At 38.0% G+C, this 144,179-nt stretch overlaps 3 protein-coding genes, 1 long non-coding RNA gene and 1 other non-coding gene across 16 annotated transcripts; 1 reads left to right on the top strand and 4 right to left on the bottom strand.

Moving 5' to 3' along the window:
- Positions 1-12,593: 12,593 nt before the first annotated feature.
- On the bottom strand, positions 12,594-15,824 carry LOC139076195 (uncharacterized). Its single transcript, XR_011527560.1, has 2 exons — positions 15,694-15,824; positions 12,594-14,879 (listed from the first exon to the last, which is right to left on the bottom strand). It is a non-coding gene; the product is annotated as an uncharacterized lncRNA (long non-coding RNA).
- Positions 15,825-26,956: 11,132 nt separating this feature from the next.
- EFHB (EF-hand domain family member B) lies at positions 26,957-73,479 on the bottom strand. The gene is made up of 13 exons (XM_008532892.2): positions 72,482-73,479; positions 56,717-56,779; positions 56,113-56,256; positions 55,211-55,391; positions 53,108-53,218; positions 49,950-50,079; positions 45,394-45,477; positions 44,756-44,823; positions 40,831-40,985; positions 34,420-34,627; positions 31,629-31,841; positions 29,659-29,840; positions 26,957-27,298 (listed from the first exon to the last, which is right to left on the bottom strand). The coding sequence occupies exons 1-13, from the start codon at positions 73,319-73,321 to the stop codon at positions 27,125-27,127; spliced, it is 2,553 nt and encodes an 850-aa protein (XP_008531114.2). The 5' UTR covers positions 73,322-73,479; the 3' UTR covers positions 26,957-27,124.
- Positions 63,935-64,072, bottom strand: LOC139076288 (small nucleolar RNA SNORA57). Its single transcript, XR_011527699.1, has one exon. It is a non-coding gene; the product is annotated as a small nucleolar RNA SNORA57 (small nucleolar RNA).
- Positions 73,480-78,026: 4,547 nt separating the features above from the next.
- Positions 78,027-107,609, top strand: RAB5A (RAB5A, member RAS oncogene family). Of its 2 annotated transcripts, none has more exons than XM_008532887.2 (6): positions 78,027-78,745; positions 81,733-81,989; positions 100,773-100,924; positions 101,216-101,338; positions 102,848-102,941; positions 106,172-107,609. In XM_008532887.2, the coding sequence occupies exons 2-6, from the start codon at positions 81,827-81,829 to the stop codon at positions 106,285-106,287; spliced, it is 648 nt and encodes a 215-aa protein (XP_008531109.1). In that variant the 5' UTR covers positions 78,027-78,745; positions 81,733-81,826; the 3' UTR covers positions 106,288-107,609. The 2 variants fall into 2 exon arrangements, with proteins under 2 accessions (XP_008531109.1, XP_070433613.1); XM_070577512.1 differs by having other exon boundaries at positions 78,409-79,188.
- On the bottom strand, positions 103,487-135,703 carry PP2D1 (protein phosphatase 2C like domain containing 1). 11 transcript variants are annotated; one of them, XR_011527559.1, is made up of 5 exons: positions 135,443-135,649; positions 130,705-130,843; positions 129,783-130,501; positions 107,807-108,625; positions 104,547-104,661 (listed from the first exon to the last, which is right to left on the bottom strand). XR_011527559.1 is itself a non-coding variant. In XM_070577510.1 (4 exons), the coding sequence occupies exons 2-4, from the start codon at positions 130,710-130,712 to the stop codon at positions 103,640-103,642; spliced, it is 819 nt and encodes a 272-aa protein (XP_070433611.1). In that variant the 5' UTR covers positions 130,713-130,843; positions 135,443-135,649; the 3' UTR covers positions 103,487-103,639. The 11 variants fall into 11 exon arrangements, 6 of the variants coding, with proteins under 6 accessions (XP_070433611.1, XP_070433607.1, XP_070433608.1 ...); XR_011527555.1 differs by lacking the exon at positions 104,547-104,661 and adding an exon at positions 103,487-103,731 and having other exon boundaries at positions 129,783-130,843; positions 135,443-135,703; XR_011527557.1 differs by lacking the exon at positions 104,547-104,661 and adding an exon at positions 103,487-103,731 and having other exon boundaries at positions 107,807-108,647; positions 129,783-130,843; positions 135,443-135,660.
- Positions 135,704-144,179: the final 8,476 nt, after the last annotated feature.

Here is a 144,179-nt window from a genome sequence, read left to right as displayed (position 1 = left end):
TTGGCTTAGGCTGGAAGGCAGCCATAAACCTCAAACCAAAGTTGATCAAGCCTATAGTCTCAAAATGTCTCCCCACAAGACACTTATTAATTATAAAAGGGAAAATGGTAACTTTCAGTGTAAAAACCTGGCAGATACTACTTTAACCAAATGATCAAAGTTAACTGACTGTAATAAAACATAGCAATATCATATATCTCCCAACATGATGCACTAAGAAAGATGCAACGTCATTTCTGTGGATTTCTTGCCAAAAAGGCATAACCTCAGTCAAATCATGAGAAAATATCAGACAAACATCAACTGAGGGATATCCTATGAAACAACTCACTTTTGAGGAACCCTCAAAAGTGTCAAGGTTATAAAATTCAAAGAAACAGCAGTTGTCACAGATTGGAGACAAAGGAGGCGAAACAAAAATAAATGCAATGTGGGATCCTGGATTGGATACTGGACCAGAAAAAGGACACTAGTGAAACAAGTGGCAAATTCAAATAAAGTCTATAAGTTAGTTAACAGTACTGTGTTAAGTGTGTTAATTTCCTTGTTTAGATAATTATATTACTATTATTATGTAATATTATCATTAGGAAAACCTCAGCAAAGGGTAGAGAGAGCTCTCTGACCTATAATTGTAACTTCTTTGATGTTTCAAATTATTTGAAAATAAAAAGTTAAGAAATATTCTAAGCAAATTAGGACTTCAAACTTATACCCTGTAAATGTTTACAAATAATAAAAATAGGTCAAGTCACCTCTGAGATGACACAGGAACAGGACAGTCAGATTTTCTAACAGACTCTCCCAGGTTGGAGTGTGCCTCATCTAATAGTCCTGTGCAAAGTGACCCAAAAGTACACCAGTCTTTGTTACCTAGAGCTTTGTTACCTAAATTGCTCCAACCAGGAGCAGGGATCTAAAATATGTCCTTAACCTGCCCCACGTAGCCTTAAGATGGAGATGTCAGGTAGAAATGGGCAGGAATGGCATGGAGTGGCAAGAAGGAACCAAACGCTTCATTCAGCCATTACTCAATTTCTCATGTCTCCTCCACTGTTCGATTCTGTTTTTAAAAGTTAAAACATCATCCATTAACTCTTGACCCCCATACTGACTTTCTGACAAGAAATTGGCTAGACCTTAGCTGTTTTAGAAACTAGTAAAGCTATGCATGAATGTCAGCATAAACTAAGGGGAAAAAAATGAGCTTTGGGATAAAACAAATAGGATTTAGATTCTGATTCAGCTTAAACTATATTTTAGTTCTGTGATAGTGAGCAAATGATCTCTCTATAAAGTATTTCTTCTGCAAATTGGAGATGGTAAAAAATACCTTGCAGGGTTGTTATGCAGATCAGATATGATGTTTGTGAGAATCTAACAGAGTTGCTTAGTTCATAGAGAGCACTCAATAAATGATTGCCCAGTCACATGAAAGAGTCTTTAAAAAGAGTTGAAAGCCAGCCCTGATAGCCTAGTAGTTAAAGTTCAGCGTACTCCACTTCAGTGCTCCAGGTTTGGTTCCCAGGCGTGGAACCACACCACTCCTCTCTCAGTAGGCATGCTGTGGCAGTGGCTCACATAGAAGAACTAGAAGGACCTACAGCTAGAATGTACAACTACATACTGGCGCTTTGGGGAGGAAAAGAAAACAGAGAGAGAGAGAGGAAGATTGGCAACAGAAGTTGCCAGGCCACCAGCTCAGGATAAATCTTTCCCAGCAAAAAACAAACAAACAAACAAAAAAAACCCCACCACCTAAAAAAAATAAATAAAAAGAGCTGATGTTCTAGAGTTTATAAAAATATGTCTTAGGATTATTCTTCCATTTCTGACCATTCATTTCCATCCTCAGCTACCACTTAAGTCTACTTAAGGCCATAATATTTAGCCCCTAGAAAATCTAGACTGTACTGAGTTCCACACTGGGCATACTCTCTCTGAAGGGCCTACAATGGAGATTTGGATTATTCAAAGTCTGGCAAAAAAATCTCCAGGTAATTGCCTGTCTACTCAAAGACACTTATTGGGACAAATAGAGGAATGAGAGTAGATGGAAAAAGCCAACACATTTGAAGTTTAAGAAATACTTCGGCAGATTTTCAAATGCTGGCTTAAATTCACTGATAAAATCTTTACATACATATTTCAATTAAGTTAATAAACGTAGACCACAGAAGTAAGCATGACTAAAGACAGGTTTATATAGATGCTTGAATATGCTGAGCACATCTGTGGAAGTCTGTGTAAGAAACCAGTCCCCATGGAGGCCCAAAGAAAAAAGGCACAGAGGTCAAGAGCAGGGAGGAAATTAACTTTTCATTGGACACACCGTGTAATTTTTCAAACCACATTCACATATTACTTGTTAAAGATATAATTAAATACCTAATTTGAAAGAAGGACAAGTGTTTCCGTAAACATGAATGACTCCATTCAGCAGCGAGGCAGGTGGAGAGTGGGGCGGGAGTTGTTGTTGAATTCCCATGATCCCTAAGAGAAGAATTACATTTCCTAAATCTATAAATGCAGCTACTGTCTTATCGAGATAACAGGCTGAACAAACAGAATACCTGGACTAGTACTCAGGATGTGTTTTTGCAACATCCTTTCTGTCATGTGCGTGTGAGAAGATGTCACTTTGTAAACCAGCCATTTCAAGGTAACAGGAGAGTCTGCTGTGCAAAGAGACAGGTACATTTCATCCAAATGCCAGTTTGTAAGTGTAAATAATTGAAAAACCCCACATGATAATACCACGAGACTGAGAATAGCAGAATAAAAATAGAGGTTGAGCACTGAAACTGGCTTCCAGGGGTGGGAAAAAAGTGTTTGCCTTTGGGATGCCATTAAGCGGGCAATGACCATCTGCTGTTCTGTCTGCAGCCTCTGCAGTTGTGGCTCTTGTTAAAGGTGGCAGTTAAAGTCTAGATGAGATGTCACAAAGGGGTCATCATAAAAGACTTTGAAAATGAACAGAAATGGCAAGACTTCCAATCGAACAGTTCTGTGACACCAATGGGTCCACCTATGGCCAGGACTTATGAATCCCAGCCTCTCCCACACTTACTAAAGGACAACTGTTGCAAAGGTCCCAGGAATCCTCCTCATTCTCGGATATGTATTGAGTGCTTACTACAAATCACTTTGCATCACCCTTAGTCCTATTTTAAGCATTAACTGTACTCCTCCATTTTGACGTTATAATCCAATGATCACTATTTTCCAAGAATCAACATGTCAGATGAGATATATTCATAAAGAAGATTCAGGATACAAACTATCTAGTTGCTCTGGGGAACTTGGAGCCTGAAGCCTTGTCCAAAGAGGGTGACTATAATGTTAATTGCCAGCCACAATCTTCCCAGACAATGGAACCTTTAAAAAATTTTAAATTATAAGATATATAAAGTGTACAAATCTTAAGTATACAAACTGGTGATTTTTAACACGTGTCCACCTGTATAACCACCATCCAGATAAAGTTCTGACTTCTATGGCCAAAAAATACACACTGTGTGATTCCATTTAAACAACATGAAAGAACAGGCAAAATTAATACACTTGTATAACCACCACCCAGATCAAAATAGGAAACATTTCAACATCTACGTCAACTCCCTCTTGCTCCTTCCGAGTCAGTACTATCTCTACCAGAGGTAACTGCAATTCCGACAGCACAGATTCATTTTGTCTGTTATTGAAATTCCTATAAATGGAATCACACAGTATGGACTCTGTGTCTATGATTCATCCGTTGCACTCATCAGTAGTTCTTTTTATGCTGTGCAGAATTCCACTTTATAAATATAGCACATTTTGTTCATCCATTTTCCTGTTGACAGACATTTAGCCTGTTTCAAGATTTTAGCAATTTTGAATTAATCTCCTATGATCATTCTTGTATATGCCTTTTTGTTGACACATGTACTAATTTCTCTGTTATATAGGACTGTAATTACTGGCTTATAAGGTGGGCATTGTTTAGCCTTACTAGATGTGACCAAATGGAATAAATACTTTTATGAAATTTCACAAAACTTAGAGAATTATTTACTTATAAGGAGAAAGATCTTTTCCTGCAAATAGCCTTCTCAGGTGCCAACAGCCCACACTGGTCTCTATCTTCCTAACTCCATACCTTCTCTATTTTCCTAACTCCTTCTGTACCTGTTCAGGGTGATCCAACCTTTATTCCCAGAGTTTGGTCTGGGAAGCATGGGTAATCCATGCTTTTTAATTCTGCACATTTCCATAAGAAAAGGCACCTCTCCAGAATGACATTTCACCATTTTCTAGTTAAGAAGAAATAACTCAACATATAGGAAAAGTTCCAGGAGAATAGACGCTCAGAAGCTAAGGGAAGAGGCAATTTAAAGAAAAAAGGGATTTTTAGTTGAATTAAACTCTTTGAAGAAGTCAAAAAGGAGGCAAATTAAGAAAAAAGTCATGAGGGTATGCAGGATGGAGAAAAAAATATCCACTTAAATATTAAATAAGCATGAAAAAATTTTTAGACCGAGAGAAGAGAGGCAATGATGCTGTTTAGCTACAGAGATCAGACTGTCGGGGACAACACATAAAAGAAAAGCATGCCTAGCCCACAAACTTAAAACTCCATCCTGCTCAGCCCCGATTCTCACAAAGAATTAGTCACAAAGAAGTAAACAGCAAGAAGGGTAAGCAAGATCTCCAGCGCACTCTCTGAACTTGGTTTTTGAGAGCTACAGACCAAGAGCCCTCTCACCAGTCTCCCTTCATATTGACCTTGCCATGCTGTCACCAAAAGCACAGGCTTGACGTTAGAAAGTGTCGTGATGTGTTTCCTGGCTGGGCCGGGCCACACAGCACTGCTGTGGCTTGAGTCTAAGAGCCGTGGAGGAGTGCGGCCACAGTCACATGGGCGGCAGGGAAACAGGATCTCTTGGCACAGGTGATACCTTCTAGGAGACAGGGAGAAGTTGGCGATGTTGCAAAGAGAAGGGATGTCCAAAGGAGCACAGGCCCAGACAGGCTTCGAGGGTAGAGGCCAAAATGTTAGCACCCCAGAGATGTGAGGAAAAGACTAGAGCCACATTTTACTATTTTTACTTCTAAATGACTGGAGAAGCTCAGTCATTACAGTCTCAGACAGTGGCTTTCAATTCTTGACTGAAGTCAATAGTAAAAAGAAAGGGGGAGTGTGTGTGCAAACACGCATATATACACATATTTATACATATGTAATATATAATAAATATACACATTTATGTATGTGTATGTATACTTCTATTTTTAATTTTTCTTAATATCCCAATGCTTGATTTGAAAATCACTGCTCTAAAAAGTCCCCAGAAAAGACCTCAACTGGCAAATAGCCCATTAAAAGTCCCCACATTTCAACAAGAGTTGTGATCTTAAGTGCCTTTTGGAACCAAGTGGGAACTTTCACTGTACAAAGTACCTGGTATAAATAGAAAAAAGTAATGGAATAAAATGAACTGAAATAGAAAATATCAGCTCATTCTATATAGTAAGGTCAGTATTTTGGGAGACATCTGTGTCATTTATACCAATGTGTGTGTATTGGCTTTCAATATAAAATGTATCTTTTACCGGGCCTTGCAATCACAAAAGTTGGAAAGCCATTGCTTAAAACATAATTGTGGTGCTTCTCCAGTTGCTAAGCAAAAAGATCTATGTCTAAAACATCAAGCGAGAGATTTGAGGCCAAGTCTTCTTTACAATACAATCGAGAGATATGAAGGTCTCACTCTTCATAGCAGTGACAAAATTAAGATGCCCTATGAAGAAGACATCTTTGCTCTTTCCACCACTATCAGTGACTTTTTGTCTGACAGTAAACAAACCCATCTGCCTCATCAAGGTTGGAATCTGAGCTTCCCAGAGTGGTATTTTTAAAAGAAGTGCATGACATAAAGGCACTGACATCTTCAGATTTTTCAAAGTATCTGAAAAAATATTCACTATCTATGAGAATTCAACATGTCCCCTTATCTGTACTTAAGATTAATTCAATCAATATTTTTCAGGAATTTTTTTCTTCTTGGATTTCTTATTAGTTCAAACCACCCCTGCTACCCAGAGTCAAGTTAGCATGATGTTGAAGCCCCACCATGTCCTATTAGAGTTTGTTCCCCATGGGAATGTACATCCTCCCTGTACCTGCTTGCTCCTCCACCAACAAGGGAAACAAAAACTCATTTTCCTGAATATCAAACTACATTCTTATGAGCTTTGAACACACAGAATACAACACATTCTGTTTGTTTAGCAGAACTGGAATTCCTCCATCAAAAGGTGTTATCTTAACCTCGGCTTGGTGCACAAACTTGAGTAGACAAAAATTAGACCTTTATTTTCACAATATCTAACTGAAGTTTAGCACTTCCTTCAATGATGAATGTAGGTAACCAACTGCAATATTATTTGCGGTACCTAACCGTGTTACAAATAGAAAGATATTTTCATAACACATCAGAGGTGTTGCAAATAACTCAAAATATCATTACTTTGAAATATGCCAGTTATTTGGCTGAATGCTAGATCTTTTTATTTAATGTGTTATTAAATATCATATGGATCACAATATTTTTGATTTGATAACTTTGTTTCAAAATAATTGGTTTACTTTATAATCCTATGCATTTTATTTTATGCACTTAAAAACATTATTCTGAAAAGAAATCCACAGAGTTCACCAGTTTCCTAAAGTTTGTCAAATGTCTAGAACATGCCGAGCTCATATTAGCACCATATAAGTTTCAATTTGGTGGTCTAGTGGTTAAGATTCGGCTCTCTCACAGCCACAGCCTGAGCTTGTTTCTCGGTCAGGGAACCACACCTGTCTGTCGGTTGTCATACTGTGGGAGCTGCATGTTGCTGTGATGCTGAAAGCTCTGCCACCAGTATTTCAAACACCAGTAGGCTCACTCATGGTGGACAGAACTCAATGGAGCTTCCAGACTAAGACCGACTAGGAAGAAGGACCTAGCCACCCACTTCTGAAAACATTGGCCATAAATCCCTGTGAATAGCAGCGGGACATTGTCTGATATAGCACCAAAGGTGAGAGGATGACACAAACAGACCAGGCAGGGCTCTGCTCTGCTGTACCCAGGGTCACTAGAAGTTGGAATCAACTCCACAGCCCTGACAACAACAAAAATTTTAATTAAACAAATAAAAATAAATTTAATGATTTACTGGGGACTGGGACGCAGTCACGGACTGGGAAGGCTAGGTGATGGAGAGAAGCAAGTTAAGAAGAAAATGAGTAAAAAGTAATTTCACTAAATAAAATCCCAATATGTATGATGCATGATAAGGCATGTTTATATAGTTTTATGCTTATTGATAAAGCAAATTCTAAAAACAAAAGAGCAAATTTTAAATCTTATATAGGTGTTGGAAGTCACTCTTTTCTGACACTATGTGTTTAGAGTTTAAAGACAAAATACTCCTAATAAAAAGCCAGAGACAGGGCATCTGCAAAAAGAACCACCACAGAAAATGCAGCCACTGAGACTACACCCTGCCTTTCTCTTAGTGTGGAAGCAGTCCCAGCCATTGAAGTTGAGTAGATTTTTATTAAAAAATAAGACAGGTGAGAATTTAAGGAAAGCATTATCCTCTGCGCTGTGGAAATCTCTTCAAAAAACTACAGCTTCTTGGCAGCTCACTTGAGGACAAAAGAAAAACATGGCAAGTAATGTAGTATAAGATATAAAATGAGAAAGCCAAACCGCCACCTTTAGAGTCTCCTAGGATCCTTCCCCAGGACCCCCACAGACGTCCTGGCGTGGTGCCAGCTCTGAACTTGCCGTGTCTGAGGACTTTTCCCTTTCAGATGGTAAAGTTCAGAGTGGGCCTCAGTCTTTCTGGGTTATCCTTCCCTCAAAGAAGAGAGTCAAGGCTAAAGGTTAGACTGTAGGCACCATCCATAAGCCTCCATCCACCCTCAATCCATTTTTCTTACTGCAGTCAAAATCATTGCTTATGAACTCAAATGTGATACTCTTAACCTCTCCCTCCAAAAAACCTTTTAGGCTCCCTATTTCTGTTAAGATCTAGACCAAACTCCTTCATGTGGCCTGCAAGACCCTGCAAGGTCTCACCTGAGCCCACCTCTCCAGCCTCACCCACAAGCATGCTCCGCCCCTTCTCTGCTCCAGCCACACCAGGCTCCTCCAGTCCCCTGAACTCTCTGTGTCTCTCTCTCCACAGTCCCTTTGCACATCCTCATCCCTCTGCCTGGAATGTTCTTCCAGCCCTCTTCGCCAAGGTAAAGCCTTTGCATCTTTCAGATCTCAACCTCAATCCAAGCATCAGTGTATTGGGAAAGTCCTTCTCGCCTCCTGACTGCCATGTTTCATCAAGTCAATGATGCCTGTTTCTTTATACTTTAGCATCTCAGAGATTAGAGTGTGTCCTATAAGGAAATGGCATCTCACCATCACTGTTGGCCTAGATTAAAGTCAAATTCTTCCAGGAAGGTTTGCCTTTGCCTTTGCCAGTTATCTCAGGGATCTACCAACCTGAAATCACTTTAAATTCTCTTCTTGAGTTTTTTTGGATACATTATTGATGTGAATTCAAACAGAAAACCCTTAAGTACCGACTTGACATTGGAATTCTCAGGGGAATTTTTTTTCCTTCTTCCTCCCAGTGACAAAGTTGAGACAAGCCAAGTTTCTTTGCTGTCCCTTACTGTGATATGGTTTGTTTCTCATTTGCCCTTTTACTGAGGGGGACAGCTCTCTGGCATCCCAGCTTAACGTGGAGTTCCCTTTTAGGGTTTCCATCACGGATGATTTTTTTTCCTACTGGTAGCTGAAATAACCATGCATCATATGAAAATCTCCTGTATGTTTTGATGAAATACAGGAGTTCAAATTCCCTTGAGAGGCTTTTCCAGTATTCTGTACAGCTCCAATTTTCTCACTTGTCAGAGTTGTAGCTTTTATACTATAGAAACAAATAGAGATTTGTTTCTCTTCTTTGATTAAATTTACCTCCCTTACTAGACTATAAGCTCCATGAGGACTGGGACATGAGACCTCATTTTTTTTCATTGCAATCTTAGAACCCAGCACAGAGTTTGATCAAATATTAGGTGTTTAAAAACAACACAAACAAATACATAGAAACAGATATTGGATTGGTGGTTACCAGAGGGGAAGGGAGGAGGGAGAAGGGTGAAGGAGTGACTGGGCACATGTGTGAGGTGATGGATTGTAATTAGTCTTTGGGTGGTGAACATGGTGTAATCTACACAGAAATCAAAAAATATCAATGTACACCTGAAATTTATATAATGTTATAAATCAATGTTACTGTAATAAAAAATAAAATAAAAATTAAAAATAAATATTAGGTGCTCATTTAACACAAATTGAGTAACTGAATAAATGAATGAATGGGTTGTTGGGAGAATGGATGAATGAATGAGATAACTCCTTTGCACAATAATTCATAGACATACTGTCAAGATCATGGCCCATTTGACTTACTACCTCTCCGAATCAACCAGACCTGTGATCTTCCACATCTAGCACCACAAGAACTAGAAACCTACGCCTGAGTAGCAACACACACCTGCCAGCCCATCCTGATCTTCTAGACTTCGACTCCACTCCTCTTCACCTCGAGCACAAGTTCCTGCCTTTCCCCTTCCCCTGAATCTCCACCCCCGATCCTTTACTGGAAAGCCCCCTCTGCCCTGCCATGAACAACAGAGGTGCACGCGCGCTGATCTGACCGCACTCAGCTTCCCAGCCACATCCTCTGGTTTTCCCTCTCAAGATGCCATTTTTATCTGGAGTGAGAAGGGGTTGAGCAGCCAAGAACTCTGTGCTGAATGCCCGAGTGAACAGCAGCCTTTGACCCTTGAAAACCCAGAGTGAAAGCCAAGTTACTTAGTCCCTGGGGTCCCCAGTTCCGTCCAATCCCACTGTACTTTTCATAGTTGTGAGCATGTTTTTCTCCAGACTCTACATTCTTTGTGGGACCACACACAAGGCACGTGGTTAAGAGCCCTGGATTTGGAGTCAGACAAACTGCATTTGAACTTTTGCTCTGCCACTGGCTTGTCTTGGACAAATTCCTAACCTTCCTGTGACAGTGCCCACGTGAGTAAAATAAGGGTAACAGCTAACTCATGGTGTGTAAAGTGTTGGGCAGAGTAGGCTCCCAATAAAATCAACTTTGAGATCATCATCCTCTGACTCGGAGCCCCTATTTTTCTTTGTCTTTTTCTTTTTTTTTTTTTTTGAGGAAGATTAGCCCTGAGATAACATCTGCTGCCAACCTCCTCTTTTTGTTGAGGAAGGCTGGCCCTGAGCTAACATCCATGCCCATCTTCCTCTACTTTATATGTGGGATGCCTGCCACAGCATGGCTTGCCAAGTGGTGCCATGTCCGCACCCGGGATCTGAACCAGTGAACCCCAGGCCACTGGAGCGGAACATGCACACTTAACCGCTGTGCCACTGGGCCCGGCTCAGCCCCTGGTTTTCTTTACTATGTTTCTGACTTAGTACGTTCTGAGTTCCAGTGTCCACCTTGTACCCTGGACTCTAGGACTGTGGACCTGCCTGGAGACAATGCTACCTGCTGCCAGACACTCCTGACACCTTTGTCTGCCTTCCTGGCATCAGGCACGACCAGTTCTCAAACACTCCCATCTGCCAGCACCCTCGCAGCTCACTAAATCTTCATGCCCTAACATGATTCTCACTTGAAGCCTGCCACTGTCTTCTCTAACATCCCAACTGCCTGGCTGGTAGGCTATCTACTCATAAGCATCACTTTGTCCCCCGTTTTACTGTTTCCAGGATTCAGCCAGGAACCAATCTGTGAAGGAAGCAGGACAGGAGCTACTGTGTTCACCTTACAAATGAGGAATCAGAACGTGAGAGAGAGGTCGTATCTGGCTCCAGTAACTGCAGCTGGTACGTGGCAGAGTAGGTCTTGATCCTCATCTCCCCTTTCATCCTGGGTCAGTATTTTTTCTCCACAACAACTGCTATTCACAACACCATGGCTATTCGTTCATTTCATAGGCTAATATTTACTGTATGCCAACCCTATGCTCAATATTATGGATATAAAGTGATGAATAAAATGTTTGTTCCAAAATATTCACAGAGCATTTATTCATTCAATAAATTCTTATTCGGCTCTTACGTGCTAGGCATTGGGCTGGGTGCTGGGGATATAATAGTAAATGGGGCCCTCTAAGGGAGCACAGTCCAGTGAGGAAGACTGAAGCTTCCTATACGATGTGGAAAATGCCATCAGAGGAGAAATCACAAATGCTCTGACCACATGAAGGAGGAGCACTTTCCCCTCCCCTATCACAGTGACAACCACACTTTATTGGAATTACTTCTTTTAATATCCACCTTCCCTACTACAGCATCTTATCACTATAGCCCCAGCCTGAGCACAGTGCCAGAAACAGAGGTGCTAAGTCAATGTGTGGGAAATAAAGAAAGGAGCCAAAGAAGTGGGGAGGAAGGAATATCCCTTCCTCTGAAATCCAATCTGCCCAGTTAGCACCTCCTCTTCCCACAATCCACTTGCCAACCAGCAGTGTCCCATGTCTCCTTACCTTTGGTGCTGCATCTCCAGAGAAGTGAGGAAAGGAGGCACTGTGGGTGAGGCATACCCACGAGATCAGCAAATCTCAGCCACAAGCAAATAAAGCCAATGAATCCTCCTGAGGGCAAAACTTCATGAATTGCTATAAGGATATTCAGGGATGTTCTGGGAGAGTTCACGGAAGAATCCTGTCAGTCAATCCCCCTCGCTTTACTCTCAGCTAAGAGCTAAGTTTTTCATCAGTGCTACTGTGAGTGGAATCAAAGAGAGTTGTAAGGAAGGAATTAAGCCATCAGGGTCATAACGTGTGTGTTTGTGTGTGTGTGGGTGTGTATGTGTGTGTCTCCATCAATTATCTCTACCTTAAAGTGGAGAGACCCTGCAGAGAACCCAGCAGGAGGTCCCAAATTCAAAGCTCCTAAGGCCTCCTGCGGGTATCTGACCTGTGCAAAGTTTTCAATATTCCAGCAGATGAAGAAGAATACGATCTTAAAGAGTTTCCTAAACGTTTTTGCAGCTCATACAACCTTTGTGCTTTGTACAGTTCTGTGATTAGAATTATCATTTTGTCATTCTAAAGAGTAAGAGTATAATTTGAATACACATGGTATCACAGAGCTTTCTGAGCAATACAATGCCATATCCTCCTCAGAGGCCCAGAGACGAGGACATGAGTTGACCAGAACAAGAAGTTAAAGCAGATCAGAGTGATGGCAAAATCAAAACAAGCTGGGGCCATGATGTCCATGTTCTTGGTACACAGAAACTTTCTACTTTCTGCAGGTTAGAGCCTCGCAAGGTTTCCTAGCTCAGCTAAAATTTACTGTTCATTCCTCAAACCTGAATCCCTGGAAAACAGAGTTCTCTCCTTTGTCAGTTTCCATGTCTTTATGCATTCTTCCAAAAAGATGCTTCCCCATTCTATTATAAAACTAAGCATATCCAGATATTGCACTGACTCCTTCAGATATCATATAACAAAGTAACACTTATGGGTATAAAAATCATTTAATACATTAATACATTTTCCCACAGTTAACATTATTTGCTAAAATATTTCATTTCCCAAATCATGGAGTGAAAGGATTCATCATTAGTTAAACTTCATTAGTTAAAATTAAGAAGGGTTTATTCACTGGTTTTTCCCTCTTAGGAAGTAAAGACGACCACTATTTCCCTTCAAATAAAGAAAAGCAAAAGGATTTCCTAAGACGGAGTTGGTGATCCCGAAATCATCTAGAATAATAATAGTAATAGTTATGTGTTTGGGTCTCATTACATAAGATATGTGCTACTATTACGCCTTTTAATAAATGAGGAAATCATAGCTTGGAATGGTTAATGCCTGCACCCAAGGTCATAAATCCACAAAGTGGTGGAATAAAATTTGTAGTCAGACGCTCTAGTGAAGGAACAGATTTCAAAACAGAAAATGATGACTGGTTCCTCACTGCAATGAAAATATATTCCCGCTAAACCTTGAAATAACTCATCTACCCATAGACGTACGTGATTGTAATATACCTTAGATGGATATGGCCTTAAAACACAGCTTCTAGTTCCATTTATATGCTGGAAAATTTAGTTGTCAGTATTGATTAGTCAGAAGTCATTTCCTTCATAGTCAAGACCATTTTAAATCTTCTGAAAGAGATAAACATTGAATTCTAAAGTGAAGTCCCTTATTTACATAGTAATTGTGCACACTTTCTTGCCACTTTTTTTCCTTGGCTGTACACAATTTTTTATTGAGGAGTACATAGTATACATTCATTAAAGGCTGCATTGAATGGATTGATGAATAAATGAATGTCACTGACCCTCTGTCTTGGGCAACTGTTTAAGATCTACTCTGACTGGGTGTTTTGATCCTTGGCTATTTTGGTTATCTTCTGCTGCCTAACAAGTTACCGCAAAACTTGGTTAAAATAATAACAATTTATTATTTCTCGTGATTCTATGAGTTGACTGAGCTCAGCTGGGCAGTGTTCCTGTTCCACGTGGTGTTGGCCGGATCACTCATGTGGCTGCATTCAGCTGGGAGCTAGGCTGGGGTGCCTCAGTGTTCCTGACATGGTTTATCTCTCTATGCTATATCTCATCTTCTAGACATTCTCCACATGGCCTCTTTCTGTAGCAGGGTATCCTGGACTTCCATTCAGCATGGCAGCTGGGTTTTAGGAAGGAGCATTCTGAAAGGACCAGCCACAAAATGCAAACACGTATCAGGTAATCATACAGTCAAACCCAGACTCAGTGTAGGAGGGGGCTACAGAGAGCATGAATCCAGGAAGCATGGGTTATTTAAGCCAGTGGTCTAAGAGTCTACCTCATTAGTTGTTTTCACTTCTTATCTCTTCAAGTATGAACTGATCTGAAAGAGCAAAGTTGTAACTGTCAGGATCTTTTTAGTTAGAAGTAACAAAAACTCAACTCAGACAAACTAAAGCAAAAACAAAATATATTGACTCATGCAATTGTAAATTCAGGCATAGTTGGATCTGGGTGCACAAATCTTATAATTGGGACTCTCTCGCCATCTCTTGGCTCTATTCGATTCTGTGTTAGCTTTATTTTCTAAAAGGCAATCACCATGTGATTAAAAAAAAAAAGATCACCAACAATCTATATTTAAACGGTCTTCATAGCTCACAATTTCAGAAGGAGAGAGCCCTCTTATGGCTTTGATTTCCCAAAAGAGACTATTTGCCAGAGTCCTCAGACAGAGATTTCTTACCACATCAATGGGTCAGTGGAAAGGACCTGTTTAGTCCCTTTTTCACTAAAAAAACAGTGGTTCCAATAGTTACTGCTGCATAACAAATTGCTACAAAACGTAAGTGGCTTAAAATAACATAAGTGAACATAAAATAATTTTATTATTTCATGGTTTCTGTGGGTCAGAGATTTGAGACTGGCTCTGCTGGGCAGTTCTGGCTCAAGATCTCTCAAGTGGTTACAGTCATATAGGGACTGGAGGTGGAAGTGGGGTGGGGTGGGGTGGGGTCAGCAGAAGCAGATGGCAGCTGGCCAGACATCTCTCTCTATGTATAGTTTCAACATCTCTCTCTATGTATAGTTTCAGGGCTTCTCATGTGGTCTTTGCACGTGGAATAATTCAGGCTTCTTCAGAGCATGGTGGTCTCAGAGCGGGTGGACTGCTTACATGGAGCACAGGCCTCCAGCATGAGTGTTACAACAAGCAAGGTGGAAGATGCATCACCTTTTCTGACCTGGACCCAGAAGTCCTGCAACCTCACTTCCACATCCACATTCTGTTGGTTACAAGTGAGACATAAGAGATTCAAGATACGAAGAATTAGACTCCACCTTTTAGTGAAGGAGGGGTAAGTTTCTACAAGAACACGTGGACTGAGAAATATTCTTTTGGCCATCTTTGGAAAATCCAATACCACAACAGCCCTTATAGGACCCTGGCTTGATCCAGGAGCCCCAGTTCTAATGTGTACCTTGCTTAGGTCCAGGTTATCGTGACATCATGCTGCAAACATGTTTCTCTGACTTCACATTACCTCTTTGTTTCGAGCACCTAAGGATTTTAATCTCTTTTTTGGGGAATATGATTTGGTTTTGTTGATGTTCTTGTATTTTGTCCATCAGGACCACGTGTTAGTAGTAGGAGAAATAGCGTTAGCCCAGTCTACATGTCCAAAACTGGATTTTTGACTCTATTGCTTGTCTCTGAAACTTCAGTCCTATTTGGCAAAAATCTCCACCAAGTTTGAGTCAGCTTATTCTCAAGTTTTAACTTGAGAGAATAAAGCACATGAAACTCTTTAGCTTTTCTTTTTAGTTCCCTTTCCAAAGGTGAACCAAGATATAAGGAGTACAATGAGTCTTGAGCAAAATAAGCAAAACAGAGTCACATCTATAGCGTAGTGGAATTACAGAACATAAAAAAATATGACAATGTCTGAAAGCATGCAGAGAGAAAAGACATATTACCTACAAAGAAACAACTATTAGTCAGAAAGCAGTTATTTCAAAAGTAATGATATGAACAAAACTATGATGAATATTATCAACATGCTGAGCAACAATAATTATCAATCAAAACTCCATACTCACCTAAAACATGTGATTGAAAATTAAAATGCAATCACAACTGCAGACAGATTGAATTATCAATCACAAGCCATTGCAGAAAGAAGTACTGAAGGGTATACTTCACTAAAAAGGAAATTAAATCCAGAAGAAGGAAGTGAGTTGTAAGAAGCAATGATAAGCATAGAAACTGTAAACAGATGGGGCATAAATCAATTCATTCAGAAGTTCTTTCAAGTCATTAAGGTACAAACTAAAAAGAAGAATGGCCCAAACACATTCCTGATATATACCTCTTGATATTTTATCTGATCTACTAGGTGATGGTTCATATAAGTGCTGATTTTTACAGAGGTAACCACAAGATCCTGTAACTGTGCATCATTAGGCATCTCTATTAATTATGACAATAAAAACATACAAATAGTTAACATGCAAACTAAACTCTCAAACAAATACTGTGTGGTGCTGACACAAAAACAGACGCACAGATCAATGGAACAGAATCAAAAGCCCAGAAATAAAACCACACATCTTTGGACAGCTAAGACATAAAAGGGAGCCAAGAACATACAGTGGAGAAAGGAAAGTCTCTTCAATAAATAGCGTTGGGAAAACTGGACAGGCACATGCAAAAGAATGAAAGTAGACCATTATCTTACACCATATGCAAAAATTAAGTCAAAATAGATTAGAGACTTGGATGTAAGACCTGAAACCATAAAACTACTAGAAGAAAATATAGGCAGTTCACTCTTTGATATGGGTCTTAGCAGCATCTTTTCGAATACCATGTCTACTCAGGCAGGGGAAACAAAAGAAAAAATAAATAAATGGGACAACATCAGAGTAAAGAGCTTCTGCAAGGCAAAGGAAGCCATGAACAAAACAAAAAGGCAACCCACCAATTAGGAGAAAATATTTGCAAAGCATATATCTGACAAGGGGTTAATTTCCAAAACATACAAAGAACATATACAACACAACAACAAGAAACAAACAACCCAATCAAAAACTGGGCAGAGGATCTGAACAGACATTATTCCAAAGATATACCAATGGCCAACAAGCAAATGAAAAGATGTTCAACATCACTAATTATTAGGGAAATGCAAATCAAAACTACAATGAGATATCACCTTACATCTGTTAGAATGGCTATAATTACCAAGACAAAAAATAACAATGTTGGAGAGGATGTGGAAAAAGGGGAATGCTCATACACTGCTGGTGGGAATGCAAACTGGTGCAGCCACTATGGAAAACTCTATGGAGATTTCTCAAAAAATTAAAAATAGAAATACCATACGATCCAGCTATCCCACTACTGGGTAGTTATCCAAAGAACTTGCAATCAGGAATTCCAAGAGACTTATGCACTGCTATGTTCATTGCAGCATTACTTAAAATAGCAAAGATGTGGAAGCAACCCAAACGCCCATCAAGTGATGAATGGATAAAGAAGATGTGGTACATGCATACACAATGGAATACTACTCAGCCATAAAAAAAGACAAAATCGTCCCATTTGCAACAACATGGATGGACCTTGAGGGTATTACATTAAGTGAAATAAGCCAGACAGAGAAAGACAAACACCACATGATTTCACTCATACGTGGAAGATAAACAAACACATGGATAAAGAGAACAGATTAGTGGTTACCAGAAGGGAAGGGGATTGGTGGGCGGGTGAAAGGGGTAAAGGGGCACATATGTATAGTGACAGATAAAAATTAGACTATTGGTGGTAAGCACAATGCAGTCTATACAGAAACTGATAAATAATAATGTACATCTGAAATTACACAATGTTATAAACCATTATGACCTCAGTAAAATAATTGAAAAAAGAAAAAAAATATTTGTAAATATGTGTATATTCAGGTTAATATACACATGTATATTTGCTTGGTCTATCAGCTGAGCGGGCACAGAAGCAGTCACCCCAGTAGTAACTAGCACACAGTGCCCAGAACTTGGTTTCCAATACCGTTCTCTACTACAAGGGCTGGTTAGGGCTCCTTAGAGGAATGGCTAATTCTATGACCGAGGCAGCAAATATACAAAATGAGCCTTGAGCATCTTGTTGTGCCAGAAAGTGAAGTGCTAAAACACTAGAAAACTTTGAGCAACAAAATAATGTAGTATGGGATTATAACTGAAAGTATAAAATAGATATCTATGATATAAGTGATTAAATAATCATATAAAAGGGGGAAAAAGAGACAAATCTCCCATGCCCACTTCTCAAGTCTGGGCTGTGCATAGTGACTTTCTTCCATTGAGTACAGTATGGAAAGGGGGAAAAGTATAACTTACAGTGGAGAAACTTGACCAACACACCTCAGTCAGGCGATCAAGGTTAACATCAACAGGGATAAATGATGTTGACAGTATGTTCCTTAGATATGATGTGATGAGAATGGCCTTTATCTCCGTGGTCTTCCCCCCAAAACACATAACCACACTCTAATCATGAGAAAAAAAACCAGACAAATCTCAATTGAAGGACATTCTACAGAATACCTGACCAGCACTCCTCAAAACCATCAAGGTCATCAGAAACCAGTAATGTCTGAGAAACTAGAATAGCCAAGAGGCGCCTAAGGAGACAGGACAAGTAAATGTAATGTAGGTTGGATCTTGGGACAGAAAAAGGACGTGAGGTAAAAGCTAAGTAAATCTGAATAAAGTACGGACTTTAGTTAATAATAATGCATCAGTATTGGCTCATTCATTATAACCAATGCATCTTACTACTGTAAGAAGTTAATAACAGGGGAGACTGGGTGTGGGGGACTAGCTTTATAACTTTTGGGTAAACCTAAAACTGTTCTAAAATTATTAGTTTATTTTGAAAAATAAAGTGAATGTTACCAAAAGAGAGAGAACATGTGCATGCGTGAGCAAAGAGCAGGAGTGTAAATAGTAAAAGATCTATATAAACCAGGAAGGTGAATAATTGAGAGCTGATCCGCATAAAACAAAGAACTGCCAGAAAATACAAAGCTTTGTCATTCCAAGTGTGATTCCTAACCAGCAGCATTGCATCACCTGGAAGCTTTAGAAATGCAGAATCTCAGCCACCCGGACCTACTGAATAAGAATCTGCATTTTAGCCAGATCTAGAGGGTGATTTAAAGTTTAAAAGGTACTAGCTTAGTGACTATCAAATGTAAATTGCGTATTTATCCTCTGTCTCCCCAACGCTCACCTTGCCCCAGCAAAATTCTTCTACCTGTAAATCTCAAGAATTCAGCTTTTCTGATAGATGTATTTACTGCAAAAGTTAATGAACTTACCAAGAATTCTACTTGTGAAAATATTTCTAACTGGACAAACTGCAGGCTGGATGTCTGGACAAAGACATTCTTAGTCTTAATCCAAATTCTGTACTAGTTAACCTCTCCTCTCACAATTTAGAGAGTTGGGATGGGGAGTGCCAAAAAAGATAAGTGTGTATTGATCAGTTCAAGGTATTCATATACAGGAGCTCACTCCAAGAGAAAAAGAAAAAGGCTTTCCCGCCGCCCAGGCGAAGGTGTGTTCACCTCTATCTTCGGAGCGGAAAATCCGACAGAGTAATTACAGGTGAAATAAGGACTGTATGCTCCAGATTACTCTCAGGAAACATTTCTGAGTCTAAATGCACTTTTTAATTAGCTCTTCCAACAGCATCATGCTAATTGGCTAATTTGGAAATGATATGAGACCCCGTGTGCTTTAAAGAAAATCTGTTTGTTGATATATTTATTTGCACCTGAGACTGTCTTATTGCTGGCAGGACAGATATTATTAAAACAGAATCACCTGCTTATTTTAACCAGATTTTTTTAACGAACACTCATGAATTGGATTATCTCTAGGGTTTCAGGAGGAAGTATTAGCATTTTGAGTGATGGGAAATTGCCACTTAGCTGGGAAATAAATGAGCTTTAAATAGATCCCATTATTTTTTACAAGGTTATTACTGTAAATGTTTCATAATAGAAGAAATGCCCTTCAAGTCTATTCTCATTGTCGGTTTATGGCTGGGGTGTTAGCCTCTAACTAGCTCTTCACATCAAGCCACAGTGAGTTTTCATAAGTGGTTATTACATAAAATAAAATTTCCTTTTATTGGTCCACATATTTCCAACAAGTTTCTCGGTTTGTAAGCTATGTAGTGAAGCAAATGTATTAAGTTTATTAGCCTGGGCTAGGAAACAAGGGCTTTTTAAAGTTTTTATGGGTTTAATATATTTACTATTAACAAGACTATCCTGAATGCTATAGAAACATAATTTAGGTGAGAACATGCTGATGTATTTGGATACTTATTTATATCTCACCTGAATATTTCATACCGCTCTACTTGTTTCACTGAGAGATGACACTTCATAATCCAAACAAACCTCCCCTCTAGCTTACTATTTTAAATGTCCCCTTCCAGCCTAATTACTGCCACTAAATTATAAAAGAAGAAACTGCATGGATCGCCCTGGATTTCGGAAAGTACGGTGGTAAACAGTCTCCTGCCTCCAGTTTAACCATCTCTTTTTTTCTCAAAGTGTTACTGAGCAGGCTGTAGCTATTCTGCACTGTGCTCATGGCTAAGTTTGGAAATGCTAGGATGCCCCCTACCGTTCCAAATGGGGAAGCGCGTTTCTCGGCTGTCATTCAGAGAACAGGATTCTTCCGAAAAGGACACTTAGCGAAAGTTCAGATAAGCAACGGTTAGTTGCATGGATGGATGGAAAATGGGACAGATAAGTAAACCTAATTGATGATAAATTTAAAATTTTGGAGCAGAGTTAATGCTCACCTGGTCTAGAGATCATGGGGCAGGGGGAGGTGAGTATTATATAACCTTAAAAATATATGTATATTTGCACTTTTTAAAAATGATAGTGTGTAGCTTTCATCATGATTTCAAAGGGATGTATAACCAAGGTCACTCTCTCTCTGTTACCTTCCCTGTCATCTTTCTTGATATCAACATCCATGTAGGTGATCCTTCTACTTAACACCAGACTTCTCACTTTTTGAACTCCTCTCCTTCAATGATCTTGTTCTCCACCTCCTTCAGGCACTCAGGCCCACTGTCACATCCTAAACATTGTTATTCCCAACAACTCTACCACCTCCAGAATCTTACTTGCAAGTATTCGACTCTGATCACCAACTCCTCTTTTTCTAACAATTTTTTCATAGAATTCTTTCTCCAGGGGCCAGCCCGGTGGCACAGCAGTAAAGTTTGCAGATTCTGCTTCAGAGGCCCAGGGTTTGCTGGTTCAGATCCCAGGTGCAGACCTCCACACTGCTTGTCAAACCATGCTGTGGCAGTCATCCCACATATAAAGTAGAGAAAGATGGGCACGGATGTTAGCTCAGGGCCAGTCTTCCTCAGCAAAAAAGAGGAGAATTGGTGGCAGATGTTAGCTTAGGGCTAATCTTTCCCAAAAAGAAAAAAGAAGCTAAGGAAAAAAAAGAAGAATTCTTTCTCCACAATACTTTGACCCACTGGGATGGCGCAATCCATTGACCCTGCCATTTTGCACCAGCATTTCATTTCTCATCTTAGTTTCCAAGTATATCACTAGAATCACTTCCTTGCGTGCACTCAACTCCTTTGTCCCTTCCTCCCACCAACTTATTCACCACGTGAAATTCCAACCCTAGCTCAACCCAGATCTCCACTTAGTCCAGATCTAAAGTCCAGCAGCTACATACGAAGAAATTAACTGAAGAAAGACACAAAACCAAGTGATCAGTCTCACTTTAAATTTATAATCACCAAATTCAAGAGGGCTGGCAATTTTACTATATTATTGATAAACTGGACTTCATCAAAATTTTAAATGTCTCTTCTTTGAAACAGACTGTTAAGAAAAAAAAAGACAAGCCAAAGACAAGGAGAAAATGTCTGCAAAACACATATCTGATAAAGGACTAATATCTAAAATATATGAAGAACTCTCAAAACTCAACAATAAGAAAACAAACAAATCAATAAAAAAAATAGGCAACATATTAGAATAGACACTTCAAAAAGATATATGCATGGTCAACGAGCCCACGAAGGATGCTCAACATCATTGGTCATTACAGAAATGCACATTAAAACCACAATGAGCTATTACTGCAGACCTATTAGAATGGCTGAAACTTAAAACAAAAAAAACCTGATAACACCAAGATGCACTAAACTCTCATAAATTGCTAGTGACAATGCAAAACAATAGAGTTTTTTTGGAAAGCAGATTTTCAGTTTCTTATAAAGTTAAACATATACTTGCCGTATAGCCCAGCAATCTTACCCATAGGTATTTTCCCAAGAGAAATGAAAACTTATGTTTACACAAAACCTATACATGAATGTTCAGAGCAGCTTTATTCAGAATTGCCAAAGACTGGAAACAATGCAAATGGTTTTAACTGGTGAATGGATGAACAAATCGTGGTATAGTCATACAGTGAAATACTACTCAGCAATAAGAAGAACGTACTGCTGATCCATGCAATGACGTGGATGGATCTCAAAAGCATTGTACTAAGTGAAAGAAGCCAGTCTCAAAAGGCTAGGTACGTACTCCATGATTCCATTTATATGATATTTTGAAAAAGATAAAACTATAGGGACAGAAAACAGATCAGTGGTTGTGAGGGGCTGGAGTGGGGAGGGGGAGATGTTCACTACAAAGGGCACAAGGGAATTTTGGGAAGTGATAGAACAGTTCTATATTTTGTTTGTGATGGTGGTTACACAACCAGTACACATTTGTCAACACTCATAGAATTGCACACTAAAAAGAGTGGATGTCACTGTATGTAAATGATACTTCAATAAACCTATTTAAAAATTGGTACAATTTATCATGACATTAAAAACAACAAATGCCTAAGAATGAATCTAACAGAAGATGTACAATATCGCAACATGGAAAACAAAAGAGCATTCCTGAGATAAAGAAAAGCTAAATAAACGCATGGATGTACCAGGTTTATTGTTTGGAAGTCAAAACATTATAAAAATGTCATTTCCCCCAATTGATCTTCAGAGTCAATGCAATCACAATAAAACTGCCAGCAGATCATGTGTGTGCACGTTTCAAAAAAAAATAATAGAATGAGGAGCTCTGCTCAAAGCATAGAAAAGTGATAGACATGCCATGATAGGTACTCTGAATTACCTAGAGGAATGGCCAGAGGGAATTGTCAAATCTGCCAAAATCAACAATGGACATGTAGTTAAAGAAAATCAAGAATCTAAAGGATAAGGGCAAAACCAAGAAAAGTCAACATACTGATTATATTAACAGATGGGGAACAAAGCATGAGCTACAACCTAAACTAGGCCTTTTGGTTAATATGTACTGTGCGAGGTGCTCATATATCCATTATCTCCATAACTATCAAAACCACCTTTACAAGTTGATAAGAAGCCACTGTTATTTCCATTTTGTAAATAAGAAAGCCACAGCTTTGTAAGACTAGGTGTCTTTCCCAAGGTCACAAATCCAGTGAATGACAGATTTATTATGCACATCTATTGCTCCCAGTTTGCTCTTCAGGAGGGGTGTGACTAATGAACCAAAATTGCTAAGCTTTATAACACTTCACAGTCAGACTTAGTGAAGCATGAAGGCCTGAAGACTGTGTCATGCTACGGGCTACGATTCCTGCAAGTGAGAATCAAGAAACCAGCACTATGTAGCTGATGTCACACAATTTGGGGAAAAGGGTGTCATTGTAGAAAAAGTAGGAAAAAACTAAATGATGAATTAGAAATCAGTGAAGGCATGAAACTTGATTGAGATTACAGTTCTTCATCCTCTATTAATACAGCCAAAGGTAAGAAATATAAATCACAAGATGTTCATATGCTACATGAAAAGAAAATTTCTAATATCATGTATCTTACAGCAGCCTGAGCATGAGGAACAGCCATACAACTGCCTGATTTCTATGTGGTAAAATGTAGCTGGTTTCATGGTTGGGCCACCGCTTTTTGGAGCCCTGGTCAGAGATGACTGCAGCTTATGGCAGCTTGGTGCACAGGTTAAAGGCTGCTTCTCGAGTGACAGGTCTACATACGGAAATGACATCAAGCAAACGGCAGAGATGCTGACCTTAACTAAAGATAAACTGGAAAGTCTCCAACTGCTCAAATGTTAGGGAAAACCACCTTTATAAAGCTATGAGGGGGTCTTGGTGACACCACAGACCACGGAGGTGTTCGCAGCCAGATTTCTGGCAGGCCAACACCAGCCAGCAGGCTTATAATAGGCAGAGGTGGCTTCAGGGTGCAGCCTGATGCAACTTGACTGTACATGCCAGTTAGAACACTCGGTATAGTTGTAGGGAGCAGTGACCTTGGCTGATAGCGGATGGCCAAGACCCAGTAAGAAGTAGCTAAGGGGGAAAGGCCCAGTGGAGTAGCGGTTAAGTTCTCACGTTCCGCTTCTTGGCGGCCCAGGGTTCGTCAGTTCGGATCCCGGGTGCAGACATGGCACCGCTTGGCAAAAGCCATGCTGTGGTAGGCGTCCCAAGTATAAAGAGGAGGAAGATGGGCATGGATGTTAGCTCAGGGCCAGTCTTCCTCAGTAAAAAGAGGAGGATTGGCAGTAGTTAGCTCAGGGCTATTATTCCTCAGAAAAAAAAGAAGTAGGTAAGGCAAGAATTCAATTCTAGAAGAAAATGTCTTTCCATGTACCTGAATCTTTTAGATATTAGGATATGAAACTTTTAAACAGTAAGTCAATTCAGATGCCTTTATGCTACAGAGCTTGTTAGTGAGACTCTAGCTTTTAAACAGGGCTTACCCAAATAGGCATCACTAGATCCATCACCCCAAAGCCATCCCACTTTCAGGGCAAGGAGCAATCTATCTATCAGCTTAACCTGGATTTATGCGGCTCAAGGATCACCCCACGACATGCCGCACTTTGACTCTAGATGGTTTAAATCATAGGAGAAAGAAACTTTCATAAGAGGTAGGTTTCTGAATCCTAAGCAATTCCAAAGCAAGAAGCAGTGGACACAGTTCCTGGGCACAGGATTGAAGGGGCCTACTCACAAAAGAATATTGACAGTAGGCTGTGATGCAGCACCTACACTCAGTTCGGTCCTTAGAGCCTTGGATAACATCAAGGGCCATGAAGCTCAAAGATAGAATAATTGTTTCAGATTAATGGAAACTAAAGAGACATGACAACTAAATGTAGCATGTCATTGTAGACTGGATCCAACCTAAACCAAGAAAAAATTTATACTTTTTCTATGTGCTATAAAGGATATTATTACTATAAAGGATTATTGGAGAAATTTGAATAAAGTCTGTAGGTTAGATAATAATGCCATAACAACACTAATTTCCTGATTTTGAATATTGCACTATGGTTGGGTAATAGAATGTCCTTGTTTTCAGAAAATACATACCAAAGTATTTAGAAGTGAAGTGTGCATGTGCATATGTATGGATGGGTGGATGTATAGATGGACGGATGAATGGATGGATGGATGGATGGATGGATGGAGGATGGATAGATAGAGTTAAAGAAAACAGAGCTGGACAGTAGTTATAGCAGTAAAAGACAGACATTATTGAGGAACTATTGCAATAGGGGAAAAGAGACCTCAGTATAGAACTGGACTCAATTCCAAATACAACAAGGAAACGTGGGGATTTATAGCCACAGAGCAGGTTGTGGGAGGTTGGTGGATGGAAAATTATTAAGAAGAGACATCAAGGGTAGGGGGAATTCTTGCTAAACTGACTTAATAGGAGTTCTTGTTAAAGGCAGGCCAAGGTTTTATGCATCAAATATGGCGGATGAAGAATTTGATCAGATATGAAGGGTAATCAGATATCAAGGGTGAGAGGATTTGCCCTAAACTGACTTAGTAGAATTCTTGCTAAAACTGGGCAATGCAGCTCCAGTAGGGACAAACACAGAAACCCAAAGTCAAGGCCTAGTTGAGAAAAGGGCTCAGAGGAGCCTGACCAAAGTTTGGTCAAGAGTCTGTCTTTGTCAATAAATGGATGGATAGCTATTACACAGATAGGTAGGTAGGTAGATAGATAGAAAGATAGATAGATAGATAGATAGATAGATGGATAGGTATAGATGTTCTTGTAAATGTTTAACAATTGGCTCTTTGGGAGGAAAAATCCCTGATCTGTAGCATTTGTTGGTTTCCTTAGTGTAAATATTCCCACCATAGCTGGTTTCAAGATACCAGTGTGGGGTCACTGGACACAGCGCTGGGAAGAAATACTCACAATTGACTTGAAAGAACCATTAAAACCAGGTTCCAACACACCACTGCATAATTCTTTGTACTACTTTTGCAAATCTTCTGTAAGTGTGAAATTATTTGAAAATAAAAAGTTAAAATCTTTAACATAAATTATCTATATAAGAAATGTATCATAAAATTATTTTTTCTAGAGACTGGGTAAAGCAATTTTTTAAATCTTAGTCTCTCTCTTTTTTTTTTAAGTAATGGTAGACTACATGGTATACTACAGTATAACCACAATATGTAAATTAAACAGAAATTTTTATACTAACAGACAACAAACAAACAACAAAAGGTCAAGGTCTATCACCAAGAAATACTGATAGAATGCACATTATTGATCTTTCCATTAATCAAGTTATATTACTGATAAAGCTTCAGTCGTGGATTCAACCGACACCGGTACTCTTTTGATACAGAAAGAGCACACTGTATTGGAAACACTCACCCGCACCGTCCCTATCAGATCCAGGCCAGGCCATCACATTTGTTTATCCAAGAGCCAAGGGCTGAGGGAGGGAATGACTCAGCACAATTTGCTACTAATAACTCTCTAAAGTTACATCTAACGGTGGGTCAGCTTTGTCCTCTTCAGATACTTCAAGGACAATATGCTTTTCTGGTCAGAGAAAGATATTAAAAACTAATGGCCATTATGTCATTGTTGGAACTCAAGTGTTTGCTCTCTAAATTCTGCTCCTTGTGATTAAATTTGTCTTCTTTAGACGCTATTAGAAACTAAAAGTCCACTAAGGCTGACTCGTGTCATAGTGACACCTAAAGAGAAAAAAAACAAAATGTCAAAAGCAAAATTTTCTGAACCTGGCATCACAAACCAGACTTTGAATTTCAGACAACCAACTAAAATGGGTAGAATTCTTAGGCATACTACTAAACATCACAAACTTCTAATGTCATTCTGAACTATGTCTTTGATGAGGTTAAAGGTTAACTCCAAGTGTTTGTCAAGTTCTTTGATGCTTTCTAGAAAACAATAAAATTTTAAAATCCAAAATCTAATTTATTAGCAACACATACAGGTATATGAGTCCCACCACAGTGACTGCTGAATTGTAACAGAATATTTAAAACCAGAATGGACTGAACATTTTTCAGATGAACATAGTTTTAACAATTCTTTTGTTTAAATGAATGAACTCTCAAAATATCACATGGTTGTTTTACACTTGATCCGGTCTGCGTGCTGTAGCTCATCTAGAACATTTCTGATGTTCTCGACACAGACTTCTCCTCTGTGATGTTTTTTTGATGCAAGATTCCAAACATGCTCAAATTCTTCATCGGAAAGTTTGACACCAATGTTACATAAAATCTCTGCAATCTAGAAAACAACATTGGCACTCAGACCAAGATTGATATGCTTGTAAATTTGTATTTTAAAAATATCTTTATAACATCTAAGACTACAGATATTTATCCTAAAAACAGTCTGTGTAGAGGGAGGGAGGATGTTTGCATGTGCGTATGTGCTCATTGCATATAACGGAGCAAATACCACAATTCCAGTGTTTTCAGTCCAGGAATAATTTTGCTAATATGAATATGAAGGTGTTCACCTATATTAGCCAATACATAATATTCCTTCCAACTCTAAGTGTTTCTGGTTCTTTTAAAGAGAGGTAGCAAAATTCAAGTAGAAAGAGTAAAAGAGCTAAAGATAGAAGACCTGCTGGACTTGTGTTCCTTCTCAGTTACTTCGTGGTCACTATGACCTTATGGATGTCATGTAAACCCCCTGAATATTAGTTTCTCCTCTCTAAAATATGAACATTTATAAAATGTCTCTACTTGGCCTCGTAAACTTTAACTAGAGTTGTGGGCGTGCAAATGCCAGAGAGATGGCGCAAGCACAAGCAACTAAGCAGACTAAAATCTGAGTACACTGAAACCCAGAAAACGGTGTTATTAACAATCTCTCTGAAATGATAATTATTAAAAGAGATGAAGAGGGAAAATACGCTTCTTATGTCCCAGGGAAAATATAAGAAAGGAAAGACAAGAACTAGTAATGGGAAGAAATGTTAGAATGAGTAGAGGGAAGAAAAAATGTGGGGGGGGAAATGAAACTAAATTTAAAAGAGGAAAAACATTTACTATGAAGCATACAGAGAGAAAGCCAAGAGGGAAATGGAAAGAAAGGGTAGACAGTGAATAGAAAAGCCAAAGAAATAGAATAGTTGCAGAATACAATTAATAGATACCCTAGAAATGGCGGGCTCTTGCGGGAAATTAACAGTATAATCAAGTAAACTTGAAATTCAGAAGAGCTGTGCTGCCAGCAGCCGCAGCTGTACAGAAAAACACCTCAATGCCCCCAGGCATAGCTGCTATTTTTCCCCCACCCAGTGGCAGGTCAAGAATGTCCCCAAAGAGTGAACTCATGAAGGGATCCAAGTCAGTCTTGGGCGTCCCAGGCCTCCTCTTCTGCTTCCTTCCCACTCCTCAGGAGGCATTCCTCCCCTAGTTCAGCATGCCATGGTAGTGTATTGATTAGCTAACACTTTTACAGAAACCCATCTATTCTCAACTTAACACTATCACTCCAACCAGGCCTTTGGGTACTTACTTTTAATCTAGAATTGTGAGATAAAGGATGACTTCCTAGTTAAAAGAATTTTAGGCATCATGAAACAAGGAGAGTTTTGTTTCTTTTGGCAACACTGAGCTTGTATTTCATAGGCCCTTTGGAGCAACTGAGGGAAGTGAAAACACAGTCTGGAAACGTCTCTTCTCTGATGTCCTGGGGAGGATCCTGGGTTCCTTCTTGGGGACAAGCCAGCAGGCATTATCCTCTGAGTTTCTCCCTTCCTTTCTCCTCTACCTCAGCAGGAATGAATCATTAGAATGAATCTGTTATTAATTAAGTTGGTATTCAGTAAGTTTTCAAGCCATCGACCCTTCATCTGAAGTCCCAGAAGGCATCATATATCGATTCACATCATTTCTAGTTCTGGATATGAAAGTTCGGAAGCACTTGCTCCCTAGATCACACCCTGCTTTCCACGAGTAGAGAGGGAGACAGGCTGGTCTGACCAAGCACTGCTATTAATCCTTGGCCCTCAGAACCCCAGTGGCTATTCTAACCTAGCAGGTTGCTTCTGCTTTATAACCCACCTAGGAAGAAAATCACCTGGGATGTGAGGACCATATTTTCTGAGTCAAAAATAAAACAAGAACATAGCTGACATATGGTTTGGCAACAGGACAGAACAGTTTAAATCAGTGCTTGTTGCAGATACCCTGAGACATGTGACAGCAGTACATAAGGAAGGTGGCAGAGTGGCCCTCCTCATACTTACTCTTTGGTTTTGGAGACCCAAGACCATAAGGATACTTACACAAGGATCTTTTCTGCTTTTTCTCAACTAATAATAGTGTTGAATGTCTTAGGAAAACATTTTTCTTTCTATACATAGGTCATAGTGACTACATGACATGAATGTAATGCTTCCTATCATAAAGTAAATTCTACTTCAAGACTTGTACCAAAATGTTACAACCAAATTGAACAATAGAGGACTCTCAAGAATCCTCTATTTGGGGACCCTGATGACTTCTGTAATATAAAAGCTCAAGTTTTAAAAAGTCTGAAATAGTAGCTGTTGATAAATAAGCATTTTCATCTTTGCGTGTTTATAAAGTTGACATTTCTTTCAACCCTTTTGAAATAATATGCTGTACCTCTTTTTTTGATCTGGTCTTGAAGAAGTCTCTTTCAAACACTCCTTTCTGGGCAAAGATGCTAGGATGTAGTAGAGAATAGGCATTGCCCTCTTCGCCATAATTAGTTCTATCACTGACGCGACGAATTCGGGGGGCAGGAAGATCAGATCGAATGGTTGGAACACCATAGATGGGATAACCTGTGAGGCCATCAATGAGGAAAGAAAACAGACATTCTAAAACTGAGCTGTACAGTACAGTAGCCACCAGCCGCATGTGCCTATTGAGCACTTGAAATGTGCCTACTCTGAACTGAGATGTACTGTAAGTATAAAATACATACTGAATTTCAAAGATTGAGTGCCATAAAAAGAAGGTGAATATTTAATTAATCATTGGTTATTTGTTGAAATGATAATATTTTGGAGATATATATTATATCTAAAATATAAATATTATTAAAATTAATTTCACCTCTTTCTTTTTCATAATGTGGCTACTAAAAATTTAAAAATACATATAACTCCAATTATATTTCTATTGGACACACTATTCTAAGGGAGTAGCAAGATCTCATTATACCAGAATGTCTATAAAATCCAGTTAAGAAAAACATGGAAATCCTTAATCATGTCCTTAGTCCAAGAAAATTATCTTGACCAACATAAAATAGACTTTCTAAATAACCAATATTCGTCATGCTCGATATTGAGAAATGGGTTGTTATGGACTGAACTGTATCCTCCCAAATAAGGTGAACTTATTTGGAATTAAGATCATTGCAGATGTAATTAGTTAAGATGAGATCATACTGGAGTAGAGTGGGCCCCCAGTATGACTGGAGTCCTTATAAAAAGGGAACATTTGAATATAGACACTCACACAGGAGAACACCATGTGAAGATAAAGGCAGAGATCGGGGTGATGCAGCAGAAGTCAAACAGCCCCAAAGATTGCCAGGAAACCACTAGAAGCTAGGAGAGGGGCTTGGAATAGATTCTCCCTCACGGCTCTCAGAAGGAACCAACCCAGCCAACACCTTGATCTCAGACGTTCAGCCTCCAGAACTGTGAGACGATAATTTTCTGTTGTTTAAGCCCCCCAGTTTGTGGTACTTGTTGTGGCAGCCTTAGCAAAGTAATAGATGGTGGACAAAGATATAAAGAATTGTTTGTAAGAGCTCTTCAAACATTCGAAGGCAAGTCTGTTTGTAGCTAAGAATCCTCTGGTTTAAAAGTCCCCTAACACTTGGAGAAGTCTGAATTACTACAATGTATAATATTCAGTGTGCTTAACTATGATGGTTTCAATTTCATTAATACAGAGAGAATCATTTTACTTGGGTCATTACAAACAATAGTTCAGTTCAGCCTACATATCCTGCGACCTGTTGGGTGTTTATAACACAGAATTGAATAGAAGGTCGTAGGTTTTCAGAAACTTAGTCTAATGGAGATAAAGGCTGGGGACAATGCAAGGACAGACAAAGGACACTTCGCTTCTACATTTGCTGATCCTTTTAAAACTCAACAGTTCTCCTGGCCTTAGCCCCATCTTCCTAGAAACCTCCGTGCCATGAGATCCAAGTGGAGGAAGAAATGAATACGCAGGCTGAAGCGCAAAAGAAGAAAGATGAGACAGAGATCCAAGTAAACCGGTAGCTTGTGCACCCATGGAAGCCACAGGAGCAGAAATAAGGAAAGCCAGTGTCCAGAGACACTGGCACAAATTGTTGGACTGCGTGCCCTCTGTCTAGAACTTGTCTCAATGGATCTAGAACATTCATCATCACATGATCACCGTCACCACCTTTAAGAGATCCACCTTGCTCATACCAAAACAGGCCCTTTTGGTCCTTTGCCATGGACCTATGACATTCTGGACTGGCTCTGTTTTCAGTTGTGGCTGAATATATCATGTGTACAATAAATCATCTCTTCTGTTGACTTAACTGAAAACAACAACAACAAATAACATGACATACTCACAAGTAGAAGGAACGGCTCCTACAACTGCACAGATCTCAGAAGAAGTTGTCTTATAGTGATTAGAAACTTTATCACTTGGCCTCAGAAGTGTCCGGAGAGTGTTTTCTGAGCTCCCTGGTTCTTTTAAGACAGTATCTTCAGGCTTTATCAGGAGAGTTGGTTCAGATTCATCAACATTAGCTTCAGCAGGGTTTGCACAATCAGGTTTTCTATCTTTAAGGAAAGAGGGAAATGGGGGGGGGGGGGAAGTACAGGAAGAAATTACTACTTGGTGCTTGCTGCTCTGCAACAAACTTGGTTTTCCATTTAGTCTCTTCTTGCTAGTGGGAAGTGAGACTGGCTGGTGTAAACGCTCCACTGATGCCAGCACCCCACTGTGGAAAAGCAAGTTCAGGCCAGTGTCAAATACCAGGAAATTTGAACGTGGTCTAATGTTTCTTTTTACGACTCCACTCACTTTAGAATAAAGCTTTTAAATCTGAAAGACCAACTGCAAACTTAGAACCTATTATTTTTCTTCCCTCTTTTTTTAAACTAGAGCTTTTTTTCATATTTAACTGGAACTACAGGTTTACCAGAGTCGTTCCTAGCACTGTGCCCTAGCCAGAGACAGGAGAAGACATATTTGGAGTTGTAAATTCCGCACAGACCTGATCACAGGAGGAGCCTCGCGTATTGCAACATTTGAAGAGGCAATGAAAACTCACTGTGAGATCAGGAACCCATTATACAAATGTCTCCCTTCAAATCACTATATAAAAGAAAACGCCGAGGTAGAACTGAAATTGGAAGACTTTATCCTCTTTTGCAGATTTGCTTTGCTGAGGCAATTCTGAAATTGAGCCATTTTTTTCACAGAGCTGGTAATTCCACAGCTAGAGGGCGCTGTGGTCTTTTAACCTCCAGAAGAACGCAAGGTCTGGAAAGCCCAAGCAAGGGTGGCAAAGGCAAATGGTGCCCCAGCATCGGAAAGGGGTGGGAACTGCGGAAACCGGAAAGACCCGCCTCTCTAAAGTCTGCACCCTCTATTCGGCTCTTGCGAATCGTTGCCATGAAAGTGTTCAGGCCCAGTATTTCAGATTCTCTAATCCCCTCCGCACCCACCAAAAAAGCGGAAATCTGTCGAAAGAATGAAAACCAGTTCCTCAGAAAACTGAAAGACACCGTCTTAGAGTACTTACCCCACTTTCCTCCAAAAGTCAACAGTAAGATAGAATCTGATGTAAGAAAATTCCTGGTAAAACAATCCTCAACCCCTTCTGATCTGCTGGCCACTATCTTAGAGGAAGAAAAACCTCGAGAACACTGAAAAGGGCTGATGAAGTCAGGAGCCCAAAACCAGGAACCATATGAGGAATTATCTGGTTTGAAACCAGGCTTCTGCTTCCCCTACTTCATGAGTTGTGCCAAGAAGAAAAAACATTCCCTCTCCATTTCTGAAAGGATTGAGGTAGAGTTGTCTTCTATAAAAAGCTTCTTTAGGTATAGAAGATTCTCCTGCTTTCCTAGTAGATAGATAGAAAGGCCATCCCACAAACTTCTAAGGGCTCGTATCATCAATAAAGTCCAAAATTTGGTTATGGCCTTGCAGAACGGCATGACCCAGGAATAAAAGAGAAAACAGTAGTATCTTCACTTTTTAGAAGAGAGATATTCGAAGAGGAAATAAAAATGTAAATAACCTTTCTAAAAAGTTAATCCTTTCCAATAATCAAGATCTGAAAATTAAAGCAAACGATGTATCATTATGTGCCAACTAAATTACAAGAATGTTTGAAATAACACTCAATGGTAGCAAGGTTGGAATAAAATCTTCTCACAGCCTTGGCTGATAAAGTTGCAAATTGGTACAATCATTTAGAAAAGGAAAATGAAAATATATAGAGTTACTTCTGGGATGATAATAACATTCATAAGAAATGAGATATAATTAGAAACAGGAAGCTTTTTGAGAGATGATAATCATTATAATGTTACCCATATTACTTTAAAAATATCTGGAAATAACCTAAATTTCAAAAAGTGAGGAAATGGTTTAGTAATTCATAATACATCACCATAAGGGAACTGAAAATGAAATTTACAGAAACCATAAAAGTATCTCTTCATTCCATAGAAAGTGGAAAGCTACATTTTAAAACGCCAAATAAAAATGGGACACTCGTGATTTGAGCTACATTTAAAATATGTGCCAATGCACACACATAGGTATGGATGTGCATCTGTCTATATGTGGTTAGTGAGGCAGGAGGAGAATATGTGAACACGAAAGTATTTGAATAAAGGTAAAGATTATGGTTTTCCTTTTCTTACAAAATTTAAAAGATCAAATTTTCCTATGTCAAATTCTATCTGAATATTGACTTTCCTGGGGGAGGGGAGCTAACTACTCTAAGACAATGGTTTTCAAGAACTTTCTGAGGAACTGTCTTTCATATTTTGGGCTTCTCTGTGAATTGTTTTTTTATTTTTTTCCTTTTGAATGAGTAATACGTGGTTCCAAATTCAAAAGATACAAAAAGATAGATTAAAAAGTGAGTGTTGCTGCCACCCTGTCCCTCAGCTGCCCAGTTCCCCAGCCCCCCCCCCGCCCCCGCGGAAATAATAAATGTTATCAAATTCTTTCTTATCCTTCCACAGATATTCTATGCAAAAACAAACAAATAAATAAATATGTATATATGCATATTTTTAAATATATAATATTAAAGTTGACAAGAGTTGAGCTCCTAGAAAAATGAAAATATAAAAGTCCATTTAAGACTTAAGCAAACCTTCGAAATGTAAATACCTTTAATAATAACCCTCTTTTCATATTCTTTAAGAGGCACTTTATCTTTCCAGTTAAGAAAATTTGCAAATTCTAGGTAGTTAATCAGTCCATCATTATCCACATCACAGTAGTCAAATAGCTGGTCCAGGAGCTTCTCATCTAAGTGCAAGTTGACCTCTTCACAAGCTTCCCGAAGCTCGGCTTTATCTATCACCCCATCTCCCTTCTGTTAGACACAAAGCAAAACAAGATGAAGTGAGCATTGCCTTTAAGAGCAAAGTATGCAACATCTATTATTTTATTTAAGAAAAAAGAGCTCTATCACATAAACTCAAATAATTTGTCTCAATTTTCACATAAGAGAAATCATATATTAAGCGAGATTGGTCCTCATTGCATTGACGTGATACATGCACAGTAATTTGAACCCTGGTTGGAGTGGGTATGGCTTAGAATCTTTGTTCATTCTATTTTAATATGTTTTCTTTAAATCATGCTGCTTACACTGTGGTAGAGCAGGTATAACCATGGTTTGTGCTGTGCTTCACATCTCATTTGATCAATGTGGTGTACTCTTGACGGCTCTCTACAATTTTTCATACTTTCAAAGTTTCTAACCCCTGTGGTGTTCCACTTGGACAGTAAATAGTCCTCCACTCCATTGCCTGGTAATGAGAAGAAACCGGGGAGGTAGTTGCTGGCCAAGTGCAGGGAGGTGGATTCAAAGACTGTTGCCTGCTTCCTGCTGACACCCCTAGGGGCAAGAGGGACATGCCACCACCCAGCATTCAGCCCCCACTGTAACAATCAGCACTAAGATTCATCCTGATAGGGGGAGGAGGGCAAGTTTCCACCCCCTTTCAGACAATAGTTAAAGACAGGACTGCCTACGCTGAGTGTGCAAGGAGGGAAATTTATGAAGGCTCTGAGCGGAACTGGCTGGTTCACTTGGGAGATGAGGGAGTGGAGCACACAATTCTCGTTAATGAAGAATGGCAAGAGCTGGGACATCTTACTGCTCAGCCCCTCCTGCAGTCTATCAAGCCAATCTGAAATCCATTCAGGGATGACAGTGAAAGAGGATTTTTGCAGTGTGTCCTAGCTGCTACAAGGGAGCTTTGGCCATCTCAGATTTCTCTGAGACAGACAAACTCCCAAGGGAAACTACAAATGACTAATTGACTAGTATTTAGCTCTTATGACCAGGATTGGATTTACAATGCCGATGAAGGTAATCCTCTGGAGAACGAGAAACTGACCCAATGAATTCTAGACAAATTCCTGCAGTCAGACCCTGAAAAATATCCCTACCCTTATGTAAAACAGAATGAGAATTTAAAACAGATTATCTTGACAAGAGAGCTACAAACGCCCTGGATTAAAGTAGACTCCTTTATAAAAGTCTCTGCCGCAAGCCCAAATCAACCAAAAATGCAAACCCCTCAGCCCTAGATGAAAAGCTATGTGGGATGTGGCTGTTGAATCAAGAGGTCTCTGAAACTGAAATAGATAGTGTCAATAACGACGACTTTGCTGCCCCAAATAGGGCTTTGTGTGGACTGCAAACACAAATTGGTGATTTGTTTCATCAAGCTGCATGCCAGCACCATACCCCTCAAAACTCAAAGGAAATGTTTCTTACTGCCCAGGTACCAAGCTACTCTCTCCTTCTGTACCCTTGATCTCTCCCTTCCTCAGACCCCTGCCTCAGCTGCTCTAAGGAGAAAGATGACTAGATGCAGGACCAAGGTCTCCCAGTCCCCAAGGAGGATCAAAAGGCACATGCATCTGCTCAAGTATGCTGTGGAGCTTCAGGGGTGCAGAGATTCCAACTTTCATGGCTTCTTTGGATATGGGTGCCAAAGTCATCATCCTACTCAATCTGTAGGGGGAGAAAAGATCCGGACTCAGCTAGCGGGATTTGGGCAGGGTTTGTCTGAAGTGGAGAAGGAAGGCTAACAACATAGTATTTCTGTGGCTTCCACTGCTGAATATAGAATTGGTATTGATACTTTACATGCCCGTATTGTGAATGTTCGTTAAGTGCCAGAGGCCACTTACTCTCAAGAAGAGCCACATGTAGAGAATTGCTGGTACCTTTGGGGCCCCTCAATCCTAATGACCCCTTTGAGCTACAAATCTCCATGACCAATGATTTTGACACTTAAAGCCTCTGGAAAAGAGAGGCAACCTCCACTTGGAGATGCCCCTTGGGGTTTAGGATTCATTGCCTCCTAACCCGGTACCAAGTGGATACCTTTTGAAAAGTAGCTAGTAGCCACTTCCTGAGCTCTTTATGAAACTGAATGTTTGACCCTTGGAGGCCTTGTGACTCTCCAGTCTGATAGTCATTTTGAGGTGAGCCAACTTGGATTCAATGACTAACAAGGTGGAAAGGGCCCAGCAAGCTTCAATGTGAAATAGGTATATTCAAGAAGGCAGCCAGCCTGGCCCCAGTAACATCTCAGCTTTACATAAAAAACTTTTGGGAAAAACTTTATTTACCTCTTTGCCACCTAAAGCAAAGCCACTGGTTCAACTGGACCCTCAATTCACAGAGGCTTCCCTAAGTGCCTGGGCCTGGTTCACTAACCTGAAACCCAGTGGTCTTCACTGGGCTGCAGTGACTTTCAACCTCAATGAGAGCTATGAAGGACCAAAAATGGACTTCGTCACTCTACTCAGTGAGCGGAACTCAAGGCTATTCTCATGGCTCCAACCAATACTCCCCTTGATGAACCTGTTATATTTTTACTGACTTTTGTACTGTTGCCAATGAACTCCCCATTTGGTTTGCCACTTGGAATGCTACAGACTGGAGGATTAAAGCCACCACTTTTTGAGTCTGGAAACTATGGAAACAAATCACGGCTGCTGATTGAACCACCTGGGTAAATCATATAGATGCCCATGATGAGGGTCCATTCTCTGATAAGAATGACTGGAATCAAGCTTCTGACTAAGGCTGAACCATCCAGATTGCCACCATTGCTGCCTGGATCCATCTTTGTGCCAGACATGGCAACACACCCACCATTCCAGACAGGGCACAAAATAAAGCACTCTACATTTCTGATGCAGAGGCTACCACCTCATGCCAAACTTGTGACTCCTGCCAAAAGTTGACTCATTTATCTCATGGTGAGAGAAGACATATCACAAACAAGGAATTGCCCCCGTGCTCCTGGCAGATTGACTGCATCTAACCTTTGTCCCCTTGCAGAGTTATTGGTGGGGCCTCACCACTATTGACACATTTTCAAGTTATGGAATTGCTATTCCAGACCAATCAACCAGCTCCAGTCACAACAGTATAGCCCAAGAAATTAATCTGGGTCGTGTGTTTTGCTTTTTTGGACCATTTTCAGTCTAACCATGGAGTGCCTTCTAGCTCAAAAACTACTCAACAATGAACTGGCAGTCAAGGTTGTCAAGGAAGCTTTCCTACTCCCAACCATCCACAGCCATCTGGTATTCCTGAGCTCTGTCTCCCTTCCTACCGGCTCCTGTTCACACATCTGAGTAGAGCAGTTTTGTCGCTGAATGTGGCTGTCCCCAAAAAAGGAGTCATCCCATCTCAGCAGCTTTCTGGATAATAATTAGAATAAAAGGAGTGGGAATTATATAGACCTATTTTGAAAATTTGGGACTCTGCTATGACCAATCCTGGACATGACATGTCTTTTTTTTTCCCCTTCGAGATTTTAAGTTCCCTTAATAGAAAGTCTACACATTATCCAGAATAATGTTTGATGTATTGTGAGTGTTCAATAAATAGCAGAATTAATCCTTTAAGCCGAGAAGATTCATTTAGGAAATCACACTTTATTTGTTCTGTTTTGTTTTGTTTTTCCATTAAATTAAATCTGGGCATTCAACAGTGTAAGATTTGAACAATCAAAAATTATCCTACAGCTGTACTTAGGAAGACCCACATCTTATTACCCTCTCAGAAAAAAGCTCCTCAAGGACACTGAGCGCTACATCGTGCACATTAAAAGTTAACTATTTAAAAGGTATATCAGCATTAAATAATTGTCAGTAATGTTCTCCCTGGTTAATTTAATTTTGTCATAAAGAATGTGCCTGGTGGTTCACTAAGATAATCAACAGCTATTAAGATGATCATCTTGCCTATAATTACATTTAAGATGAAAAATTTTTAAAAAGCAGAGCACTACGCATTGCGATAAGTTCTCTTATTCATGTCACTACGACATAAATTTCCCCCAATATCATCTTTGTAAGATACTTGGATGTGAGCAAAGTTTAAAATGTACTTGTTTTAGCTTACATATTTTAATTCTGAAGAATCATTTTTAAATTACCTGTAAATAGTAATCAGTCTCTATTAAAAACCAGAGAAAAAGTTGAATACTTACATTTTCTTTAAACACAACTTTGTGAGAAATGTAGTTGATGACTGATTGGTGCTTGTCCCCACATAATTAGTACAAACTTAAATGAGATATTTAACCCACTTTTTATTCATCAGTATGACACAGGCACACAAGCCCCTAACCTATAAACAAATAAAATGAATGGGCTCAAAATGAATTAGGCAATGAGTGATCAAGATTTTTTTAAGATAACAAGTGTGAAATGTAACTTTTCCAAAACTGTACTCAACACTGGAAGGGAGATAGAAATATTATCTTTTCCTTTGGAGATAAACCAAAATTATTCTGCTCCTTTTATTCTTCTCATGTCAAGATTACGATACACTGCATCATCACAGATTCATGAGCTTTTATTTGTTTATATTAGACTCATTCTAAAATGGTATTGAGGCTGCCTAGAAAAATAAGGACAATTAAACAGAGCCCAAAAAGTGAAGAAACCAGAGCAAAGAGAAAACAAAGATGGAATAAAACAAGATGAAACTTGGAATAACAAGAGCACACAAAATGTATTCTGTAAGATCATGTTCACAAACTAGATGTGTTTCATGGAATTAGCTCTGAGCTTCCTGGCAGCCAAGTCAAAAAGGTATGCATAATCAGTACAAAGTTCATTCTGTTCATGAGGTAAAAACAAACCAGATACTTAGATGAAGCACAGTTATTTCCTTTACGGATACTGGGTTTCCTTATAAAGAGGATGCATATGACAAAAATAAATAACAGCCTCATGGGCATACTAACAAAAATATGCCATTTCACAAGCAATTGGTATAACAGTGCTCCTTAGTGTAAGCTAAAGGCAGTGCACCTTGGTAAAAGCAACCTTGTGATGGCCTAAAATGATGAGGGGTAATTATGCAGCCACAAATTGATCTGTAGGAAGAAGGACCTGGCCACCCACTTCCAAAAAAACTGGCCATGAAAACCCTATGAATAGCAGTAGAGCATTGTCTGATGAAGCGCTAGAAGTGAGAGGATGGGGGCCAGCCTGGTGGCGCAGCGGCTAAGTTTGCATATTCCACTTCGGCAGCCCAGGGTTCACTGGTTCAGATCCCAGGTACAGACCTATCACTGTTTGTCAGGCCATGCTGCAGCAGGCCTCCCACATATAAAGTAGAGGAAGATGGCCATGGGTGTTAGCTCAGGGCCGGTCTTCCTCAGCAAAAAGAAGAGGATTGGTGGCAGAAGTTAGCTTAGGGCTAATCTTCCTCAAAAAAAAAAAAAGTGAGAGGATGGTGCAAAAAGACTGGGCAGGGTTCCGACTGCTGTACGCTGGGTCACTGGAGTTGGAATTGACTCGACGTCACTAACAACAAAGACTGATCTGACTATATCAAAGGATAAAATTTAGAGTAGCTTGAAAACTGAATGATCTTCCTCTCTCAAAACTGAAACTGTACCCTGCTCCCCCAGGGGAGAGATGTTCTAAGCTTGACTTGGACCTAGACTGACAGTACCATGTGTCCATATTCAGGTTCAAGTATAGATCGTCTATACTCCAGGAGTCTTTCCAGGAATCCACAGCGCTGTCCCTCCCCTTGCTCCCAGCACACCACAGTTTAAGCATCTACAACAGTGGGTCTCGGACTTGAATCTGCATCAGAATCACCTGAAGGGCTTATTAAAACACAATTGCTAAGCCGCAACCCCAAGTTGCTAATTCAGTAGGTCTGGGGCGGGCCTTAGAATGTGCATTTCTACACGTTGCCAAGTGATGCTGATGATGGCAAAAGAACCACACTGTGACAACCACTGATCTGCCCCAGGGGTCGGCAAACTTTTTCTATTAAGGGCCAAGAAGTAAATATTTCAGGTTTGCAGGCCATTCAATCTCTGATGCACCACTCTGCAATTGTAGTGCAAAACACAGCCACAGACAATACTTAAAACAAATGGGCATGTAAAACTATTTACAAAAACCAGTGGTGGACCAGATTTGACCCACAGGCCATCGTCTGCTGACCCCTGGTCTACCTCAACCTGCCGGGATCCGTAAGCCCACAGAAAGCTCTGCTCTAGTACTGGCCTTGTCATAATGCCTGAAGGCTGCCAGCAAAGTGTCAAAGTTTTGGTAGTTAACTTTCTTCAAGTGATGCCGAACTGCTGCAACCATGCTTCGCTGTCTATCCTTGCCTCGAAGGTATTCACCCGGAAGTCTGTTATAGATGAGATCATCCGCTCCTATTGAAGAGGGGGGAAGAAAGTCTTTTATCTGAATTTAAAGTCTGTCAATATTATTCCCCTCCTAAAAAAGAGAGACAGAGAGAGATCGAGCAACTTCTGTGAATGGAAAAAACCTCACACCTAACTCCAACGCTATTATACAGCATGACAGAAAATCCTTGTGCATAAAAAAGTACATAAAGTAATTGTTAAAATTAATATTTCTGGGGCCAGCCCAGTGCCATTGTGGTTAGGTTCGCATGCTCCACTTTGGCGCCTGGGGTTCGCAGGTTTGGATCCCAGATGCAGACCTACACACGGCTCTCAGACCATGCTGTAGTGGCATCCCACATATAAAATGGAGGCTGATTGGCACAGATCAGGGCTTTAGCTTGGGGTGAGTCTTCCTCAAACAAAAAGAGGAAGATTGGCAACAGACTTAGCTCAAGGCTAATCTTCCTCACCAAAAGAAAAAAAAATTAGTATTTCTGTTTTATGTGACTTTCTTTGCTTAATGAAAAAAATCTGAACAAAGGAATTTTGTAGGGAAATCCAGCCCCACTCAACTGTCAAATCCTTTCCTAAGACAGTGGAGCCCTTGCTAAGAGGCAGACATTTGTCTACAATGCTGAGGATCTTAAAGCTGGGGTTGATTCCACGTGGGGGACCCTCTGTGTGCCTCAGAGCTAACTAAACCTCTGGGAGCCCTTGTAAAAATTGGACTGAAACTCCCTACTCCCTCCTAATATGAGTTTCCAGTCTTCCTTGGTCTGCATGTCAAGTTCTCATTTCTCAGCCCTGTTTGCCCCTACACCACCACGAGCACAGGTGACCTGACCCCATCCACAGCTCCATCAACTGAGTCCTGACCCACAACCCCCTCCATTATCTGGAAGTAATGAACTCTCCAGTCCACCTGCTACATCCGCCTAGACCTGGCCCTCTCTTTCATTTATCCTTCATGACTTAAAGGAACTTCCCTGAATTATGACACAAAGAAAGTGCACACACATACGTTGCCTGTAAACCCCACTCTTTGCCATTCCCTTTTGGGAACCATTGTTTGGATGTTAATGGTGACAGGAATCAGGCTAGAGTTGACCACGTTGCTTCAGATGTGATGGCTTGGTGGATGTCACCAGAAAAAACCTTCTGCCTCTGTTCATTTTCACCTGGCCTATACCCCTTCCCCTCCTGCTTTCTTGGGGCAGGGTCATGCTGGCAGTTGGCTGTGATATCCTGGATGGATTAATTTAAATTACAACATAGGTTGCAGTTCAAGGCAACTGATATTTACACCTAGCCTGTATAAGGTCCTCCACTAGACTCTGTCAAGGGTCTCTTTTAATACATACTCATATCACCTGTAAGTTTCTTACTTATTATAAAATCAGGAGCTAATCTCACACACTCTGATAAAAACTTTGTTTCTAATGGTAAACCCTGCACATGAGTGAGAAGCCCACAACTATTGCTGGTTCCAGGAACTGGGCAAGTACTTAGACCAAGGTCCCCTGAAATGGGGTCAGCTGCTGTCAAACCAGCCTAAAATGAGCAAAACACAAGGCTCTGTGAGAGGAAATCAAGACGGTTAGGGGCGATTTTTCACAAGTAAGCATGGCCTCCTTTCCTCCTCCACATTCCTTCCCTGAGGGAAACCCTTTGGGTGGCTGTTCTGTATAACGGAGGTCCTCCCTCTTCCACAAAATGGCTCTCGTTGAGTTTTTTATCTTCAGAGGTCTTCCCTCTCCATTAACATCCAAAAATAACCATTTGAATGTTGTTTTTCCGATTCCACCTGGCTTCCCCACCGCAGGTGTAACTGCCTAGTGAGTGTGACGTATGCTGATACCTTCTTCTGCCTGGCCCTGAAAGAATATTTACAAACCTCGTGTCAAATCACTCGTAATTACTCGAGAGCTCTAAAGAGCTGTAATCAGGAAGACAAGCTCTGGCCCTCTGAAAGAGACCCATGACCTAGCTACCACACCATGACCGTGAGAAAAGCTAAGTGAGCTCCTAAGTTGTACTCTGCCTGCAACCAATTCCCACAATGCACCACTGTCCACTTGCCCTGGATTTGCCTTCAGACTGCCTCCACCCTTGTGCATTCTGGAGCTGAGCACAGCCCTTGCACCCTTCCTGGAGGCATATTAAGATAAGCAGTAACTCTGGGCCCCAGAGAGGAGGCATTTTTTTGTGCAGCTGCCTTCATTTCCCTAAGTAAGGGTAAGGGAGAAATCCAGGCCCAGTAAAGAAACTGATGTCCCTGGAAGCAGGCATAACCTGAAGCTTTCCACAGAATAGATGCTACTAGTAACTCCAATAATAGTCCCAAAGGTGAGAACTTAGAGTTAATCTGTGTCCATCCATGAACTCCAGAAAAAGTCCAGAGAGGACTTACACTCTCCTTTCACAGTTACACTATGCACCACCCAGGCTGGTACCGATACTTACATATTTTTTAAATTATTGATGTCAGTGTTCTTCCTTTTCATTTTATAACACTATCTTATCATTCAATTTATAAGAATAATGTCGATCAACTATTAGGAAATTTGTCAACGTTGTCAAATTGTCAAAATGATAAACTATGTGTTGGATCCATCAATTCATGCAATAAATTTTGGTGAAAAATGTCCTGTGTGCTAGACCCCAAGGATCCAACAGACAGTAAGGCAGAGCACCCACCAGCACGAAGCCAGCCCTCAAGTAGGCAGAGTTTACCATGCTGACCTACTTGTTTTTCAGGCTAATTGATGGGTTTCCTAAATCATCCCTTTCCCCCTTCTACAGGTATGAAGGGCCTTTAAGATGAACAGGCATCCATTAAGATAACAGTTCACATAAAAACAGAGCCAACATATAATCTTCTAATGTGGCGATTTCTGATGCTCCAAAACACTGTTGCATAAGCTCAATAAATATTTATTTTATTTGTCAGTGAGTAGACTTCAGCTAAAACATTTTCAGTAGTTAAGTTTCACACTTAAACTTTAGTGTGTATAAGATCCTAAGGAATCACAATATCTGGGCATGGGTCCCAGGAACCTGTGTCTTTAACAAACTCCCTGGGTGATTGTAATGCCGGTAGACTAGAGACTATATTTTGAAAACCACTGATATACAACCCAATCCCAATAAACTTTAGCATAGCTTTCCCTTTGGATGGCTGCTGTTTAGATCGCTTAGAAATAAAGATGAAATCCTGGTAAGATTTTTCTGCCACTTCATGGACTGATGGATTGATTGATTGGGTGGTGGGAAGAGAGTGGTTCTTAATGACACGATTGTAGAGTACAGCTTTCTCAGACTTGAACGTGCCTCCAGTTCATCTGGGAATATTGTTAAAATGTGGTTTCTGATTCAGCAGGTCTAGGGTGAAGCCCAAGATTCAGTACTTCCAGGAAGCCAGCAGGGCATGTCAACACTGCCAGTCTGCACACCACAGTTTGAGTAACAAGGGCCTAGGACAATATTCAAATTCATTAAAAAGCTGCCTCACTTCACTTTTGCTTGTTTAATACAGGCCATATTTATTTTCTAAACAAAATTCCGAGCTTTAATTACACTTAAGGTATTCATTACAAAGGCTTTAAACTGTACCTATTTCAAACATAATATGAGAAATTTTTTCTCTCTTGTGCTACAAATTGTTCTCATTAATGTTAATATAATATTAAGCCTTTAAAATTAGAAGCCTGGAGAGGAGATAGTGAACTTAACTGCATAACTTTGTGGGGATTTTGTTTCTGTTTGTTTTTTAAGAAGAAAGTTTGTATATTTACCATACTCCTCAGGACGGAGACAAGCTCCAAATGTGTGGTCTGGGGGAACATTCATAGTTTCTGCAATGCTATCAAAGAAAACAAATCCTTTAGTTAAAATACCCACCACACAGCATCCCTGGAATTTCAAATATGTTTGCCATATGTTTTTAATAGCCTATATTTTCTCCTAAAACCAAACTATGAAGATCAAACAGAAGTTCTCCAACAGATCTTTTGTCTAATCTTCCACTTGCATTAACAGTGGTTGAATGTTTTCACTGGCTTTCAGTAGCCCAGATTTAAAAAGAAAAAACAGAACATATTCAAAGCAGAATTATGGAAGTATATATAGAGAAAGACAGAGAAGAGAGAGAAAAATCTAACAGAATAAGTTAAATTTTGGATATCCCAGAAATAAAGCTTTACACAAAATTCTCCCTCCCTCTTCTCCAAATGCCCTCTCCTTCTTGGAGAACTTAGCACTTTCCTGGAATCCTAAGATCTATAGAAGCTAATAGAATTTCCTGATTAACACAAAAGGACGTTTCTTATTTAAGAGAGAGAATTTAACAGAATACAAACCAACATTGACCAGAAGAGTACTCTTTTAGTTAGACCCAAAGACACTATCAATTTGAAGTTAATCATTAACTTACGGATCTAAAACTCTTCCAAGTTTATGTTGAAACTTTTCTTTGAAATCATCAACTCTCTTGGATACAATCTTAGCTCCTCTTTTCCTAAAAAATTAGAAAATTGTCAGGTATCTATATTACCTAAAGTGTTCTTGGCTGCCAAATATACTTATGGTGAGGAAAACTATAGGGTCATTCGGGCCATCAAAAAATAAATCCCAGGGGCCAGCTCCGTGGTCGAGTGGTTAAGTTCGCGGGCTCTGCTGCGGGGGCCCAGGCTTTCGCTGTTTCAGATCCTGGGCGCGGACATGGCACCACTCATCAGGCCACGTTGAGGTGGCGTCCCACATGCCACAACCAGAAGGACCTGCAACTAAGATATACAACTATGTACTGGGGGAATTTGGGGAGATATAGCAGGAAAAAAAAAAAGATTGGCCACAGTTCTTAGCTCAGGTGCCAATCTTTAAAAAATAAATAAACAAATAAGTCCAGTTTCAAAGAAATTCTACACTAAAAAGAAAGCTTTATGTGTTCATTCTTCTATCATTTATATTCTACTATAAAGGTAAGTTTATAATAGAATACAAAATTTTGATTAAAGTTTAAGAGAAACAGGTGCAAAATTTTTTTCAGTAAACAAAATCAAAGTGTTAATATCACTATTATGTGTAACTCCTAAAATTGATAAAAGAAAATTAAGCATCTAATAAATAAATAACCAAAGGATATAAACAGATAATTCACATCTAGTAAGCAAATATATGGAGAAATTACAACACTCTCTAGTAATAAAAGAAATGTAAAATAAAAGAGAACAACAAAGTGCCACTTTTAACATAGCACATAAGCAAATATACACAGAGAGAGAGACACAATATCCAACACTGGCAAAAAGTATAGCAAAACACTTGTGGATTGCTAGTGCAAATTGTTATAATCGTTTTGGAAATAATTTGGTAATACTACTTAAAAAGCATAAAAACGTTCATTCCCTTTTATCTACATCTGGGAACCAATCATAAGGAGATAATCCACATAATTAAAAATGTGGAAAAGTTATATTTATAAAAATGTTTGTTGCCTCATTGACTATAATGGAAAAAAGAATCTAAATGCTCAATCATGGAGGGTGATTTAATTATGTCACATTAACAAGAATACACTCTGCCTGCATTTTAAATGTTGGCTATTAAGAAAACACAGCAATATAAAGTTATTTTATGTTAAGTGAAAAATCAGGATATAAAATGGGATTGCACTCTGCTTAAAGCTATGTAAAAATCTAAACAGGAAGCCACACTAGAAAGAAATGCATTAAAAAGATAAGAATGGTTGATTTAAGGTGACAGGATTATGAGCGATTTTATTTTGCCAATTTTCTGTAATATAATTTCATTACTTCTATCATTATGATTAAATGAATAAGATTCCTTTTGAGAACTGTAAAATTACAATACTACTGTTTAATAACATTAAAATTAATAAATTTTCTATTGTTTTGCTAAGACTAAAAACAATGAACATTAAATTCTTAAACTCCATTTGCTTTTAAAACTATTTCCTGTACTATAGAAATATTGAGCTGAGTAAATTTCTGGAGAAGAGTGACACTCTGTGGAGAAACAATAGATGAAATAGAAAGTAATTCATCTCTTACTTCTTCATTACTTCCATTAGTTCAAAAAGGAAAAAAATAGAATAATATGAGTAAAGTCAGAATAAATCAGTGGCAGTTTAAGGGCCATAATTTGAACAAAGAAAATTGACAATCTGAAAAACAGCTCCAAGGAACATAATTAGGAATATGCAGGGATGATAAGGGTAAGGATTATAAATTATGGAGCCTACTCTTTTCAGTCTAAAAGTGCCTGGATTATGTTTCTGAGAGAATCAGGAAATACCTGTAAGTAGCCATGTATATCAGAATGTAGATTACTGCAATGTCATTACGCGACCTAAGGCATTCACTAACCAACTCAGAATAAAGTTTTTTGTGTACCAGTGAATTTTTTTATTCAGACACAGACACACACACATGCATATATGCACACGTGCGCGTGCAAAGCAACCAAGAATCAGTTGGTTTGAACTGATTCTTCAAACAAAACGTTATAAACAGAATATAGATAGAGGTAGTTTTACACAGGAAATATACCCCTTAAAAGTTAAGAGTAAACCAAACTTATGCTAAAATAGTGCATATAACTTTGAGATGCCTTAAAATGTGAAAAACTTGCTTAACTCCAAGTTTATAACAGAAACCACCCTAAAGAATGAAGGGGTGAGTTCTTTTTAAAATCCGACAAACCAAAGGAAGAAAGAATCCTCTATTGTTTCAGCAAAAATTTTCCAATTAAGTTTCGAAATAGGAAAAGTACCATGATTGGTTCATAAAAGATGTCCTTGAGGATGGAGACAAGTGGAGGGACATGTACCCCTGCATATTGCCTGCTTTTATAAATTCAGTAGGGTTTTTTCAATTGAGATATAATTGACATATAACACTGTATTAGTTTTAGGTGTACTCAGTGTATGTTTCTATAACTATCTCAAATCATTGGTAAATATATCCTTGTTAACGACCCAAAGGCTCTGCTCTTAGGACGTTCTTAAATACCACATTGTTGTTAATGTTTTTATTTCATGGCTTTTATAAATTAACAGCATGTTTATACTTTTAAGCTTTCAAAAATGGATAAACCATATTTGTCATCTCCTTTTATCAATTTCCATATTTAATTATAAATATCTATAGTTCTTAAATATTTGAATCATTTCTTCATGTTGTCTTTTATGTAATACTTTAAAAATGACAAATGCATGAATATTTGTTGTATGAGCTCTTCTTCTATACCCTAAAGAAAACTGTCTCATGTGGGTTTACTATAATATTGTAAGAATTTCTTTTGTGTTTGTGTTTTACCATTACTGTTTTGAATAATTCAAGTATCAGAAACTCACATAAAAAGGAGTGGAAGTGGAATGGAAATCAGTATTTCAGGCCTGTAATCACAATCACAGAGTCAAGCACCTATAAATCTGGTATGGGGCTTAAGGGCGGCCTCCAGAGCCACACTGCCTGGGTTTCATCCCTATTCCTACTACTTCTTAGCTGCACGATTTTAGGCAAATGACTTAACTTCTCTGTACCTCAGTCTCTTCACCTGTAAAATGTAAAGAATAAAAATTACAGTATACCTACCTCATGGAATTGTTGGTAGAATTAAATTAATAATATATAAAGCACTTGGCACTTTGCCTCTACAGTTGGGAGCTGTTAACAGGGACCAAACAGGCAAATGAGTGAGGCGGGTTGGGTGTCTGTGGAGTGCAACTGTGTGCACGCTCGGGCCTATGGAAACTTGGAGGACCAGTGTCTCCATTAAAGAGGGCAGAGGGTAAAGCAAATCCACTCCCACCACTGATGTGTAGAAATGCAGGCCCGTTATATTAGTTTCCTGTGGTTACCACAAATTACCACAAACCGGCAGCTTAAAACAACAGAAATGTATTATCCCACAGTTCTGGAGGCTAGAGTCTGAAATCAAGGTATCAGCAAAGCCACATTCCTTCCAAAGGCTCTAGGGGAGAAACTATTCACTGCTTCTTCCAACATCTAGAGGCTGTTGGCATTCTTTGGCCTTCCTTGGCTTGAGACCGCATCACTCCAATCTCCTCCATCTTCATATCACCTTCTCCTCTGTGTCTTCTCCTCTTCTGTCTCAAATCTCCCTCTGCCTTTCCCTTATAAGGACACGTGTCTTTGAATTTAGGGCCCACTCTGTAATCCAGAATGATTTCTTCATCTCAAGATTCTTAATTACATTTACAAAGACCACTTTCCCACATAAGGTCACATTCATAAATTCTTGGAATTAGAACATGGACATATCTTTTGGGGGGGCCATCATTCAATCCACAACACCAGTATTTCCAATCTTCTGGTTTTATAAGCATAGTAGGAAATACGGATTTTTATGAGTAATTTCCCAGCATTTAAGTGTTGGTTTACATATGTAATATATAACAATATTGTTATAACATTATTGAAATGAAAAACTAAAGAATCTTATTTTAATTTTCTAGGTTAGTTGTCATATATAGAATGAAGATGTAAAAAGGTCACAGTTTGCAAGAGTTAAGCCAAGATGCTCAGGTGCCCAAACAACTATTAAACAAAGCTGAAAGATAAATGACAGGTCAATTATATGTGACATGATTGTCTTTGTAAAGATTTGAAAGCCCGTTATCTTGAAGAAACATACATAGGGTTGATCTCATAGATTTAAAACATGCATATATATCTTCAGATCTGCTTGTACATGAAGTAACTTTAGAATGATACACACACACACACACACACACACACACACACACACAGTATCATGGTTATCTCTGGGGGAACTAGACAGTTTGGAATACATATCACTGTATATCTTTTTCTATTAATTTTAAGTTTGAACCATGCCGATGCATTATCTCTTCAAAAAATAAATTTAATAAATAAACTTTTCTTTTAAGTCCATAGGCCATATATCTAACACTGGTTGCAGAACAGAATTAATCAAACTTACATTTGTAGTTCATGGAGCCAATATAAAGTTTTTGCCATGGCTCGTCCATCATTAGAATGTGATGTTGGAACCCCAAACAAGTTAAACCTATGGAAACTTGAAGGGTTATACTTTCGGTTCTTTGCTTCTCCTGTGGGAACAAAGGAAGACTTCTGACTTAAGCAACACAAATAACCTTATCTTGCAAGAAGCACATTATGTTCTCATTGACAATGAAAATGAGAGTGGGAAAAAGAATGAAATTGTAACAGTACGGGCATTGCACAGATTTGGCTACAGATGACAGAAGCATTCTCCCACCTGAGCTGGGAGCCTGGTGGGACAAGAGTGCCTCGCGTTAATACTTGGAAAGTACTTAGGGAAATGATGTAGGAGAAAAGACAGATATAAATGATGAAAAGTGTAGGCCCCATTAATTTTACAGAAATCCTGAAGCTCAAGGGAGGCACTGCAATGCTTTGGGAGCCCAGCAGTCATTTCCACTGTGCTCAGATTTGAGAGGTTGGTGTTTTGTACTTGCTCTCACTGAGATTTGGCGATATCAGCAGAACATTGCAACCCTTGCATTTCCTTATCATCACTTATCTCATATTAGAAACATTCAAAAGGTGATTGAGGACTGAGAACCCAACAGAGTGTCTTTATAAATAAGATCTAATACTGTACTTTTTTCAAGTCATGATGTGGTGCTAGTTTTCTATTTCTAGACAAGAAAGCAAGGCTAAAACTAGAGATCAGCTAAAAGGTTAAGAAATGATGGAGAAAAGATTTTCAGCCTCACTAGCAACCCAAATAATGTAAATAAAAACAATAATGTGAAATTGTAATTTGTCTCTCAGTTAAGTCAAAATAAAGAAGACTGGCAAAGTTCACTACTGGGGAGAATGAAGGAAAATGGAAATTCTCATACACTGCAGGTGTGAGGGCAAATTGGGGCAGCTATTCAAGTGACAGTTTGGCTCTAAGAGTGAATATTTCAAATGCTCATAAATCTAGGAATACATCCTAAGGAAATAGATCACATTGACAAAGATATATAAACAATATATTTCTGTAATACTGAAAAGTACAATACAGATGCTGATGTGAAAACACAACCAAGATATTTCATAAAATGGGAGAGAAAAGCAAATAAAAAAAGTTTATAGAGTAGGGAACAAAGCAGACACATGTACTTATACATGAGTGTGCAAAGAAAAACATCTACGAAAGTATCATCTGTGGAAGATTGGGAATTGTGGGAGATTTTCATTGTACTTTATATATTTCTTTGTGACTTGCATTTTATAAAAGAAATACCTATTACTTTAGCAATGATTAAATTAAGTATATTTAAAAGATGTAGATATATATTTATTGTTACTGAATAGCGTCCTTGATGTATTATTTTAAATAAAAAATTCTACATGTATATGGCAGATTCCCCAAAAGCATGGAGAGTATTCTGCCATTTAACTAAAGAGAGAGGGCTCAGTGGATGGAGGTGAGAAAGATGCTCAATATATCAACTGTAGTTATCTCTGGCTAATGCGATTTCAAGATTACATTTACTTTTTCTTCATTTTTTCATAATATTTAAATTCTTTACAATTATTATATATTTTTATAACAAAAAATAAAGCTACTTTAATTGAGAAAAAAATAAGGACAATATTAAAAAGATCAGATTCTATGACTTTCCAAGAAGCCAACGAAACTTCTGTACAAATCAGCAAATGAAGGTAATTTCAGTAATTCTATAGCCCATTAGAACTCTTGTAAACATAAAAAAAAACTACACTCATTTTCCTCCAATTAATAAATGCATGTAAGATATTTCATTATAGGTTGTATATATATATACATATATATATATTCATTGCTATAGTTCCTTTTTAAAACAATTAAAAGACATTGGATTAGATTGTGTGATAGGTGCTAAACTTTTCCAAAAAACGAATAAAATATTTTCCCAAGAAAGGGAAGGAAGACTAAAGGAAGGGAGGACCAGAGAGAGAAAAGGAAGAAAGGAAAGGAGAGAGCCAGAGAAGAAGAGAAGGTGGAAATAAGGAAAGAAGTCAAGGTTGTGAGAAAGAAGATGGTGACCGGTGACCAAGTGGGTGGAAGTAGTGGCAGTCAAATGAGAGGGTAGAGACAATCTCAGGACTGGGATCATGTTAGAAAGTGTATGGAACCAGCAGAGACTGGTCATGAAAGAAGAGAATGGCAGATTCCAGACAGTGGAGCAATGGGCATAGGAGACAAGCCCCAGCTGTGAGAAGAAGTCTAGGAGGAAGAGCATAGAGAGGGAGCATGGTGCGAGAGGGTGGTTGAGAAGAGAGAGTAAAGAAATAAAGAGGGAGTGGGGGAGAGAGGGGCCTTGCACTGCAGTGAAGGACAAGTCTTGCTTCTAGCTAATGAAGACTGAGTTCATGAGTCTGCACAATCCATTGGCTTTCTCAGGACACTTATGACAGGCTAATTTTCAATCCTTGATTGTATCAAGACACTACTGAGCATCGACTTGTCAACAATTAAGTTGTATTTTACAGCACCATAAACATCTAATGCCTTTTAGTTGTGCTATAGAATAATTCTAGTAATAGGCTACCATTAGACAAAATCACTTACTACTACTACTACTAACAATAGCTAATAGTTATTGAGCCTTTACTATGTACCAGGCACTATGCTAAGTATTTTGCAGGCACTCAGTTAATCCTCAGAATGTTATTATCCCCAGTGAAGAGATTAGATTAGATGACTATAGGATAAGTAAAATATCCAATGTACAAAAATTAGTAAATGGACGAGCTAGGATTTGAACCTGATCTATCTGACTCAAAAATTTGTGCATTTGACCATTACCCGACTAAATGAGCAGCCTTTTTTAAGCTTAAAACCACTAAAATGAGATAAGACTGTCTAACACAATCTTTCTTAGCTATTTCTTAATTTTTTCACTTTACTGATACATATATTTCTACACTTTACAAAATGTGTAATGGTATGTTTTCCCAGCTCTCAGGGTTTATGACCTTACGAATAGTAAGTTATTATCTATTGATCACCTATTATAGGCCAGGCATTTAACTTAATGCACATTATCTCCTCTATTCCTCTTCACAAATCTGAAAATCCTATATCCTCAGGCCAATTTTATACGGGAGGACACTTACCCACATAATAATCATTGTGAGAAACAATATACAGATCATGTCCTTCCTTTCCTTCTTTAAACACTTCTTCAAAGGGTTTTGGAGGATTCACCACGTCTCTAGCAGACAACTCTGAAGGAAGAATTAGTTAAATCAGTTTTAAGGTATTTTTCACCTATTTATAACATACTTAAATCACCTAAAACAAATGACAAATGCTGATTGCATAAGTTACGTGGGCACCCCAGAAGAACACAAAGCTGACATAAATGAAGATTTATCAAGAGAGAGGCTAGAGCCTAGGGACCACTGATCTAGGGACCCCTACTTGACTGGGCTCACTCCCAGAATTCTGAAGAATACCAGAACTCTGTATTGGTTAACGGTTCAGGTTGTCCTGAGCCGTATTCCAAGCCTGGTTAAAATCCTGATTCTGAGAATCTCAGGACAATTTTGATTTTAGCTTGCTCCAAACTTCCCAAAATGATCTAAGCAAATTTGAATCACAATCCGTTTCAGAAACCTGATGCCCTGTGGTGCCTTGGTGCAAATTTTCACAGCTGTAGACTGGAGCGCACATCCTGAGTCTGTTTTGATCTGAATATCCATCTTCAAAGCAGCCAAAGTGCAGGGAAATCACTGGAATCAGGAAGAAATTCTTCCAACTGGTCCCAAATCTAGAGCTTTAGGATGTTCGCTTAACAGCTACTTTCCCATGACTGGTGGTCCCCAGTTTTGTATACAGTGAATTAGTTTGTTTTTATTGTCTTATGTAATAATTTTTAAATATAATTCCATTTACAATTTCACGCTTCCCTTTCAACCTAACAACATAGATGAAGATGTTTCCTTCCTTTTGGACTTTCTGCCAAGAATTGGGAACTGTAAACAAGCAGTTAAGCTACCAGAAGGTGGTCCTATTCAAAACAACCCTGTAAAGCAGCACATCTTTTGATACATGAAGCATTACACCTATTAATACAAATATACATGTTTTGGAGCATTCTGTCTATTACATATTTAACTGAGGCACACTTAGACAGTACTTTCCACAATAAATGGACTAATCCCAGAGATCAGTTATGATATAATTACTGTAATGCTATAATGCCATGTCTACATAAATACAATTTTTTAATCCTATGAAAAAGAGAAAAAGATATTTTATCTGTTCTGAAACATTTTTTCATGTTTCAAATTTTAACAAATTTTAACTTTAGATCTGATACAAAATAGTACAACTGCAGATTTTGCATTCCAAGAGAGGCATAATTTATCTCCAGAGTGGATGTTACTATGTTAAGGAAAATAATCTAATGGGCCTTCTGGTGAAAAAAAGATAAAGTTCCTGGAGCAGAGACTTAACGGGTGCAGAAAGACAAAGAGAGAACAGAATTTCTCTGCAGGGTAAAGAAAGATAGATTTTGAGGTTTCCTATGTTAAGACCCCCGGAGAAAGGAGGTAAGAGACTGAAAAGGGCAGTAGGAGATAAATGTGAGAACACTATAAAGAAAGTCACCCAACAACATGCCGGAGGCTACGGTTTCATAAGAAACAATGGCTTGTGACCAATTCTGTTATAAGTTGTTGTTTGTTGAAAGATGTGTTCCACTCCCACTCAAAACGAGAATGAAAGTCTGCTCTACATACCGCCTGTGTTTGGTTAATACGCAAGTAGACATGGTGGATCCGCATGAATGGAGCAGTACACAGCATTTACCAAACTCATTTGCTCCATGGTCTACTTTATGAAACAGAGTTTCGTAAAGACTTAAGAGTTATGAACACATTAGAGGCACTGATGGAAATAGAACACACACATGGACATCCAGGGAAAAGCACTGCAGCCTTAACAGCTGGCCCTCACGTCAACTTTCCTGAATCTCTTCCCTGTCTTTATACTATCTCTTCTACGCTCACTGAGTCTCCACTCCAAAACCTGAAGTTTTACTGCCTTGGCACACATAAACTCTAAGGATTCTGAGTCTGAGAGTAACTTTCTTGCTATGATCCCATCTTTCATCTTGAATCATCATTTATACCACCACTAAAGACCACACCAACGGGATATTCAGTCCTATTTTCTAAGAAAACTTATCTTACCACCCATTATTTTTTTACTACCTCTGACGACTGCTGTCCCAAATGTCGTATTGAGTATATCCAGGCCTTTGGGTAATCCTGGTGTCTGATCATGAGATTTTCCTAATGGTGCCCGTTGATGGCTAAAATATACTGATTCCTTTTTGTCTTTAATTTTCTGTTGAAATGCTGTAATAGGCTGTGGGTTTAGCAACACCTTTGCCTAAAGAAATCAAACAAAGCACAGATATAACAACAGAAAAAGTAAAAATCTGAAAACTGAAATTCTAATCAATACCTGGGGAGAAGAGAATATGATTTTGGAAAAACATTTCATTAGCATTGCCTTTGCTCATCTTCAGATGAACTGTCAGAATTGGGGCTATGAAGCTTAAACATTAATTTTCAATGGAGTCAAAATGTTTCCATGTGGCTAAAAAGTTTTATGAGGGGAGCTCCCCAGTTACTCAACTCAAATATTCCAGAAAAGTGAGAATGTCAAGCATAAGAACCATGTGATTTCCACAAGCTCTCTCTAGGTATATAGATCAGGTCTTCTGAATCTAGACTGGCCATTCGATCAATAGCAGGTAAGAGTCAGGCCCCGCCTCCACTCAATGTACATAAAAGCACTCTGCAGTGCCTCTAGACAATATCGCCCAGTCTTTGTCCTCTCTGTTCCTAACAAAGCCAGACAGTATTTCTCTTTACTGCAAGAAAATGGAGCACAATTCAGCTTTTATTATCTAAGAGGAGAATATATAGTTTGTGGCTCAAACCATTAATTTTCACAATACTCTCTCGGCTGCTGCTTAGGGATTTTTTTCACTGCTCAAGATGAAGAGTGGGAAGGAGATTGGAACTGATGATTTCACTAATGCCTCATTTGTGCATTTCACCTCAGTAAATTAATAATGTACAGGTAAAAAAAGAAAAGAAGTTACCGGTATTGAAATTTCAGATCTTATTCCATGTGTCAAATAAGGTGCAATTTGAGGGTCATTCGCTCTGCCGTAAAACACCCTTTCGGCTCCAGCAGGTGGATATCTGAAGTTGAAAAATTTTTTTGCCTCAGGTGGAGTAAGTAGCTACAAACAGTGAGACAAGAAAATAGAATTATTAAGTATAGTTTTTTAAATATTAGCAGGACTGATCTATACCAATCAATGAACACCCTTCATTGCATGCATGCAGTAAGTACATGGTGAGCTACAGCCCCAAATCATGAAACTTCCCAAAATTTATGTTTTTTTAATGGAAATAAACAACATATTTTAAAAGTTATGTTTAGAAAACAATCAGGAAGTATCCAAATTAGAAAGCATACCATAAATGACAATTTCCTATTGAAATAAATGGAATCTCCAGTAGTTTTGGAGAGTTGCAAATTCTAAGCCTGGAATTTTCACTTCCTTGGACAAACTCAATAGAAGACGTCAAAACACAGTAAAGAATCCGATTGACCACGTTCAATTTATACAAGTTTCAGGAGGAATGTTGAGAGTCGTCTATTGCATGTTCACACAAATGCATATGGAAAATGCTCACCCTGGGAAGTTTTTCAGTCAAGCAGGCTGCAACTCTGTATCCAACAGGAAAAACTTTCCCTGCCTAAGAAAAAAACGCAGTAGTTAGCATTGTCAGAGTAGAGGGGGAGCATTATGAAGAATGGAATTTATTTCAAATTTGACGTACAGTCTTAATGCTACAAGGTTACTTTCTACTACTTAACACAATTAAGAACAAAAGTAAGGACAAATAGCAAATCTAAAGCAATTGTGATAAAACATAAACACTAAATGCTAAATATATATACGTATACCTTTTTACTCTGCTAGCATTGTCAGTGATCTACCCAATTCCAGGACCTCTGTCACATGCTGAGCGATTCAACTTTCAGAAATAATCTTGTCATAGTTCACAGGCTAATTATAGGAGTATGGCTGCACTCAAGCTAAACTCAAGATAAAGTGTTAGGTGTTTCTGTGTAAGTATGAGTGTGTTTGTGTGTGGGTGTATTTCCATCAACACCCTAACTTTTGACATGTGCAAACATGTCACGTCTTGCCAAGTGCCTTCAGTGAATGGCCCAAATCTCACTTGCCTTTGTTCACTTAATTCTAACTTGGGTCTGATCTGTCCTTTCTTTGCCCAAAGCAAAGATTATAACTGTTCATTCCCAGCAATGTGCCTCTTATCTATTTCCCCTTTATCATTTCAAGACAGCTGAGAGTTATTTCTGCAAAGTATAAGTTTTTCTTTAAAAAAACTGAGAGAGGGGCCGGCCCAGTCACGTAGTGGTTAAGTTCCCACACTCCACTTCAGCAGCCCGGGATTCATGGGTTAGGATCCTAGGCATGGACCTACACACCATTCATCAAGCCGTGCTGTGGCAGTATCCCACATACAAAATAGAGGAAGCTTGGCACAGATGTTAGCTCAGGGACAATCCTCCTCAAGCAAAAAAAGGAATATTGGCACCAGATATTAGCTTAGGGCCAATCTTCCTCACCAAAATAAAGAAAGAAAGAAAAACTTTAAAAAAAAAAAAAAAACCTGAGAGAAAGAAACTGCCCATAAAGAGTGTTCTGGGCCTCTGGAGGGCCATGGCGGGAATCAGTTAGGACACAGAAAAGCAGAGAGATTGAGAGTTGGGTGGATGGATGAATGGTAGATGCTGGAGGAGGGATGGCTACATTAGATAAATATAGGGACGGCTGGATGAAAATATAGACAGACAGATATAGACGGATAGGTGAAGGGTTTTTATTATGTCAAATATCGAGTGCAGAATTCCTCTTTGGAGGAGAACCAACAAGGTTTAAGAGAGTATCTTGATGACATCTCTGTGTATAAAAAAAGAAGCCCAGAGCGGGCCCAGTGGCACAGTGGTTAAGTTCACACATTCCACTTCAGCAGCCCGGGGTTTACCAGTTTGGATCCCAGGTGCAGAACTACGCACCGCTTGTCAAGCCATGCTGTGGCATGCGTCCCATGTATAAAACGTAGAGGAAGATAGGCATGGATGTTGGCTCAGGGCCAGTCTTCCTAAGCAAAAAGAGGAGAATTGGCAGCAGATGTTAGCTCAGGGCTAATCTTCCTCAAAAAAATTTTAAAAATTGAGAAGCCCACAGACATGGCCAGACAGAAAAGTTAATTGCTTTGCTAAAAAATGGGAGAAAATGTGAACTATTGACAGGATAGACTAAGGAAGGAAGAATTAAAGGAGATGATAGATAGATTGAGAAGAAAGTGAAAGGAAGGCAAGATCTAGCAAGAAGATGAGCAGGGCCAAGATGAGAAACTGGCCATGAAGCAGCAGCCCAGCCTTAATGCCAAATCTTAAGTAACTTCTACTCACACAGCTACGTTATGTGAGGAGAACCTTGTGGAAAAAAGAAAAGGCTGTGTTCCAGCTTGGGGTGAAGGCAGGGTGGAGGAAAGGGAGGAGAGATACAAGTGATTTGTAATTCAGCTGGAAATTATAAGAATCTTATAGATATCAGGGAACATAATCTTTTTTGCTATACATGTTATAGGAGCTCCAGTCATTCTTTTAAATAGTCAGAGGAAAGATGACCTCATGAGGCTGAAGAACACAGAGATACCAAGGCAGCTACTCTCTGTGTCATAGGTGGTTAGAGAGATAGAAGGAAGAATGGATTGATAGTTGGATCAATCAGTCCATGGCTGGACAGATAATTCTACTTGTCTCTCATCTGCTTCCTTTCCAAGTGCCTGACAGCAGATATTCTAGTTTTCCAGCATTGTAAATAGTCTATTGGACAGAAATACCCTTGGTATTCCTCATAGAGTTGCCCAGAGTAAAAGCAATTTGATTGCAAATCAGTAGCTGTGATTAGGTTTTGATGTCCTCATGCCATTTGATTGGAGACACAAAAATGAAAGCCATTATGTTGGATTTCTATCTATAGTCTCATAATATATTTGAAAGTCTCCCCTACCCCACGCCAGTCATGGAGCTCTCTTTTTATTTCAGTTGTTCTCAAGGATGCCCGTTCATCAATCTGAGGTGTGAAGGGTAGCAGAATATGCCACCCCAAAATATGCCTCTTTGGCATAAGGATTATCTAGGGCTGATATTTTAAGAAACAGCAGATGTGAGAGAAGTTCTGAAAACAGAGTATAAGCTATCCTTTTGTAAGGGACATTTATATTTTACAAAGGAAATCACTTGTAAAGATGTCTCCCTCTCTGTACCAGGAAAAGAAGGATGACTCCAAAACTCCAGAAACTCTTATCAATGGAGAAGGCACTGAATTAAATCTGCATAACAAATCTTACCCTTGTTTATCATGCTTTCCCTGGTAACCTCCCATAACTGGCCTTGTCCTTGCCCCAACATCTTTCTTTTGTCTTTGGCTAATGATAGTATTTAAGGTGATGGCTTGGGCCATACAGGGGAGTTACTCAGTTTTCCTGCATATCTCCCACTTATAAATGAGGCGTACATGCTAATAAATTTCTGTTTGTTTTCCTCTTGCTAATCTGTCTTTTATGATAGGGAGTCTTAGCCAAGAACTCAGAAGGGTAGAGGGAAAATTATTTTTCCTCCCCTACAGTTTTTCCACCAATTCCCACAACATTAAATACACTCTTTTCTTCATAGCCTACACTTTGAATCTGGCTATCCCAAACATACTCTCCAAGTTTGGTGAAAATCTATTGTGTCACTTTTCATGCGGCTCAGTAAGAGACAAACCAAATGAAATTGTGTTTTATTATATAGATATAAATTAAACACACTAAATATGCAGCAATGGGCAAATGGCTAAATGAACTATGGTGCTGTCCAATGATATGCTACTGTGGAATCATTTTAAATGATGTATACAAATAATTTTTAATGGTATAGGGAAATTTTCATGAGATAATGTGAATTAAAACAAAGACGTACATTTGCATCAGACAAATACACAGAATCACATCTCTATACGCAGTACACACAGAACACAGACAAAAAGTTGTTAGTTGTGAATCTATTTCTGAGTGGCAAGATTACAAGTGACTTTTATTTTCTTCTTTGTCCTATCCATCTTAATATTTTCTACTATGCATTGCTTTATTAAGCAAAAGAAAGCAACAGGTATCAAAAAGTCTGTAAACAACATCAAACAGAAGGAAAAGCAAGAGCACTAGAAACTAGGAATAATAATCAAGCATCTGCAGACCCATGACAGAATTTAAAAGCAGCTTTAACGGTCCTGAACTCTAAAAGGTGGCCTAGGGTGATCCAATGACCTCCCTAACCTGAGAAAGAGAAAAGTGACGTTCCCTGAGACTTCCTTTTGCCTCAGGGGCTTTGGTGTTAGAATCCGGCCAAGAAACATAGACAAACATTAGGTGTAACCCATCCTCCAACAGGCCCTAAAACACTCTGGCAGTACTCTGAACTCCTAGCAGGGACCCCTTCCTCCACCACCAGGCCTGGGTGGAGCTCCTTAGCGCTGTTCCCCAAACTTTAGTCCCACGATCACTTACAGTTAATAGATATAGTAAAAAAAAAAAAAAAAAAAAAAAAATTCTGCTGGCAAAAACTTGGGAAATGCTGGATCTTTAACACACCAATGTACATTTTGAATCTCAAAAGGGAGGATCGTTTAGTGATTTCCCATTAATTCAGCCTTGAAGGCTTTGTTTGTTTTTTGTGACACTAGACTAGCCTTGCATGTAAAGCCCTATAGGAAAACCTAGCCAGAAGTTTCATTTCTCTGTTTCTACTACTGACTTCATTTATAAAATAAAAGTCCTATTTTCCAAGGTCGGCAATCAAAGGAAAATTTCCATATAGGTAAGACAGTGAGTTTTTAATAACATAAATCTTTTCTCCTTTCTCTTAAAGACTTCTTTCCAGTTACCATTCTCAACCACAGATTGGTTTTAGAGAAAGAAGTGCTGCCCCCTTAATTCTCAGGCTCAAACTTACATTAATTCCCCACAACACAACTAAGCCCAGCCTGGAAAAAACACTTTAATAATGGCCAGCAGATTATTTCAAAGGAGAGAGGGAGAAGAAGATAAAGTCTCAAATCCAAGGAGGAAAAATGAAACCAAATAATCTATTTTACAAGGTATATGCATCTACATCTTTGCGGCTCCCGCAGCAAGGACTCCCTACCCAATTCGTCACTCACCTCCACGCAGTATTGTTTTAGCACCCATCCCCCAGAAGGACAAGCCTATGCTCCTCCAAGTTCAAGTCATTTATACAGGACAGATAAGGCAAGGAGGCCATATGGCCGCCGCATTCAAGTGTTAAAAGAACGAATGCCTGTCGTTATTTTCTTTCTTTCTTTGTTTTCTCTATCTTTCAAAATTAATTTTTGTCTAAGCAACATGTGTACTCCATTTAAAAATCAGAGTTGTAATAAAAAACAGCATTTCTCTGCCCCATTCATACGTAGTCCCGCTTTCTAGAGATAACTGCCTTCTTCACTTGCAGCTATTTTTTCTGGTATTTATCTTGACATTTCTATACAATCTCCTTACAGTGCTATGCATTGATTAATTAGTTTCAGACATCATCCACTGACTCCCTTTTATGGTCTAGAAGGCTAGAGCTCTCTCATACCATCACTACTTCTGCTCTCCCATCCTCTCAATAAGGCTACATCACAATTTTGTATAAAGCCAATAGTGTTGCCATTATCATAATTAGATTACTGTTCCCTGCTGAACCAAGAATGTGTATGTTATTTTTTCATAATCATCACCTTTGGTTTGCTTTTTTTTAAAAGATTTTATTTTTCCTTTTTCTCCCCAAAGCACCCTCGGTACATAGTTGTATATTTTTAGTTGTGGGTCCTTCTAGTTGTGGCATGTGGTATGCTGCCTCAGCATCACCTGATGAGCGATGCCATGTCCGCGCCCAGGATCTGAACTGGCGAAACCCCCGGCTGCTAAAGCAGAGCGCTCGAACTTAACCATTCAGCCATGGGGCTGGCCCCCGCTTTTTTTTTGATGTGCCTATCTCTATATTTTTCCAAGTGATCCATCTGATCTGTTTAACTTTAAGGGTGTATTCTTTTTATTATAAACTCCCTCCTACAACGCTTCCTCTTCCTGCTTCAACCCCAGCTGGTTGCTCTTTAGGTCTGGTGCAGAGTCCTTGTCCTCAGAATGGTTCCTTTGCCATACTTTACTACTGGATTGCCCATTCCCTGGATTCCATCTATTCCTCCTTTTGGGTCTATGCTCCCATTTCACTGAAATAAATTCTTTAGTCATTTCCTAAGACTTTATGGCTTTATGCATAAAAAGCCAACTTCTGTTTCCTTACATCCTTGAAAATGTCTTTATTCCACTCTTACCTTGGGTTAATAGTTTGGCTAGGTATAGAATACAAGGTAGCAAATAATTTTGTTTCTGAATTGAAGGCATTATGCCACTGTCCTTTAAAAGACGGACTTGCTATGGACAAGTCTGATGCAGTTCTGAATTTTGCTCCACTGTATGTGACTTTTTTCCCCCCTATGGAAGTATTTAGAATCATCTCTGTATTCCTAGTTTTCAGAATTTCACAGTAATGTTCCGTGTAATGGGTCTACTTTCTTTCACTTGACTCGATCCTCAGTTAACTCCTTGGATTCTTGATTTGTATCCTTCAAGGAAATTTTGCCATATTTCTTGGATAACATTTTTCTGCTTTATCTATTCTCTCTTTCTGGAACTACCATTAATCAAATGTTTTCTAATCTTTTTCTTTTTGTTTCAATGCCTGAAAAATGTCTTTGACTTCATCCTCCAGTCTTCTATTGAATTTTTATTTAAATTATCATATTTAAGTTCTAAAAGATTCTTCCTTCTTCTCTGGTTTTTCTCTTAAAACTTTTAACCTTGGGCTGGCCTGGCGGCACAGTGGTTAAGTTCACAGGCTCCACTTCAGCAGCCTCGGGTTCTCCAGTTCTGATCCTGGGTGCAGACCTATACATCACTCATCAAGCCATGCTGTGGTGGCATCCCACATAGAAGAACTGGAAGAACTTACAACTAGGATATGCAACTACGTACTGGGGCTTTGGGGAGAAAAAAAAGTGGTAGACTGGCAACAGACGTTAGCTCAAAGTTTCAACCTTGTTTTATGGATGCAACATCTTTTCTCTCTCAGATAATCTTTTTGGTTTGTTCACATTTCTCTCTGTTCCTTCTATGTTTGTATCTATATTTTCTCTTAGCTTGTTTTGACCTTTCCCTTTCAAGCTGGAGTCTGATCATCTTATTAAAAAGGTAGGCCCTACAAAGATGATTAGTAGTTCTGTGTATATTGCAGGGTTTGTTGGCCCTTGGGCTTCCCTATAAGCTGATGAGATGATGAGGCAGTCTTTATTTTGGTAGAGTCCCAAGTAAGAATATTTTTCCTCTAGACTACTCAGACTTTCCAGAGAATAATAATAATAGTTGACAATTACAAAGCACACAGCATGTACTGAACACAGTTCTAAGCGTTTGATGTGTATTAATTCATTTAATACTCATAATTATTTCTATGAGGTAGGTACTATTACCATCACCATCTTCACTGAGTAACAAGGTTACCCTGCTTATATATTGGCAGATATCTGAACCCAAGCAGGCTGGCTTTCAAATCTCTACTCTTACTCATCATGCACTACTGCCTCTCTATGCACTGCCTACTGGAGAGGGCTGGCTTTACTCCTGGCTGCTGGCTCTCAGGGGCCCCTTGGGAGAGGAAGCTAGGGAAACTGCTTTACAGAAAGTACGTTTTTACTTATTTTTCACTTTTTCTCATATCCCGGCGCTTGATGATAGAACCAGCGGACTGGAAGCTGGTGGCACTGAAGACATGACGCCCAGGTGGCTGGAGCCCTTTCCCTTTGCCTCTGTACATTACAGGGACGCCCAATCTCTGCCCAAAAAAGGAGGGTACTCTTTACTTGTTAATGCCCCATGGAGCTTCCTCGCCCCCCTACCTCGCACCTCTTCCCACTCCTCCCCCACCGCCTTATCTTCAACTTGGTGTCTTTGACTCCAAAAACCACTTAAGGAAAATAAATCTACAGTTTTGGTGGAAGGGAGGGGGAATTGGTACAGAGAAGTAGGGAGTCAGGCTAGCATAGGATGGAGAAGGTACTGGAAACCCAACTATGCTGAATATGGGCTTTCAACCAATCCTTTGATTTTCAGATCCAAGCTTTAACACATCTTCCAAGGGCTGAGCTTCTCAAGGATTATTTCAGACAAATTGAAGCATTTCTGGTGGCAATCACTGTCTGATTTCCCTCAAATATCATTTTTCCTTGCTCTGCAAAATCGGTTGCCATATCTCTGTCTTCCTATTTTCTAAAGTCCATTGAAATTTCTTAACTGCATGTCCTCTTCTATTTTCTTTTTCCTCGTGGTTTATTATCTTAAAAAAAAACTATTACAGGTCTCAAAAATCAGGAAATTAACATTAATCTAATACTAGTATCTAATATAAGGACCCCATTAAAATATCAGCAGTTGCCCCAATACTATCTTTTATAGGAAAAGGAGCAAATCCAAGATCACGGTGTGATTGTTTGGTTCCTCAGCAGACACTATGATTAGACATGTAAGAGATTTACTCCGGAAAACACCCATGAAAGATAAAGGGGGAAAAGTAAGCAGGGAGAGCTCTCAGACCATAACACCTGTGAAAGGTGAGAGAGAAGGAAGTATTAAGAAGGAAGAACTTCAGACTACAGCACAGTTTTGAGAAAATTTTGGCCAGGCCAATGTGTGGTCTCTGAGACTAAGTTTCCTATTAAAGGAATCCCATGTTGTTGGGCAAAAAGGGTCCAGTTGTGGTAGCCCTGCCATGCTCAGGCATTGGGAGCATGGCCTGGTGAACACTGTAGTATATCTATGGGGCAGCAGGTAGACGCTGTCAATCACCTACACTCCTCATAGCAGGTCCTCCTGAAGGGACATATGAGCAAGGCACCACCACAGCCACCGCACATGCACAGAATTTAGTTGTCATGTCTCTTTGTCTCCTTCTGTCAGGAACAGTTCCTAATGTTTCCTTGTCTTTCACGACCTTAACATTTTTTGAGCAGAGGCCAGTTATTTTGTAAAATGTCTCTCAATTTAGGTTTGACTAGTGTTTTCTTATGATTAAAGTTATACATTTTTGTCAGAGATATCACAGACACAATGCTGTGTTCTGTCAGGGAACATACACTGTCAACTTGTCCTGTTACTAGCAGTGTTAACTTTGATCACTAATGAAGGTAATCAAAGTAATGTCTGCTAGGTTTCTCCACCATAAAGTTATTTTTCCTTTGTAATTAATAATTATTCTACATAAATATCCACTTCCTCATTAAACTTTCAACTACTGTTTTAATAGCCATTGATGACTCTTGCCTAAATCATTAGTACTGTGATGGTTGCCAAATGATGACCTAATTCCATCATTCCACCTACATTTATTAATTGGCGTTATACTGCAAGGAAGCTTTCTTTTCTTGCTATTTATTCAATCATTCATGTAGTTATTCAGTATGTGCTCATGGATTTCTATTTTATTCAATGATAATTTTATTCAATGCTCAAAATATAACAGTTGGGCTATTAGGAGCCCCTTCGAGTTTGTTTCTGTGCCTCTTAGACATATCTGCACCATTCTTTGAAAATTTTCTTACTTTTTGGCTCTCAAAGGTGTTCCAAGTTCATATCGTACTGCATCAGCCCTACAGTCAGCCATTCCTCCAAAGAGTCCTGATTCCTTTTAATAGAGAATGGTATTTGGAAATCAAGATCTTGGTTTTGGTGTACTCATTGCTACTAGATAAACATCACTTCTAGGTCCTCTTAGAGGATAGAGTTAGGAAGTGTGTGTATGTATACACACCTGATACACTAGCATCTACATCAATTTTACAACTTTCTATTTAGTTAAATGTGTATAAATACACAGATATGAATTTTGACACGGACATAGACCAGATATAGATATAAATATAGATATGCCACTGATACCTCCAATTATAGTCCAACACAACAGAATTCGTTCTATCCTTCTCCTTTCCATATTTGTAACTCTTTTCTCCATTAGTGAGAATTCTGGCTTCTATTGTCCTCAATAAACTTACTTATCTGCTCAGGCCCTCTTTATGTAACCAAAATCCCAGCTGCACTGATTACCTCCTCACTCAGCCACCTCCTTACTTGGTTCCTAACCATACCAGTGCCACCTCACTTGGCCAGCTCCTCAATCAGTCCCCAATATTACAGCTTTCTGTGACCAAGTACCGTTTTCATTTCTCACACAATTGGTTTCCAAGATTCAGATCAACTCAGGAAAGTTGATACAAGATCATTTTTAGCTCAGAGACCCATAATCATCATGCTGCCTTCCACTCTCCAAACTCAGTGTGGGCTAGCATAACGGTCCTGTATCTCCCACTGGGCCTTGGTCAAGATCACTCTGTTTTACCCATTTATATCCTTAAATCTGAATATCTCAGAAGACAAGTTAAATGTGATAGCATCAATTCCTTTCTGCCCAGAAGGCTCTGAACCCATTATGCAAATGAAACCACCCACTTCTCAGAATTCTGCAAAGATTGGCTTTTTGCAAATTAAGACAAAATGAGTCTTTGTACTTTTTTTTTCAGTACTAGAGCTTGCATAAGTAGCAAGTTCTCACAAGATTTACAAATGGGTGACCCCTTTGCCTCTCCCCATTCCCCCAATAGCTATCAGGTTCTCTTAGCATAGAATAGGGGAAAAAATAAGGCATCCCTCTGCATGACATTTACCATATTATAAAATTATTTGTCTATTGGTCTCAAGCCTCTAGACTCTAAGTTTCTTGAAAGTAGGTAGTGTATCATTTTTCATCTTCGTAGCCCCAGTGCCTAACATACTGTCTAGTCATTGTAGATACTATCATTTTTTTCTTATCCTTTTTTTGAACCTTTCCTTCCTTCATTCTCTTTGTACTTCACGGCTCAATACTGTTTACCAATGCCCTTTATATGGTTCAGTTGTTTTGCTGTAATAACACCAGGGTTTCTGCCATAGTCAGTGCACTAATGGCCGTCAGGGGCCAGGCTCAGGATGTCTTGGAGAAATGACCATTATAGCAATTTTCATCTCAACCAAAATGCTTTCCAGGAACCAAGAACCTTTCAAGGGCCACTAGGCCTTCACATGGAAAGGACCTATTTTTCCCTGAATCATTTTGGATTTTGACGGATACTCTAAAAATCTCTCCTCAAGCCACTTTTTCTTGGAAATTTTTCCTGAATACAGGTCCTTGCTGTCATACCAAAAACTGTTTTGCCAGAAGGACTAGAAGGCCTGAGGGGGTCTCACAAATCCCTTAGAGTACACCTTCACTTGCAGCTCAACCCCAACTCCGGGCAGCAACTTCAAACCACAGGACGAGTGTCCACACAGTGAGATGTATCTGCCCCTCTTCCTCCAACACTAGAAAGGCCTCTCACTGAGATGAGCTCCCCCAGTTCCCTGAATGCACCCTGAACAAAGCAACTGTCCTCAGGGACTGATCTTCGCAGGCTTTTCACAATAGGAATTTCCCTCTAAACTCTCCTCACAGCCAAGTTCGAATCTGGGTTTTGATGTCACTCAAATGCATTTCTTTCCCCCTCTAAAAGTGGATGAACTCGGAGCATCAAATACTTTACCATCCCATCCCTTGGTCAGGATATGGCGTATCTCTTGTCCTTCCGCTTTCAGCTTATCTACCAAATTATATATCATGTGTAGAAAATATACATAATATATATACTGTGACAAGCATAAAGAAAAATGAAAGGCTTCCCAATTCTTTTTATATACTAGCATTATCCTAATACCAAACTCAGAGAAAGATAGCACGAAAAGCAAAACTACTGTCTAATCTTACATAGGATCATAGATGCAAAAATCCCAGTAAAATACTGGCAATTCAAGTCCAGGAATATATTATAATAATAATAATATATCACAACCAAGTAGGGCTTAGCTCAAAAATATGAAGATGATCCACTATTAGAAAATTAACCACTTTAATTTGGAAAAGATATGTTTCAACAAATGTGAAGAAAGCTTTTCATAGTTCAAGGCCTATTCTTAATTTTTAAACATTCTTAGAAAACTGGGAATGGATACAGCTGTCCTTAACTTGATATATCAGAAATCTTCAGCAAAAATACTGCTTAACAGTGAAGCACTAGAATTATTCCCATTAAAGTCAGAAAAAAGACCTTACTTTCAAAAGAAATAATGATAAATAATTAAGACTAATAAGAGTTCATCAAGGTGACCAGATATAAAAATAAGAAAAACAATGAAAACAAACATATGATGCAATTTCTCAATTTCACTGTAAATCAAATAAACGTGAATTAAAACAATGCCTAACAAATCATTATCAATGTTTTAAATTTAGTGATACAATGTGTTAGGAAAGAACTTGGCAACAGGAACTAGAAAAAGATCAATCCTTTGACTTCTGCTGAAACTCTATCCTAAGGAAATATTCCAAGACATATAAAAAGACATATGCATAAAGATGTTCACAGATGACTTTTATAGAAAAATCTGGAAAAAAATTTAATTCCCAAAAAGAGGGGGAATGAGTTAACTAAAGAATCATATAACTTACAGAAATATTGTTTTTTATCATTAAAAGATCTCTTAAAGTCTCTGTAGTAAGTGCTTAGTAAATAATATGTGAAAAACAAGACACATTTTTATACTTGATGTTACAACTACATAAAAATGCATTTGGAGAAAAGTGTCACAGGAAGTGTAGTACACAGTCGGCCCTCTGTATCAGTGGGTTTTGCATCCGTGGGTCAGTCAACCTTGGATGGAAAGGCCTACGATAGTTACATCTGTACTGAACATGTACAGACTTTTTTTTCCATGTCATTATTCCCTAAACAACACAGTATAACAACTATTTATGTAGCATTTACATTGTATTACGTATTATAAGTAATCTAGAGACGATTTAAAGTATATGGGAGGATACGCATAGGTTATATGCAAATAGTATGCCACTTTATATGAAGGACTTGAGCATCTTCAGATTTCGGTATCCATGGGGGGTCCTGGAACCAATCCTCCTGTGGATACTGAGGGATAACTGTAATCAAGAACTCAGACTCTTGAGCCAGAAGTTGTGACACCAAACTCTGGGCTATCACTGCCTAGCTGTATGACCTTGGCCAATTTATCTGATTTGCCTCAGTATTCTCACCTGTAAAATGGAATTTGCTAGTAGAAGCTGCCTCATAGGTTTGTTATGAGAGCCAATGAGCTAATATCTGCGAAGCTCCATGAACAGTGGTGTTGATACAGTTAGCCTCCAATAAATGTTAATGTGAATGCAGCATATTGCTTGTAGGCATTGTATTAGGGTGGTAAGATTGTGAGTATTTTCATTTCTATTTTCTAAATTTTCTATAATGTTATTATTTTTGTTTTATAGTAACAATAGATATTTTAATATACAAAAAAAAACCCCACTTTTTTAAAAGGAGTCTTGTTTCTAGGCAAGGCTAACCTCTCTTCTCACCTATGGTCCTAATTCCACTCCCTCTTGCTTATCTAGGAGCTGGTTCCACCCATTATCTCCTTTGTGTTATCTCAAACTCCTCTACAGACTGACTAAATAAAAAGATTCCTAAACAGAATCTTTACTCCCTTCTATTCAGTGTCACACTTCTTAAGGAAAAACAGATTCACAGTAACTTTCTCCAATTCTAATTTCCCATTTGCTCTTCAGCATATTGCAATTGGAATTCTCCATCCATTATGCCACTCTAACAATGCAGCTAATTTACTTCATTGCCAAAGCTAATTAATCTTTCTTCTACTTACCCTATCAGAGAAGTTTTAACACTGCTATTCACTTTCTCCTTGAAACTCCCTCCCCTGTTCTGTCACATTTAGAAAGGAGGATGTGAGAGGTAGGAGGAAGCAGAGGGTTTAGAATTGCCTGTGTTAGAAACCGGAAGCTGCTATCTGCTTGTGTGTGAGATCAGGTCTGAATCCATAGACTGCAGAACCAATCCAGAAAGAAGAAGCAGGAGTGGTCAAGTGAGAAGAAAGTGGCTGGGGAAATTCAATAAGGGAACCAGAAAGCAAAGTGGGTCAAAGACAAAAGTACACCCTGAGTCCCAAGGGGAACAAAAGTCTAAAGACCCAGATAAAATTCTGCAGAATTCCTGTGAGCACTTCAGCTGAATTCTGTTCTCAAATCTCAGTGTGTGGAATCTTTATTTCCAGAACGCCTTAAGGATGCCTCCTTTATGTTCCTCAATACTACCCTCTCAGACTCACCTCTTTCTTCTCTGACTGTTCTTTCTCCCATTTAATCATCCAGCCTTCTTTCCATTTTCAGATATATTTACTGAATGACCACTGTATGCCAGGTATTGTGATCTGCCATGAAACTACACAATAAATAAGATAAAGTCTTTGTCTTCAAGAATTCACCTAATTGACATTTCTTTCTGTGACCATCTTATAAATGTGTTTCCCCAGGTTCTTGCTTAGACCTTCTACCATCCCCACCCGAGGCTCTAATGGTCTCACATTACCAACTATCTCCCTGGCTTCTTTTGATATCTTGTAGATATCTCAAACTCAAGATGGCCAACACCAGGTATTCATTTGCTACCAAACCAGAAGAGATCATTATGAACTTAGAAACTCCTAAGTCATCCACCAATCTCCCTCTCTTACACCACATAGATCCACAACTGGATGGCAATTCTTAACAATATCATCTCCTAAAAAGCTCTCATAATGGCACTTTGCTGTCTATTCCTTCTAACTCTACATTCATTTCAGGCTGTCATTACTTTGGAATAGCCTTCTAACTTTTTCCTGTGATCCAATATCTCCCCCTTCCAGTCCATCATTACTTCTGATATCAGAATTATTTCTAAAAGTCAAATGTATGTATTCCTTCTTTCGTTAAGATCCACCATTTTTCCTGTATCTATATGTTTTACCCCTGAATTCTGGACCTTTAGATTTCTTCCACATATTTCTTCTTCAGCTTTATCTTTTAACACCATGATGAGTAAACAGAATTGCTTATATATGTGATGAAAATAATAAGAATAATAAGAAGTTTTCACATATTGAGGTATATGGGGAAGCCACTCTTTTAAATCTGATTTGGCCTAAAACTTGTTTTTCCCAGAGCAGCCTGACTTACGGCCCACCAAATACACATTGTACATCTGCTTCAAACATTTTCTCAAAACAAAGAATGCACCCTTTAAAGATAGGAATGTAAGGTCTCCCTTTCTCTGATGCCAATACCAGTACGTCCGCGAAGACAAGCTTTTCTTCCCAGAGAATTAAGGTCAAGTTGACCTGCTGTAAAACTGCAGCAAAACATCTCCTTGTGATTTGGTGAGGGGTTGGGGGGGAGCTGTGTTCCTGTCAGGTATGTTCTTTGTTCTGAAGCGGTATACAACCACGCTGTAAACCATGCCACCCCGGAGTGCTTTCTTCCCTGTGGAAGGGACTGCTTCCAGACTAGTACTCACATTAAGCTCATTAAATGTCTCTCTGTCTTCCTTATCTATAGATTGGTTATTGATTATTTGTTCCAACACATATCTCCCAAACACAAGAAGTTTTAGTCATGCTCTATGTCTTTCTTTGCCCAAGATGCTCTCTTTTTTCCATCTGCCAAACACTGACACCTTTCTAAATTAGCTCCAATATTACTTGCTCTGAAAAGCCTTTCCCATCTCCAAACAGAGTTGTCCAATCTTTCCACTGAGTTCAGTGCTTAGAATGTACTTCTATGACAGAAGAATCACGTCTGTTTTCTATTTAGACACCTATTTAATATTTGTTTAGTTATCTCTCTCCAACATTGGGGTGAGCGCCTAAACCCAGAGGGTAGGGATCATGTACTTTTCATTTTATATCATCCTGTACCCAGCATAATGGCCACCACAAGTCTTTGCTGAAGGAATGAGTAACTCATAGCATAAATAATATTAGGATACAACACATATCTCAGTGAGAGGGCAGAGAAAATGCAGGTTGAGGAATGAAATAAGGTCAAAGGAGAAAGGAGGGAGAAATCAGGAAGAACCCACTGGTGCACACAGAAAACAAAGCTGACATCTAGAAAGGCAGCAGAGAATCAAAGGAGATGAGACAAAAAAGCAGCTGGAAAGAGTCCAATGGGACAAGGGATATCAGAATCCCAAAGAAGTCTTTGCAATTTGACTCCACAAATCCAAACAAGTCTCATTAGTTTATCATCTCAATACGGCTATACATAATTCCTAGGGAAAATACTACAAAAAAACTTACACTTGGCCAGCAAGGCATCCGATCAAAAAATTTCCCAGAGTATATGGGTCTGATGCGATCTGGAGGTTCTACTCCTGGTTCAGTGTTTTCAGCCTCCGTTTTCTCTTCAGGTTGTTGGGCAAACTGGCAGTCAGAAGGTTCTATCACCAAGCCCATTTGGGGCTCTGTATTCTTAGTTTCATCTGGCTCCTCTGCTTGGGGTAGCCCAATGTCCACCTCCACAGGAGGCTTCATCTCTGCACTGGGCTTCATCACCACACAGGTCGACTCTTTTTCCAGCTCCTCTCCAGGTTCCATACCCAAAGCAGGCTGCTTCCATATTGAAGCCTCTAACCCTTCAGAGGCACCAGCCACAGGACCTCTCCTGCCCCCCAGAGCCTGTGAACCTTCACACACCATGCCCAAAGAAGACCGTGTTATCCTTCCAGAACAATCCGCCAGAAGACGCTCATTTTCTAAACCCACTCTTCCCGGCAACGTACCCAGAGAAGGTTTTCTTTCCTGTGAGGCTGAGACCCTGTTGACTTCTAAATTATTATTCTCCGTGAGGGTTCTAGAAATATTCTGTCTTTTGAATCTCATTTCAAGCCCTTTGCTCAATGGAGATTTTGTTTCTCGGGATGCCATCCTCTCTTCATATTTATTACTACCCAAGGGGCTCTCATTCCATGCGGAATCTTCTTTTCTTAATCCCACTCTGAGCCCCAACTCCGTGGGAGATTTTGTTCCCATGAAGCCCCTCCTCTCTCCTAAATCATCCTTTCCTTCGTAGGTGAGTCCGCCCTTCATGCTCAGGGGAGATTTCCTTTCAGACACCCTCATTCCTCCAACGGCATTCATCTCTAAGGGCAAAGCTGTACCTGGCTCGAGGGAAGTTCCCAATTCCTTGGGGGGGCCCAACCGTTTGGGAGACTCCACTCTGATATCCTGCCCACCACCTAACACCTAGCGGAGTTCACAGGGGAAAAGGAGATGGAGGTCTGTTTACCCGGTTACCTAGGAAACATGGGCGTGGTTTGGCGCGCAATTCTTTCCCGAGCTGATCTCCGCCCGTCTCTCCCTCTTTCTCCTGGGTCCGTTTCTCTTCCTCTCCCTTTCCCTACTTTCTTCATCTCCCTCTCTCTCATTCTCTCACTTTTTTCCCACTTCTTTACTAGATTTGGAGGACAAGAAAACTTGAAGGATGTGCTTTTGGGCACTAGAGCAAAGGCTCCCCAACTTCTCTCCAGTTTCCCAAGCAATGACGTCTTAGGATGGGTTCATCCATGGACCTCCTCCTGGCTAGCGGCCTATTAATTTTACTGGTGATTAGGGAGTAAATAACCCTCCTTCTGGTGGTGACCACAAACTTTAGGTCTTTCTTTGGGCAAGCACGTGCACACTGCATGTAGTTCTTTTAGCGCTAAAGAACTACTTTAAATTCTGTAAAGTTATATTTGGCAGCTGCGGTATAGAAACATTTTCAAGTCTTTCAGAACACTACTTTAATAACCAGGCTGTAAATAGCATTTAAAGTAAATACATTAAAGTTTGAGGGGCCAGGCCGGTGGCGTAGCATTAATCGTGCCCGTTCTGCTTCAGTGACTGGGGTTCAGGCAGTTCGGATCCAGGGTCCGGACATGGCACTGCTCTGCAAGCCATGCAGTGGCAGGCATCCCACATAGAAAGTGGATGAAGATGGGCACAGATGTTAGCTCAGGGCCAGTCTTCCTCAAAAAAAAAAAAAAAAATGAGATGTGTTACATAATAATAATGCATACTGAATTTTTAAAATATTGTGGCAAATTAAAACTGTTTCTAAGTGTGAGATTTATTTTTTTTAAAGATTCCATTTTTCCTTCCTCTCTCCAAAGCTCCCCAGTACATAGTTGTATATATTTTTAGTTGTGGGTCCGTCTAGTTGTGTCATATGGGATGCCGCCTCAGCATGGCTTGATGAGCAGTACTAGGTCTGTGCCCAGGATCCGAACCTGTGAAACCCTGGGCTGCTGAAGCACAGCGTGTGAACTTAACCACTCAGCCACGGGGCCAGCCCCTGACATTTTCTTTAACCTCTGTCAGGTTTATTTTCTTTTGTTTTGTTGTGTTTTTGCTGAGGAAGATTGCCCTGAGCTAACGTCTGTTCCTAATCTTCCTCTTTTTTGTATGTGAGTCGCTGCAACAGCATGGCCACTGACAGATGTGTGGTGTAGGTCTGCACTGGGGAACCGAACCCTAGCCGTAGAAGTGGAGCGCATGGAACTTAACCACTAGGCCACTGGGGCTGGCCCTCTGGCCGGTTTCAATGAAAGTGTATTTGGTGAATATTTGTCATGTTCTATACATATAAAGGATATAGAACATGTAACTTAGAAGTTGAATGGAATTTATAGGATTTCAATCTTTAAGAACTCTGTGAAAAACTTGTAAAATCCAAATATTTTTTTAAAAGTGATAGGGGATACTATTTCATATTTGTAAAGACTGTGTACTGTAGTTTTCTAGATAGTTAATATATTGTTCTCATCTTAAGCACTTTAAATGACTTGATAGTGTATAAATCAAGGTATGTTTGTATAAGGGTTCATTCAATTCTTTCATTTTACGAATATGTATTGAATCCCTACTTTGTGTCAGTGCTGGGAATACAATGGAATATAAGCCAATCCCTATCTCATGGAATTTATATTCTAGTGGGTATAAATAACCATCAAGTAAACCAATAAATAAGATCATTTCACATGGTGATAAGTGTTATGAAGAAAAGAATGCTTTGATGTGGAGGGAAGCCACTTTAGAATTAGTGGGCTTAGAAGTTCCTTAGGTGGGTGACATTTGAGCTGAGGCTTGCATGATGCCCTGCAGAGACACGAGCTTTTTAAACATGACTAGCTTAAGTTTCCATAGCCTTTTTCTCACTGCCTTGTCATCATGCCTACAATTCTTTATGTTAGAATTACCTTTTGGGTGGTCTCCAGACAGTGCCAGTTAAAATGTTACCATCATTACCACCTATGCAAAGATTCATTCTTCAACTACACAACGGAGGAAAGAGTTCCTGGAAGGGAAAGTAGGAGATATGGTGTGCTAATGGGTGATGGAGAGACGCAAAGTGCTGGGAATTCCTGGGTGGGTGTTTAGAGATTTGAAGGCAAAGGAAGCACTAAGAACAGTGTTCAAGTCTTTATGACTTTATTTAGGGCCCACCCATTTTATAGCTATTCTATCAACTAGTAGGATCCTACATTTGACACTAAAATGTATAGAATTATCAGTCCTCCTCAGTTATCTGGAGTTAGGAACAAACACAGGCATATTGTGACTGACAATATGAGAGCAAAGCTTACTGTGGCATTTCAATCTCTCCAAAATTACCACTGGATTTTAGAAGTGCTGGCCACCGGAGCAGCACTCTCCCAGGCAAACATTATGACTAAATTATAAAATATTGTGGAATGTATTCACGGAGGAGGTGAATTAAAAGACACAATTCGTAGAAATAAATAAACGGGGAAGCAAAATCCTAGAATGACGAAATGGGGAGTTCCCAGCAATTTATAAATTTCAGCATCCATGTGTTATCTGTGAGATCTTCTTAAGTCATACGTTCACCTTCTACATGTAATTAAGTTCACAAATATTTTTGGGGTCCTATTTATCAATCAACGGTCCTCTGTGAGGAAATGATGATTAAATTATGGTCCAAGCCCTTAAGAACTTCAAAATCCTGATGGGAATAAAAGTCTGAGTAGAAAGTCTAGGCACTCTCTAACCTTAAAATAAGGCAGCTATTAGAACTATTATAGACGGTAAAGCAAAGTATCATGAAACTAAAGGAAAAAGTTAACTAAAGCCAGTAGAAGTACCCTCAAATGCAGTCCAGACAGGCAGTAATGGTGTTACAGGTGGAGAAAAAAAGGGAACAAAGACGTCAAAATGAGAACAGGCAGGTAACATTCTGGGAACACAGAGTACATTGGTATGATTAGGGCACAAAGCAAGAGTTTGGGATACACGGAGGCTATAGAAATAGAATGAAAGAAATGTGGGCTGGGACTAGAGCTGAAGAACTTTGGACTCTATTTAGCAAGTAAGGAGATACCACTGAACATTTTCGAGTAGCAGAGTGACTGGCTAAAGTGTAAAGAAAGGATTGAAAAGGCAGGAAGTGTGTATTAACTCCAGTTTATATGAGTACTACCAGGGCCCAGGCTTTGGGATTACATCTCAGATTTAGGGATTAGAGAATTTGGGGCCATAGAATGGACAATTGTTTATGAGAGAAAGGAGTTGAAGATTTTGCTCTTTCAAGTCCAGGTGACTGGGAGGCTATTAATACCAGTCACCAAGCAGGAGCAGGTTTGGGGTGGAATAGGTTTGGTTTTGGGCATACTGTTGACATGCCAAAACTGATGCAACATATCCTATTTCCTGATTCTTCCTGGGATTGTCCAAGAGGTATCACCATGACTAACATATCATATTGGAACCATCCCTTGGGGATAAAGTGCCACAGATACCATTTACGTATGACACATCATGCTCTTCTGCTTAGTAAATGGGGAGTTGATTGGAAAGACTGCCTACTCAAGGGTTCAAATCATCTTCGTTACACAATACTGACTGAGCACCCACAGGATACCTTACCCCAAGTACACATAGTAGGCAATCATTATTGACGTTCTCACAACGGGGCTATAAATGGTACACTGCAAACTGAAAAGTAGCTCTTATCCTGTGGGAAAATCAATTTAACATTCTACCAAATTACAGAAGGAATTTTTGTTTTGTTTTGTTTCAGATGCCTGGCCAGAGACTGTCTATTGTGTGAGATTTAACCAAAGAAGACTGTCTTATGTAGGTCTGCAGTGGAAGATAATTAAAGTCTTGGCTTGTCTTTCACTGCGCTCCTGCTTAAGCACTCATTCTGGAGCCAGCCTGCAGGTTAGAATATAATTTCATGACCAACTCCACGGTGATTTTGCACAAGTTACTCAATCTCTGTGCCTCATATTCTTTACCTGTAAAACAGGCAGGCCAAACTCATTAATTGCACAACCATGACTTAAGACTCCTGGCTGCCAGGCACTCTGCTAAACCGACGGCGATGAGGGCCACTTTGGGGAGTTAATATTCTAATACAGGGAGGCAGACGATGAAGTTAGTTTCAGAGCGAAAGCTTTAGTGTAAGAATAAAATGGAATAATTCCTGTAAAATTAAAAGGGACACTGAATAAACCTAGCTATTATTTTAGGATTTGCCCCTCCCCACCAGAAAGAGGTAAACGCTCAATAAAAGCAAGTTGTTATTTGAAAATTTCCCCGCCTAAAGACAACTTTAGGGATGCGGAGGGTCTCATCCTCTTCCCTGCAGTAAATTGCACCAGGTCGCCTTTACCGACCCAACCATCCCCAGGGACATGTTGGGGGGCTCTCTTACGGTAGAAAAGTTCCCTCAAAAAAGCCCCTTAGCGAGTAGCCACGGTTGGGGCGCTAGCAGGTGGGGTAAGGGGAACTGTGAGCTCATACGCACAGAGGGAACTTCGCCGCCCCACACAGGGGGCTAGGAACAAACCCAAGATGTGCGGGGCTTCCCCGAGAGCTGGGCGGCAATAGAGTTTCCCACCACCCCTCCCTCCAGAAGCCCGTGACCGCCGCCCAGATAACAATGGCGCCGATGGGGGCGGGACCGCCCGCGCCTCGGGGAGGGAAGAAGGGAGGGGGAAGGCGGCGGGACCCGAGCCCACCGCTCGGGAGTCACGTGACACTCCCTGCCCCGCCCCGCGAACTCGCCCAGGGTGGGAAGGCTTCGGGAAGGGGCGGGGGAGCGGATGGAGCGGTCGGACCGGCGACGAACGGAAGTGACGAAGAGGCGTAGCTGGCTACGTGCAGCGACGTGGCGGCGAGGCCGGCGCCGGGCGGCGGAAGTGGCTCCGGCGCTGGGACTTGAGTGTTTGTGTTTTGGTTCGCGAGGGAGCCGGCGGCCGGCCTGAGGGGAGGAGGCGGAGGAGGGAGGAGGAGGAAGAATCAGTCGGAACTCGAGCGCCGGCGGCGGCGGAGGAGGAGAAAAGAAAGAGGAAGGCGGAGCGGCGAGAGGCGGAGACGGAGCCCGACGGGGGCGGCACCACGGCAGGAGCCCCGCACCGTCCAGACTGAGGGGAGCAGCGCGAGGAGGAGACGCGCCGCCGCCGCCGTCAAAGCCCCAGCCTCAGACTCCTCTCGGACACGCCTGGGACCTACTGCTGGGAATCTCCAGGCCCGCGGCTCCGTGCGTTGCGGCCCCAGGTTAGCAAAGCGTCCCTCCCCAGCCCAGAGCGGGCCGGGACCCCAGGGGTCTCTGTGTGCGGCCTGGAGCCCCCCGCCCTTCTCTGTCGCGCGCGCCAGTGCCCGGGAGTGGAGAGCTGTGGAACCCGGCGTCTCGTCCCGCCGGCCTGGTGACTCATCCTCCCAGGGGCTCTGGAGACCAGGATTTGGGGACTGGCTGAGGGAACGACGGGTGTCACCCTCTTCCCTTCTCAAGATGGCGCCGTGAGAGAGCACTGGAGGCCGCGGTCCCGCCTGGCCCCTATCCTGGCAGTCCTGGGGGGTCCCAGCCAAGACCAGGCCAGGTTGAGGGCGGAGGACGGGAAGGATGGGCGGGGGCCTGGCGGGTGCTGCTTGTTCAGGCGGTCGGCGTCGGCTGTCAGGTGCTCAGGTGCTCTCCGAGGAGGAAGCGGGGCCTACGGCAGGTGTGCATTTGGGGAGCTCCGCCTACCTTCGACTTCCAGAGACTGGTAATGGGGGGAGGAGGCGGCCGGTCGAAATAGCTGTCTAGAGACTCTTGTCTCATCTCTGGAAGGTGGTGAACCGCAGCTTTAAAGAACTCGGGACAGCTAGGCCGCTGAACGCCCTCCGTGGGCAGAGACCATTAACCTGCACTGCCGTTCTGTTTCCTGGAAGCTGCTTGCCCCTCTGAGACTTGCAGGTTTTTTAAGCTCTGAACGTCATAATTCACATATTTGGTTTTTGTCTTTTGCTTAAGTGGAGTCACAGTGTTGAATCAGTTGCCTTTCACATAACTATTAGGAAACAAACGTGTGCGCCACTGTGATAATTTATTACAGCTCAGAAACTATTCCTCACGTAAAATGGGGATAATCATAGAAGCTCATAGGGTTGCTGTAGGCAAAATTCGTAGAATGGTGCTTGGCACAAAAGTGCCCAAGAAATGTTAGCTTCTGCTGTTATTAATACAATTGTGATCAAAGAGCACCCAAAAGGACTTTAACTGTGGAATACCAGTTATTTTCAAAAGATTAAAACTGCATATTTATGAGAAATCTTTTTCTTCAAGTTTTAGTAGTGAATACAAAATAAATGTTTTTTAATCTCAATGGTATGCTAACTGTATATTTGTAATTAAATATAAAAGGCAAAGCTACATTGTAATTTTTTAATGGGAATCTCATCTTTTCCCTGGAATTTTGGAAGTACCATGGAAATTCGGAGTATATTGTCCTTGATGAGTAATTCAGTTTACAACGGTTTTGTTGGTAACCAGACAATTGGGAAGTATTTCAATTGCTGTTTGTGTTCTAAAGGTGTGTTGGTGCATTTTCAGTCTACATGATATTCTATTGGTATTTGCTCATTATCTCATCAAAGGTCCATTTAATTGCCAATTTTCAAGACCTACTATGTGTTGGCCACTGTATTAGAGATCTTTTACATATGTTCTCTCATTTAATTCTTACAGCAGCTATGTAAGTTAGGTATTCCAGAAATAGAGACTTGGAAATTAAAGAATTTGCTCCAACAGAAATTGGTATAGCCAGCCAGGATTATATCCCTAAATCTGGTATGTTTTTAAGGAGGTGGCAGGATAGATATGAGGATTGTAGCATTTTTTCATTACAGAGAATTTTTTAAATATTCAGAGGTAGGGAGGATAGTATAATTAACCTATCACCTGACTTTAATTATCTTATGGCCAGTCTTGTTTTATTTATATCCCCATTGTTTGGAAGCAACTCAGACTTACTGCATCCGTAAATATTTCACTGTGTATTACTAAAAGATAAGGACTCTTCAAAGCTGCTATGTAGATAAGGCAGAAGTGATTTTATTGTCTGGGAGAATGTAAGATCTCATGGATATGTTTATCAATGAATTCATTGTCAAGAGGGATTCTTGTATAAACTCATTTCATGGGGAAGGCAAATTTCTTGTATGAGGTACCTAAATGAAACATGACAGTGATATTAGGGAGGGAATCATCAGATTTAATATTAGGAAGCCTATGATCAGGTTTTGATTAAAGATGGGCAAAAACTATTGTGATTGATTTGTAAATAGATTTGAAAAGAGTTCTTTAAATGTTAACTAATTTCTTTGAGATTGAAAATTAGCGTTGTTAGGTAATGATAAGAGAAGACATAGAAGTTGCCATTCAGGCTAGTTTTTCCTGAATGTGTTAAATAGAAAATAATGACATAGTTGTTAGCCCCCAAACTGCAGAAAAGTGTGACACTAATAAGCTCACCACATAGAGAACCATGTTAACACTTACGTGTAAAATGTACTTGAGCACATAAGGAAACAGTTTGAATTTTTTTAACCCCTAGACACACAAACTTGGAGGCCTAAAATATTTGTTGCTCCAAAATTACCATTAATTAAACAAAAACATGTAGCATTTAACAGAGGCCTTCAAATAATAATAGGCAACATTTATTGAGTTTTTACTATATTCTAGGATCTGTTCTAAGAGCTTTCCATTTATTAACTTAATTTTCCTCAAAACTATTTTAACCCAAGTCATCTGGCTCCAAAACCTGAACTCCTGAGTCACCTCTCAGGTTGCCTGGGTTTAAAACTCAGCTCTGTTGTAGTTCTGTCACAGTAACTATATGACCTCAATCAAGTTGTTTAACCTCTCTGTGCCTGTTTCCTTATTTTTAGGATTGTAATAATCTAACTTCATAGACTTTTGTTCAGTGGCTGTGTTAAGTATTTAAAACTACCTGGCACAAAGTTGAATCCTTAGTAAATGTTAGCTTTAAAAAATAAAAAAAAAGCCCCAAAAATTACAGCATGATTTTAGGCTTAAATCTCATCCCTTTACATTATTTCGTTACAAAGGTAGTGAATTAAACTAAATGGCATTCAATGTCCAGTAAAGGTTATAATTGTCATACAGTAATGTTATAGGCAAAATTTACTAAGGCGATTAATATTAGATTTTTGTTTTACTGATTTGCATATTTAATTAGTTCATATTTGTTTCTTTACAGGTTTTTTTCCCTCTAGAGAGAAAAACATTTGACACCTTGCATCCTGGAAGTTCATTTAAGAGACTGAAATTAGGGACTTCTTTCAAATTTGGACATGGCTAATCGAGGAGCAACAAGACCCAACGGGCCAAATACTGGAAATAAAATATGCCAGTTCAAACTAGTACTTCTGGGAGAGTCTGCTGTTGGCAAATCAAGCCTAGTGCTTCGTTTTGTGAAGGGCCAGTTTCATGAATTTCAAGAGAGTACCATCGGGGGTGAGATATTTTTTTTTCCCCTTTTTCATTTAATTCGATCATACATTGGTAAAAAAGATTTTACAGTTCCCATTGTGTGATGATGAATATTTAAATAGGTCACAAAGTGAAGAAAAGAGCTGTTCAGCCGACCTCAAGCTTTAAAATTTTTCTTGATTTTTGTTAAGATAACATCTTTTTGCATTTTGATTTCCTAGTTATCCCCAGGATGGTTGTATGAAAGGAAAATACAGATGCAAACATGAGTAGAATCAATGTCCCAAGTGATAGGATTTGATCTGGTGTCTATTTCTTGATAATGATTAGAAGCTTCTTCAAATTAATACATATTTGTCCTGAATTGCATTGACTTTAGAATGAATAGTAAAAATAGTAAAAGAGTTAACCTTAAAATTCTAATTCTAAATAACTGGACTATTAGTAAATTATACTGATTTGCAGAATTAACTAAATTGTATTAAACTTGTTTAAGAATGCTCCTAGGATAAGGAAAGAGAAAAGGTTAGTGATTAGTGGAGAAGGACATGAAAGGAAAATGGGACCTAGAGAGAAAGGTGAAATAAGAGGGGGAAGAAGTAAAGTAAGCACTGCACACAGTGCTTGTGGTAGGACTGAGGTGAGGGGAAGGCAAGACGTAAGAGAGGACACAGCCAACGGTGCAGTGTTGGGGATAGGAGATGGGAAATTAGGTGATTGAATTTAGACAAGGAAATCCACAACTATATCGCTATATAATTATATAGTGGGGCACACCAGCCCTTCTCTGGGCCTCAGTTTCATGTGTCAGATGAAGCTTTTGAATTAGATAATATCAGGAGAAACACACAGCTTTAAGATTCACAGTATTTTGCAAGGGGTGTGTAGTTAAAGCAGTACTATATTTTTTTACGTATATATGAATATATTTTAATCTCATACATTTAAAAAGTCAAACTTTTGAAATTCGTAAGACAGATACCCACTGGCATGTAGTAGCTGATTAGAATCCATCTTTCAGAAGCATAACTTCATGCAGTGCATTTAGTGTATGTTAAGTGGTGTCTCCACTTCAGTATAATGCTGATTGTCAACTGCTAACATTTGTGTATTGTGTTACAGCGTTACTGTTTCAGTGCTTTATGTTTTTTATAATGGATGAGCATCAAAAATGTGGTCCATATCATGGAGCTTTTATTTTGAGTCAGAAATCTTGATGTTTTAAAAAATTTTAATGAACAATATATTACACATTCTTTGTGGTTTTTCTCTTGATACATTTACATATATATCTGGTTTAGTAATGAAATACTACCTCTCAGGGTTTAGCCTCCAGAAAGCAAATTAGGTCAGAGCTAACTGGCCCACGTGGTAGGAAGAGTTTTAAAGACTGGTAGGTCATTTCTACCCACATTAAACTGGAGCAAAAAGTTAGTTGTTGTAACTACTTCTTGACAAATGATTGTCAGTGGCAGCATTTCCCAAAGTACATGTACATTCTAGGCTAAATACCTGGGCCAAATGGGTTTAGGGCTTGCTGTATGCTATCCTCACCCTGCTCCCCATTCACAGTACATATTAAAGTAGTGAAAACACTGAAGTATTGTAGTAAAGAACTTAATTCTTGGGAAACTTTGTCAGAGCCTCAGGAGCCTAAGACTAGAATTTTTGTTTTTGTTTTGGATATGTTGATCGTCTTCTAAGCTTCTTAATATTTTCTTAATAATACTCAATTAGAAGGATACTTGAAAGAAAAATTTAACCCCATATTAGTGCATCATAAATATACATATCCTCTGATATCTGTGTATGGATACGTATAATCTCCATTTCCATTTAATATCAGTTAGATTGTCTACGTTTCATTAATGAATTTTTCAAAAGGTTTTCTTTCCTACGTGTAAAGCTTCCTTAATATTTTTTACTTGTACAGATCAAGTCTAGCTTTTAAAACCAACTTTAAAAAGAATTTACATCCACATTTCTGAGTTAATGCTTATTCGGCACTTTTACCATGTTGACCACATATTACTATCTTTAGGAGGTATGACAGTGCCATTATAATTACAGCTATAAGCACTTTTTTGGGGGTTTTCTTAGAGATATAATTGACATAACGTTGTGTAAGTTTAAGGAGTAGACATGTTGATTTGATATGTTTATATAGTGAGCACTATTCTTTTATGCTCTTTGCTAACAGCTCTTCACCCTTAGGGACTATAATAGAGTCTAATCATTCAAGGATTTCAAGGTTTGAGCTATTTAATGATCAGCACCAAAGGTCTATAACTTGTAAGTAATATGTATTTTTGTTTCGGCTGATGTGTGGTAAGAGTTACCTAACAAATGAACCTGGCCAAATGTTTTGTATTTCATCTATTCTTTATTTTTTATTTGACTATTTATATCTAGTAATATTGGTTATGGTCTGAAGATCTCACTTAAAATTTTCATTTCTGTTTGATTGTGTTTTAAGATGGATATCGTATGCTGCACTCTTGAGTTTGTGTTTTCTAGAACCTTATATTCATCATGAATATCACAGTTTCTTCTTTAGTTTGTGTGGTTCTTCCTATACTACTTGATAGTTTCATTTAAGAATCTGTGTTGTCTCATTGTACAGGGCACCTTGCTCCTTGATCCTATAGCACTCATAATGAGATTAGGTAGGTAGGTGGTGGGTTGAGCACTTTGGGGACTTCTAGTTTATTTGTAGGGGTTTAAAGTCTGCATGACATTTTTGTTCCTGTTCTTTAAGACTAGCCCAGAAGGTTAGCAAGGAGCATTAGGCTCAGAGCATAGTCTTCTTTATTTGCTATTACATGTGGAGGTTCAGTAGGTCTTCAGTAAATGTTGGGTAATAGGGCTGGCCATCTTTCACTTAGCACCTTGAATACCTAAAGATTTCCAGTGAGTTCCTGTTGTCAAGAAAAACAATGTTTGTTTTTTAAGACATTTACATGATATTTATAAACAAATAGATCCTCAGTGTAAGTCAGAGCAAAATTAGAATGTACAATGAAAATAGCATGCAATCATTCAACCCTTTTTTTTCTTTTGAGAGATAAATGTTTGACACCACAGTTTAATTTTGTATGTACTGGTCATCAAAGAAATGTACTACATACTCTCAAATTTAGGTTATGGAGCTATATAGGAGAATATTAACAACATTCCCCTTGCTGGTACTGTAACTTTTGAGCTTTAGTTTAGAGGAATGGTTTTCAAAGGGTTCCCTCTTCCAGAAGCATCTGCATTACCTGGGAACTTGTTAAAAATGCAAATTCCTGAACCAGCCTTCGTGGCCTGGTTGTTAAAGTTCAATGCGCTCCCCTTCCGTGGCCTGGGTTCAATTCCCAGGAGTGGAACCACACCACTCATCTGTCAGTAACCATGCCGTGGCAGTGTCTCACATAGAAGAACTTAGAATTATATACAACTGTGTGATGGGGCTTTGGTAGGGGGGAAAAAAGGAGGAAGATTGGCAGCAGATGTTAGCTTAGGGTGAATCTTCTCCTGCAAAAAAAAAATGCAGATTTCTATATTGAAACAAAAACACTGGGTAGGGCCAGTAATCTTAAGTTTTAACAAGTCTTCAAGGTGATTCTGAGGCATGCTCAAATTTGAGAACCACTGCTTTGTGTGTTCTAAGTAGTCAATATTACATTTACACTAAAGTTGTTCTCCCATAAATAGTATGATTACTTTTTAGGATTTTGAAAAATATATTCATCCAACTGCTCCAGTTTGAGAATTACAGATATTATGTACTGCTTACATTGTATATTACCTTCCTACGAATCTGTTAACCTTCTAGGCCTCTGAGAGAAGATGGCCCCTTCTTTGTCCCATCTCTCCTCTGCCTTATCTTTACTAAGGGATTATCTGTTGTTTTCATTAGTCTGTACCAGTGCTGCTCCCCTTTATCACCCCAAGTAATGAAGCGCTGACTATATACTAAATTAATTAAAGAAATAAGTGCCTTGTTTTTTAAGCTACTTTCAGCAATTATTAACCCTAAGTAGAGTGCCTAAAGTAATTATTTCAGGGATGTTTTTACCAAAACAGCAAAGTTCATTCTACTACGTTTAACGTCCATCCAGTTTCCTTTCAGGGGGCTAGCAGGACTTGTTTTTCTATTCAGACTCAAAAACACCTGATGGGGGAAAAATTATTGTTAAAGTTAAGGAAAGGAAGACTGGTTTCAAAGTTATATTAACACTGTCTTTTACCTTACCAATTTGTGGCCAGGCCTTTCTCAAGAGTTAAGCATTGTGTTAAGAAAGGGGGCTGTATGTCTACATTGTTTGATTTTAAATTCTAGGTCCAGCACATACCAGCTACATGATTTGGGCAAGTCATACCCAGCTTTATTTTCCTCTTATATGAAATGGAAATAATAGTACCTAACTTGAAAGGTGTTTTGGTAAGGATTAAGTAAAAGTGTATATAAATTTCTTAACACAATGCCAACACAGGGTAAAATGCTTATTAAATGTTAGCTATTGCCACTACCATCACCATCATCATTTTTTTGCTGAGTCATTTTTATCACTGTTGATATTTTTATTGTATTGTCATGACATTGCGTTATTTTGGAATCATGACTATTCTACCTAGGGTATAGTATTTGATTTAGGATTTGACAATGTTAAAGAATTTTATGTCCAATTTTCTTCTCTTAGAAGGTAAAATTTCTCATTAAAAATTATAGAAAGAAATAGTATTCAAAAAAATTTATAAGCAAATACTTCCTAAAATTGAGTCTTTCTAAAAAGTTTTTGTGATTCATTCAAGTAGATAGCATGTGCATTTACAACTTTCTTAAAATTCTTTATGACAAATTCTTACTAATTTCCCCCCATTTATTGGTTTTCACAAAAGTGGTTAGTCATGTATATTACATTAAATGCATGCCACCAACATCAACTAAGTTATTTGTGGAAGTTTTCTCAGAGGGAGAAATTAAACAGTTAAATAGAATACTACCTGTATGTAGATATTAAAGTTGCTTCCTAAATTTCAAAGCATAAAGGCAGCCAGAAAATTTACATCTGAAGTTAAAAGTTAACTTGAAGTTAAAATTTAAGTCGAAAGTTCTTCCTCTAGTAGTAAACTTTCTACTGTTGCCCCTTGTTAGCCTTTATAAAGACTTATTTGTATAATTGTAATCTGTGCATTTGTTTACATGCCTTTATCTTTTTGCATCTGCACATTGTTTTCAGTTAAAAATACTTTTGAGAAAGGACAGAAGACCTAGAGGCAAAGCGAAAGAATATTATCTTTATGCATAATAATATTTCCATGTAAAAAGTAGTTGAGATAGATAGTAGTTCCTTCTCAGTGTTGAGATAGGTTATATTACTCAGAGAAGTTGGTAGAGATTTGATATTTTATGTCAGTTTATACCAGTTATGACCTAAAAAATTCTCTAATAATCTTCACATCAATTATTCTCCAATGTGCTAGTTTAAAATGTTATTTGTGGCTACTTAAGCATTGCTGTGAATTAGGAGTCACTAAGTTAAGTCCTAATCCTGGCACCCTTTTATAAACACTTATGAGAGCCCTGTTTACACATTTGTAAAATGAGAGGATTGAGCTAAGTAAGGATTCTTCTAGAGCAGACTTTCTTTTAAAGTGTGTGCTCGCCTCCACGTTAAACAGTGCAGTCAATACAATTTAACTTTTTGCCTCTTAAAATTTTTTCACAATTTGGGATCATGAGCATCAGTTTTTGCTCTATCTAACTTAATTCATTGATGCCCTCTGGTGCTGCCAAAATGTTCAGAGCTGTTGAGTAGAATGATTTTGCCGGTTAGCTCTAAGTATAACAAACTGCCTCTATCAATTCACTAATGTGCTTTTATTCTTTTATATGCTGGGAAATAAGATTATCAAGCTTCTCTAAAATTCATTTAATCAACAAATTTACCAAGCTCCTAACACTGTACTGAGTACTAGAAACCAAAGATGATCTCATGGTTTAGGATCGGAGACAGACTGAGTACACATAAAGTATGAAAGGTGATAATATACCACTTTTTAAATTAATCCTAAATTTTCCAACTGATCTTACTGTTTTTGTTTATTATATATATCCCAAAAGAGGATATACAGAAAAAAGAAGTGTATTCTCAATTACATACTGAAGAAATCTGTAAGTTCACATAAGTTTTGGTACATGGACCTTATGACATCTGTTTTGGCTGCCTTCCTGTTCTTCGCTCTGTTCTGAATATTTAAGGTTTCCGGATAATTGACCTTTTCATAGACACAGTGAGAGGCACATAAAAGACACTTGGTTTTGAAGGATATTTGGGGAGTATAGTGGGGTGGGAAGCTTTTTTAAAATTTGCTTTTAATAGAGTAAGAATTCTGACGATAAAAATATAAGGAGCTATGTTTTTGAAAAATGTTTCTTCTCCCCTTTTGGGTCTTATGCCATAGTAGTTTGATGTTTCTTATACGTGATCTTGCTTATGATGCATGCTGAATTAATTTATCATAGGATAACATCTTTTGGATTCATCATTGAGAGAACCTTTTGTTAGCAAGCCTCTTGGCAGAAGAGAATGGGAATACATAAGAGTGAGAAAAGCAATAGGAGTAATTCCAGAGGTTTTTGAGTTTTCATCATTGGCTATCTTGATGTAAACGTGAACTCTAGCTACCAAATTGCTAAATTCCTCAAGATGAGACTGAATGTTACTGAAGTTGCATATTGAGTTTTGAAAATAAGAAATAATCTTTAGTGTTTTACAAGTGTTGCGAAACAGTATTTGAAGTAAGTGTTGATGAAGAGCATTCACTCTCTTTTCAACGTAATATAGGTGAGGAATGGTACAAGTAAGAAGAGGAACCAGTCATTCATGTATTTTTAGCCTCTTGTTTCCACAATTGAAGATAGCAAGTGCTCTTTGGACTCAAAAAGAAGAGAGTAGGGGCTGGCCCAATGGTGTAGTGGTTAAGTTTGCACTCTTCGCTTTGGCGGCCCGGGGTTCACAGGTTTGGATCCCAGGAGCTGACCTACACATTGCTTATCAAGCCATGCTGTGGTGGTGTCCCACATATGGAGGAAGATTGGCACAGATGTTAGCTCAGGCACAATCTTCCTCAAGCAAAAAGAGGAAGATTGGCAACAGATGTTAGCTCATGGCCAGTCTTCCTCACCAAAAAAAATAATAATAATAATCTGATGATATGGGACTCTAGTCACTATGTAATTATTGGACACCTTCAGCGTTTCTCAGTAAAAAAAATAGTTCGTCTTTGCATAAAACTGGAGCCAGAAGGTGTTCCACTTAGTTGTTATCAGTTCTATTTGAGGTGCAATGTAAATGTATCTTGGACATGTAAGTGACTTTAATATTAGAGGGCTTGAATTTAACAAATCCTAACTTTCTCATCTATTGCATTCATAAATAATTTGTAATTTTAGAAAAATATGACTTCTAGGACATACAGGGTAATTTTAAGGCAGTTTGTAAGATAATTTTTAAATGGTTGCATGTTATGTGGTGCAGTCTTAGAACTTATATGGCATTTTTACAAGTTTCATCTGGACCTTACCATGGCTATATGAGGAAATACTGATTTTACAGATGAGGAAACTAAGGCAAGAAAAGTGATTTGCCTGAGGTTTTGCAACTAAATGGCAGCTGGGATTAAAGAGATCTTTCTTCGATGCCTCTTGTATTCTGGAATTGATTTTGTGTGTGTGAATGTGTATATATATAGATTTTTTTCCCAAATTGCTAGAGAGACTATCAGACTAGAAAATCTGGTTCAAAGTTAGAGTTAATGTATGCATGACAGAAGCATTCTGTTATAAAATGTGTAGTACTTGATAGATATGGACCCCCATAGAGATTACAAGGAAAAGAATATGAAAGTATTTTGAAATAAACATTCAGATCACCCGTATGCCAAAATTACCACCACTGTGTTCATTGTTATGCCATATACAGGTGTACTTTTAAAATTTTTATTATTTCATTAATTTGTTCTTGTGTGTCAAAATTCAAATTGAAAAGATTTACATTGAAAAGTCTCCCTCCCATCTTCTCCTACCCCACTCAGTTCTTTTCCCCAGAGACAATGTTATTTTGTTGTATATCCTTGCAAAGTTACTATTACATTCAAATCTATATGGTTCTCTCCCCCTTTTTATGCAAGTTGAAGCATATCAGACCTACTGTAATATGTCTTATATTTTTTACTTTAATACTGTTCCAGTTATCTGTTGCTCAGAAACAAGTGACCCTAATACGTAATGATTTAAAACAAAATCATTTTATGATCTGTCATGGTTCTGGGAGTTGAGTAGGCTTAGTAGGTGGTTTTCTGATCTCTCATGAGTTGCAGTCAGCATGGGGCTAGAATCATCTCAGTATATCTGGCAGCTGATGCTGGCTCTTGGTTGGGACTTCACCTAGGGCTGTCAGCCACGACACCTACATGTGGCCTTGCTACCTGGCTTGGGTTTCCTCACAGCATGATGACTGGGTTCAAGGATGAGTGTCCCAAAAGTACCTGGTGGAAGCTGGGTGGCCTTTGATGACCTCGCCTCAGAAGTCATATAAGTAGCATCGATTACAATCTAGTCACAGGCTCGCACAGATTTGAGGGAGAAGTGTCAATGTCATATTGTAAGAAGAATGTGGTGTGGGAGATCTTATTGCAGCCATCTTGGAAAATACAATCTGCTGAAGTTTTGTCTATATCATGTTATGAAGAGCATCGTCATTTTTCTTGGTTTTATCAGTATTCCATACATGGAACACATTGATATATATTTTAATCAGTTCTCTAGTTTTGGATTTGCACATTGTATTTTTGACTGTTAACAGTGCTGCAGTGAATAATTTAATTCATAGTCATTTCTCACATATTTTAAGTATTTGTGTAGTATAAATTCCTTAACTTGATTGCTAGTTCAAAGGGTATATAGTTTTGTAAATCTGATAAATTTTTCCAGACTTCCTCCAACCAGCAATGCATAGAAAACCTGTTACCCTGCACTCAAGGTGTTAGCATACTTGTAGATCTTTGCCATTCTTATATGAATGGTTCCTTGCGTTTTTTGTTTTTTCTCATATTATGAGCAAAGTCAAGCATCTTTTCTTATTGTTTACTTTCTCTGCAAACTATAACTTCATAATATTTTTATATAGATGCATTTATAATGGTCAAACTATTGTGTTCCGTTTCATTTATTAATGATAATCATTCTCAATACCTCTGTATTATATTCATGTTTATTTTAGTAATTGGTAATCTCGTCTTATTTTTCAATCATACCCTTATTGTTGGACATTTAATGTTTGCAGTTTTGTATGCTGTTTTAGGTTAACGTGTAATGGTGGATATTTTCTTGGAACTTTTTTCCCTCTGGACTTATTTCTGTAAGTTCAGTTTCTAGATGTGGTTATTAAACTGAAAGTAATTTTATCTAATGATTATGGGATTAAAAGGATTCCAGTCTTTTCATCACTTTTTTCCTCCTTTAGAGTTGCTGCTAATATCTTTGGGCATTGCTTGGCATAGATAAATATATTCTGGGATTACGGGTTTCCCGTAACTGATACTCTGCGGGTTAGAGTCTTCCCTGTCACTTCTTTTTGTTTTGACTTGCCCTTTTCTATTCCTGCATCGTAAAATTCTCAGATATTAGAACTTTTAAGTTCACTTAGTGGATAGGCTTATTGCTAAGCATTAAAGAGTCACTTTCAAGGCCTGTAATGTTTTAAAGGTCTGGGAGATTCCCTTGAGGCCTGGGAAGCATTAAGTTCTGGGTTCTTGAACCAGAAGGAGAAAGGGGTATCACTAATGAGAAGAGGGAAGCAACTTCTTTGCAAAATAGCCTAGGCACTATCCTTGCACATTATCTTTGCTTTCCTGTAGTTTGAAAATGATATGCTTAGGTGTAGATTTTTCAGCATTTATCTTACTGGTGTTCTCTGAGCTTCCTGGATCTGTAGTTTGATGTCTGGCATTAATTTGGGGATATTCTCAGTCACTATTGTTTCAGATATTTCTTTTGTCTCCTTTCCTCTCCTTCTGGTATTCCCATTATGAATATATTACAGCTTTTGTTGTTGGCCCACAGTCTTGATATTCTGTTCTGTTTTTTTTTTCTTTTTTTATCTTTGTTCTCTTCATATTTCAGTTTTGGAGGTTTCTATTGATACATCCTCAAGGTTTGAGATTCTTTCCTCAGCCATGTCCAGTCTTCTGATAAGCCCATCAAAGGCATTCTTCATTTATCTTACAGTGTTTTTGATCTCTGGCATTTCTTTTTGGTTCTTCCTTAGGATTTTCATCTCTGCTGACGTTGCCCATCTATTTTTGCACATTGTTTTCTTTATCCATTAAGGCCCTTAGCACATTAATCCCAGTTGTTTTAAAATCCCAGTCTGATAATTCCAACATCCCTGCCGTGTCTGGTTCTCTTGCTTGCTCTTTGTTTTCACACTGCTTTTTTCTTTTTAGTATGCCTTGTAATTTTTCTTGCTAGTGCGGCTGCAATAAATAGGCCTTTAGTAATGTGGTGGAGAGTTGTAGGATGAGAGGAAGCATTCTATAGTTCTATGCTTAGGTCTGACTTTGAGTGAGCCTGTGTGGACAGTGAGCTTCAAAAGTGCTTGTCAGATTTTTTCAACCCCCTTAGATGAGAGAGGGAGGCTAGAGTGACTGGAGTTCGATATTTCCCTTCTCCCATATGGAAGGCTACAGCTGGTTGGAGTTGGATAGTCCTTCCCCCAGGTCATTTAGACTCTGATAATCCCAGTAGGTTATGCTCAGATTAACTAGTTGCTTCTGAGGGCAGGCCTTATTAAGAAGAGAGTGGTCTGGGTTATTTCAAAATGGTTTCTTTTTGCCTCACCCTGCTGGAAGCACAAGGGCATTTTTCTGTGGTATTTACTGTGAGAACCTGATCAAGTTCCTGGAGGTAAGACTCAACAAAAGCATGATGACCTACCTATCACTGGGTTCCCTTGGAGTTTTTAACTCAGACTTGTCCACACCTAATCTCCAGCAATTTGTCTCTTACAGTTTGGATTTTCCTACTCTGGCACTAGTTTCTTCAGGTTTCTGCTCTGAGATGTGATTTTTCTGTATCTGTCTGTCTCTCCAATTTTGGGGCAGCAGATTGTCTTGTGACCTCACTTCTCTTACAGATCTAAGAATGGTTGTTAATTTTTCAGTTTGTTCAGCTTTTTACTTGTCAGGATGGAGTGGTGACTTCTAAGCTCCTTACATGCAGAACTAGAAACTGGAAGTCATCTTTTCTTGGCACAGTATAGAAATTTAATAAAGTGCTATTTAAACTATTTAATAAAGTATCTCTTGTCCATAGATAAAATGTCTTTCATAGACATATATCACTTAAAGCCAAATTAATTTCATTAACCTTTTCTCTGATATTTGTTTGGGAGATTTGTCTGGTACTAGTTAATAACTTGTAACAAACTCTCCCCTCTCTCCCATTTCTTTACCTTTCCTGTACTGTGTGCCTTCATTCTGCTTCCCAATTCAGTATTTGATACATCTATGTTGTATAAATCTAGTGTAGTGAGTAAAGACTTTATAAGGATTGTGCCCTTGATGGAGTAACCACAGACTGTTAGCCTTGAAGGTTCAAATACTGGTTTTATTAGTTCATTCTAGGGTGATCAGGTTTGGGGTACCAACTTAATACTAACCAAATTCCTAAGACTAATTTTAAAACAATGCATTAGTGTATTATCAGAAATAGTAGTATGATCAGCTGGTGACATGTGACTAGCTTATGTCCTAGCAGTGGATTCCCTTAAGGAGAGTTGATGTCCTTTATGAGTAACGGTCAAGCTATGATAGTAAAAAAAGCATATTGACTTACCTTAGCCTTGGATTATTTCTGAACAAATTACATGAATTAGTCTTTTTAAAATAATACCTTTCCCCTAGACAATGTTGGAGAAATACTGATTTTTATTCTTTGCTTCATTTTGCTTGACTTCATGCAGACTATTCCCTTTGTATCATTAGTATTTTGCAAGATTGTAGTTCGTTTGACAATAATTACCTTTAGATGTTGCTGAATGTTTTTTGTTGTGGTAAAATATGCATAATATAAAATTTACGGTTTTAACCATTTTTAAGTGTACAGTTCTGTGGCATTAAATACACTCACATTGTTGTGCAACTATTACCACTGTCTGTCTTCAGAACTTTTTCATCTTTTCCGGCTGAAACTCTGCTCATTAAACAATCACTCCCTATTTCCCCCCACCACCACCACCTATGGTAAATACTATTGTACTTTTTGTCTCTATGAATTTGACTACTCTAGGAACCTCATAAAAGAGAAATTATACAATATTTGTCCTTTTGTGACTGGCTTATTTCACTTATTATGTCACCAAGGTTCATCCATATTGTAACATGTCATTCATTCTTTTTTAAGGCAGAATAATATTCCATCATCTATATGTACCACATTTTGCTTATCTATTTTTCCTTCATTAGACTCCTGGGTTTCTTCCGTCTTTTGGCTATTGTGATTCTGCTGTGAACAGTGATTTACAAATAATCTGTTCAAGTTTCTGCTTTCAAATCTTTTAGGTATATATCAGAAATGGAATTGCTGGATCATATAGTAATTCTGTGTTTAATAACTTTGAAGTCTCTATACCGTTTTCCACAGCAACTGCACCATTTTACATTCCCACCATCAATGCACAAGGGTTCCAATTCCTCCACATCTTTGCCAACTCTTGTTATTTTCTGTTGTTTTAATAATAGCTATCTTAATGGGTGTGAAGTGGTATCTCATTGTGTAATTGATTTACATTTTCCTAATGATTAGTTATGTTGAACATCTTTTCATGTGCTTCTTGGCCATTTGTATATTTTCTCTGGAGAAATATCTATTAAAATCCTTTGCCCATTTTTTAATTGGGTTGTTTGGTTTTTTGGTGTAGCTAATTTGGAGTTCTTTGTAGATTCTGGATATCAATCCTTTATGAGATGCACATAGCTTTTTAAGAATAAATACTATATGATTAATGTTTATAGATCATGTCATGATGGATTTACTTTTGGGAATATTGCCATCTTTTTAGATGTTAGCTATATAGTAAATTTTTTTACCTTGTTGCCAGGCTTTTGGAATATTTTCTGTTTGGGTTTAGACACTGTGTATGCTTTCCTCTCTGCCCTAATCTATTTTTATCCCCTTTTTTCTCTTCTTCCTTGTATTAATTGAAATATAACTCTTCCCTGTATGTCTGGTGTTTTTTGCTGCCATAGTCTACTGGGTACTCCCCCCGTACACATACACAATTTTAATGAGAAATGAAAATGGCCTCAGTTTTTATTTTGCCTGTTGTCAGCTCTAGACCATCCATATATTCTTCTCTGTCTACAGTTTTATCATTTGAAGTCAGTGCTCATCTGTCTGAGAAAATCTGTTATGTTAGATTACTGCTGTTGATACTCATTTTTCCAGCAAACAAATGTCTAGCTTCACTGATAGCTTTGGTACCTGGTTCTTGATGCTACTTGGTTGATTCCTGCTGTCCTTTTCCCTGATTGGATATTCATCTTGAAGTTTAATCAAGATTCACTGAACTCATTCATTGAATTCTGGCTCTAAAAACTTGCTTACCGTACACATCACTTCCAAACAATCTCTGATTTGGATTTTATGATCATAAGTGACCCTGATCTACTTCTGAGATCTTGAACAAGGCCCTTTCCTTCTCTAGCAACTATATCCTTTACTTTTCAGTTTTAATAGGGCCTCAAATCCACTACTTCTGGGAGTTTTATGTAAGGGAGAATACTCAGTCATGATCCTACTGTGGGGACACTACTGTTGTTTTAGTTTCTTCTGTCTTTTCTATTCACGTTTTTACATAGATGTACCTTTTCCCCACCCTGAATTTATATACTTTTTTTACTTTTTGGCAGTTAAATAGGTCATTTTATAACCATTTTTAATTTAATTGTTAATTAATAACTTGCCAAGCCACCAGTACCTTTTCATTTATACATGTAGGTTGTTTCTAATTGTTAAATACAAAAATTCTTTGAGCATGAAGATTTGTTCTCCCCATTTTCCTGCCCCCACCCCCCCTTCCATCTTTTGGAGATTCTCTGAGGTATTACGTTAACAGGTATCAGCATTTTCATGGCTTTGCCACGTTGGCAAAATTATTTCCAAAACAGTTATAAAATATCACCAGCAGTGAGTGAGTGTTTGCCACACTCTCTTTTTTATTTTTTCATTTTGCTAAGTTAGAAGATAAAACGACTATTTTTGCTCTGAGGATGATTTTGTTGATTCCTTGTGATGTTGACTTTTTTTTAATGTTATATTCCTTTTGTGAATTTTCTTTATACATTTATCCTTGATGCTTTTGTAGTTTTCTTAAGATTTATATGAACTTTCTACATGCTAAAAATTAATCTCTTAACATCCACTGTAGAAATTTTCTTAAATGTGTTCACCCCTGTGTTTTGAGTATATGGTACACGTTTTGCAGACTTAAAGTCTCAAATTTTTGTGTAATCAAACCTAGTTGTCTTATGTAGGGTTTTTGGTCAGTTCTAATAAAGTAATTCTTTCCTATCAAATTTGATAAATAAGTTGAGGGTTGGGGTGGTATTGCTTCCTTGGTTTTTCTCTTTTTCACCCTTCTGTTTAATTCATGTAGAATCATTTTAGTTGATAGTTTAACCTTTTTTTTTTCTCAGTTGTTAACCTTTGGTTAATGCTGTTGACTTGGATATTCTTGCCCTTGCCTAGTGTATTGCAGTGTCTTCTCCTTGCTTATTATTATTAAGGTCTTAAACATTGTAGGCCTTCGGATGTGCAGATTTAACATTTACAGTTTCAGCTCTTCTCAGCTGACCCCAAGGTCTGTGATTCAGTAATTTGCAGTCTTGCTGAGACTGAAATGTTACTTGCTTGCTGCCAGGCTTGCAAATAGGAATTGATCATGTAGCTCAAAGAGGGAGCCTATTAGACAGGCCAGCACCCGCATCTCAACGCAGCTTTGTTTTTCTCTACTTGTCGTCGCGTACACAGTAACTCTCGAAGTGATAAAAGCTGTTTCTTTGTGAAATATGGGCCCGAAAAGAAAACCAACTGCTAGTGCTGGTGATGGAAGTGAAGAGAAAATGAAGAGGTCTAAGAAAGTGATGGTTCTTAGCCAGAAAATAGACGTTTTGGATAAATTAAAGTGGTTTTGCAGATTCAGGTAAGTTTGTGGTTGGTTAATGTTGTATTGATGTGGTAGTTTATATTTTGAGTGCCACAATTTATTTTTATAACTTTATTAATAACTAATAATGTATTTTTAGAAGCACTAAGGATTTGAAGGTGTCAGCTATACTTCACTGAATTTTATGGGGGAAGTTAAAAGCTGTAGTAGTATTTGAGAACTTGAGAACTTTGGGGAATCACGAAGGTCTTTTGGTATATAATGTTTATAACAATAGTTATCCTATTCCCATAATGTTTCTGTCCTTGTGGCATTACAACACTTTTAATTGTTTTAGTGTGTTATTGATGTAGCCTTAAATTCGTTCCCCTGGTCTCTAATATTGGTCTTTTTCTCCTCTTCCAAAATTATGCTCTGTTTATCATACCAGATGAACAACAGTACAATGTTATCAAGTTAAAAAAATCTTGATGGTATTTTGTTTGAGATTTTGTTAGTTATATAATAACTTGAGTAGAGGCCTTTTGAGATACCTATTTTTTTCCATTTGGGAACTGTCTGTCTTTTCAAATATTGTCTAAAGTAGTCCAATACACTTATCTTTTATGAATTTCTTTTAGCAAACATTTTGAACATTTTTATGAACTTGGGTTTATATTAGATGTTGGGTGTGGAGAAGAATAGATAATAGTAATTTTTCGAGGAACTCCCACTCTAGGAGAATAAAAAGATAATATAAGCCAGTGATTGTACAGTGTGAAACATGTTATTGCACAGGAAACTCCGGGAGCAGAGAGGTAGGAGCTACTAAATAGAGTATGATGGAGGATGGTTTCTAAGAGAGGTTGAGGAGTGAATTGATTGTTCTTGTTTTTTGTTGATATGATTGGAATCCATTCTCCCCCATCATAAGGCTGAAAACCTGGTTATTGCCAGTGTATTGTAAGGCTGTTGACTTTGATCTGTTCCAGCCAATTTAAAGAACTCATTATTATCTGCTTTATTTTAGCTGATGCCTTTGGATTTTCATGTCAGTCTTTGTTTCCAAATATGGCTTTTTCCAATATTTTATTACTTTTATTTTAAGGATATCTGAAATGATACTAAATTATGGTGATAGTGGATGTTCTTATTTGGTTTCTAGATTTAGAGAGACTGCCTAAGAGCTTTGCTATTAATAAGCAAAATGCTGATTTTAGACTTAAGGATGGAACGGACACTTGATAAATTTTAAGGAGGAATCCTATGTGTATATTAGGAATGGATATTGACTCAAATGCCCTTTTGTAATTTATTTAAATAATACTTGATTTTTCTTTTTTAGCCTACTGGTGTAATAGCTTTGTATTTCTGAGAGAATCTCTACTTGACATGGGCTGTTGTTTTTTTAATATATTTGTTGGGATTTCTTTACCTGTATTTATCATTTTTGTACATGCATTTATTAAAAAGATTGATGGCCTTTTGCAGTATCTTGAACTGGTTTGAGAATTAGATTGTATTTATTTTAAGGCAGCATAACTAATAGTTACTTCCCTGAGCCTAGATGATCTGTGGAAGTGTAAATGATTGGTTTTACTAGCGGTGTACTTTGTGACCGTAGAAGAGATAAAGCAAACACTAAATGCAAATTATAATACACATTTTTTCAAGTTGCATCAAAATATACTTGAGAAGACAGGCTTATGTTTTGTGATCCATTCCTTTACTGTTTTCCCTTTTATTGAAAAAGGAGTACTGTCTTAGAGGCTTAATTTTATTTGTTTAAAAATATTTTTTGATTCTACAGGAGAACTTTTCATGAAAAGAGGGAAAAAGTGACATAATGCTTTCTTGGTATTCTTTACCATAAATATAGGATTTTAGAAAATGGGTATTTCTGCTAATGATGTATAGTAAAAGAAGTGACTAGCCCCTTGTGAGAATTCAGAGAATTCACAGAACTATTAATTAGAATTTAGCTCAAAAGAAAAACATTTCCACTTGTGATTTTTGCAAAATTGAGATTATAGTTGCTAATATTAAAGCCAGCAACCAGTTGGCCTAATAACAATGGCATGAAAAATATTATATCTAATATAGAAGAGATATAATATTTAATTAGACTTGGCTTATTCTGCACATGTCATGTTAACTAGTGAATCTCTTATGAAATATTGACGTCACTAGATAAACTGCTACTATTTACAGAAATAGATCCTAATTCTTTTGCATCATAGGACAGAGTTCTGGAAAATTTTATAACTTAATTCTGTGCCAATTTGGGAGAAGGAGTTGCATACCACAGCCTGAGCTGAAAGGAAAAGGGAAGAGCATACCAATTAATGATGAGTGATAGAGCCGTAGGGGTTTAACTACCAAAGCCAATGAACAAAAGAAACTGTGAGGTCTCGTTACTGTTGGCCAGCATTCTGCTAGAAATGGCTGTGTTGTAGGTCTTGTTCATAAGTATTTTTAGTGCAGCTAGCTACGATTAGAAACTTACTCTATTAGTTGATTTTTTTGCCCCCTGGTACATAGTTGTATATTCTTCGTTGTGGGTCCTTCTAGTTGTGGCAGGTGGGATGCTGCCTCAGCGTGGTTTGATGAGCAGTGCGACGTCCACGCCCAGGATTCAAACCAACGAAACACTGGGCTGCCTGCAGTGGAGTGGGCGAACTTAACCACTCAGCCATGGGGCCAGCCCCATCTATTAGTTGGTATTTTGAAGTTCAGTTCACTTGATTATAACCTACTTTTTATGAACCAATTTCTTGTTTTTCATTTTTCTTAAGTATACATTGTGGTGTCTTTCCCGATGTTTATTCCTGGAGAAGAATTAGATTTATAATAGAGATTTTACTTTTTACCGCGCTCATGAAGCAATTCAGAAAATGTGATAGAGTAATTCTTTGCAAGATTTGACAACCTCTTAATTTTAAAAGCAAAAATATTGTAAAATGATATTTTCTTATTGTTAAAGTTAAAATCTGAGAAAAGAATAGATGAAAAAGTACAAATCCAGAAAATTTTTATGGCAGGGAATGAAAGAGCTAGGAGTTAATGTTGAACCTATGTTTGACAAATTAAGTCTAGGTTGAGAGAATGATTACAGAAATTAAAGTGTCATAATGTTTTGAAGGAATAATATCATAACAGAAATATTAATTTAGTGGTAATGGACTAAATCCGCAGAGTACGCCAATAAAAACCAGGAAAATGGAGCAGAAATCATGGTGTTGGCAGTGTAGATGGCAGTTATAGATATGCTGATTCTCCCGCTATTTTTCCAGAATATCTGTATAATTCTTAAATTGGTTTACAATTTTAAATTTTTAAATTACACTTTGTAAAACAATTTAAGAAATAGTAAATATTTAATATTGCATCAAGCTTTAAGAAAGTAGAAGAAACTTGCAATCTGTGATTTAAATATGAAGATCTTATAGGTAAGCCGTATATATATTATCTAGCTTTGAAGCACAGATCTTTTAGTATTTAAAGCCACTGTTAACTACGGGTGTGCAATATATCAGGTTTCCAGGTGTTTTCTATATTATGAAAATTTTAGGGGGGAAACGATAAACTTATTGCAGACATCTTCTTCTTGCAGCTGCTTTTCTAACCCAAACTGTGTGTCTTGATGACACAACAGTAAAGTTTGAAATATGGGATACAGCTGGTCAAGAACGATACCATAGCCTAGCACCAATGTACTACAGAGGAGCACAAGCTGCCATAGTTGTTTATGATATCACAAATGAGGTAAGTAGAAATGCATTCTACAGTGAAACTAGTTTGAATATCCATTTTTGGTATTCAGAATTTCAATTAGAGAAAAGATTTTTTAAAATCTTTTTGATAGTCAAGCATGACATTTCTGCCAAAGCTTTTATGAGTTACAAAAGCTGATTTGAAAGTGTCTCAAATAATACAATAGTCCTAAGAATTTCTTTCCAAGAGTCACATTGGATAGTCTTTAAAGGCTTGTCTCACAAAGATGCTCCCTAACCATTTTTTCAGCCTGTGCCAAATAGTCATTTCTTTGTTTCCCAGGAGTCCTTTGCCAGAGCCAAAAACTGGGTTAAAGAACTTCAGAGGCAAGCCAGTCCTAACATTGTAATAGCTTTATCAGGAAACAAGGCTGACCTTGCAAATAAAAGAGCTGTCGATTTCCAGGTATGTTGAATTTAACTTTCACTTGAAGGCACATATTTATTGTAAATTGTTTTTCTGTATCCACACTTGAATTACAGTTATAATTTTAAAACCATGCAAAAATAGAAAATACAAATTTTTTTAACAAATGTTATGTACTGTATGCAGTGAAATGCTTCTCATTATAAACCTGAATTTTTAAACATCTTTACATAATTGTAATGTATAAATTGATTCAAAGATTTTGTTGACCTGAAACAGTTACAAAAGAAGTTATTGTTCACAAACAGCGCAGAAATAATAGAAAGCAAAAGTGATTGCCTCCTACCCTAATCCCCCCGACACACATAGATTAGCATTCTTCCTAACCGTTTCCTGTTTATCTACCAATATATATATCAACATATACACATACCCATATGTACATATACATTTAGACTCATGTGTTTGTTCTTAAAGGGCCTTCAAAAATAAAAGACTCAGAAAAGCTAGCTAACAAAGAATGTTCCCTGCTGCAAAACAGAGCAAGTGCAATCATTTAAAACAAAGGAAATGTCTCTAGTTAGACATTTTTAAACTTCTCCTGTTCTCTTGCTCTTCAGCTTCTCTACCAGAGAAGTTTGTTTGTGGCTGTTATATAAATAATTTCAGTGATAGGATAATTTTCTTTCTGGATAATGGCTCTAGATGTAGAGTACATGTACTGAGAGAAAGGGAACTGATATTTCTTGCACCATTAGGTAGTACGCTGAGCATGTTGCACATGCGGTTTTATTTAATTCTAGTGACAGCCATGTGAGGTATAGTATCTATTACTCTTTCTAAAGTAGTTACCTCCCCAGCATAGAATGGTAGATAGAGCACTTAAATTATAGTCAAAAGTAGCCCTGTCACATACAGTTCAAAGGAATCTCATTTTCTTCTTTTGTCAAATGGGAAAGATAATTGGTTGCTCTTCACAACAGCTGTGAGGATTAAAGGCATAATACGTGTAAACTGTAAAGCATGACAAAAATGTAGAGTAGTAATATAATTTTCAAAGGAATGATTCATGATATATTCAAAATCAAAATGTTGCTCGTAGAAGTCATTCAGAATTGAATATAAAGGTACCATTTAGTGGTTGAAGCCAGTGTTGGATATTTGATTTCCATTTGTCTTCATTGCAGATAATGAACATAAGTAAAATTTGCCATAGAGATCAAAGAGGGTTTTATGTTTAGAATAGGATAATTCACCACCCCCCTAACCCCCGACCTCCTCATTTGAAAGCAGATTTAATGTGAGACCAGATTAATCAGGATGGGACAGTTCAAGAAGGTAAAGGAAAAAGAAAATTATAAAGATATCCTACATGGTGCACTTCCCTTTGTTTTACTTTTGACTAGAAATAATTGCTTATTACACATTTATTGGGTATAAGTAATCAAATTGGAGTAGTAATAAAGGAGCCTCTTTTTTTTCTAACAAACATAAGGCAGGTATAGGATGTGCAAAAGATATGTATTATTTTTTTTCTTCTATAAACAGGAAGCACAGTCCTATGCAGATGACAACAGTTTATTATTCATGGAGACATCAGCTAAAACATCAATGAATGTGAATGAAATATTCATGGCAATAGGTAAGATTAACGTTTTTTTCCCAAACAATAAATGTAGGCAAAACAAGTTATACTGGGACATACTTGGTTTTCTTTTACATACTGTCTTCCTTTAAAAAACTCTTGGGTTTTCTCCCTTTTTTAATGATTATATTACTATTCTAGATCCCTTCTACCAAACATTACTTTGTTAGGAATATTATTAAATTTGAAAGATTATTACCTATTAGTTTGTAACACTTTCAGTTTAGTTAAGTTTGTTCTAGGTGAGTTGAAAGCCTGAACTTTGAGGTGATAGTTTAGGCAGATAGATTTTCTAAAGATTTCACTTAGAAATTTGGATAAATATGTTTTCCTATTAGATTGTACTTTTTATATAAAAGGATGATAAACTCAGAGCAGTATTTTTGAATGCAGCATGTAGGCATAATGAGATTTTTTTCTCTTCACTGATGAGTAGCTGTCTTCATCTCTTCTTTGGCATGAACAGAACACTGTTTTTGTTTCTCAAGTTTTAAATCATTGATTATTGACAAATATAACATAAAGTACATGATACATAAGTATACAGATTCACAAATTATTTTACTGCAAATATTGTAATGGGAAAAGTTTCAAAGCATTGAGGCACAGAGAGAAGGAGGGAAAGCAGAGCGACCTCCATGCTTTAGATGACTTCAGTGGTCATTTGACACTGCACAGTGCTCTTGACCTTTCCTTTAAGGTGCTTTTAACTGATGATCATTGCTCTTCCACAGTTGTTGATTGTAGATAATATAGATGTAGTAGTAATAAGGAAGCTTCCTTTTTTCTATGACAAAAATAAAAGTATTTCTATTGACTAACCTCTTTCCAATAGTTTTAAGATGCAGATTCTATGGGAAGGTCGTCTTTGGTGGCTCTCACAGTTTACTGCCTCCACACTGTTGTTCATGTGCCAAGCACTCTTCTCGTCCTATAACATCTTTTATTATACAGCAGTGATTATTAACTAGGGTCTCCACCTTTCTATCCCCAAATAAGAAATACTCTTTTATATTGAAGTCATACAAAGTAACCAATTAACAACTGATTCAGAGGCTAAAGAAAACCCAGTTAAACCTGCAGATACTGTTAGAATGTCTTTCACTAGGTGAGAGAGATAATGGTGGCTCATTTAGGAAAAAACTTGCCTGTTTGTGTGAAATATTTTCCTGAGTACCTCAAGCTTGCAATTTATTAGGGAAATACTAGCACAGTTGTGAAGGATTATGCAACAATATGTTCTTTTTATAAATGGGACAGATTAAACCCAGAACCACATGTGAAAAATTAATAACAGGAAACAGGAGATAATAAGTCCCTCAAATCAGAATGAACTTTAAACCTTTCCAATGGTATGAAGAGTCCCCATATGAGCTTCATTTCATTTGTACGTTTTATTCAGATGTGCTAATAAAGTCATTTTTCCAGTCAGACAGTAGCCTACGTATTAGAGCTTTTGTCTGAAATTAGAATGTCTTTCCTTGAAAGAAATCGCAAGTGTAAATTGAATTGTGGCCTTTCTATTTATTTTACCAGATTAGTAACTTAAGTAAATCACCCAGTGCACTCTTATTTTCACTATTGATGACTTTCCAAAGGGAGTAGTGAGAGCATAATAAATTTATTTATCTGCTTTTAATTTGATAAGATCTTGAGTGGCTTCTGTTATTGCACATCTTCATTAACTTGATCCAGGATTTTTGGCTTCTCAGCAATTCTAATTAATTCAAGGACAAATTGATAAGCTGCAATTACCATATACCATATACAAAACATGGGTACCAGCTTCACTTGGATAACATTCAATAAGATATAAAACAGGAGACCTCTTCTTTTGACCCCTAACATATGTTTTAGTTTATCCCCACACAGTAAAAATTAACCAATAGAAGCTAAAAGTTCCTAATTTCAGGTTATTTCCTTCAGCCTCCTAATTTCACTCAGATCTAATTAACAGAAAACCAACCCTTTGAGAAGTGTGCTAAAGGGAGAAATGATCACTCAGTCCAAAACCTTATTGTAAATTATAATAAAGTTTATAATGCTAGCCTACTCTTTGTCCCTACAGGGCTTTGTTTGTAAATACATTTGACTGGAAATTTACCATTGTATTACCATTTATACTACCATTCCTAGAGCCATTCCTAGAGCAATGACCCAAGGTGAAGGCTTTTCTTCCCAAACTTCAGTGCTCCTGGCTCTCAGATCCATTGTCAGCCCAGCTTCTAGGATTCTAAAGATGATTAACGCTGATGTGGAATAATAGAATAGATAAAAGATAAAAGATCAAAACTCAGCTAGCCCTTTAGATTTTGAAGTAGAGCATGTTCAGCTTTTATGTAGCCAAAGCACTAAGGTAAAGCTAGAGTCTTACCATAGACTGGATGGATGATAGAAACCAGTGTGTCTAGCCATCCTTAAAATCAGCACTTTTAGAGATGTTTAATGAATCCACCACATCAAGGATTTTAGGGATCCAAGCAGACTACATCTAGCAGGTAAATTTTTTACTTGGGGGAGTCACGCTCCAGAGAACAGCTATTAGCTGTATAGAGCTTAGTGCTTAGCAAAGTTAAAGTCATAGCTGATGGTTGAGGAGCTTTGTCTGCATGTGGCAAGTCATGCTCATCTGACTCAAAATTGGGAAATAGATTTTTGAGAGAGAACATTCAGGATTAAGTCTCCTTATATTAGGCAGAGCTACTGGTGAATCAGATTAGAGATCTTAATTAGCCATTTGAGAGAAAAATGGTAGATGTTGGAAGGGTGAAGTCTGTGTAAACTAGGAATTAAATAGAAGCTGCGGTCCATCATAATTTAGGGTAATAATTAGGTTGCACCCTGCAGGACAAGTTGCTGGGGTGATGGTGGTGGTATTTGTTTATATCCTGACTTGTTCCAAAAAGTGTTGTGACTGTCCAAAGAACATTGATATGAGCCGAACTTCTTAACCAGAGTGTCTGGCCATCATCTTTATTAACTTCGATTTTCTTTGAATAATAGAAGTATTAATAATTATGAAATAAAGTACTACTATGGTTATTAAGTTAATCTGTCTAAAGAATTAAATCTAACTCGAGTGAAGTTAAGTTTTAATTGTGTCTGCACTTGGTCCCTATTTTACCATTCCTTCAATTCAACTGGAAAGAAAGATTATAAGTAAGCAGATGAAAGTTATTCTAATATGAATATTCTAATTGTGTTTATTTTGATAATGTATCTCTCAGCTAAAAAGTTGCCAAAGAATGAACCACAGAATCCCGGAGCAAATTCTGCCAGAGGAAGAGGAGTAGACCTTACTGAACCCACACAGCCAACCAGGAGTCAGTGTTGTAGTAACTAAACCTCCAGTTTGAACTAGCTGGAATATTCTTCTGCTTCCTAAATGTTAATAACAGTGGAATTGGAGCATTTAACCAGCCCAGTATGACTTCCAAAAAGAAGAGACTTATGATAGAGTCAAGTTTCTAATACAGAATTATTTTAAGTGTTTTGAACTTAATTTTTAATAACATGCATGTGACCCTCTGAATAATGTTTCAGCAGTAGAAGGGGAAAATGAGAGCTGTGTGTACGCTTGTTTTTCCTTGGAAGGTTAGGGGGAATCATTTCTCATCACCAGGGATGTCGACAAATGACTATTTGAACCCACAGTTAACCAGCCAATAATATGAGAAAGATTTGGAACTTACTCGTTTGGGCTTTTCAAAGATTCTTTTTTTAGAAGGGAATTCTAAAGATACTTGTGCTTAGCTATAGTATTCAGGCAACTGGTAATTTCTCTTAGTATCCATATTTAAAGTGTACATTCCATATTTTAACAAATGAGCCACAGGAAAACAGTCCCACATATTCAGGGGGAAGAAATGAATAATAGTGGCATCTAAATTATAGCCAGTCCTGTTATTTTTTAAATGGGGTAAAAAAAATCAGATGTAAACCCACCTTGTTTTAAGAATATGAAAACTGATAAATGCATCTTAATGGATAGTGTTCCCTTCAAACATGTGAGGTCTTCAACAAAACTGAAACGAACCAGGTGTCTGTGATTCCGTTTAATCACTGCTGGCCATTACATAGGTTTTGTTGTTTGGGGGCAGGGAGGGGGCTTTTGTTCCCTTTGGACGTAATATAGTCAATGCACTAACAATTATGTACATTCAAACTTGATTATTTTAAATTCGATCTTCGGCTGTACTGTAAATAGGGTACTGCATTGTAGTCTCCATATATGTTTATTACTTTTCTGTAATATTTAAGAGTTGCTTAAAGTATACAAAATGTACAGTTACTAAAAACAGCTAATTTTTTCCTTCTCTCCTCCTTTGAAAGGAAGGGGCTTCAGTTGTTCCTACCTGGCTAGAACCATAATAAACAATGTACCAGTAATTTGTAACTTAAGTATTGCAATATGTTAGTAACAATCTTGCAGCCTTGTTTTCCAAAGTTCATTTTATTCTGATCAGTATATTGCACTAATTGTTTTAGGTATTTTCATTATATGAAATCTACCATGTGTCAGAGATGATTTAATCTATTTAAGTGTTGAACTGCTAGCAGAACTTGTACATTTACAGTAATTCAGAATTAGTAAGGAAAACAGTTCACCAGTGTTTAGTTTTATATTGAGGTGCTCAGGTTGGAATAAAGTGGTATAAAAAGCAAGTACTGGTTTTTCTCTCTTTTTTGGCGTGGAAGAGTGAACATATATGAATGGTATTATGTAACCTAAAATCTGCTTTTATATTTTCTTTACTCCATTCTTAAAATATGATTTGCATGGTATTGATATATTATCCTAATACCTGGTTCATTGAAGAATTATCTTTATATTTTTGTACTCTGGATAATGGGAACTTTACCTTTTATGTCAGAAACATATTCACTTCCACTGAGGAGAATTACCATAACTGTAATGTTGTCTCTGGAGCCAGCAGCTAAAGCAGCATTTACAAGTTCATGGCTAATATACTCAGCTGCACTTTCATAGAAACTCTTGGCACATGTCTCTTTTTCTTTTTCACTTGACTCTTTTGGCACACCATCTACACTGGTTGGTCCATCACTTTCTTTCTCACTGCAAGGATCATGGTTAGTCATTTCTGGTGGAAATGTTTGTTCATTTTTAGGGTTAAAAGTGCAATATTTAGAATATTTTGAATCAGTCAGATTTTCTTTTGAATTTATATTTGACATACATTCTTCAGATTCAGGTTTGTACTGAAACAGTATGTGAATATTACTTTCTGACTTAGAAACACTTGGTTCATTGATTGGGCAAAACGAAGGCCCTGGGGATGGTGAAGGTGTGTTTTGTGAGCTAGAACAGTATGTTTCTTGATACGCTTGAAACATTGTAATTGCCAGTGCAGTGACTTCCTTTTTATCCAGAACTTCCCAGAGTCCATTAGTAGCCAAGATAAGGAATTGACATAAGTCATCTATAGGGACAGATAGAGTTTGAGGTGCTGGAATAATGAATTTTTTCAGTTTGAGACTCCCATGAAATCCAAGTCCTCGTGTGACTCTTGTTTGCCCTTCCAGGAGCCCGTATGGTTCACTTGAACTAATCATTGCTCCCCTCTGAAGTACTCTTCTTCTTTCACTTATGTTTCACGTAGTGTGTTCTTTGGTTAGGCAAAAGCTTTTCCCATTTCTGCATAAGACCGCTTGCACACTGCCTAAAAGATTATTTTAAAAAACCTAGAGATTTAATGAAAACCATTTGTATCAAAGTATACTGTTAACTTCATTACTTCTGTTTCAGTGCATAAACAGGCCATTTAAAAAATATTTTTAAAATATGTGTAATATTGATAGCATTACTGGAAGATTTATAGTAATTCAGATTTTGAACTGAGAGGCCAGTTTTTTCCTCATTTTTAAGCAAGTTAGTCTTTAAAATACTTCATTTAATATTAAACTAACTAAAACTGCAGATAATGAAAAATAATTAAATATTTTATGAAACACCTTCCAAGAATTATTTTGTAGAGCCAAGAATTGCACTTTATAACTAAGCTATATTCCATAGACCATTTTAAAAATGTTTAAATAAATGCCTTTTCAATTAAAAGCACAAACTGATTTTTTTTTTAAGTGGAGTTTGATAATTATGTAACTTACGTAGTTAAAACCTGAACATATAAGTCTGGGTAATGAAAAAATTAGATCGCCCCTGTTAATGTCGGTCTTAGGTGGTTTATGGTATATGTGGTTAAAAAGAAATTAAGTCAACTAGCCCTGTGAAGAAAAAGTATGTATTATTAATGTGTTAAGTGGGTAATAGCTAGCCAACATTAAGTTAAACCCTTTGTTTGAAAATGGAAATCCTAAAAGTTGATTGTGTTTTGCTCTTGGTTCAGATGAACTTGTGATGTGTGCTTTATTGAAATCTCAGGGAAATCCAAATATAATCCTCTGAACAGATTGAAGGATGGTTGTATTTCCAAGGCTTTCTTTGGTTTATAAAGAAGAGACTCAAAATTTTTTTAGTTTGTTAGGAAAAAAAGGATTTTCCCAAAGTTTCTAGGGACATAATTGTATATTAAAGCATAGGCTATAGTTTTTCTTGATGTAGAATCACTTATTTACAAAAGGATATCTAAATTATTCTGAGATGGAGTTAATGATGTTTGAGTATTATTATACCTATGAGAATTAAAATTTCTGGAATCATGCACAATAACATTAGAATATTCTGTTTTCAAACAACGTGCTGTACCTGGAATCAAAATTTTGTTGGTGCCGGGGTTCAATTCCAATCCTCCAATTTTTTAGGTAAAGGAATTTAGGTTTCAAAATTCTGAGGTCCACACAACTAGTATTGTTGGACAGAAGGAGCATAAATTGGTGAAGCGTTAGTGTCAGGCGTAGACTGAGCCTATTGGCTGATTTACTTAGTGGGAATTGTTAATATCTGAGCTAATGGATGGAATCAAAAGATGATGATGTATGTGGAAAATGCTTTGGAAACTTGACTATAAATGATGATCTTCAAACTACATGACTTCTTTTATTTGTGGTTTGGTTATTAGTATTTTTTTATTGTCTTTGCTGTTGGTGACTCTACTTACACTCTGCAGAAGATAAATCAGTAAAATAATTCTTGACTTTTGCTGAGTTGTAAATTATTACTGTAGGAGCAAAGCAGCATGGGTTGGTATTGAATGAACGTGCCAAGCGGGTAAAACTGAATTGTTCTATTAGGGGGACGTATGATTCAATACCTCTTTTAAATTAGAAAATTTGTATGTGTGTACGTTCACATGTAAATAGTGCAATCCTAGCTCTGAAAACACAGGGGACAATTTTGCTCAGAATAGTCAAATCCACTGACTTCCTAAATGTTTATTTGCATGTAACAAGCAAAAGCCCACTCAGCAAAAAGAAACAGCTTTGTTTCTCTGCTGGGTGATTTGAAAAGAATTTAATACAATTATGTCGTTACAATGGAAGGGTGGAAAACTGGTATTTTGATTTTAGTTGTCTCTGCAGAGAGCTTGGTAAACATAGCCTTATGCACTATTTGCCTTTTTTTTAATTGCCTGGCTAAAGAGTAGAAAAGGCCATTTTGGCTGATTTTACTATTGTGAACATCCCTTGGGCTCGGCACAATAAAATATTCTGGAAAAAGGAACCTTAAATGATGGTTGCAGTTTTTGCTCTACCATTGACTTACTGTCTGACTTTAAGTGAATTAATTTATTTGACAGTTTATTCATCCTAATAAAAAGAGAGATAGTGCCTTCTGAATAACTCACATCCGTACCTGTGTGAATGGTGCATGAAGGAAAGAGAAAGTGAAGGGAGGTGCTCAGCATTTCTCAACTATTCATGCATAGCCCAGGAAGTAGAGGATAAGAAAGATTCAGACCATGGAAGATCATTAATGAAACAGACATGAAGAAACATTGGATGTACAGTTAATAGTTTTGTTTCCTGAACTTAGGGTTACACATGCTGTTAACTGTAAATGGGGTTGTTTATTGAAAGCAGTTGACTACATTCACCTGAAAGCTAGAATAATGAACAAAAAGCCCAAGGAAAATGGGAATTTGGAGGAAGATATAAAAATTACACCGTACGACCATTTATTTGGAGAACTGAAGGAAGAGAGAGGAGCAAGTCATCACAGTTTAAGAGGGAGGATGGATTTGCTTTAAAGAAAGGCTCCAGTAACATCTGTTTGGAGGAAATGAGAATAAGCAGTGAACTGTTGATGAAGACCCTTACGCAAAAATGTGAATGAATCTGAGCATAAAGACATAAAGTTACGAGCTTTCAGTAGCTGAAGAGATTGTGCTCTTCAGAAAATGTTAGAACAAAAATGGAACAGGGTTACTCCAAGAGCAACATGTTTAGGGACATTAATCATATGGGGATTAAAGAAAACTGAGATGATACTCAAGCTTTTTTAAGGTGACGTGTATGGTCAAGCAAAGTGTCCTTATGCACAGGGCAGTGATGTAACTGCCCCCTTCAATGGCTGGGTTATCTCCAGCTTGTGAAAAGAAAGAGTATCCCTGTAAAACTGAAAGGGCAAGCTCAAGATTTCTTTTCAGATAAAGCCAGAAAAGTCACTTACTGTTGAAGTTAACAGGAAAGCTTTAAAAGGACTGGAGGAAAGAAGAAGAGAAACTTTATGTGGTGTTAAGAAAAGAAAATATACGGGGCCGGCCCAGTGGCGCAGCGGTTAAGTTCGCACGTTCCGCTTCTCGGCGGCCCGGGGTTCGCTGGTTCGGATCCCGGGTGTGGACATGGCACTGCTTGGCAGCCATGCTGTGGTAGGAGTCCCATGTATAAACTAGAGGAAGATGGGCACGGATGTTAGCTCAGAGGCAGGCTTCCTCAGCAAAAAGAGGAGGACTGGCAGTAGTTAGCTGAGGGCTAATCTTCCTCCAAAAAAAAGAAAGAAAAGAAAATATACTTAGGATGCATGAGTGCCCTGGGATAAAAAGATGACATGATTTAGAAGAAAGAGCATGAGGAAGTAGAACGACTGGGAGCCTGACACACTAGGACTTCAATGCCAGTTTTGTGTCTGTGTGACCTTCATTAAGTCACTTTATTTCCCTGAGTAACAATTTTCTACCTGCAATGTTATTTTTTGTCAAGGTTCTTGTGAAGATTTAAGAAGGTAATTTAATAAGTAGACACTTGATAAAGGATATTTTCCTTTGTGTTCCATGAAGAGGAAAGCAGGCGAAGAGAGTCTATCCAAAACAGATTGAGACAAAGCTATAACTGTTGCATTTCAGACCTCTTTATAAAAAGAAGTGTAAGAAAATCTTTATGAAGTAGAATTACAGGCTTAAGGGAGTAGGGAGTAGTAACTTAGAACTTAGGAAATGAGGAAACTGTGAGGGCAAGAAAAAGGAGCAATTACAAAGGAGCCGAAATAAATTAAGGAAATGTAAACAGTGAAGTATTGGAAGCATAATGGAAATGCATGTAAATGAGATGAGGGAAACAACTCATAACCAGTTTTCTTCAGGACTCTAGTTTTGGCAAAAGAGACTGAATTTGCTTCTGTGCATGGACACCAGGTTTATGACTCTTCCTACTGATGATTAGCATGAGAATCTTACTAATGGGGAGCTTGTTTTCATTGGACGTTCAAAAGATCCCTTTGTTTTGTAAGATGTGTGAGCATGAAATTCATGCTCACCATTGTACATCTGGAGCCTAACAATACTTTACACATTGGTCTCAACTAGTTGTCAAATATTTGTTGAATGTATCCTCAGAATCAGGTTTGTATGAATGTGAGTCCACCACCAACATCCCCCCAAAAAAGGGAGAGGAAGAAGGTAAAGCATATAAATGTCAATGTTAAGATGGTCTCTTTCCTGTACAAAGTAAGGCGCTTTTGGAGTTGAATTAAGTTTTGGGGGAAAAGGATAGGGCTGGAAATAATTTTAAAAGCAACTTATTAAGACCACTATGAGTGAGCAGAAATATTCACATCTATAAGGACAATTGCATTGAGACAGGAAAATCACAAAAAGTTAAATGAGATCTGCAAATACAGCATCAATCATGAATGAAGAAAGTGAAGACTACATAAGAATGAAGATAACACCATAAAAACAGAAGAAAGCTATAGGTGTTCGTTTGAACTAGCGGAACTTCGAGTCTAAAGGATATGAGTCCTGGCTCACTCACTAGGTACGCAACCTTATATAATACTCTGGTGAGCCTCAATCTTCTCATGTATTAGAATGTGATTATCCATACCTCAGAGGTTGGGAGGTTTTGATAAAAGAATCACTTCATAAACTTGAGTAGAAGAGAAGGAAGAGAGTTTGAAGTGGCCAACAATTATGAAATTGTGAATAATAGAGAAACAGTAAAGTCATGCTTGGTCTCTGGATCTAGAGTGAGCTCATGGGATAGAAAACTAGGACACTAGGAAATAGGAAACAGAAGTTTCTGGGTCCTCATTAAAAAGAATTATTAAGAATATGTACAATCTAGGTGTAAAAAATATTACAAAGGAGCAGTAATGTGGCAATCTGGGTCTTGGATTGACTGTCTCACAGGGAACAAAACATCCAGATTAATATATATACTTTGGCATACGCATTTATGAGCTAGCAAGAAAGTAAAGAATTCTCAGGTCAAAAAAGTAATGGCTGAATCCCAGAGTTTGCCAAGAGCAAAAGCCAGCTTTTACCTGAGAGCATTTATTGAGCTGAATAAATAAGCTTTGAATTTTCACAGGGTTGTGGAAAAGGAAACAAATCTAGGGCTTGTCCAAAGTGGAGAAGACTAATGGTTCTCCCCAACAAAGCTAGGACCCCAAAGGACCGTGCCCTCACTGAAACAGTGAACCCAAAATAAACATATGCCCCTTACACCCAGACTGCCAGAAAAAATGGAGTACTTCAAACTGATGCTGAACAGCAGAGGAAAGAAAGGGAACCACAAGGAGTTTGGAACCACCAACCTTCATGTATTTTTAGTCTGGAAAACCTCAACTTAGTCATTTAATTCAGATTGATACTGTTAACAGGAGAACATCAGGCAGTAGTAAACGCATACTCTCAATGACACAGCCCTCAAATAATTCCCCAAAATATAAATTCTAGGGAATTTCTTCTGCTTCTAGCCAAGATGCAATAACATTGACTGGATTTACCCTTTCATCTGTGTTGATGAGACAGACTGAGAGTCCAAGGAGACCAAGGCAGCTAGAGTTCCCCTAGGACAGAGTACCAGAAGGAAGAGAGCTGCATAGAGAACCCCAGAGATCTGCAGAGAAGCTTCCTCAAGTATTCAATAGGGTACTGATCAATGAGTTTTTATGAGGAAAGCCCCCAACATTGTGGGTGAACTATTTGAAAAGGATTAGAGAGAACATTGCCCAGTGCTTACACGAGGAAAAATCAATGCTTGTTCCAACCAGTCAGACTGAAAAAATATATTTCATGGGTCATTGGGTAGCATACGGAGGAAGGCCTTGCCTCAGTAATGGGAGATATCGCAATCCAATTGGGCACTGTTCTTGACATACCTGACAAATCAGAAAAGCAAGATCTGAAAGGATCAAACTGTTTCTAAGTAACTTCATTCAAGAATAAAGCTCAAGAAGATAAATTCAAAATAAAAAATGTTTGCATGCTAACCTCTGTAACCTGTGAATATGATCTTATTTGTAAAAAAGGTCTTTGCAAATGTAATTGAGGGTCTTGAGAGATGAGATCATCCTGGATTATCAAAGTTGGTCCTAAATCCAAGGAGCAGTCTAAGGCAGAGAAGAGACACACAGAGAAAGGAGTAGAAAGCCATGTGAAGATGGAAGCAGAGATTGGAGTTTTGCAGCCACAGGCCAAGGAGTGCATGGAGCCAGTAGAAGCTGAAAGAAGCAAGAAAAGATTCTCCCCTAGAGACTTCAGAGGACCTTGCCAACACCTTGATTTGGGGCTCTGGCTTTCAGAACTGTGAGAAAATGGATTTTTGTTATTTAAGCTGCCAAGTTTGTGATAATTTGTTATGGCAGCCCTAGGAAACTAGAATGCCAGGCATGCAAATAAGCAGGAAAATACTACCCACAATAAAATGAAAAATCAATCAACTGAAACCAACCCCAAACTGACACAGATGTTGGAATTAGTAGGCAAGAACATCAAAAGTTATAACTACGTTCCATATATTCAAAAAGTTAAGTATACACATGGAAGATAACCTTAAAAATAAAACTTTTGAAGATGAAAAATACGTTAGAAATAAAAAATATGATGGGTGTGAATTTGGCAGATGACACATTGCAGAAGAAAAGATTAGTCATCTTGAAGACACAACAATAGAAACTGTCTAAAACAAAGCATAGAGAGAAAAAGAAGTTTTAAAACATGAAAAGAGCATTAAGGAGCCACGAGACAATTTAAGTTGGTCTAAAGTACATAACTGAAATGCCTTAGGAAGAGGAAAAAGGTGAGGAGAAAAAAAGTTGAGGTAAATCACATCAAATTGCTTAAAACTAATGATAACATCTTTAAACCAGCCAAAGGGGAAAACCCATAACATGGACAAAGGAACACAGATAATGGTGACAACAGATTTCTAATCATAAATGATGCAAGCCAGAAGACAATGGAGCAATATTTTTAACAACCTGAAAGGAAAAGAATCTATCAACCTAGAATTTTGTACCAAATGAACATATCTTTCAAAACAAAGGTGTAAATAAAGTCTTAAGAATTTATCACCAGAAGACACATTACAAAAACTATTAAAGGAAGTTTTCAAGCAGAAGGAAAATGATACTAGACAAATATAGATCTACACAAAGGAATAAAAAGCACCAAGAATGGTAACTACATGGGTAAATGTATCACTTTTTCTTACTGAAATCTATTTAAAAGATAATCAAATGTTTAAAAAATATGTATTATACATATGTGTTATATATTGTATACATAGAGAGAAGTTTTATATATATAAACACAAACTTCTTTATTGTGTACATATAAATTATGTGATCAAAATAGTATAAACTCTAGGAGGGAAGAAATAAAAGTATACTGTTGTAGGAATTTTATTCTCTATGTAAAGTGGTATAATATCACCTGAAGGTAGACTGTGAGTAGTTAAAGATGTATACTATAAACTCCTAAAATAATATAACAAAGAGTAATAACTAATAATCCAACAGAGGAGATAGAATGGAACCATAAAAAAAATCTAAAGAACATAGTAAAAGGTGGGTGGGGGGGGAGAATAGAACAAATAGATGGAACAAATAGGAAAAGAAGAAAACCAAGATGATAGATGTACACCTAATCATACCAATAATCATATTAAATATAAATGGAATAAATACCCAATTAAAAGGCAGAGACCATCAGAGTGGATAAAAATGCAAAGTCCAAATTTATGCTACTTACAATAAGGGCATTATAAATATGAAGACAAAAATAGGTTAAAAGTAAATGAATGGAAAAAAGACATACCATGATAACAGTGATCAACAGCTGGAGTGTCTATAGTATATCAGACAAAGTAGACATCAGAACAAGAAAAATTTCCAGGGGTAAAGAAGAATATTTCATGATGATAAAGCTGCAAAATACTGGAAGCAAAAACCAATAGAGCTTCAAGAGGAAATAGAAAAATCCACAAGTATAATCAAAGACTTCAGTAGCCCTCTCAATAATTGATAGAGTAAGAAGTCAGTAAGGACATAGTAGGAAGTCAGTAAGGACATTGAAGACTCAAACACTAATGCCAACATTTGGCCTAATTGAGATTAATACAACCCTCCTCCCCAAAATAGCAGAGTACATATTCTTTTCTAAGTGCACACAGAACATTTAGCAAGATACACCATAAAACAAGTCTCATTAAATTTAGAAGAGTTGAAGTCATACAACATATGTTCTCTGACTATAATATAATTAAGTCAACTTTTAGGGGAAATGAATTAACAAAATGAAACAAACACCATAAGCAAGAACCAATAGAAATCAGAGAGCAGAAACAAACCTACAAAGATATTAGATTCTAGAATCATCAGACATACAATATATTAAGTAAAGGTGTAATATATTTTTTAAATAAAGCAAACTCTAAATATATATATTGAGCAAGGGAAAAATGACTAAAAGATGTAGGAAAAAAGTATTCAATTAACAACCAGCAAAAAAAAAATTAGGAAAATGGAAGGGCTTGCACATATGAAGAGAGAATTAGTGAACTGGAAAAACAATGTGAAGAAATTTTCCAAAATTTAGCACAAAAGTGGGAAAATAAGGGATGTTAAATGATATTAATGCTAGAGAAGGTCAAATATAAGCTTAATCAGGACTCCAGAATGTGAAGAAAGAATGAGACACAGGTAACATTTGAAGAGGTGGTTGCTGATACCAACAGACAAAGTCAAGAAGCCAAAAAAAAAAAAAAAATCACAAATAGGATTCAAAAAAATCCACCTGCAGACACATCATAGTGAAATTGTGCAGTTAAAGACAAAGAGATATTAAATGCATCCAGAAACAAAAAGGAGTACTTTCAAAAAGATTTATCTTTTTATCAGCAACAATAGACTACAGAAAAGATTAGAAAGAGAGAAAATACCTGTCAAATTAGAGTTCTTTGCTCAAGAAGAATGTTTTTCAAGAAAAAGAGTGAAATAAAAACGTTTCACATGGTCTGAATTTGCCACCAACAGACACTCACTAACAGAAATAATGAAGGTTGTATTTCAGTCAGGAGGGAAAATATTCCAGATGACAGAAGGAAGGACACAGACAGTAGTGAATGTATGCTTAAAGATAAACAAATATTAAATGTATAAACCAATAATAATGTCTTGTAAAGTTTTTTTAAATAGAATTAAAATAAACCACAATATAATACAAGTTAGGAGACAAAGTAAAGTCTTTTAGAGTCCTTGTATTGCTTGGAATTAGGGTAAAGATAATGGTTAACCTTAGAATGTGATAAGTCAAGAATGCAATTGGGGAGTAAGTGGGGGTGCACAGATTTTTTTAAAACATATCGTGGAACAACAGAGTAAGGATCTCTGACAATCTATTCCTCAATAAAAGCAGTGAGAGCACTGGCAAAAATTGTTATAGTCAACATTTTCAGAATCCTGGAAATTAACCAAAGGCTTGCAAAAATCTGAGCATTATTGAAGGAAAACAACTTAAACTAGGTAAAATAAGAAGAGTTTGTGGTCTTGTATCTTGACCTACTCCCAACCACTTCTCTTCAGCTCTGCAGTAGTCTTGAAAACCAAAAGCTTCATAACAATGCTAGCCATGAAAACCAACAGTCTGGTAGCTACTACAGGAGACAGGGTGGTTTTGGACCTCTCTAAAAGAATCCACCCCCAGAGAATTGTCATTATTCAAACTATCTTGAAACTCCCTGAAATGACCTTCATTCTCAAACCTTGTCATTATTTGACTTAATTCAGAGTTTTCTCAGTGCAAACAAACTATCCTCAGGGTGTTCGTCAAAAACAATGATCAACAATTGTTCAAAATCACAGCTGCCTGAGGCAGTGAAAGTGTTTGGGGCTGACAAGAGGCTGACCAAAAAAATGTATAGGAAAAAGCTGAGGAATGAGAATCTGTAGGGTGTTTTGAAAAGCTCAGACATATTCCTAGAAAAAAAGATGAACATGCACATGTGCAGGCTCAACATGAACCCAGGACCTGAAAAGGCCTTAAATTCTCACCTGTGACTGATCTTGAGGCTCTACCCAAGCAGAAAGTAAAAGCTAAGGCAGTTTGTAATTGCCTGCCATTTCTTACAAGTTACGCCTCAACAAAGACACAGAGCACCTCAACAAAGATCAGAAAACTGATTAGTTCAAGGCATTTAAGGAAATATCCACCTAGTCATTAGCTGACCACTAAGATACCCAAACAATCAGAGACTTTGTGTCTGCACATGACATAGGATAGACTTTACGGAATTAGTCCATGAAAGTCACAAAACAAACAGGGGCAACAACAAACCCTGGAAAGGGAGGGCATGTATATTATTTTAAATGTCCAATTTTCAACAGAAGAAATTATGAGACAGGCAAAGAAACATGAAGGTTAGTCCCATGCACAGGAAAAAATAAGTCAATAGAAAGCATCCCTGAGGAAGTTCAGGCATTGGACTTACTGAACAAAAATTTTTTAAAACTTATACATTTATTTAAAGGGAAATGTGCCTAAAAATTAAAGGAAAGCATGAGAACAATAATTCACCAAATAGAGAACATCAATAAAGAGATACAAATTATAACAAAGAAGCAAATAGAAATTCTGGAGTTGGAAAGTACAATAATTTAAATGAAAAATTCACTATAACAAGCTCAGCATCAAATTTGAACTGGCAGAAGAATCAGAAAATTGAAGATTGATAAATTGAAATTATCCAGTCTGAAAAATAGAAAAGAAAAATGAGCAAAGTCTCAGAGACCTGTGGGACACCATCAAGCATACCAACATACACATAATGGGAGTCTAAGAAGGAGAGGAGAGAGAGAAGTGAGCAAAAAGGATACTTTAAGAAATAGCCAAAAACTATCCAAATTTGAGGAAAAACATTATACATCAAAGAAGCTCAACAAACTCTAAGTAGGATAAACTAAAAGAGATCAGTACTTAAACACATCATAGTCAAAATATCAAAAGACAAAGACAAAGAGAATCTTGGAAGTAGCATGACAAAATGACTCACCATATAAGGGCTACTCAATAAGATTAACAGTTTTTATGTCTCATCAGAAACAATGGAGCCTGGATGGCAATAGGATGACATATTCAAAGTGCAGAACTATCCTTTTAAAAATAAAGAAGACATTTAGACATTCCCAGGAAAACAAAGACTCAGAGAATTCATCAGTAGCAGGCTTGCCATACAAGAAATACTAAAGAGAGTCCTTGAGGCTAACATGAAAACACTAGATTGTAACTCAAATCCATACAAAGAAAGAAAGGTAATTTATATAGGTAAATATAAAACAGTAAAAATGTATTTTCATTTTTAATGCTTTTCTTCTCCTGTCTGATTTAGAAAAAAGCTGCATGACCCATTCACAATCACAACAAAAAGAATAAAATACCTTTGGGTAAATTTAACTAATGCAGTGAAAGACCTATAGAACGAAAACTACAAGACTTTCCTGAAAGAAATTGATGATGACAAAGAGATGGAAAGACATTCCATGCACATGGACTGGAAGAATAGACATAGTTAAAATGTCCATACTACCCAAAGCAATCTACAGATTCAACGCTATCCCAATAAGAATCCCAAAGACGTTCTTTACAGAATTAGAGCAAAGAATCCTAAAATTCATATGGGGCAACAAAAGACCCCAAATCGCTAAAGCAATCCTGAGAAAAATGAACAAAGCTGGAGGCATCACAATCTCTGACTTCAAAACATACTACAAAGCTACAGTAACCAAAACAGCATGGTACTGGTACAAAAACAGGCACACAGATCAATGGAACAGAATTGAAAGCCCAGAAATAAAACCACACACCTATGGACAGCTAATCTTGGACAAAGGAGCTGAGGGCACACAATGGAGAAAAGAAAGTCTCTTCAGCAAATGGTGCTGGGAAAACTGGACAGTCACATGTAAAAGAATGAAAATTGACCATTCTTTTTCACCATTCACAAAAATAAACTCAAAATGGATCAAAGACCTAAGGTAAGACTTGAAACCATAAGGCTTCTAGAAGAAAATATAGGCAGTACACTCTTTGACATCAGTATCAAAAGGATGTTTTTGGACACCATGTCTTCTCAGACAAGGGGAACAGTAGAAAGAATAAACAAATGGGACTTCATCAGACTAAAGAGCTTCTTCAAGGCAAGGGAAAACAGGATTGAAACAAAGAATCAACCCACCAATTGGGAAAAAATATTTGCAAGTCATATATCTGATAAAGGGTTAATCTCTATACTATATAAAGAACTCCCACAACTCAACAACAAAAAAAATCGAACAACCCAATCGAAAAATGGGCAGGGGACATGAACAGACATTTCTCCAAAGAAGATATATGGATGGCCAATAGACACATGAAAAGATGCTCATCATCACTAATCATCAGGAAAATGCAAATCAAAACTACACTAAGATTATCACCTTACACCTGTTAGAATGGAAAAAATAACCAAAACAAAAAGTAACATGTTGGAGAGGTTGTATAGAAAAAGGAACCCTCATACACTTCTGGTGGGAATGCAAACTGGTTCAGCCACTATGGAAAACAGTATGGAGATTTCTCAAAAAATTAAAAATAGAAACACCTTATGACCCAGCCATCCCACTACTGGGTATCTATCCAAAGAACTTGAAATCAGCACTTCCAAAAGTCCCATGCACCCCTATGCTCCTTGCAGCATTATTTACAATAGCCAAGATGTGGAAGCAACCTTAGTGCCATCATCTGATGATTGGATAAAGAAGATATGGTATATATATACAATGGAATACTACTCGGCCATAAAAAAGGATAAAATCATCCCATTCACAACAACATGGATAGACCTTGAGGATATTATGTTAAGTGAAATAAGCCAGATAGAGAAAGACAATCTCTGTATGACTCCACTCATAGGTGGAAGTTAAACATGTAGACAAAGAGGACAGATTAGTAGTTACCAGGGGAAAGAGGGGGTGGGGGGTGGGCACAAAGGGCGAAGTGGTGCACCTACAACATGACTGACAAAGAATAATGTACAACTGAAATTTCACAGGGTTGTAAACTATTATAATCTTAATAAAAAGTAAAAAAAAAAAAGCTGCATGAAACAATAATTATGAAACAACTTATGAAACTTTATAAGCTTGTAATGTGTAATGGTATGATTATATGGATATAGAAGAGAGTGGAGGAAATTTGGAGCAAAGATTTTGAATATATTTTTTGAAATTAAGTTGACATTAATCCAAACCAAATTATTTTTAAGTTAAGATGTTATTATAATCCTCAGGACAACCAGTAAGAAAATAAATTCTAAAAATATACAGTGAGAGAAACACAGGAATTAAAATGGTATACCAGAAAATATCTATTTAACATGAAAGGAAGCAGTAATGGAGGAATAGAGAAACAAAAGAAAATATAAGACATGTGGAATGCAAACAGCAAAATGTCTGACATAAATCCTACCCTATAAGTAACCACATTAAACGTAAATGAAATAAATACTTGAATCAAAAGGCAAAGATTGGCAGAATGGAAAAACAAATAAACAAACAAACATGGTAGCATGCTGAATAAAGGCCCCAAAGATAACAGGACCTAATGCCTAGAGCCTGTAAATGTTACCTTATATGGCAAAGTCTTTGCAAATGTGATTAATGAATCTGATGCAATCATAAGAGGAAGCTTTGGCTATACACACAGAAGGAGAAAAGGAAATGTGCCTACAGAAGCACTTTTGAGATTGGAGTGATGTGGAGATCGGCGAGATTAGAGTGAATGGCTACAACCTAAGGAATGCTGGCAGCCAACAGAAGCTGGAAGAAGCAAGTAACAGATTACCTCCTAGATCCTCTGGAGGGAGTGCTGCCTTGGTGACACCTTGCTTCCAGCCCGGTTATGCTGATTTAGAACTTCCTGAACTGTGAGAGAATCAATTTCTGTTATTTAAGCCACTAAATTTATGGTAAATTTGTAAGACCAGTCAAGGTCTTACAACAAGATCCAACTATATAACAAGATCCAACTATATGCTGTTTAAGAAGATACGTTCTTGATTCAAAGACAAATAAGTTGAAAGTAAAAGGAAAGAGGAAAAAGCCTATACCATGCAAATAGTAAGCAAAAGAGAGCTGGAACAGCTATACTAATATTAGACTTTAATACAGAAAATGATACTACAGATCAAGAGCATTTTATAACAATAAGAGTCAACCCAGCAGGAAAAGATAATAATTATAAACACCCAAGAACAAAGTCTCAAAATGCACAAAGCAAAAACTGACAGACTTGAAGATAGAAAGAGACAATTCAACAATCATAGTTGTAGATATAAAACCTCATTTTCAGTAATGGATAGAACAGTGTTGGCCCTGTGGCTGAGGTTAAGTTCACTCACTCTGCTTCAACTGCCCAGGGTTTCACCGGTTCAGATCCTGGGCACAGAGCTAGCACCACTCATCAAGCCATGCTGAGGTGGCGTCCCACATGCCACAGCTAGAAGGACCCACAACTAAAATATACAACTATGTACTGGGGGGCTTTGGGGAGAAGAAGTAAAAAAAATAAAAATAAAAATAATGGATAGAACAGCCAGGCAGAAGATCAATAAGGAAATAGAAAACTTGAACACTATAAAACAAGTAGACCTAACAGATATCTAAAGAATCTTCTACCTAAACAACAGTATAATATACTTTCTTCTTAAGTGTACATGAAACCTTCTCCAAGGTAGACCACATATTAGGCCATTAAACAAGTCTCAATATATTTTAAAGGTCTGGAATTATACAAAGCATGTTCCTTGACCAAAAAGAAATGAAATTAGAAATCAATAACAGAAGACTATTTGGGAAATTCACAGATATTTTAAAATTAAGCATACTCATAAACAACCAATGGGTCAAAGAGGAAATCAAAATGCTTTGAAATAAATGAAAATTAAGGCAACATAAAAAAAACTTATGGGATACGGCTAAAGCAGTGGTCACAGGGAAATGTACAGCTATAAATGTTTTTATTAAAAAAGAGAAAAGATCGCAAATTGATAATCTGAGTTTTCACCTTAAGATACTAGAAAATGAATAAGCAGAAAACCTAAAGCAAGTAGAAGGAAAGGAATAATAAAAATTAGAGTGGAAATAGATGAAGCAGACAAAAGGAAAACAATAGAGAAAATCAGCAAAAACACAAGCTGGTTCTTTGAAAAGATCAACAACAACAAAAAAGAATCCTGGAATTACTAAAATCAAGAATGAAATAAGGGATATTAATACCAACCTTACAGAAAAGTATAAGGTAATACTCTGAATGAGTGCATGCCAACAAATTAGATAACCTAGATGAAATGGAAAAAGTCCAAAAAAGACAAAAACTATTGACACTGACTCATAGAAACAGAAGATCTGAATAGACTTCTTACAGATAAAAAGGTTGATTTAGTAATCAAAAACATACCCCAAAAAATCCCTCAGGCCCAGATGGCTTTGTTGGTGAATCTTGCCTAACATTTAAGGAAGAATTAATACCAATTATTCACAAATTTTTCCAAAAAATAGAAGACGAGGGAACACTTTTTAACTCATTCTGTGAGTCCAGTATCTCCTCGATATCAAAACCAAATATTTCACCAGAAAAGCACAGACTAATATCACTTATGAATAGATGCAAAAATTCTCAACAAAATGCTAGCAAACCAAATCTAGCAATATATAAAAGGACTGTACACTGTGATCAAGTGGGATTTATCCCAGAAGGGCAAGGTTGATTTAATATATGAATATCAGTCAATGTAATACACTAGGTTAATATAAAAACGGAAAAAAATCTACGTGATCATCTTAACAGATGCAGACAGCATATTTGACAAAATCCAACACCCCTTCATGAAAACATTAAACAAACTAAAAATAAAAAGGAACTTCCTCAATCTACAAAAAAATCAAAACCAGCATCATAGGTAATGATGAAAGACGAGATGGTTTTCCCTTAAGATCAGGAACAAAACAAGGATGTCTGCTCACAACACTTCCATTTAAGATTATACTGAAAATTTTACCCTAGGAAATTAGGCAATAAAAAGAAATTAAAGCCGTCCAACTTAGAAAGGAAGAATTAGAACTATGTCTATTTGTAGATGATGTGATCTTGTACATAGAAAATCCTACAGAACCCTCCCCCAACAACAACAACAAAAAATCTGTTAGAACTACTAAACAAGATCAGCAAGGTTTCAGGATACAAGATCAATACACAAAAATCAATTGTATTTCTGTACACTAGCAATAAACAATCCAAAAATGAAGTTAAGAAAACAATTCCATTTAAAATAACATCATATGAATAAAATGCTTAAGGATAAATTTAGCAAAATAAATTCAAGACTTGTACACTGAAAACTACAAATCACTGAAAGAATTAATGAAAACATTAATGGAAATAGGTCCCTTTAATCACACAACTTAATATTGTTAGGATGACTATATTCCCCCAAATTGGTCTACAGAGTCCACACAATCTCTATCAAAATATCAGCTGGAACTTTTTGAGAAATTGACATGCTGATCTTAAAATTCATATGGAAAAGCAAGGGACCCAAAACAGGCAAAACACAATTGAAAAAGAAAGCAAAGTTAGAGGCTCACACTTCACAATTTCAAAACCTACTACAAAGCTCCAGCAATCAAGACAGTATGGTACTGGCATGAGGATAGACATAAAGATCAATGGAATAGAATCACGATCTCAGCTGTAAACGTTTACACTGCTCATTGATTTTCAATGAGAATGACAGGATAATTCAATGGGAAAAGAAGAACTGTATATCCACATACAAAAGAATGAAGTTGGACCTCTACCCCATGACACATACAAAATTAACTCAAAACAGATCATGGATCTGAATGTAAGAGATAAAACCAAAAATCTCATAGAAGAAAACACTGGTGTCAATTTGTGTGACCTTAGATTTGACAATGGTCTCTTGGATTTGACACCAAAAGTACAAGCAACAACAAGTTGATACATTAGACTTCATCAAAATTAAAATCCTTTTGTTTCAAAAGACATCAAGAAAGAGAAAAAACAACCCATGGAATTAAAGAAAATATAACATCTCCTTATCATATATCTGATAAGGGATTCGTATCCAGAATATAAAAAGAACCTTTACAACTCAACAATAGACAAGTAGCCCAATTAAAAACTGGACGAAAGATTTGAATAGACATTGCTCAAAGGAAAATATTCAAATGACTAAAAAGCATGCGAAGAGGTATTTGACGTCATTCATCATCAGAAAAATGCAAATCAAAATCACAGTGAGATACTGCTTTATACCCACTAAGATTGCTAGAATTAAAAAAGACAGTGTTGGGAAAATGTGGAAAAAATAGAACCATTATACATTATGCGCAAGACAGTGAAATGGTGCAGCTACTCTGGAAAAGAGTTTGGCAGTTCTTCAAGTGGTTAAACAGAGTTACCTTATGATCCAGCAATTCCACTCCTAGATATATACTCAAGAGAGGTGAAAACATAGGTCCACAGAAAAACTTGTGCAAAATGTTCACGCCAGCATTCCTCATAATAGCCAAAAAGTAAAAACAACTCAAATGTCTGTCAACTGGAAAATGGATAAACAATATGTGGTATATCCGTACAAGGGAATATTATTTAGCACTAAAAAGGGAAGTCCTAATGCATATTACAACATAGATGAATCTTCAAAACATTATACTAAGTGAAAGAAGCTGGTCACAAAAGAATGTGATGATTCTATTTATATGAAATGTCCAGCATAGGGAAGTGTATAGTTACAAGATGTAGATTAGCATTTACTTAAACCTGGAGAAAAAGGAGGATAGGAAGCTGATGGCTAAAAGGTTCTGGGTTTCTTTTTGAGATGACAAAATGTTCTGAAATGGACTGTGATGATGGTTACATCTATCAGTGAATATACTAAAAACCGCTGTACACTTTACGTCAGTGAGTTATGTGCTTTGTGAATTATATCTCAATAAAACTATTAAAAATAAAAGTACTGGGGAATATGTTTAACGGAATCAAATAAGAATCCCTTACATTTATAAGGAGCTAGTGTGGTTAATTAGAAATGGAAAATTTGTGGTTTATTTGATGCTAGAGAAAAAGTGTAATTACGTATTCTACAGAAATACATTTGTTAATGTTTTATCCTGTGAGGATTAATTGAAGTACGAGAGCACCAAAAGAAATTATAAAATGTAGGGGCTGGCCCCGTGGCCAAGTGGTTAAGTTCCCGCGCTCCGCGGCAGGCGGCCCAGTGTTTCGTCAGTTCGAATCCTGGGCGCGGACATGGTGCTGCTCATCAAACCACGCTGAGGCAGCGTCCCACATGCCACAACTAGAAGGACCCACAACGAAGAATATACAACTATGTACCGGGGGGGCTTTGGGGAGAAAAAGAAAAAGATAAAATCTTTAAAAAAAAAAAAAAGAAAAGAAGTTATAAAATGCAATATAAATGAGAAGTTCTAAGAATAAAAAGTCAAGAACGTCAGCTTGGAAGTATTTTTTTCCATATGCACAAATTCAACATTCAAGGACTTCATCATTGCACTCATGTTTCATTATAAAACGCGGGTTTTGTTTTTTGTTTTAAATTCCAGAGTTGTGATGACTCTGGTATTTTATAAATTTCAGACAAGAAAAATGAATTCTCTTGCTATCATTGGTCTAGTTTTACAAAATACAAAATATGCTCTTGATAAATCTGTGTGAAAATTTATTTTTTGTAACCCATTTAAATTGCTTTCTTTCAAGAGCAATTTCGTACCATAAATCATGACCTCCCTTTCACAAGTTGGATTTTTTTTCCCTACATATTTGTTTCTATTAAAATGAAGGATGCTTAAATGAAAACAGTTTGACACAATTATGTAAGCCTAGAAATTAGATCCAACAAATGTTTGATCTGGAGATTAGAACCAACCAAACAGCAGTGAGCTATGAAGTAGAGAATCAGGTAAATTAGACATTTAATGATAATGTCTACTTATTGAATATCTCGTAATTTCTCCTTTAAGTTTACAAGAATCGTGATACCTAATGATATTTTCTAATAAAGGTTCCAAGTCCAAGAATATGGGGCAGTTCCCAGATTGGTCTGAAATCTGAACACTGTCCGTCCATGAAGTAGGCCTGTTCTGAAGCACTCCGTAACCTCCCCATAGAGCCTGAACGACGTCAAAGACTCCGAGGAAATTGGCATTGCGCTTGGCTTCTTGGTATCGCTTCATCTGAAGTTCTCATCATTTGGGGCTCAAAATCAGAGCTAGATCAGAAACAGGCTGACTTCCTGGGCCCTTGACATTGGAACGGTCTTTGTGATTATCTGGCCCTGGTTTGGAGCCATCTCTGCTACAGTCCTACCCCCCGAGGCCCAGCCTCCTTGGGCTCTAGAAGCAATCTCCCTCCTAGGCAGCACGACCCAGTCAGCTGGGTTTCCAGCTCCAATTCCTATGATCGCTGAGACCTTGAACAAATTATCTCCCCCCTCTGAGCCTCCATTTTCTCATCTGGAAAACTGGCTTAACAACGCAGATAGAAGGAGGTGGAGGGATAGAAGAGATGATTTTTAAGCGTCCAAACTTGCAACAATCAGTAAATAAGTCCTAGAGTTCTAACGCACAGCATAGGGAACATAGAGAACAATACTGTATTATAATTGTCAAAATTGCTGAGAGACTAGACCTTAATTATTCCAACCACTATAAAGAAATGAGGGGCCGGCCCAGTGGTGTATCGGTTAAGCACGCATGTTACACTTCGGCGGCCTGGGTTTCACTGGTTAGGATCTCGGGTGGGGGCATGGCACCACTTGGTACGCCATGCTGTGGTAGGCATCCCACATATAGAGAAACATGGGCATGGATGTGAGCTCAGGGACAATCTTCCCCAGCGAAAAGAAGAGGATTGGCAGCACTTAGCTCAGGGCTAATCCTCCTCAAAAATAAAATGATAATTATGTAACCTGACAGAGCTGCTAATTATTGCTACAGTGGCAATCATATTACAAGATAGAAATGTATCAAATTAACATGTACACCTTAAGCTTATGCATTGTTATATGCCAAGTATACTTTAAAAATGATGCTTAGATATCATTAGATATCAGGGTTCTTCTAGGACTAAATGAGAAATTACTTTGTATTCAATAGTCAATAAGTGACCACTATCATTAATAATAATTCTATCCACGAAAGAGGTACTGGGACCCTAGTTAACCATCTTATGGAACTTAGCATGGAACTCATATTAACTTTGCTAAAACTGTTTTACCTCTGTGCTTTCCATATTGGCAAGGTCCTAAGCTAGAACTTTAGCACTGAAGGTCAAAAGAATTGCTTCCTGAAATAAAATGAAAAGAACACAGCCAAATTTGTGGAGAAGAGAATATATGCCCATAAAACTGAGGCATGAACTATTGTTTTCTCTAAGGTGAAACTGATGCTACTTGGCAAGTGAGCACAAGCATAATCTATTGCAAATGGATTAGTTATCAGAATAACTGACCAGTTTGAACACCTATACTAACAATGCTCAAAGAACTTTCCATTCTCCTGAAAAAGGGAAGTGTGGGAAATGTTTTTTGTTTCATTGAGATCTGAACAAATGTAATGTATTTGTTTGGCCTTTATCAACAGCTGTATTGCTATTCCATTTAGAAAATTTAATGGTTTGGGGGCCAGCCCAGTGGCATAGAGGTTAAGTTCATGTGCTCCGCTTTGGCGGCCATGGGTTCAGTGGTTCAGATCCTGGGCACAGACCTACGCATCGCTTATCACGCCATCCTGTAGCAGGTGTCCCGCATATAAAATAGAGGAAGATGGCACAGATGTTAGCTCAGGGCTAATCTTCCTCAAAAAAAAAGAAAAGAAATTTAATGTTTTGGTCACATTATTTCATATATGTGCTTCCTTGAAAAATAATTACAATTATTTTTGTACCTACAATCTGCATTTAAACTGTAATTATTGATCATTTCTTAAATTGGTCAATGAAATTCTAGGCATTAAGTCGTCGCTAAATAATAGGTCACTAAATAATTCTGGAAGCATGAGAGGCTTTGCTGCCAGGAATAAAACATGTTAAGGTATAACCTGGCACTACTCAATGTACATACCAGTGTTTGCAATATGTAGTACTCCAGAAATTATTTGTGGCATTATTGGGGAAGAGAACTTCTCTGCCAAACCACCGTAGTCATTGGTTCTTCTCCAGTTCTTGGCAAGGGGATTTTCAGTGTTGCCTTCCAATATACAAGTAACTGCAGAACAGCCACTCCATCGAACCCTGGATACTTCTTTCCTTCCGAGACGTAAAAGCCTATCCATTCTCCAAAATGCTTTTGCAAAGGCTCTGTGTATGTTCTCATGCTCACACGTCAACACTTTTGCTCTTTTCTTTATGGCAGAGAAAAAGTCTTCTATAGCTGTGTATTCTTCCCTAAACACTGTGTGAAAGGAATCGATTACTTTTTGCTCTTTAGGGGTCATTTGGTAGGAAGGATCAAGTCTGGAAAGTTGATGGAGAAGTAAAACTGGGAGTTCCACTGAAGACAAGTCTGCCGCTGAAGCACCATGATGCCCATCAAACAAACCAAAAAAACACACATTGGGTTTATTGCCAAAACGATTCACTACAGTGAATTTATCGTTCATGTTAGCTTTCCATGTAGAATTCCTGTCTTCACAAATGGCTACTCCTTTAATTAACAGATGGCAGACTTTTTGAGAATATGTGGAACTCATATGAATGTTATCAACAATCTTATAGTATTGTGGTATTTCTTTGTTCCAAAGTAGCTCAAAAGCATTATTAATGCTCTGTAGGACTCTTTCACTGAATAAGGAAAATGACAATACTTTAGTAATTACAAACTGTCTCTGAATAGCAATTACTGAAGGCCCTGGTTTCTTTCTACCCATCCAGTGAAAACCCAAAGTGGCCAGAGCTATGTGTTGCTTTTTATGGAAGAAAGTTCCAGATGGCTCAATTTCATGCTTGCATATGGAACAGGGAAATGTGATTGCTTCAAAACAGACCTGCTCATCCTGGTCTTCAGAATCTCCAGATAGTCTCGTCTTCTTTCTAAAAGACTTTCTTTTCCATGAAAGTGGAACGTCTATGTCTGAATGAATGGCTGTTTTTCTCATATTCCATTCCCTTGATTTCCAAAACACTCTGCAAATGGGATGAAAGATATTTACACGCCAGGCATGATACAATGAAAATCACTTCAAGCAGGCCCTGAACTTTGCAATTTGCTTTGGCTCCTCACAATTTTATATAGCCCAGAATTGAATATTCTGATGCATCTTTCTGTGATTCCTCAGAAAACACATAGTAAATACTCAATGAATTGGTGATTGATCTGTGCATGCCTGAATGAAATTAGGCAAAAATCTCCTTAAAGTCAGCTAGACATCTAAGAACAAATACTCAGAGAAATAAGCACAATATTTTATCTCAGGCAAGTGAAAGTATATACTTGAGACCTAGGAATTTTATTTCAAATATGAGCATAATTATTTTTGTAATCCATTTTATCCTGTTTAAAACACTTTGATACAAACCCTATCATTTTCCCTACAATAAACCCGGCATATATGGGGTTAAAACCAAAACACTCATTCCCTGCTTACTCCCTGGCTTCCTGGCTCCAGAATCCACTATCATCCGTGCAGACAGACACTGCCAATGACAAGCACCTGGATTCACTATCTCCTCCCTGCAGAGAGATATAGGCTTGTGGGAAAGCTGCTGACCAGCAAGGTCATGGGCTCCCTTCTCTCTGCAAGTAGTCTCAAGGCCAAAGACAGGCTGGTGGGAAAGCTCCGACCAGCAGGGCCATATGCTGCCCCTCTCCTATCTAAACCCGCCAATAAAAACCCTTCCTTTTAGCTTTTCAGGGAGTTTGGGATTTCAGCATTAGCTGCCCTCTCTCCTTGCTGAGCGCTGTGCAATAATAAAATTCCTACTTTTTTCCACTGCCCCCTGTGAGATTGGCTTACTGCGCAATGGGTGAGCAAACTCACTTCAGGTTCGATATCAACTTTTGTCCTAATTAAAGAGTTAACAAGAAAATGAATGGGAGATGCCAAAACCAAGCAGAATAATGAAAAGAATTGATAGTAAGGTCACAATTTTTTAGGACTACAATGGGAAAGAGGTGTGGGCTGAGGAAAGAAAGATGTGGAGCTGGATGATAAATATCTGGAGAGCAGGGAGCCTTTCTTATACTCCTTCCTATCACAAGGATCTAGACTAGTACTCAGCACATGGGTCCATTTTTATTCATTTTATGCACAATTCCTAGGGCATGAGGTTTTTGCAAGGGCCTTTGGAAATGTTAGAGACCTGAAAAAAAATGGTTTGCTTATAAAATATTTTAAAACTGGAAAAATCAAAGTTAATAGCTTTAAATGCTTATGAAATGTAACATTTTGAAAACCAGTTAACTTCAACTCAACTCATATATAAATTGTATTTAATATGGGTACATTTAATGTGTTAGATGTGATAAGCCGTGGGGCCTACAACTATAAGAATTCCTGGAGCCTACAGGCACTGAAAACATCCAGGCATAATAATAGATGTTCACGAATGTTGATGATTTTTGAAACAAGAAATGAGCCCATTTAGTAACAATGACAAAATGGTAATAATACCTTTTAGCATAAAAGTCATATGTAATCATTTCCTTTGCAGTTCCATACAGAAGGATACACAGTAGAAATGAAAGAATGTTCTCCTTGTCTCCCCATCCTACTCCCAACTGCCAAATCCCAGTAGTAATTAATAGCTTGTTACTTATTTTTCCATACATATAAATTATATTAATCAATATAATATAGCAATATTATTAGTTTAAAATAAAAATATATTATTAATATATATCAATATATTAATTTCATAAATATATTTGTATATGTAATCTTTTCTGAAATGTAAGTGGAGTCATATTTTGCATATATCTCAGAATCTGCCATTTTCACTCAATACTATGTCACCGCTTAGTATTGAAAGTCCAAGTATCAAAAGTTTGAATTCTGAGAGATGAAACAATATGCTGTGAACAATGTAGACTTTGGATTAAAAAAAACGCTGCCTTCACTTACTAACTGTATGACCTTAGTCAAGTATTTCTCTGAGCATTTGCTTTCTCATCTGTAAAGCAAATAGGGTTGTTCTTAGCATCAAATGAGATAAACGGTGAAGCAACTGGCAATCAGGGAAGCTCAAAAAATGCCTGCTCCTTCTACCCTAAGTGAAAAGGCCACTGAAAACTGTATCAAATGAAAACATGTTACATTAGGGCATGAAATTGTAACACTTACCGAGAAATGTGTTCCATATAAAACTAAATTAGGAAAACATCAGTAAACCAATGGCAGAGGGTTTTTTTTAACAGCAGAACCTGAATCTGAGTATTTCAGAATTATGTAACGTGCATTTATTAATATAATGTGGTGATTGTATATATTATCACTTGGTTACGGTTATCTTACTCAGTTAACAAATAATAATAAACTGGACAAATAAAATAGAACAAACTTTGAGAAATGTATGTAAATTAAAAATGAATGGGGGACCGGCCCAGTGGTGCAGCGATCAAGTGCACACATTTCCCTTCGGCTGCCCAGGGTTCACCGGTTCAGATCCCGGGGGCGGACATGGCACTGCTTGGCAAGTCATGCTGTGGTAAGCATCCCACATATAAAGTAGAGAAAGATGGTCACGGATGTTAGCTCAGGGCCAGTCTTCCTAGGCAAAAAGAGGAGGAGTGGCAGTGGATGTTAGCTCAGGGCTAATCTTCCTCAAAAAAAAAAAAAAAAAGAATGAATGAATGGTTAGAAAACAGTAACAAAAAATTAATGTATAAGTAAAATAATATAACAGCTTTAGAAAATAGGTAAATATCTTTAAGATTCTTGTCAGTAAAATTTTCATCCTATAAACTATGCAAAAATCTTATTTCTAGAAAGGAAAGACTGATAAATGATAAATGAAATGATGTATTATGTGACAGGCAAAAGGGCTTTAGCAATCTGCACATATGGTTTACACATGGCGATGTAATTAAAAATTAAAAAAGTAAAGCTCTGAGAAGTTTGAAGTGTTCTGTCATTCTCCTTATTTGTATTCAGTTCCTTGAAGCACACATTGTATTGGATATAGCTCCTTGTCCATACAGTAAAGTTTTATTTACAAATTTCCACCTCTTAAATGCTTCTAGAACTACTAGCACATTAGCAAGCTTTCCTGGTTTTGCCTCACCAACAAATTTTTGTCTCTCTTTTTTTAATGGAAAATTTAAAAATTACACAAAAATAGAGAGAAGAGTATAATGAGCCTCCATATAGCCATCATCAACTTCAACTATTATCAACATTTTTTTTAATTAATTTATTTTTTGCTGAGGAAGATTTGCCCTAAGCTAACATCTGTGCCAATCTTCCTTTATTTTTTGTACATGGGTCACCACCGCAGCATGGCTGTTTGGTGCGGGTCTGCACCCAGGATCCAAACCCACAAACCAGGCAGCCAAAGCAGAGCATGCTGAACTTAACCACTACACCACAGCCATTATCAACATTTTTCACTTTCATTTCATCTGTGTGCTTAGCCACTTTATTTTATTTATTTTTTGCTGGAGTATTTTAAGGCAAATCCCCAAATTATATCAATTACACTCATAAATGCTTCAGTCTCATCAACAGATTTGATCAGTATCTATTCACTTCTTCGGTACCTACAATAAGCCAGCTACTGTACATGGTGCTGAAGATGCAGAGACAGATAAAGTTTGTTTCCTGCCTTTGAAACTATGAGGGGAGGAGTTTGCAGTGCCACCTATATGCTCATACAAAGCGTTAAACGGGTCAGAAGGGAGCCCAGGACAGAGCCCCATCACACTATCCAGCTGGGGACCTGACCCTTCACCTAGCTAGGAATGGTATCCTGAGACCTTAGAAGCTGACCCAGAAAAACTCACAGTTGAGAGATATCAGCAAGAGGTCCAAGGAAAATCCAGGGGAATGACCAGTTAGCAGGCGGAAGGAGGAAGTGGACCCAGCAAAGGAAATGGATGGGCAAGCAGAGAAGTTGGGAAAGAAAAGGGGTACTGGCAAAGCTTTTAAGCTCTTCTGACCAAAATGTATATCAAATATTTTTAATTGTTATTATTTGGTAATATTCACATAAAAGATATAGTTTTTCTGAGGCTTGATGAACTGTTGGAACAATATAAAAGGCACCCTAATACTATGATTTGACCTAGAGTAGAACCCCTTATGTCAGAACTTTATTTTTCTGTATATAAGGGAAAGCCAAAATACAGCTCTCTCTCATATGGAACCATCCTTAGAATGTAATGCATCATTCATATGTCCATTCATTCATTCATTCATTCAACACATACTTGAGCATCTGCAATATGCCAGGTACTGTTTATTTGCTGGGCATAAGCAGTGAACAAAACAGGCATGGTCTGATATTCATATTGTGATATGAAAAATAGACCATAAATAAAGGAAAGATGTCAACATATAATATCTGATAGAGAGAAGTACTATCACAAAAATTATAGCAGAGTACAGAGAGGGACTGAGGTGCTCTCGGGTATACAGTGTTCAGAGGAATGCATCACTCCTCAGTGGACATAGTCCAACAGGAAGCCGTGATTTCATTTGGTTACCAAGAAAGTGGGGGGAAAGAATACTGCAATTACAATTGTTCATTGACTACATTTGTAATCCAATAAAAATGAAGAAAATTTACCTTAAAGCACTATTAATTTCCATGTTTCCTTGGGATTGTTACCTTCTTTTGCCTTCTCTTTACCACTTTTCCCCAGCCTCTGTTCCTGCAACTTGGGTAGAGATGGAGATGGCAGTAGTGGAGGTGGTGGTGATGGTGGCGATGGTGGTGATGGCAGTGGTGGGGGTCCCACTGAGCTGATGGAAGACCTCTTTGTGTGGAATGTTCACTGCATCACCTGGAACTTCAGTCAGAACTCACTTTATGATTCTGAAGCACTGTGAAGTAATAATGTCACAAATTGTATTAAGTAGCAAACTGGTCTTTGAAATTTCTGAAAGAAGGATCGCTCATTAAATATACTGTCTTATGCCTGTATAATAGGGTAAAAAAATAAATAAAGAGGAGTGACTATCAAGTAAGTTTTTTTTCTTGTAAGTTCTGGCACTTTCAAAATAGTGATTCCAGGAGGCCATCCTTAATGTACAGATGAGTTACCTTCCCACTCAGTGGTAATGTGTCTCAGGCCATCTTTCCAGGACACCCCCTCCAGCCAGCCCTGTGGAGCCTGCCCACTCCATCTTGCTGCTCCAAGTCACTGCTTGAAAGTTATAGACCTTGTTTGGACTGTCTTTTTGATTCTTGAGCCTGCCTTCACTTCTGGCCAATATCTTAGGTTCTTAATTCACAGCTGCATTCCACTCTCTCACCCCGGGCTGGATTAGAATTGAAGTCCTAAAGCAGCTTGTTTGCACGTTGAAGGACAAAACCAACTGCTTACTGGACATCTCAATGGGCATGTATCATAGTCAACTCAAAGTCAACATGTCCAAAATGGAACTCATCACCTTTCCTCCAGAATCTTCTTCTACCATTAACCTGGTTAGGCTGAAAACTATGTTTCCCAGAATCCCTTTCCCTGTGTGGTTCCAGGTTAGAGTTGGTCAAGAAAGGAATTTGGGAGCACTACATCTGAATGCCTTTATGGTTCAGAGAGATGACCTACAGGTGCAGAGGTACCTGGAAGCTTCCAGCTTGTCCTTGCTTCCTCTACTCTGCTCCCACTGTTTCCTCCAGACTGCAGGCCCCACTGACCAACAGCAGCCCCAGATCCTTCAGCAGGCTTCTGCCTATAGACCCACAAAGGCAAATGCTTCCTCTAGACTTCTCCATCGGCCCTTCCTTTGTGGTCCTACTTTGGTGGCTGGACATCCTTGCCTTCTCAGCCTGACTGGCTGGGGACTTCTCTGGTCCTCCAACTCCCCATCCCAGATGTTCAATTGCCCAGCTCCTCCTACAAACTGTGTAAGGTCTAATTTCAACAAAGAATTCTTCTTTTCATAACTCCTTGGGTTTGGCTTTCCTGATCGAACCCTGGGTGACACCGGCACCACCACCACCACCACCACCACCCTATCCTCTTTTCCAGGATATATGCAATCGATTCCCAAGACCTGTCAGATCTCTCTCTTTAATATCCCTGTACTCCTTCATTTGTTGCCTTCCCCACTGCTACCACACTGTTCTAGGGTACCAAAATATTATGCCTGGATTACTGCACTGGCCTCCTAGCTGCTCTACCCACTTCCAGCCTAGTTGTCTCTCAGTGTATTCCCCGTGGAGCAGCCAGAGGTGGTCCAGCTGCCTAAAGCTTGTCACTGGCTTGCCCTTGTTCTTGGGACAAACTTCTTAATGTGTCTGCCTCCCATGGCTTCCCATAACTGTCTGGCCTCACCTCTCATCAATGCCGACTATGTAGAGTCATTAAATAAATCTTTGCCAGTTTGGTAGGAAATGGCATTTGATTGGTTCAATCTGAATTTCTTACTATTCAATTGCTCTTTAATTCACACCAGGCATGCAGGTATTGCGTATTCTTTTCCAGCAGCTGCATCATCCCCATGCCACTGGAAGTAGGGGAAGGTTAATGAGACGACTCCTTCAAGTGAGTACTGAGTTTCCTGTAGGCCCTCGCTCCCTGCCGCGGGCTCAGGCGTCTTGCAGAGCAGCCATCGTCTCATATCTCACCTCCACATGCAGCCCTCAGGCCGGCTGGTGATTAGGGTACTAAGAAAATCCCCTTACAGAAGTTAATTGGTGACTTAATGTTAGCTTCTTTCCAGAGAGGCAAAAATAGAGAAAATATATTCCTGAAATGCTTCCCAAGGGAGAAGATGGGTGTATCTCTACATGGGTTCTCAGTAGCTCGTTTTCTTCCAAAGTGTATTTGTTGTCTGCTAATTTCATCTATTAATTGATTCATTATTTTATATGTGTTATTTTATTGACTTAAATAAAAACATATTGCACTTTTATTTATTAGATATCCAATTAATGCATTCTCCTTTTTAAAATATTTAAACAACACAGAAGTATGTAGACGGAAAGCAGACGTCTCCCTTTCCCCAAGGTAACCACTGACATAAATCGGGTATGTACTGTTCCAGACTGGATTCTATGTACGTTTATATATACACGAAAACATAGACACAGTCTATTTTTAAATGTAGGTTTAGTTTGCATACAGTTAATTGCACAAATTCTAAATGTACAGCTGGATAAATTTTTACATAGGAATTCACTTGTAGACTCCATTAAATCTTGTTTTCTGTATTTTTAAAAATAACTTGGCAACATAATCATAATATTATTCTGTAAATGATTTCTGTCACTTACTAGTATGGGGTGGGGATTTTTCAGTTCAGTAGCTATCAAACTACCCCATTCTTTTGAACCATTGTATTATAGTCCATAGTAAATGTAAAGATACATTGATTACCTAACCATCTACCTATAATGGAATTTTTTTTTTTTGCTATAATCCTCAACATTTCAATGAACATGAACATGTACAGGCCTCTTCATGCAGATGCTGGTGCTTGCTGGATGCCCAAACCACAGAAAGTGTAAATGACTGAGTGGAAGGAGCAAGGGCTTGGGGACGGGCAGACTGGACTCAAATCTCAGCTTGCTGCTGACTTGCTGGCACTTTTAGATTATCTAACCAGTTTGGGCCATGGTTTTGTCAGCTGTGAAATCAAGAAAATAATAGTAACCTTGCTGGGTTGGTGTGAAATGAGAAACATCTGTCAAACACTGAGCGCAGTGTACAGGATAGATGCTCCCTACATAATTGTTATTAATATTAACTTAGTAATGTTATTTAGTATTCCCCACTTTCCACAACCATTTTTGCAATATATTTCTACTAAATTCTCTTCCCCAATCTGCTTTCATCTGTCTGTCTCTTTCTGTTCACTTTTGGCCCTCCTTATGTCTACGTCTATCCTCACCATCCTAGCTCTGTATCACCCTTAGCCATACACACACACATATATAAATATGTATGCACACACACACATATGCTTACATACACACATGTTGAAAAAGCAACTTGAAAGAGAGAGTAGGAGAAAACATGATGTAGGCTATTTCAGAGTCTGAAGCCTTTCATATTCTTGAGAATATCACATGTCCGCTAAAGTGACAACTTGAACTAGATGCGCCCAAATATAAAGAAAGAAAAAGGTAACTTAGTAACGTGGAAGATTACAAAATTAAAGTACAACAACTAATTTGAGAATACAGAAGAAAAAAGAACCCATTAGATACTACAACAAGAAAATAATTTAACTGGGAATAAACAAAAAAATGTATAAGGAAAAACATTCATATGAAAAAACTATAAAACTCCACCAAGAACATAAAAGAAAATATGAATAAAAGGCAAAGACACATTTTGGTGTTGGATTGAAAAACTCGATATTGCATGGATGTCACCCTAAAAGAGAAGAAGGCAAACCATCCACAGGGGGAAGATATTTACAACACATATAATTGGCAAAGTATTTAAATCCAGAATGTGTAAAAATATAAATAACTCAAACAAATCAATAATGGAAAAGCCAACATTCCCTTCTCCCCAAAAGGCAGAAGACTTCAGAGAAATTTCACAAGAGGAAATGTGATTAATTAATAAACATGAAAATTACTCCACCTCAGTAATAACCAAGAAGATGCAGATTTAAATCACAATGAGTTAATATTTCATATCCACCATATTGGCACAATGCACTACAGTCTGACCATCCCAAATATTGGTGAGGCTGTGGAGCCATGAGAAGAACTATTATACACTACACTACTGGTGGAAGGAAAAATCGGTACCATCACTTCAGAAAACAACATTGCCCTGTCGTGTAAGTTGAAGATGCACCTATTCCAAGGGTCTGAAAACTATGGCCTGTGGGCCAGTATGTCCTGCCACTTGTTTTTGTATAGCCTGCAAGCTAAGTATTGTTTTTACATTTTTAATTGGTTGAGATAAACCAGAAGTATAGTATTTCGTGACGTGAAAATTATTCAAAATTTACATATCAGTGTTCATAACTAAAGTTGTATTGGAACACAACCATGCTCATTCATGTGTGTGTTGTCTGTGTCTGCTTTTGTAATACAAGAGCAGAATTGAATAGCTGCAACAGAGATTACAGGGCCCACAGAGCTTAAAACATTTACTATCTGACTCATTACAGAAAGAATTTGCTAACCTCTGTCCTACACTTTGCCTTAGCAAGTCCCTTTAGAGTTATTTATTCTATAGAAACTATTGTGTGTAGGCACCAGGAGATGTGCGTCAGAGCAGTTATATTAGTATGGCTGATAATCGCGAAAAACTGGGAACATCCCAAGTAGCTATCAACAAGAGTATATTAGTTATCTATTGCTGCATAGTAAACTACCACAAACTCAGTAACTTAAAACAACATATGTTTATTATCTCACAATTTCTGTGGGTCAGGAGTGCGGGCACAGCTTAGGTGGGTCCTCTGCAAGGCTGCAATAAGATATTATTGGTCAGGGCTGGGTTGACATCTGGAGGCTCATCTGGAGGAGGATACACTTACAAGTTCATTCAGGTTGGTGGCAGAGTTCATTTCTTTGCCTTTCTAGGACTGAGGACCCTGGCTTCTTGCTGGCTGTTTACTGGAGGACACCCTCAGGTCCTAGAGGCTGGCCTCATCTCCTTGTCATGTGGGCCTCCCAACACTGCTTTATTTCTTTAAAGCTGGCCAGAGAAAAGAGTATGCAAACAAGACTGGGTTTTATGGAATATAATCATGGAAATGGCATCACATCATCTTTGACATATTCTAATGGTGAGAAGCAAGTCACAGGTCCCACCCACACTCAAGGGGAGGCAAATTCACAAAGGTGTGACTACCAGAAGGTGGTGATCTTTGGAGGTCAATTTTGGGTGGTTACCATAAGGAGAATGGACAAATAAATCGTGGCGTATTCATACAATGGAATATCACACCTCAATGGAAAGAACCACTCCAACTACCCACAACGTGGAAGAATGTCAGGAAGTATATATTGACGGAAAGAACTGCCAATTGCAAATGGTTTATAGAGGAAGATTCCATTCATGGAAAGTGCATAAACTTGCAAACTAAACAATGCATTTTTTAGCATTCAAACATATATGATAAAATGATAAAGACAAGCAAAGTAATGATAAACCAAAATCTAAAATAGCACTTATCTCGGAAAGGCCAGGAAAAGAAATGGAATTGAGGTCTTCAAGGCTGACTGGAGGATGGAGACATTCTCTTCATAGTGTTGCTATCATATCTTACATGTACACTTAAAATGCTACTTTGTGCCTATTCATTATTTTAAAAATGAATGCAGCATTGTTTATAGTGCTCAAAAATAAGTGATTTGTTTACTAAATGAGTTGCAAATACAAAGGCATACAGGCATAAAACTTATACAAACCATCTGATTTATTTAGAAAGAAGTCCACTGAATATTGTTTGATGAAAAAAGCAGACGACAGAGCAGTATAAATAGGATGAGGACTTTTACGTAAAATTCTATAGATGCATAAAGAAATAGCTAGAACGATGTTTACCAAACTACTAATATGAGTTTTATCCTTGTAAGAGATTTTTACTGTCTTCTTTTTGCTTTTGTATATAAATTTTTAAATAAGAATGCATTATTTCCCCCAAATTAATGCATTGTCAAATAAATGAATCTATGCCCTTTTTATATAGTCACATGAAAACTTTCACACATTTTTATTAAAAAATAAATCAATTTAAAAGAAAAATTCATGAAAATTGTACCTGCCTCTTATTAACGTGGAAAAAGTAAGCAAGTAAGTGGGCTCTGAGGTGAAAGTTTTCTTTTCCTCCTTCCTCAATCCGTCACCCAAAGATAGACTCAGTGGATGACGTGAATCCTTCCAATATAGGTCAGAAAATGAGTTGATTATATTTTACCTATTCTCATTTTATAGATACTGTTGTATAATTTGCTTTTTCACTTAACAATAATATTGTTAACACTGTTCCATATTACTTCACATAGATCTGCCTTATTATTTTTCAATAACTACATAATATCCCATTGTATGAGTGTACAAAAAGTTACTCAATGTTTTCTCTGTTGATGGACATTTAGCCCATTAATAGTGTTTGATTTTTACAAACAATGCTGCAGCAATAAAATCCTCGTGTGTGTATCCGTAAGGTAACTTTCTCGTAGGAGAATTCCTCTGTCAGTGACTAAGTGCACTTTGAATTTTTCAAATTTATTCAACAATATTTTATTGAAGACGTATGAACATGCCAGGCACTGTTTTTAGCACTAGAGATTCCATGTGAAGAAAATAAATACCTTCCTGCAAGGAGCACAAGTTCCAAGGATGGCCAAATAGTCATCTATATTTTTTATACCAATTTACTCCATTTTTGAGTTTTATATTTCCTTTATCCTGATTAATAATGGGCATAAAAGAAAAATGGGAGTTTGCTGCTATTTCTTTTGCATTTTAAACTAAAAGAGAAGTTGATATTTTTGCAAATATTTGTAGGGCATTAGGTTTTCTTTTTCTCTGAAACTGATGATTCAGATAGCTTTTCTTTTTTTTTTTCCAATTGCGTTGCTGGTGCTTTTCCTCATTGATTAGGAACCCGTCTTCCACAGTAAGTTAAACTTTTAATGTATGTTTTAGTTTTCTGAGTTTTTTCATTATAAGCACACATAATTTTTCTGAAAACAATAAGGCTGCTTTAAAATATATAAGTAGCCAACACAATATTGAAGGAGAAGAACAAAGTTGGAGGACTGACACTACCTAACATCAAGACTGACCGCAGAGCTACAGGGATTAAGACAGTGTGGTACTGGTGAGAGAACGGACAAATAGATCAGTGGAGCAGAAGAGGGAGCCTAGAAACCACCCTATACAGATATAGTCAACTGACCTTTGACAAGGAGCAAAGGCGATTCAATGGAGAAAGGATGATCTTCTCAACAAATGAAGCTAGAACAACTGAACGTCTTCATGCAAAAAGAAAAGAAAAGAAAAGAAAAGAAAAAACAATCTAGACATAGATCTTACACTTTTCACAAAAATGAACTCAAAATGGTTCAAGTACCTAAATGTAAATGCAAAACTATAAAACTCCTAAAAGCCAATATAGGAGAAAATCTGGTGACCTTGGGTTTGGCAATGACTTTTGATCTATAAAAGCATGATCCATGGAAGAAAGATTGATAGGTTGAACTTCATTAAAATTAAACATTTCTGCTCTGCAAAAGATACTAACAGAATGAAAAGACAAGCCAAATTTTGGAGAAAATATTTGCAAAACATATATCTGACAAACGACTGGTATTCAAAATATACAAAGAACTCTTAAAACTCAACAATAAAAAAACCCCAAACAACCCAATTTAAAAATGGGCCTAAGACCTGAACAGACACTCACCAAAGAAAACACACAGATGAAAAATAAGTATATGAAACAATGCTCAATATCATACATCATTAGAGAATTGCAAATTAAGACAATGAGATACCACTACGAAACTATTAGAACAGCTAAAGTGCAAAACGCTGACAACAGCAAATGCTGGAGAAGATGAAGAGCAGCAGGAACTCTCATTCCTTACTGGTGAGAATTTAAATGGTTCGGCCACTTTTAAAGACAGTTCGGCAGTTTCTTACCAAGTTGAAAGCATGTTTGCTATATGATCCAGCAGTTATGCCCCTTGTTATTTACCCAAATGAGTCAAAAACTGACACCCACAGAAAAAACTGCACATGAAAGTTTACAGCAGCTTTATTCATAATTGCCAAAACTTGGAAGCACAAAGACATCCTTGAGTAAGTGAATGGATAAGTAAACTCGGTACATCTAGACAACAGACTATTGTTCAGTGATAAAAAGAAATGAGCTATCAAGCCAGGAAAAGATATGAATGAATCTTAAATGCATATTACTAGGTGAAAGATGCCAGTCTAAAAGGCTGCATATTGTATGATTCCAGCTCCATGACACTCTGGAAAAGTCCAAACCATGGAGACAATAAAGTGTCAGTGTTTGCAAGAGGTTGGGAGCAGCGAGGGGTGAATGGGTGGAGCACAGGGGATTTTTAGAGCAGTAAAATATTCTGTATGATATTGTAATGGTGGATACATGTCATTATACATACGTCAAAACTTACAGAATCTATAACACAAAGACTAAACTTGAATGTAAACTCTGGATTTAGTTAATAATAATGTATCCGTATTGGTTCATCAGTTGTAACAAATGTGCCAGACTAATGCAAGATGGTAATAACATGGAGGGAAGGGAGTGAGGGGGCATATGGGAAATCTCTGTACTCTTTGCTCAATTTTTCTGTAATCCTAAAACTGCTAAAAAAAATTAAGTTTATTAATTAAGAAATACAT

Source organism: Equus przewalskii, chromosome 15, assembly GCF_037783145.1.
Source record: "Equus przewalskii isolate Varuska chromosome 15, EquPr2, whole genome shotgun sequence".
NCBI classification, from domain to species: domain Eukaryota; kingdom Metazoa; phylum Chordata; class Mammalia; order Perissodactyla; family Equidae; genus Equus; species Equus przewalskii.
This window is presented reverse-complemented; position numbering and strand designations above follow the sequence as displayed.

Excerpts from the sequence above, each read along its gene's own strand:
- EFHB (XM_008532892.2), bottom strand. The coding sequence starts at position 73,321 with ATGAATGCCGTTGGAGGAATGAGGGTGTCTGAAAGGAAATCTCCCCTG. Across the intron at positions 45,478-49,949 it reads TGGCTCCATGAACTACAAAT|GAAAAGAGGAGCTAAGATTG; the intron begins GTAAGTTTGATT and ends CTAATTTTTTAG. Across the intron at positions 40,986-44,755 it reads TCTCCGTCCTGAGGAGTATG|GAGCGGATGATCTCATCTAT; the intron begins GTAAATATACAA and ends CCTCTTCAATAG.
- RAB5A (XM_008532887.2), top strand. The coding sequence starts at position 81,827 with ATGGCTAATCGAGGAGCAACAAGACCCAACGGGCCAAATACTGGAAAT. Across the intron at positions 81,990-100,772 it reads TCAAGAGAGTACCATCGGGG|CTGCTTTTCTAACCCAAACT; the intron begins GTGAGATATTTT and ends TTCTTCTTGCAG. Across the intron at positions 102,942-106,171 it reads TGAAATATTCATGGCAATAG|CTAAAAAGTTGCCAAAGAAT; the intron begins GTAAGATTAACG and ends TGTATCTCTCAG.
- PP2D1 (XM_070577506.1), bottom strand. The coding sequence starts at position 135,465 with ATGGAAATTAATAGTGCTTTAAG. Across the intron at positions 130,844-135,442 it reads GAAATTAATAGTGCTTTAAG|AGTGTTTTGGAAATCAAGGG; the intron begins GTAAATTTTCTT and ends TCCCATTTGCAG. Across the intron at positions 103,732-129,782 it reads ACTACATATTGCAAACACTG|AAAAAAGGAAGCTTCCTTAT; the intron begins GTATGTACATTG and ends TTTTTGTCATAG.